The 130,524-nt window shown below is 39.5% G+C and overlaps 12 protein-coding genes and 1 long non-coding RNA gene across 16 annotated transcripts; 6 read left to right on the top strand and 7 right to left on the bottom strand.

Annotated features, from left to right (window-relative positions):
• Positions 1-2,164: 2,164 nt before the first annotated feature.
• LOC104440619 (ankyrin repeat-containing protein BDA1) lies at positions 2,165-3,983 on the top strand. The gene is made up of 3 exons (XM_039311458.1): positions 2,165-2,375; positions 2,469-2,749; positions 2,978-3,983. Exons 1-3 carry the CDS (start codon positions 2,165-2,167, stop codon positions 3,725-3,727), a joined length of 1,242 nt encoding a protein of 413 aa, XP_039167392.1. The 3' UTR covers positions 3,728-3,983.
• Positions 3,984-24,154: 20,171 nt separating this feature from the next.
• On the bottom strand, positions 24,155-27,325 carry LOC104440618 (thioredoxin O2, mitochondrial). Its single transcript, XM_010053540.3, has 6 exons — positions 27,066-27,325; positions 26,413-26,478; positions 26,214-26,264; positions 26,011-26,090; positions 25,810-25,854; positions 24,155-24,523 (listed from the first exon to the last, which is right to left on the bottom strand). The coding sequence occupies exons 1-6, from the start codon at positions 27,277-27,279 to the stop codon at positions 24,425-24,427; spliced, it is 555 nt and encodes a 184-aa protein (XP_010051842.2). The 5' UTR covers positions 27,280-27,325; the 3' UTR covers positions 24,155-24,424.
• A 7,900-nt stretch (positions 27,326-35,225) lies between these two features.
• LOC120292675 lies at positions 35,226-38,072 on the bottom strand. Of its 2 annotated transcripts, none has more exons than XR_005550280.1 (3): positions 37,988-38,072; positions 36,917-37,128; positions 35,226-35,440 (listed from the first exon to the last, which is right to left on the bottom strand). It is a non-coding gene; the product is annotated as an uncharacterized LOC120292675 (long non-coding RNA). The 2 variants fall into 2 exon arrangements; XR_005550279.1 differs by lacking the exon at positions 35,226-35,440 and adding an exon at positions 36,631-36,811.
• An 8,078-nt stretch (positions 38,073-46,150) lies between these two features.
• LOC120292737 (thioredoxin O1, mitochondrial-like) lies at positions 46,151-47,111 on the bottom strand. Its single transcript, XM_039311113.1, has 5 exons — positions 46,986-47,111; positions 46,791-46,841; positions 46,588-46,667; positions 46,378-46,422; positions 46,151-46,289 (listed from the first exon to the last, which is right to left on the bottom strand). The coding sequence occupies exons 1-5, from the start codon at positions 47,038-47,040 to the stop codon at positions 46,176-46,178; spliced, it is 345 nt and encodes a 114-aa protein (XP_039167047.1). The 5' UTR covers positions 47,041-47,111; the 3' UTR covers positions 46,151-46,175.
• A 6,902-nt stretch (positions 47,112-54,013) lies between these two features.
• LOC104440617 (copper-transporting ATPase RAN1) lies at positions 54,014-62,411 on the top strand. Its single transcript, XM_010053538.3, has 9 exons — positions 54,014-54,578; positions 55,473-56,087; positions 56,423-56,852; positions 56,997-57,322; positions 59,125-59,183; positions 59,653-59,995; positions 60,654-60,851; positions 60,998-61,255; positions 61,598-62,411. The coding sequence occupies exons 1-9, from the start codon at positions 54,423-54,425 to the stop codon at positions 62,072-62,074; spliced, it is 2,862 nt and encodes a 953-aa protein (XP_010051840.2). The 5' UTR covers positions 54,014-54,422; the 3' UTR covers positions 62,075-62,411.
• Positions 62,412-64,683: 2,272 nt separating this feature from the next.
• LOC104440616 (VQ motif-containing protein 22) lies at positions 64,684-65,975 on the top strand. The gene has a single exon (XM_010053537.3). The coding sequence runs from the start codon at positions 64,970-64,972 to the stop codon at positions 65,585-65,587; it is 618 nt and encodes a 205-aa protein (XP_010051839.2). The 5' UTR covers positions 64,684-64,969; the 3' UTR covers positions 65,588-65,975.
• Positions 65,976-76,497: 10,522 nt separating this feature from the next.
• On the bottom strand, positions 76,498-77,905 carry LOC108953811 (probable glutathione S-transferase). Its single transcript, XM_010053534.3, has 2 exons — positions 77,496-77,905; positions 76,498-77,090 (listed from the first exon to the last, which is right to left on the bottom strand). Exons 1-2 carry the CDS (start codon positions 77,802-77,804, stop codon positions 76,722-76,724), a joined length of 678 nt encoding a protein of 225 aa, XP_010051836.1. The 5' UTR covers positions 77,805-77,905; the 3' UTR covers positions 76,498-76,721.
• Positions 77,906-89,079: 11,174 nt separating this feature from the next.
• On the bottom strand, positions 89,080-90,472 carry LOC104440614 (glutathione transferase GST 23). Its single transcript, XM_010053535.3, has 2 exons — positions 90,086-90,472; positions 89,080-89,680 (listed from the first exon to the last, which is right to left on the bottom strand). The coding sequence occupies exons 1-2, from the start codon at positions 90,392-90,394 to the stop codon at positions 89,312-89,314; spliced, it is 678 nt and encodes a 225-aa protein (XP_010051837.1). The 5' UTR covers positions 90,395-90,472; the 3' UTR covers positions 89,080-89,311.
• Positions 90,473-102,980: 12,508 nt separating this feature from the next.
• LOC104440613 (glutathione transferase GST 23-like) lies at positions 102,981-104,176 on the bottom strand. Its single transcript, XM_039311121.1, has 2 exons — positions 103,816-104,176; positions 102,981-103,507 (listed from the first exon to the last, which is right to left on the bottom strand). Exons 1-2 carry the CDS (start codon positions 104,122-104,124, stop codon positions 103,139-103,141), a joined length of 678 nt encoding a protein of 225 aa, XP_039167055.1. The 5' UTR covers positions 104,125-104,176; the 3' UTR covers positions 102,981-103,138.
• A 525-nt stretch (positions 104,177-104,701) lies between these two features.
• LOC104440612 lies at positions 104,702-108,350 on the top strand. Of its 2 annotated transcripts, none has more exons than XM_010053533.3 (8): positions 104,702-104,952; positions 105,397-105,504; positions 105,644-105,778; positions 105,849-105,971; positions 106,365-106,476; positions 106,559-106,616; positions 106,727-106,975; positions 107,086-108,350. In XM_010053533.3, the coding sequence occupies exons 1-8, from the start codon at positions 104,820-104,822 to the stop codon at positions 108,187-108,189; spliced, it is 2,022 nt and encodes a 673-aa protein (XP_010051835.2). In that variant the 5' UTR covers positions 104,702-104,819; the 3' UTR covers positions 108,190-108,350. The 2 variants fall into 2 exon arrangements, with proteins under 2 accessions (XP_010051835.2, XP_010051834.2); XM_010053532.3 differs by having other exon boundaries at positions 106,559-106,643.
• Positions 108,351-109,419: 1,069 nt separating this feature from the next.
• Positions 109,420-110,576, top strand: LOC104440611 (glycine-rich RNA-binding protein 4, mitochondrial). The gene is made up of 4 exons (XM_010053530.3): positions 109,420-109,654; positions 109,785-109,853; positions 109,933-110,039; positions 110,126-110,576. Exons 1-4 carry the CDS (start codon positions 109,498-109,500, stop codon positions 110,252-110,254), a joined length of 462 nt encoding a protein of 153 aa, XP_010051832.2. The 5' UTR covers positions 109,420-109,497; the 3' UTR covers positions 110,255-110,576.
• Positions 110,577-111,261: 685 nt separating this feature from the next.
• On the top strand, positions 111,262-115,967 carry LOC104440610 (choline-phosphate cytidylyltransferase 1). 2 transcript variants are annotated; one of them, XM_039310631.1, is made up of 8 exons: positions 111,262-111,516; positions 111,894-111,947; positions 112,354-112,449; positions 113,787-113,829; positions 114,288-114,443; positions 114,548-114,628; positions 115,298-115,408; positions 115,531-115,967. In XM_039310631.1, exons 1-8 carry the CDS (start codon positions 111,377-111,379, stop codon positions 115,696-115,698), a joined length of 849 nt encoding a protein of 282 aa, XP_039166565.1. In that variant the 5' UTR covers positions 111,262-111,376; the 3' UTR covers positions 115,699-115,967. The 2 variants fall into 2 exon arrangements, with proteins under 2 accessions (XP_039166565.1, XP_010051831.2); XM_010053529.3 differs by having other exon boundaries at positions 111,263-111,516; positions 111,894-112,007.
• A 1,052-nt stretch (positions 115,968-117,019) lies between these two features.
• Positions 117,020-119,425, bottom strand: LOC104440609 (polygalacturonase QRT3). The gene is made up of 3 exons (XM_010053527.3): positions 119,059-119,425; positions 118,694-118,921; positions 117,020-118,275 (listed from the first exon to the last, which is right to left on the bottom strand). The coding sequence occupies exons 1-3, from the start codon at positions 119,281-119,283 to the stop codon at positions 117,211-117,213; spliced, it is 1,518 nt and encodes a 505-aa protein (XP_010051829.2). The 5' UTR covers positions 119,284-119,425; the 3' UTR covers positions 117,020-117,210.
• Positions 119,426-130,524: the final 11,099 nt, after the last annotated feature.

Genomic DNA, 130,524 nt, shown 5'->3' with positions numbered 1-130,524 from the left:
TCCGGCGTGAGTATACGTGGAGGACCCGACCAATTCCATAGCCATTCTCGCCCTTGCCTACTTTGAATCACTTGCAAACGGAATCCTGGAAACCTTCACTAAGTTAGTAGAATTCCTCGTAATAGCATTTGGGTTGAACTTGTTTACGGCCGCGTTGCATCTCCCTTTGCAGGTGGGGAAAACATGTCCGAGTTTTTAGCCAAATCGATGCCACAAGGAGACCCGCCGATAATTTCCTGCGACGGAAGGATCGGAAATAGTTTGCATGTATTATTTACCTTAAAATATCGTCACGTGTGCACGCAATCCGTGTTTCTGGTCTTGAGGTTCACAAGAAATAGACTCTTTTTATCAGTTGCATGTGATGGACTCATCTTTTAATTTCTTTATCCCTAAAGACCTTTAATCTAGCTTGAAGTCGGGACTTCAAATAGCTTTTTTCCTAATTCAGTTTCTGAAATTGACACGGTGAAAACAAAAGGCACTGAGTCATAACTCGAAAATACTAACGCATGATATCTTGCTATTGAAATTGACACCTGAATTCGCCAGCAAGTCAAACATGCATTTCTAAAGAAAATTACTTCGAGTTTCTAGTTCCTTGATCGCGGCGGAGCTTGATCTTCGGCTGAAAATAGCTAATTTAGATAATTCTGCGTTCATTACATTCCCATCCACACATAGAAATATGGTTCATTGCATTTCCTGAGGATTTAAATCGCATTTCGTTGAGCACTCATGCATTCTTTTTTCTGAACCTCCCTCTCTCACTCTCATTTTTATCTTCCCCTTTTTTTTTCTTTCCCCTTTTGCTTTCACTTTTCCGATGCTCCACCTCTCAAAATTAGTCTTCCCAAGATTCCATTCTTGGTCGATTCGCCATGCGTTCCACGAGCGTCCTTTCCATTTATTCCCTCCCTCCCCCAGGTTAGCAATTCACAGCTATTATCCGAGAAATCCATTGGTTCCTTTCTCCTTTTGGCTAAACAACCGATGGATTCGTCTAACTCATGACCCACGACCCTACTTTTCCTGAGAAATTTGGGGGGCATGATTAGGGTTACTTTTTTAGAGTACTTTATTAGTGCATAGACTAAAGAAAGTCACTCTTTCTTTGGTACTTTCAGTCCTAAATCGACTGTGTTTCATCAAGGCTGACTTCCCTTTCTCGATCTTAGTTTCGAGCTTCGAGGGTGAGTGATACCGTTGTTGTCGCAAACAAGTACATAAGAGATCGTTCATTCAATGCATTTCACAAATTCTGATGTATTTGGTTTATTTGGGAGGCGTGTCCGAACAAGAAATACTCAACGTATTTAGAAGTAGACAATTATCAGAAAGTTTTTTCGAAAAGTATACTAAGTTAAATATCATCGCAGCTACTAGTTCCCTGATATACAGGATAACTCTTACCTTACCCCTTTCTTTGTGCTAATTCTTTTCTCCTTTCTCACACAAGCATTAATTATCTTATTCTAAATGAGGAAATGGGCACGTTAGAATGATCTTTTCGATAGTTCATTGTCATGAGCACATTGGTGAAAACAGATTTGGCCTATTGTTGTATTTTTCGGTTTAATTCAGCATCACTAATCATCTCCCAAGTTTCCTTGTATTGAACTTATTCATTGGCATTCAAGGAGATGTTCGCGAATCTACCATAATGCAAATTCTCGTGTCATTAGCAGATGAGTGATAATTTAGATGAAAACACGACCACCCAATTCTATTAAAAAATATATCTCTAGCGCTGTCATGCAAGTCTAGATAAATACGATTCTCTATTCCCAGCTTTTTGTTGTTGCAGGCATCTCTTTTTCTCCTTTTTATTTCCATTTTGATTTGTATGTATGTCAAAACTTACATTCACAGACTCAAACACACTATATATATATATATAGGAAACACCTTCTTCTGTACCCCATTTCATTTAGCGGTTGAGACGTGCCGGAAAAAGCAACCCCACCCAACATAAAGAAAAGTTCAAAGATCAGTTCCAGAATAGAATGAGGAAAGTGAAGCTCGAACGGTCCACGAATGTCAGAATCAGCTTCCGCTTGCCCAACGCATACATTCCCCTAGTTAAAATGTCAGTCGACTGCGAAGCTATTGTGATCAATCAAAGAGCAAAGCCCCTCAGATCCTACACTTCCCTGCTCAAATAATGGACCCTCGGCTTCAACTAGCAATAGAAAATGATGATGTTGCTGAGCTACATGGATTAATTGTGGCGGAGCGAAATCTCTTAGATCGCCTATCTAAGGAACCCTTCCCAAACACCCTGCTACACATCGCCGCGGCCACGGGGAAAACCCATGTGGCCATGGAGATGGCCATCTTGAAGCCGTGGTTCGCTCGGAGGCTCAATCCAGATGGTTACAGCCCCATGCACTTGGCTTTGAAATACAAGCGTTATCACACCGCGAGAGCATTGATGACCCTTGATCCCAAGTTGATCCGAGTCTGAGGACGAGACGGATTCACCCCTTTGCATTATGTTGCCAGTGAAGAAGGAGATAGTGAGAGGGAGCTCTTGGCCGAGTTCTTGTCCGCTTGCGGATCATCCATCGAAGACTTGACGAGCCGCTGTGAGACTGCGGTTCACATTGCCGTCCAAAACTACAACCCCAGAGCATTCAAGGTTTTGTTTGGATGGCTTAGGCGACATCGTCTAACAAAGATATTGAATTGGAAAGACGAAGATGGTAACAACGTCTTACATATTGCTGCTTCTAAAAATCAGCTCGAGGTATATTTCATAAATTTCATGATTGCTCGTGCTTTTATTGTTCTATCCTTGAATTCGAGATAATCTAATCCAAGAATAAACCTGTCGAACATGTGGGCCTAGTCAGATTTAGGTGGGTTGAAAATGGTTCTGGCCCAAATTCAGCCATTTAGACCGTATTGATCCATCTTTATATAATACAAATTCAACAAGCCATATTTCATATTGTTCCCTTTGCATTTATTCCAGATCATCAGGCTGTTAATTGGGCATACAAATGTAAATGCGAGGAACTTCGACAAGAAGACGGCTTTGGAAATCTTCGAAGCGAATTCTCCTTACGATCCTAATGTTGCGAAGAGGTTACGTCGTCGAGGATGTTTCGCAAGACCTTTCACTCCTACCCTCTCTCTATCGGAGTTTTTTAGCAAAGGTCTAACTGCCGGCGAGAAGTGCGCGTACTTTTTCGGTGTCCAAGATGAATCCGCTCGCGACATAATCCTCTTAGTATCTACCTTAATCGCGACCGCCACTTACCAAGCCGCTCTCAGTCCTCCAGGAGGATACTGGCAGGATTCCACCAATTCGACTGTCGTTGCCACCGATTCCAACAGCACTGCCATGGAAAAACCACATAGAGCCGGGAACATGATCCTGAACGGCACGAGCCTGTACGTGTTCACGGTCTTCAACGGCACGGCTTTTTTCTTCTCCATTGGCACAATCTGGGCCATCGCTATTGCTGAATTTCCCAAGACTTTCATGGTGTACTTATCCATGTCCATTCTCGGCCTTGCCTACTTCATTTCCCATCTGATCGAATTCCCGAATTCCGACGAGGTCGCAAAGCGAATGCTTGAGGGATTTTACGGCTCCTTGCTGACCGCTGCACTGTTTCTCCCCGTGGTCGTGTGGGGAATGCACGTCCGAGTTCTAAAACGAATCGATGCCACAGGGAGAGGCGTCCGCATCTTCCTAGGAACAAAGGATCGGAAATAATTCGCAAGTATTATTTACTTTAATTATGCCTCGTCGTGAGTGCATATGTTCTCTGTTTCTAGTCTTGAGGTTTGCAAGAATTGGACTCTTTTCATTAATCGCGTGTAACTACTTGAGTTCAATTCTCTTTAACCTTTCCGTTGAGAGCATTTGGCCAATAGGGGCATATTTGTCTATTTCTTACTATTTTATGTGTGGCTGTAATAAGGATGATATTGTAATTCTAGCCTTTTGGCTTTATTATAAAAAGATAATTTGGGGTCACATGGATCCAACTAAACATTCAGTTTAGTTTTTTTATTTTTTTTTAATGATTCAGGACCCCGTACAGTCAGCCAGCGTGTAAATTGGGGAGGACACGTAAGCGGAATGATCCACCACCCCCGACGTCCCACTTAAAACCCCAAGCGACCGTGAGGGGATTCGAACTCCTTTTCTTCGTGAGAGGGAGAGAGCCCAAACTATCGCGGCCACCAAGGCGGTGGTTCAATTTAGATTTTGATCTCTCAACATGGTATTAAAGACAGTGTCACAAATGTGCATAGCTAAAATTTCACGTGTTACTCGTAACCCATCTTATATGTGAGAGGGGTATCGAAATATTATCATATATCATTTGACAACAAGTCATAAATGCTCTTTATATTCATACTATCTCTCTTTACCTGTTAGTTTAAATTTTTGGATTAGACTTTATGACATATTATCAAAACAAGGGTTGAATTGAAACCCTAATCCCAATCTCCTCTATGCGCAACCATCCTTTTCTCTCCCTCTCTTCTCACCTTCACCCTATCCCACTACAGTTCCTTCTCGTCTTCCCCTTTACTCTCTTTCACAGTGTAGGGCAGCACTAACGAGGTGATTCTTTGATTCTTCGAAGACTGCTAGCCCCGCTTTTTTGTTTTTCTACCATCCTGCAGTCCACTGCTTCTGGGTTGAAGCAAATCTTCTTGGGCGAATAAGCGTCCACTTAACAAGATGCTTCCACAGCAGAAAAGTGCAATATTTGACGTTTGAGAATCCTCCAAAATCTGCTGCTTCACTTGCAGTTATGCGGCAGCCATCTGATACCATTTCTGCATCTTTAACATCTTGTCAGAGGAAGTCTTCAGTTTCCTTGGGAGAATTAGCTCCACAACTTGCTCTCTTATCATCATTTGACGTTCCTATGCCTGTTCATGAGACACTGGTTGCGCTATCTCAAACAGACGGAGGCCTCACTATTCCTTCCTTTCGAAATCATCGAAAATGCAGAATCCAAGAAGATATCAACCCATCAGTGTCTCTATTGCTCGTGCAACGTTGGAACTTGTTAAGGATAGAAGAACAAAAGAAAAGATTTCCTATTCGAGGATGAATGCAACCAACATTTTGCTTCACAAGATTGTGATTAACTACCTCGTACCGAAATCAACTTCAAAAACTGACGTTTCAAACTCGAAGGCAAATCTTATGCCATCAATGCTAGTAAAAAATTCTCTCTTCCACACACCATTATGTTCTACATGTACAGGGCAGTGGTGAAGGACAAGGGTCAACTCCCGTACGCAGCTCTTGTAACCAAGTTATTCAGACACTTGAATATTCAGCCTCCCCGAATTCTTTGTGGTAGAGCATGCGATCAAATGGTGGTGGGACTGAAAATGGTTTCTAAAATGCGTCTAAAGGAACTCAACAAGGAGTTGGAGAAGTTCAAGGAGAAAACCCCGTCAAGACTCATCAAATCTCGGGCTGCAAAGGAAAGAGAAGGAGCCCATGGTTGCTCCATCCAAGAAAAGAAGAGCTCTCATCATTGATGATGAAGATGATGAGGATGATATCACTATTTCTGCAATGACATTGAAGAACTCAAGTCATTCTGCACTAGAATCAACAGAGAGACAAGAAAAAGACGCGGCTGAAACTAAACAGAGGACTGGAGAAAGTGAAGATTTTGAGAAAGAAGCAGAGGAGAGAGATGCATAGGAGGAAACAATTGAAGAAGAAGAAGAAGAAGAAGAAGAAGAAGAGAGAGAGTAAAAAAAGAACATGAGGAACACTCTTCTCCACCTGAAGGCATGGAAACAGGGGGAGATCCTAAGAAAAGAGGAACATCCTAAGAAAAGAGGAACATCCTCAATCCCTGCCACCAGTGAAGGAGTAAGTTGCTCTCCAGCAGATCCAGAGGACATCTATGCCTCACAATTTCGAGGAGGGACACGATGTTCCATCGCCCCAACCCTGTGTAACAATGCCGAACAAGTAACCATAATATCAACAAAGACCGAACCTTTAAAAGATCAACATCATTGGTTCAGATGGTCAAAACTACCCTTATCCGTTGAAAGGAAGTGAAAATTTACGCCATGCTGCCAGAATAATGCAGCTTTTGCATGCTATTGATAGCTTATAACATTCATCTCGTACAACTCGTAGTCATTCGGTTGGTATTAGCCATTATTCAGCGAGTCCAATCAGTGGTCGGGCCAGTCTTATCTAGTGGGTTGACAATGTGATAAGTGTGTACAGTGTTGACAAGCCCGAGATCAAACAACTGTACTGTCATCCACTGGCACCGGAAACACAAGACAATTCCTCCACCTATTTCATGTCCAAGTGATATGTTTTACGGTAAGATCATACCAACACTAAAAAAAAAAAAAAAAAAAGAACATACGGGGAGTAATATCTCAAAAAGATTGGCCTCATGATGTCAAGCATGAAGTTCTTATGGATCTTATGCAAGAAGTGCCTCGGCAACTTTTGTATCAGGAGCTGTGGTGTGCTAGTGAAGGATACAAGGCATTCAATTAAAAATTGAAATCATGTGATTCTATTTGCTGGTAGTATTTTGCTCTCAGGGATAAAGTGTGTATCTTATAGTTGAAGTGATCTTCTGACGATGCTAATAATGTAGTTGCAGACACCGACATTTCTCAATATTACTTGAAAGTATTATTGTTATTTAATTTGAAGTTGTAACTTCAGCGATGCTGCATATCCTCCCCTCTTGCGTACTCTGGAAGTGTTGCAGCCAGGAGCATGGTCGGCCACATTCTACGCCTCAGAGATAGACATCTAGATAATATTCTGGTGAATTTCCATAGTGGATATATACTTCATATTGATTACAATATATGCTTTGATAAAGGGCTTAAACTTAAGATCCTGGAAATTGTTCCTTTCCGACTAACACAGATGTTTGAAGCAGCTTTAGGGTAGACTGGAGCAGAAGGGATTTTTAAAGCGAGCTGTGAAGCAGTTCTTGGTTCCGTCAAGAAAAATAAAGACATATGCCTGATGCTACTAGAGGATTTTGTCTGAAATCCACTTGTAGAATGGACTAGAGGAGACTTTCACGATGATGCAGCAATTGGAAGTGAAGAGAGAAAGGCATGGAGTTGGCTTTGAGCTTAAGCTTATTCATATCTTGAGTGCGAGAAATTCATGTTCCCCAGCAGGTACTTATCAATTTGGACTCAGTATTTGTATCTGTTCCAGAATTGAAGTTTAGAAAATTGAAATTTGAGAAACTTGCCTTCACACTTGCTTGATGCACTTGATTCTGAAAGTACGTTAGATTGTACGTTAGATTGCTTCAATATATCTTCCAAACAGAGTGTTATGCCCGAGAGGTGTATGGTAAATTTGTAGAAGAAATCTGAAGTACATTATAAGAACAAAAATCAACACACAATAAACTATAACTGTTAGTTTTGTTTAATTTGGATATGTTATGATGAAAATATTTATGAAGACTACTATTAGCAACGTGTCTAGTCTTAAACGGATTAAAGAGTGTCATTCATGTTCTAGTATTGATAAGAAATTGTTTATCGTTATAACAAAAATTAAATGACTGCGACTTATTGTGACATTTCTACCCACCTTTCTATTTTCTCTTTTAATATTAGATAAAATAATTTTAATGCTAGACTGCTACTTATTTACTACTTCATGAGTCATTATTTTCTTAGTGTCATTACTGAATCTATCTTTCAGGTGGCATGACCGAATTGAGTGGTGTTCGCACCGTGTGCACCGCAATGCGTGGTGCTCCTCATAGTATTATGGGCAGTTAGCAATCACTGGTTATCAATATTATCTGTAAACAATTTATTGCACCACTATGAGCTCGTTATTATGTACCAGATGTTTTCTTATGTGCTCAACAAATATGAACTCATTTTCGCTTTATTCTGTCGAGCTGATCAAGAGCTGTCTGACCTTAGTCTACATGGTATCAATCATTGCTGAAGCCACTTGTAGTAAGGAAAATGTACGTGCTTCTTTTGAAATTCAGGCTTGTGACTTTTGAAAAAGCTCAAGGGGCAACCAACTGGATTGAGCAACATGGAAGGATCATTGATGCTCTTCAGGGCTATCTCATACCAGAAATAAGTGCCTGGAGTAATCTAAGTATCCTGGGAGAAGCTTTGTCCCTTTCATCAGCAGTCCTGGTGGCTGAGGTTCCACTTACGTTGTTCCAGACCTGACATAAATGCAATGCACCGTTTTGGATAGGGAACTCTCTAAGCTCGTAGCTGATTAGGTCATGGTGTGTCATCATCTCTCACTGCAATTCAAGTTTACTCTCTAGCTTTGCAGAGAATTTTTCCTCTAAATTACCTCATGGCCAGCATGCTGCATGACTTGGCTCAAAGTTTGCGGTTATGTTTAGGTGTTCTTACGTCCAATGTCATTTCCAATGCCCAAAGTCAGGCGGCTTAATTGATAACTAAGATGTTAAATGATTCTCATGATTCGTTCAAACACGCTCATGATGACCTGTGTCTAAAAGTCCGTAATCATGCCTCTGAGATAGGGAAAGTTGAAGATGAGTGTGCTGAGCTAGTGAACTGTGTTGGCTCTGAGGCTGAATCTAAAGCTAGGGACCGTCTTCTCTCTAGTTTCATGAAAGACATGCAATCTTTCATTACAGAAAAGAAAGATGATTTAAAATCACTGGTTTATCCTGGTCAATCTAAATATGAAGACACAAACAAGGCGAGACGTCATTGTCAATTAACATGGAAAAAAGAGTAGGCCTTTTTTTCTGTAAAACTTAACTGTTGTATCTATTTATAATGATGTGAAAAAGAGGATTCTTGACATGGCTGATGTCAATGGGAAAGGGAATGGCAATAGGTCTTGGATGATTCCTCATCTTTGTTTGGTGAACTTGAAGAGCTAGTAGAGAACTGCTTGATCGTTGGTGAATTTGTGAATGATATATGGCAATTTGCTGACTGGGATGTTCCTTGCAGTGATACGATAATGGAAAGTCGGGAACTTTTTTCTGAAGAAAACTGGGCATCCATTTTCAAAAGTGTTGTTTCCTCTAAGAGCTTGGTTGATCAATTGTCTGACGTCATTTTAGCCAATGTGATCAGGAACATTCAATTCAGAGTTGGCAGATTTACTTGGATCGGTCTGAAAAGTTCGTGGCACTATTGACACTGCACTCAAGCAGCTATTGGAAGTTGAAATGGAGCGGGGAACTATCATTGAACTCGAATGGAATTACTTTGTTAAGGTAGCCATCATCACTGAGTGGCAGTTGACTGTTGAAGAAGCATCTCTTAACTGTAGGGATCATCTCTCCTTGGAAGAGGCTGAAGAATTATCATCTCCGGAAAATCTTGTAGGGCACAACTTGACCAACTCCACCAATCGTGGAACCAGGGGAACAAACGTACTTCTTCTCTCATTAAGAGAGACGGATGTTGAAAGTGTCTTGAGTTCGTGCCAACATCATTTTCAGTCTTTAATGAATACTGAAGAGTAAATACTGGCATGCTTTAAGAGGCAAAGCACTCTTGTCCACATTAGTCAATCCCTTCCATTGAATTAGAATCACCGGACAAACTTCTGTCTTCAGTTTGTGCTTCTGCTTTACATGCAGGCATCATGGCTCCTAATTTAGCAGATTGTACAAGTTCTGGGCAAGAAGGTCTGAAAGTTTGGTGGTTATTAGAAGAAAAATGCCTTCTGTTTTTTTTGGAAAATATGTGTTCTCGATTCATTTCATGATGTATGCATAGTTTTGACCAGCTTGTCAGTGCTGTGAGGAAAAGGCTTGTGCTCCAGCTCGAGAAACATATTGGTCATTACCTGAAAGATCATATGCTGCCTATATTTATGGCATAGTTAGAGAAAAAGAATGACCATTCAAAGCAATTGAATGGTTCAAGGAAAGAATTAGTCTTTGAGCAGTTGCACAAAGACTTTGAGGCCGTTTAAATTTTCCAGCTTATGCTTGAAGAAACTGCTCGTTGCTGCAAGGTTGGCAGCATCCCTAATGAAAACGCAGGCACATGAACTCAAGGAGAATGTAAAGAAGGAGTGCTTAGAGATTGTTCAGACGGAATGGATGCATGATGTTTTATCGACACCCTGACATAATAGGCGGATCCCATTGCATAAATTGCTATTCGGTGGTGACAACCTGCAACAAATTATTCTAAATCTCAACAGGCAAAAAGTGCGGAAGTAAAGCAATCTGCTGCATCCAGAATAGCTCGGCCAATTGAGGGCAAGCAAGCTGTTGAAAGAACTTCGTCTGGTCTTGCTGGAAATAGTTCCAGGAAAATTTCAAGAATTCCTTCGAGTTCCATGAGCATTTAAGTAGGAGAAGGCAATTCTGGTGGGATGCAAGGGAGAGAGCATCGGAAATAATCAAAATTTGCATGTCTATACTGGAATTGAAAGCGTCGAGAGATGGCATCTTCTGGGTCCCAAGAGGTGAACATCCATTGACAACAAGCAATGATTGCAGAGCATGGCAACAAGCAAACTTAAGCGACTTGACAAGATTGGATGTCACTTACCATTCTTTCACATTTAAATGACTGTCAATTTTCTGTAAATGCCCTGCATTTTGAACTATAATTGCATTGTGAAGGATGATGTTTTCCGTCTTTCTTGCTCAGGTATCAAACAAGAATGGAAGCTTGCACAAAGCTGCATGGAAGCTTCTTCCAACGGTTTATTTTCTGCCACTAACGAGCTTTGCATTGCCTCTCTCAAAGCAAAGTCAGCTTCAGGTTTTGTGTGTTTCCTTGTGTCGAAATTAGTCACGTCCTTTTGTTTGGGTATTACATCATATGTTTTCTCCCTTGGCGGACGAGTTGCAGAGCACCATACTTGCCACGAGGGACTGTGCATATGAAGCCAGCATTGGGCTAATCAGCTTTTAATTCGGTACTTAGGGGCCGTACAGCTTTGGCATCAGAGTGTGGTTCCATGCTTGAGGAGGCTTGATGCTTCGTTCATCTGACACTTTCAATTGTCCCTATTACAGTGCTCTTCATAGCTGATTTATATGGCATCGTTTGGTGTATAATTTGTGACATTCTTCCGTGACTATAAAACCAAGCTCCGTATAGTCATGACAATTATGGAACGTCAGATACTATTGCGCATCAAGGAGGCCCTAAAGGCCAGACGTGGGTGCCACTCAACTCAGTCCTTGACATGCTTAGCCTGTTTCTTGCGCAGGAATATCTTTGAAGTCTCTCTGGTCTTGAAAATTGCTTGTTCTGACGTCAAGATATTCAATGATAAAAGTCCCCCTTCTGTAACCCTTAAGCTAGCCAAAAAAGAAATTGTCTTATAGTGTAATAAAATCAGTAAACTAACAAAAGATTTCTTAAATTTCAAGTCACGTGAAAGAAGCGTCGCTTAAACTAAACGTGAAATCTTCCATTAGATGAGGAACGATATTGAATCAGGTAGAGATACAAAGGACTCGGCAAAGTAAATCTACATGCATTTTAATGCTCATCAACATAGCTTCAGCAGCAGTTCATTTTCAACTTCATCACATAGAATCGTCTGCTAAAACAAACTAAACGAACATTACTTCTGCACAAAAATCAAAACAGAGCCAATGGCAAATTGATTTTTACAATATAACATAATCCATTTTGTTAGCCAGTCTTTCCACGAATTGTCTTAAAACTCAAAATGATGAGCTCTTACCAAGAAAAGAGTGCCCCAATAATCATACGTGTTTCAGCTCCACTAACTCCAACAAAAAGAATAGCATGAGCCATCAACATTATCAGCCTTTGAAATTTATAAGGGTTTAGGGGACGCACATTGCTACGCATGGGTTGGGTATCTAAGATTTTATAAAGGCAATAAATGGAGGCTCTCTCAGAGATGCAAGCATAGAAGGATAAAATATCAACTGCTAGTATTCTACTGCATCATATCATGTTGAGAGAGCCTACCCCGTTCAAGTAAAGAAGGAAGAACATATATGTGTTCCAACAGTTTCGTGTTATTGTACACCCTTTCGAGTAAATTAGAAGATTCTAATCGCAATTGAACAAATAGAAGATGAGTCTCAAGGCATGAAATGTAGTGCATGACAAGCCCATCAAAATATTTGCTATATTGCAATTGCATTTGCCATAATCCAGACCTAAATTTTAGGACTCAGGATGAACGTGAGGAGAACAGGCAATTTCAGCAGGCTATACTGTAAGCAAATGAAGAAAAGGATTCCAGGATCTGGACTGGCTGCAGAACCTTTAGATTTGGCCAGGCACAAATCATTGCTTGCTAAGATTTGTAAGCGAAGCATAAAGGAGAAAGCCGAAGCAGGTTGCAGGTCTGTTAAACGGCTATGTTCGTACCTCATTATGTGATTCGCCAGAAGGACAAGAGCCTTCTTCTCAGCTTTCCCGAATCATATGGCAAATCTTTTTAAAGGGTAGTGCAGACAAGCCTCTTCCCAGCGCCTTGAAGCAGAACTTCATATATATGGAAGAGTACAGAGAAAAGGCTACTTAAGCCTTGTGACACTAATGTTCCTTCATAAATGCATTTTGCTTATGTCTTCAGCAGCAAGATGATCTGATCAGCAGAACTTGCAATGATTTCATTTTTCTGCCCCTTCTTTTGAAACACACATTCGCAGCCGTTTTCATGCAGTTTCTCCAAAATTCCGCACCATACTTCAGATTAACAAGAAACATCACAGAGTATACGTTCACAAAAAATTGCCCATCCAGCAATCACTAAATTTCCATCCAAATTCGATAATACATGGCGCAGAAAATTGCCCATCGCCTTCAGGACGGAAGAAAAAGAAAATGCATCATGGATACAACTATTTTCTCCGTTTGAAAGGCCACATGGCACAAAACTAATGTTGAAGGTGATAAAAAGAGAAAAACCAAAGCAGGTGATAATTCCAAAATATCATAAGAATAGTAAGATCTCCAAATAATAGAGACAATCCGTGCACCTTGAGAGTCCACAATTTACAAAATGCTGATGCTGAGCTCCGGGGTCCGAAATTGAACTCAAAATTTGCGCTACATGTGGAGTGAAGTGTCTCCTAGCAAAGGCTAAGATATTATTCTTCAATTTCCTTTGCTTCTTTTCAAGATCAACACGTATCTACAAATAAGGAGAGCAAACCAAAGGGAATCAATATCATTAGTGGACTATCAAAGACAATTAAGTCGGCGCATGAAGAAATAATTACTTTGCGAGTATACAGGAGTACAAACCAATAAATCAACAGAGAAGAAGTGTATGACATATTAAATTGGAGCTATGATGCACACTGGCATTGATCATTGTCCCTCTCTAACTACCACAAGGTATAAACATTAAATAAATTACTGAAATAGAGGTCAAAATCTCCAGCCATTGTAAGTATGGACATACTTGGGTTTTCCATGGATGTTCTCCTTAAACTTCAAGGATCTCGGATGAACTTGGCCATTAATCTGATCCAGTATAAAGAATACCGCATAAATGCATTGCAATAAATCAGCCTATTATTAAAGAAAATCAGAATCTACCAATGTGAATATTACATTAGAAAAAACTCTAGCTAGAGTAGCACATGAATAAGCAATTCTGGCAAACATTGAACAAGTAAGAAGAAGGTTTTTCTCAAATTGAACAAAAAAGAATGAGAATCCTAGGAACTTCCTCATTTAACATTGGCTCTTTTTTTTTTTTTTTTTTTTTTTTCCACCCGTAAAGGGGAAGAGGGGGTTGTGAAACTTGCCAAAAATATGCTTGTATACAAAATACAAACATATCAGCAGCCAATCCTAGACTATGGCTATGGAGATCACAGTACATAAACTTATACATCTACCAGATTGCTACCGCAAAATGTTGATAAGATAAATCCTTCAAAGGCAGGGTTCGAAAAAAGGACATCTCCCTTCTCTTCGAATTCCGCAATCACTTGTAAATTCCGAGTTCTCCACTGCAAGTAACCTTCCTCATTCACTTGATCGGGAAAGTGTCCTTGAAAGGTTTATTATTCTAAATTAACCCTAATCATTTTAGAAAGGAAAAGAATGACTAAGACAGAGAGATGAGACTTTTCTACTTGTGCATGCACCTACAAAATAACAACATCCTCCATATAGACTTGGCACGTGCGACAACTGTGCGGCATCTGTGTAGCACCCGTGCTACTCATGTGGTATTAATACATCATTATTTATTGTCTTGAATAATCCTACAAACTTGTCTTGATATATAAAAATTTATTGAAACGACTTGTCTATGCTTGATGTTAAAATTCACATTGCTGAGTGTGAAAATATTTTGAGTCTGCTAAAATTACAAAAGAAAGATATCAAAAATAAGAAGAAGAAGAAGAGGAGGAGGAGGAGGAGGAGGAGAAAAAGAAGTAAAAATCAGTTAAGCACTTAAAATCTATCAAGTAAGGGTATAGCACTGGTAGACTCGGGTAGGAGCTTGGATCTTGCCAACGTTTTCTTGTACAATTTCCTCACTAACTCAATCTGCTCATCTAAGCTTGGTAAAGAGAGTCTATCGACTGTATCAATGCCCATGTATTTTAGAATTATCTTGAAGAGCTCCATCGCTAGACTCTAAAGATCACTATTGATTTTAAGTGATGAAGTTAGTATAGTATCCTACATACTTTAATCTAGCTTTTAATGGATTAATATCATCTAAAAGTACACACACATACTATTATCGAAACACATAGTTTTCACCTTTTGGAAGTACAACATGTCTTCAAAAGTAAATTTTTTATTAGATTAGATCCGTTCTTGCATCACATTCAATCCCCCCCCCCCCACCTATAGAAAATGGCAATTATTTGACTTGACTATCAAAAGGCATGACTAATGAGGAAAATAAATAAGAATCGGTTAAGCACCTGAAATCTATCAAGCAAAGTTATAACGCCAACAAGCTGGGGTCAAAGAGCCCTCAATAGAGTAGGTGGTGTGCTACAATTGCACGAGAATATATAATTACTAAGGAGAATGAGTGCGATTCATTTTATAAGGTCATATGTTTAGCATGAGAGATATTAACATAAATGCGCATAGCTCACAAGGGTGCAAAATCGAAGCCATTACTGTCATAGCCATCTCCCGTAGAGAAAGCAGAGTGGTATGAAGAAGGTCCTTCATTTCTTGAACTCTCTATCATACTTGGCTGCGTCTTACCTATCATTTCACAAAAGAACCTCCACAACAAGGCCTCTTATTCTCTTCTTCACATAATCAAATAGTTCATTCTCCCTTTTTGACACATTCAAGTTACTAATTGATCGCGCAAGTGTCTTTGAAAGGTTTTGATTCTAAATTAGCCTTAACCATTTTAGAAATGAAAAGAATGACCAAGACAGAGAGATGGGACTTTTCTACTCGTGCATGCACTTACAAAATAGTAGCATCCTACATATAGACTTGGCATGTGCAGCAATTGTGCAGCATCCGTGCGACACCCATGTGGCTTGTGTGGTATTAATACATCATTATTTATTATCTTGAATAATCCTACAAACTCATCTTGATTTATAGAAAATTATTGAAGCGACTTGTCTATGCTTGATGTTAATATCTACATTGGTGAGTGTGAAATATTTTGAGTCCACTAAAATTACAAATGAAAGATATCAAAAATTGGAAGAATAAGAGGAGGAGGTCGACGAGGAAGAGGATGAAAAGGGGAGCCAAAGAAGAAGAAATAAGAATCAATTAAGCACCTGAAATCTATCAAGGAAGGGTATAACACCAGCAAGTTCGGGTGGAAGAGCCCTCAATAAAGTAATCGGTATGCTACAGGAGCTTGGATCTCACCAAAGTTTTCTTATACAATTTCCTCACCGGCTCAATCCGCTCATCTAAGCTTAGTAGAGAGTCTATCGGCTCAATGAATACTCATGTATTTTAGGATTATCCTGCAGAGCTTGACCACCGGGCTCACTAGATCACTATTGATTTTAAGTAATGAAGTTGGTGTAGTATCCTGCAAACTTTAATACTTAGCTTTCTATCACCTGAAAGGATATATGTACTATTATCAAAACACATAATCCTCACCTTTTGGAAGTACAACATGTCTTCAAAGGTAAATTTTCCAGCAGATTGGTTATTGCACCAAATTTAAACCTCCCTCCCCCATCCCCCGAACACCTATAGAAAATGACAATTATTTGACTTGACTATTAAAAGACACTGCTAATAAGGAAAAGAAATAAGAATCCATTAAACACGTGAAATTTATCAAGCAAGGGTATAGTGCCAGCAAGCTTGGGTGGAAGAGCCTCGATAGAATAGGTGATGTGCCACAAGCACACAAGAACATAGGAGAATGAGCGCGATTCATTTTGTCTCCTAGAAGGTCACTTGTCCAACATGAGATATGTTAACATAAATGCGAGCAGCTTACAAGGATGCAAAATTGGAGCCATCACTGTCATATCCATCTCCCTTTGAAAAAGCAGAGTGGTATGAAGAAAATTATTCATTTCTTGAACTCTCTACCATACTCGGCTGCGTCTTACCTGTCATTTCATAGAAGAACCCACAAAACAAGGCCTCTCATTCTCTTCTTCATATAATCAAACAATTCATTCGCCATTTTTGACACATTCAAGTTACTAACTAATGGTGTAAGTGTCCTTGAAAGGTTTATTATTCTAAATTAACCCTAACCATTTTAGAAAGGAAAAGAACAACCAAGAGAGAGAGATTGGACTTTTCTACTTGTTCAAGCACCTACAAAATAGTAGCATCCTACATACAGACTTGGCATGTGCGGCAACCTTGCGACATCCATGTGGCTCGTGTGTTATTAATACATCTTTGTAGGATAAAAGTAGATATAAAACCTAATTCCAAATCAAATACAGGTTCGTCCTAATGTACCACCAGCTTTCCAGTAATGCGGAGTCCCATGATCAATCCAACATCTAAGGGAGTCACTAAAATCTCGCCAAAAGCAAATAAAAATGCACGCCTCTCGAAGCTCCATATGCTTATCAAATCAACTATTAAAGTCTTGGCAATGGTATGTTATGGTAGGCATAACCAAATCCCAAATCCTACTCTTTCTATTTCGCCATACAAAATTTTGGCACTCTTACCGTTCTCACCAATAGAAAACTTAAATAGAAAATTACCCGCAATAGTAGAAGACAACCTCCAACATATTGTTTACTTTCACACTTTCCCACAATTATCCACCTTTGTAGATCCTCCAGCAAAGCCAAACCCCAAGCATTTTCATTAATACCATCCTCATTTCTAAGGAGGGGCACATATCAACTATTGATGGTTCGACTTGGATTTGGAAAGACAAGAGTAACAAACGTGAGGAGCAAAAAAGACATTATAAAATCTGATACATTGCTTGTCTTACCCAACCGATCAAGAGTCCTCTCAAGCAATTTTAAATTGAATTTTTTGATTTCTAGGAGTAGATATAAAACCTAATTCCAAATCTCATACAATTCTTCTTGAAGCATCACCGTTTTTCCAGTAATGCAAAGTCCCATAATCAATTCAACATCTAAGGGAGTCACCGAAATCTCACCACGAGCAAATAGAAATGCATGCCTCTCAGAGCTCCATCTACTTATCAAATAAGCTATTAAAGTCTACACAATGGTATGTTGTGGTAGGCGTAACAAAATTCTAAATCATATTCTTTCTAATGCAGCTCTTAAGTATCATAATTTTCAAATTGATCACTTGAGTGACTCATCAGTTAATAATCTTTCACTTAAGTGCTTGCGAAGACATATTTTGGGGGGTAAGAACAGTATGAGTACCAAAACTTTTGTAAGCTCTCACCTATGAAACACCGACACTCTCTAAGAGTCTTCGTGTTGTGTCGGATACTTTGACACATGTCCAACACTCTCTCACACTCTCCGATACTCGATCAACAGGTGTCGAAAAATCCGACACCTAGTCAACTTTCTCAACACTTTTTGACACTCAAGTCGAAATTCTGACATACAAGTTTTCAATATGTGATTCCAATATTGAGGTCAATTTTAAAAATTCAATAAATGAGAGGTGAAAATATATATATGTGAAAATATAAAACACAATAATAAAAATAATAAATGAAAAAACAAGAAAAACCTAGTTTTCTCTTCTCTTCTGACTCTCACTTCCTGTGATACATAATTCACCCCTTAAGTTTTTTTCTCCTCTTCCAACATATCTAATATGCGAGTCCAAAATATGGGTCGCTTATTTTTTTCTCATTGAAATAGAGTTGAATTTGTCAAATTGAAACAATGAATGATATTAATAAATAGTGGATTAATGTTTTTAGTGTATATTCACTCTAGGCTTTTTTTTAATTATTTATTTATGAATTTGATTGAAATAATCATAAAAATAATAATTTATTATGTATATATAAAAATATATATTTAATATATAAAGTGTTTCAACGTGTCGGAATTCTCTGTATTTCGAGTAATGACGTGTCGGCGTGTCGCATGTCGCGTGTCGTGTCGGTGCTACTTAGGCGCTTATTTGAGGGCCAAAATTTTTTTCACTTATTTGAATGCCACAAATTTAAAAAAATCAATCACTTTAATGTCAATTTTGATTTGCCTCACTGGAAAATCTAATGTGGATGCAAGTCATCCGAGGTGGCTTCGCCTTCACTAACGTGGATAGCTTTTTAATATTATTAAATAATTTTCATATTTTTGATTATTATTATTTTTAATTTTTAAAGGAAAATATATATTTAAAAAAATATGTTGAGTTTTTAAATATTTTTTGTTATTATTATTTTGAATTTTTTTAAAAAATCAAAATATTAAAAAAAATTCCACGTAGGATGATTTGCCGGAATTGGCACTCAAATGATTGAGTTTAGTCAGATTTGACACTCGAGTGAGTGAAAAAAAAAAAAAAAGTCCTCAAAATTTTTGACACTCCAACTGCTCTTACCTCTAACTTAGATAATATGACACTAGGGAGTAATCTTTAATATTTTACATTTTGTTTCAACCAATAGTAACTAGGAAACAAGATGTTTGCTTCACACTCTCGATGCTATATATTGATTCTTAATTCATCCTTCTGTTTTTTTAAACTAATTTACTAATTATTTCATTACTGCACATGATGCAATTTTTTGCAAGTCTATTTGCAGCCAAGATGAACTTGGAAAGGCCAAATTACAGCACCATTCAGCCACAAGGGGCGGTTTCAGTTTTTGTATCTTCTTTGGTATTCAATAGTGTGACCTACACCGGCGATATTCGTAAAAGCAAAGAGGAGGCTGAACAATTGGTAGCCTGTGTTGCCATTCAACTCCTATGTGTATCCCATTTTTTATACTTTATTTTGAAAGTATGCACGTATCTATCCATTCAACTAATAAAGGATGTAATGCATATGATAGCAAGTGAAAAATAGTTCTTCTGAAGACGATTAAGTCTAATTGTAAACTTTATGATACATATCGTGAGACTAAGTATTCATGTCCTGTTGGAGCGAATGTGGGAGGCAATTATGAAATCTCAAATACCTAGCATAGAGAAGGTTTAGCTTCTTGGTCGGCTAATTATATTCTTGGTTCAACTATTTTTGAGGAATGCTCCAAGGGTACCCACACCGCATCATTTGTTCCAGATACCAAGAGCAGTGGCTGCAGCATCCTCTGCAGTGGGGAATCCGTTGATCTCCTTTGTTCCTTCGAGTACAGAACAGCAGCCCATCCCTGCTACGAGTTCTGGTAAAAAGCTATACAAGAACAAGAAAAAGGCCAACAAGAAACTGCATGTTGATCCTCAGTAAGTTCTATTCTTTACTCCTTAAATTCTTTTTTAAACTATTTTAACTGAGTGCTTGTCATCGTATAAGGTGGTTACTTTTTGAATTTTGTTTCCTTTATTTCTTTGATGTGTGCTGTATAAGTGTTAATTAGGATGCAAACTGATGATATTTATCAAAAGGATATGTTTGAAGACACCTTTACTCCCGTTGCCATTTCCTCATTAATGGGTCTCTGAACATTCATCTTTGACTGCTTTCTTATAGAACTTTTCTCAATAATAGTTAACCACCTTGTTGGGCTCTTGTGCAATGACTAGGAGCAATGAATTTGTTGTTGAACAAAGTGTTAATTTTTGGTTTTGCAGTTTTTGAGTTGGCTTCTCTACTTATGTCAGTCAAAATGCATGTGATGCAAGCTTGTCTGCCTGCATTTCTTCTTGTTTTAGAATTGGGATCATTCGCTCTGTTGCCTAATTCATAATCTTTGCAGGTTACCCAATGCCGTGATGCCTTTTAACCAAGCCCCGCCTTGTTCTGTTGTACAGTAGATAGAACGAATTTATGAGCTTTCTAGTTAGACATTAGCTTATGAGACTTGGTACCAGGGTTCTCTCTCTCTCTCTCTCTTAGATCGTCCAATGTCTTTTTAGTGAGAGGGGCTTGTGCCTTTTGAATTTGTTAGTTCCATGGCTGTTTATCTAATTCTTTTGTATTTTTGTGGGATTATGATATTGCAAAAGTGTATCCCAAAGTTGGCACTTTGTTGTGGCTAGATTTTGAATTAGGAACAAGAAATGACCTGTTCGTATCCCCAAGGCTGAATGGCATCGGCAGATCAAAGTCAACCACAAAATTTGCATATCCAACTTGCCGCGAGCTTATATCCAATTTTTCTACTTGTGCATGCACCTACAGAATAGCAGCGTCCTCTGTATAGACTTGGCCCATGCCGTCCGTTCAGCCATGCGACAAATGCGGCCCATGCGACTCGTGTATTATCCTGATTAATCCAACGTTGTTTATTATCCTGATTAATCCTATGGACTTGTATTGATTTATAAAAAATTATTGAAGCAATTTATCTATGCTTGATATTAAAATCTACATTGGTGAGTGTGAAAAAATTTTAAGTTCACTAAAATCATAAATGAAAGATATCGAAAATTAGGAAAATCCCAATTCCATCAAATTTGATTCATGAATACCATAAAATATGAATTTTAGAACATATTGGCTCTATTCTATAAATAATATGGCCGGCAGTTAAGTATCATCGTCCTACACTATTAATGTACATGTTAGAATCTATCAACTTAACCTTAACACCTCCGACTTTGGGTGATCTGATCATAGAAATTAATCCTAAACATTATTATCAAAGCATGTGAAATTCTTTGTCACACTTTCCTTCTAGAGATAAGAATAGAGAGAGTGCCAAAACTTTCATACATCGCTCATTTAAATGCCAATTTTCTTTTTCACTCACTAGAGTGTCACAAATTTGAAAAATCGATTACTTCAGTGTCAATTCTGATTTGCCTCGCCAAAAAATCCGACGTAAACGACGGTCATCCGACATGGCTTCACCAACACTTATGTGGACAATTTAAAAATATATATTTTTATTTTTATGTTGAATTTTATTATTATTTCTTTAGGTAAAAATTCAAAAATAAATAAATAATAATAATTTCTACGTAAGATGATTTACCGGAATTAACACTCAAGTGATCGATTTTACTCTTATATTGCACTCAAGTAAGCCAAAAAAAAAAAAAAAAAGTTTTGATACTCAAGTGAGCGACGTATAAAAATTTTGACGCTCCTACTATTCTTATCCCGATTTCTTTTTATCTTCATGCTTCAAAGGCTCTTCTTCCTTAAATTCTTGCATATTTTTATTATACTTCTTCAGGCACCTACCATGAACACTAACAACCCCAAATGCTTAAATTCAGCAATCAATTTTATATTATTCAAACAAGAATTACAAAGTTCATTGATTAGATTTGTGATCAGTCATCGAAAATGAAAGTGCTCGCAAACACAGAGACGTCGAGAGGAAAGTAAAAGCTTTCCTTCCACCTGTTGAACATTTAACAATGCCCAGGATCTGTTTCATCGTTGACCCGAAAACAAGGCTCAGAAATATGGGAATTAATGGTGTCTGAGATTTGCTTGAGTAACTTCTCAGTAAATTGGCGCTGTAAGCTTTGATCACTCTAGGAACATTTGGAGGAGATTGTCACTAAGACCCCGTCAATAGAAAAGCCAACACAAAATGTGTCTCGCCAACTTTGAAGGGACTTAGGAAACTTCCTCGCAACCTCTTAATGTCTCATTTTCCTTGGGTCTTCAGGGACGTGATTGAACTTCAATTCAACACCTTAACTCCTACTTTTGGCAAAAAAAAAAAAGAAAAGACTCTTCCATCTCGTCACAGGCATGTTTGTGGGTTAAACACAGCAAACAAGACCCATCACCTGACTCGTAATCAAGAATTCATTGAGGATGCTTCTTCAGGATTATGTTTCTCATACCTTCGTACTAAATGGAAGCTAATCTTTGTCATCAGACTAAGGAAGGTAAGGTGGTTAGCAGTTCAACTTCCACGGAGACGCTTCCTTGGCAGTCAGCAAATAACATCCTTACATTTGTTGATAATATTTCGATAGATGAATTGCAGAATATTTATCTCTTAGGGTAGTCTTTAAGTAAGAGATCTTGCACTCCAATTTGCAGCTACCCCACTTCACTTTGCCTTCCCGATGTGAATCTTTCTGTCTTATTCTTAAGAAATATCATCTGTGGGGTCCATGGAGTTCTCATTGTTTCATAAGCTTCGAACTTCTTGGTTCTTCTTCCTCGTAGTTTTGTCGTCCACCATCTCTTCATCTCTGATCTTCCATGTATTTCTCTCATTTTTGAGACAAACCTTTTTGCCAAGGCCGTATTTTGCAATGGTTATCGTACGTCTTGTTGGGTGAATGAGTTCAACGACCTTTCTGTCAGGTAGACTCGCCTACTCAAAAAATCTCCATCCCCAACCAGTCACATCCATGTCCCCGGCATTGTCATTACCATGAATCCGAAGGTGGTCGAGCGCGTGCTCATCACAAGATTCGACAATTACCCAAAAGGATCATACGGTGAATTGCAAAAGCGGTCTGGAATTCCCGGGCTTTGCCTGAAGAAATGAAGAAAGGCCAAAGCTTGAAGAAAGGTGATGCCCAATAAGGCCACCCTTGCATGGGCAAGGATTGGCCTTGCCAAATCTAGCTAGCGGAACCCTCACTGACGCTCGCCCTAGCCCAAGTGAGGCCTGGCAATGGTCGGCCTTGCCCAGGCCAGGGCAGCTCTCTTGCTACTACTACTCCTCACTTTCCCCCAGTCTACCCTGCAAGAAAACTAAGGAAAGTTTTGGCCGACTCAAGAAATGGAAGTCGACGGACTCGAAGGCGTTATTGTCAAGCAACGTCGGGAGCTCATCGTGTCCCAGAACCTAAAATTTGACATCAACTACGCCTTCCAACTCCTAATGCAAGAAGCCATGAGTGCTTCTCTCTCTTCTTCGCAACCCTCAACGTCCTCCCCCAGCACTGGCAGACAACACAGTGTCAGCCAAAAACAACGGCAGCGGTGACAGTCAATCATTGGTGGCTGCTCTGATGTTCGGGGAGACGGAGAGGTATACACAAATAGGGATGTTAAAACCGAACTGAAACCAAAACTAATCGGAAAGGAGCCGAATTTTAGTGCATTTTCAATTTAGATAATGACAAAATAACCATTGTTTTTATTCCTGTTCAGAATGGTTTATGATTCAATTGACAAAATTTAAAAGTTTCAGGCTAAATTAGCAAGAATATAATAGGTTTAAAACTTTCTAGATAATTTTTCCAGGACCAAGAGTTACATGACCATAGATAATTGTTGCATAGGATCTCCCGCTAAGCGTATTTCGATGTAATCTCCGTCTTATATCAATTTGCACCCTAAGTTGGGATTACCATACTTATCAAAGAGGACAAAGGAAATCCAAGGACTTACAAGCCCCGTCATTTGGAATCCAACTTTTGACCTAAAGAAGCCTGGGCAAAATCGAGAATAGCACAAGAGATGACATTAGGCTGCGGCACTCTCTCAAAGTCCAGTAATGCAATGAGGCCTGAATCGTCCACACGGAACATGCAAGATAAGTGGGGTTTCGATATGGGTAAAAACTATTCCAAACCAACGAGTTTTGGTTAGGGTCCAATCCGTACTATGGACCCCTACAAACTAGCATTTCCATGTCCATATATGAGGCGTCTCTAGCATGATGGTCAGCTGAGGCAAAGTTATCAGTTATCACTAGTTATGCATGTAAGAGGCAGCCAAGAGATAGTTCCAAATATTTGATTGGAGGCTTTCAAAGAGAAAACATGTGTTAAATCACACTTCCTACCCCTGACCAACAGAAAACATGACAACAAGAAGTCCGAAAAGTCTCAGGACCAACACAGACAGAAATATATGGCCATCACCTGACAAACTCTGCACAAGGTAATGCCCTCCTATGCAGGGTCGGCAGCCACTAAGGCTCATAGGTAGGAGCAGTTATATCGGCTCATATGCACAAACAAATCCGTATGGCACAAAGGCCATAAGAGAATCACTTATATAGCCTATCCATTGTATGCTCCAAACTTTCGATGTCTGCCCCCACGATTTCATCTACCTTTTGTCCCTTGCTGAAGAAATGAAGTCTCGGCTGCAGCAAAATACAAAATCAGTTTCTCATACAAAAAGGTACCATGCAGATGAGCGTTTAATGAAGCCAAAGACAGAAAATTAACTCCCACACGGTTCTTGCTGATATTCTCAAGGAATGCATAGTTTAGGACATAAAATGTCAGAAAACGATGAAGATGACTCCAACTTTTTCATCATGGCAAGCTCATAGCACATCTCACTTCATTTAATGGGTGTCAATGAGGCTGGATCAATTTCTGTGCAAACCCAAACTGACCTTTTTTTTTTTCTTTTTTTTTTTTTTTTTTTAAGTTGAAATTCTCTTTTGTGACCCTAACTGCACCACATCAGCCCAAAGACAACACATCGCAGAGTTGAAACAAAGTTGAAGAATCTACGTACAACTGAGAACTGCAGCAACAATTCAGTTCAACTCCAAGTCCGACTATTTCTGCTTCTTATGACATAAACCAAACCTATAGCAAGAACAAAAAAATAAAAAATAAAAATAACGGCCGCCTGAACTAGACTAAACCTGAACATTTCCTGATCGACTCCAATTGATTAAACTCAGTCTTCAATTCCCTTCAGGTTTTTTTGTACAACTTCAGGGTGTCATGCACTTCCAGGAACACTGCTCATGTCTGTTTTTTTCCATACCAAGGATTTTGTACCAAGCCCCATTTCTTACCCCCAGCACCAAAAAAATAAAATAAAATGAAATGAAATGAAAAACTCAAAAGATGGCAGCTGTAGTGAAGCTGTAATAGCTCCAATTAAAGAAATAACTAAAACATATTTTCCTAATGGCTAAGGAAAGAATGACCAACTCCATATTGCTCCAGTAAAGATCCATTTCAAGAAATTATAAAAGGTCAATTGGGTCAGATAAGTGTGTTCAAATGCTGTGCACTTGAAAAGCACTAGATGTGGACAGTATAGAATGAAGCAACAACTGCTGTGGGCTCATGAAATCATACTGGAGCAAAAGATTTGGTGTTTTGGTAGCAGATTGATAACAGAAAATACTGTTATCTCTGTACCAAGATATAAACTCTATCAGAAGGAACCACCATCAGTTTGCAAGACATTTTAGATCACAACCAAGAATTTTCTTCCATAGATAAGAGGGAGGCATCAAGACACAAATTTCTTCCCAAGAAGAGCCTGAGTTTTGAGAGCATTCCTCCATTGGCAGCATCAATTAGAAAAGCAATCTTCAGATCATCTTTGTTAGTGAAATTAAACATCCCGTATGCATTGCTTGAAAATAGCATTCCATAACATGCATAAACATTGGCTTACCACAGAGTCTATCCTCAGCTCCATCAATTTGTCTTGAATGCCCTCCTGCAGACAAAACAACAATTTTAGCTTCCTAGAGTAGAAAGCATTCCTATCATAGAAGAGACAGCCATGAGCATCACCATGGAAAACTTCCACTAAGATTAATGAAATGGTCTAGAGGGACTACGGGGAAACCTGAGAAGAAGCAAAAGATATTACCTGATCAATGTCAATTTTATACGTAGTCACGTGAGGGTACTTCTCATTCAATGCTTCAATGGCAGGGGACATGAGTCTGCCTGCAAGACACAGATTAATGTGAAGGCTAAAATAACCTTTTCCATTCAAGTAACAGAGGATAACCAAGAGGAAGAAGTGCCTGGAGGACATTGACAAATGCCTAGATGGTTGAGATTACTTACAAGGACCACACCATGCCGCAGTGAAGTACAAAATTGCTGGCGAAGACTCATCTATCAAAATCAATCAGACAAAAGCATAAGTTAATTTCATATTTTGGGGGCTGTCGAAGTGGTAAGCATTGTGATCCCATCTCTTCCGTGTCACACATGTCCAATAGCCATAAAGCAATAAGGAGTCGACAGCAGAAGAAGAACAAACCTCGGATCTTGGCAAGTACGCCATCAAACTGCTCTTCTGACTTGATAAGGTGCATCTTCGACGAACCTGAGATTGCAAGATTGGCCCGAATGAATTTATCAAATTTAAGCCATTCGGAATACACAATTCATCCAAGAGGCAGGAACTATCCACTATACGACCATTAACTTTTACATTCTTAAATAGGGAAAATAAGCAACCAACAGAAATGCCACAAATTATCAGCCTTTCAAGAAAGCATGAGCAACCCTGTCCATAACTGGGGACCATGAATTTTGCGCATTGAATCCAATTCCAACTATCACACCCTTCCTCATTTCATAACCCCCTTCGCCAAAATTGGGAGAAATATAGACAAGAGTCCACAGTTAGTCAAATGCCCGTTGTGTAGTGGATAGGAAGCTTGGTTTGTGGAAAGCAGGAAAAGATCTGAATTCCAACTGGGCGACTCGCAATCAAAATGCAATCTTTCAAGTCGCAAGTCGCGTTATTTCTTCAAACGGTACCGACACGCGAACGGGGCATAGCCGATGCAAGAATCGGACACACGTCGACAAGCAGACTGAGGAAGCAATCTAAAAACGACGGAAAAGACGGGAATGCAGCGAAGCAGGTATTGATGAATCGGGGCGGAGGAGAGAGAGAAAGCGCACCCGGAGAAGGAGACGAAGCGGAGGAGAAGGTCCGGGGAAGAGAGAGCGCGGCGAAGGCGGCGGCGGCGGCGGCCTTGGGAGCGACGGCTCTGCATGCGGCGTCGGCATGACCCGGGAGAGGGAGGGGGAACTGGGGCCGTGGAGAGAGGCCACCGGCTCCCGTGCGGCCACTCGAGGTCCACGATCGCCGGAGCAGAGCCGCGCACCTCCTCATTGTGGCGATGAGAGAGAAACAGAGAGAGAAAGAGAATGAAGGTGTGCAGAAAAACCAGAAGGAAACCAAAGCTAGGAAGGAGATGCCTTGGGCCGGAAGTTGGGGTGCGATATGTCTTGTTGGGCCTGGACCGTTTGGACATTGGTTGGTCTGGCCCAATTTTGTGTGGTTGCATTTAGTTGCACATCCAGCCACATGATTTGGATTGGGATTGTATACATTGTATGAGTTTTGGGCCTGGAATTACCAATATTTCATGCTCTGGAGTATGGATTGATTCGAGACTTGGAACGCTGGTCTTATATCTCTCCTTCTCCACCAAGTAGACCTCATCGAGGGACTGGCTGCTAATGGGCCCGCCCACCAAATTCGTGGGCTTGGCAGCAGAAATAGGCCCGTTTGGGTGAGCCTGGCCGAGCTGGGCCTTCCTCCGCCGTTCCGAGCTGTCGAAACTGTGGCTTCTGTCCTAGTCATGATCAACACTCCTCGCCATTTCATGCCTCTCTAGTCTCTATTTACCCAATCGACAACTCAACTTTGCTCGGTAACCCAAGACCGTTACTCTTTTTTCCCCATCTCAACACTCCCCGTCATTTCATGGATAAACAATGTGTTCCAAATCATGTTGAGAGAATTTTAGCCCATATGATTGGCCGGGCCTAGCTCCAAAAAGGGTCTCGCGCACCCTAGACCTGGGTAGGCCTGGACAAAGTTGATGCGTGTCTCCCCTTAGCCCATGTTAGGCCCATCCAACGATTAGGTCTATCCTATGGTAATTGTTTCGTTGACGGATTGCATCATTCCATCAGATACGATAAGCCATAGAAGGAGAAGTCACCGTACGTCCCCAGATGATAGCAGTTAGGAACATTGGGAAGGCAAGAGACGAGAGTGATGGAATTGGATGCAGCCATGAGAATGGGGAACAAACTAATCCAATTTGGGAGGAAGGAGCTGAGAGAGAGAGGTTGGAAGTTCACGTCCCCTTCCGAAAGTAATCCAATATGTCCGATTCATTCATCAATGGGTAATTTATGATTGCGATAATGTTTGCATTGGCTTGGTATGTTAATGATTAAATGGACATGGATGTACATATTGTCGGGATGTTTTAGTTCATCATCTCTACCGAGTTGGAAATTATTGTTCTGCTGCCTTCACTCTCTTTCTGATTCTCACCGCCGTTCTTCTGTGCTTGCGAGCATAAGGAATCAATGTGCCGACTTCGCAGTCTGCTCTAAACTATGTGTTGCTTGCAATTGTCTATGGAAGTCTGATGATTCATCGCAGGCAACCTCTCAAGGTTATTTTTCTTGATTTGTCATCTTGTTCTACCTAGTCGTTGCTTTCTGCTGATCGGTTGTCGATCACCCATGGATCATGATGTGAATATGCGTGTGTCCATACGTGTATGAAATAATTTCTTCATTTATAACTAAAATTAGGCTGGGAAGCTGTTTCTGGACATTTGCTCTTCTGATGACAGGAAAATATCAGAGCCATTGATGACATCAGGTCTGTTAGAATGTCCATGTGCCAGGATTTTTTCTAAAACACCTGATACAAACAAGTCATGCTATTGTCCGAAAATGCCTCCTATATGTAAAATCCAGGGACTCTTGGTTTTGAATATCTTCAAATAAAGTCGGACTTGCTTGTTTAGTTTTCATTAATTCCTTGCTGATTGATTATTTGTATATACTGGCCTCCTTCTTCGACATCTAATTGGAAGTAAAGAAGCAAATTGCTAATTAAGGTTTTATCTCTGTATGTTCACCATACAAGTGAAAGATGCGATAATTGGATTGGCTCTTGCAACCTATAGAATTGCCTAATTAACCTCTTGAAGACTTTTCACCAGAACGTTAGGTGACTAGTGATTTTTTGTCATAAAATAGAAAGAATATAATTAAGACTTCTATAGGAGGAGCAGTGAAATGTCATTTATGGTCTGATAGTCTTGTTCACAGAGATGCTTATTGCTATTTTTCCTGAATTTCATTTTTTAACATTGCCAAGAGAACCTAAAAGTGGCGGCTAGATGAGTCAAATGCTGATTTTAGAGTAAAAGAAGCCTTTAAAAAGAAAGACATCTTTATAAGGCGATCAAGACAGACTCAAACAAAATCTTTCATGACGTCGAAGATGTTGATGTTCGAATATTTATATGTTAAACACCACCTCTATTAAAAACTTAAATTTTTCGAATGGTTGGCGGTGGTTCTACAAAACTTTTTATAGTATTAGAGCAGGAGGTCCTAAGTTAAAATTAGTCTACATTCCGTTTGTCTTCTTAATTATATATTTTCATAATTTAGTCTTAGGTCAAAGGCCAACCTACGAGTGGGAGTGTTGGGAGGGATGGTGCAAGGTCTTCGTCCATGAGCTTTAGAATAGAGAAGGCGGATTTCACGTGGGGTCCATGGTATCGTTTGATGAGGTTGATCGCAAATCAGAAAAATTCCTCCGCTCCAAACCCACATGCGCGTGGGGCGCAACGTCTAAAGCTCAGCCGTTGGGGGACCGGCCTGGTTTGGCCCAGAAGAGAGCATGTTGAGTAATTCGCGTGAGAAGGAATCCATTCCACTCGACTCAAACCAGCTAAAGTGACCAACGAAGACGCCGCATTCCACTCGACCGTTCTAGGGAGCTTTCATAGAAGAGCGAAAGCTTGAAGGAAATACAGGGAGCGTTCGCGTTCGCGTTCACTGAAGAAAAGGGAAAATGGGCTCACTGGTTTCCGGGGAATCGCGGAAGGCTGGATCAAAAAGTTTTTTTGGGGGTTCTTTGGAAACTCTCCTCACACAGAGACGGAAGGCTGCATCTTTTCTTTCTCGGCTGAAAGAAAACCCTATCGCAAGAGGAACGCTTAGAGAGAAAGAGAGAGATTTCAGAGGGAGAAGGGGAGAGGCGAATGGAAAGCAAGAGAGCGGGGGCTTTTCTTTTTCCGAAAGCGCCGGTCCTTCTCCTTAGACAGACTCGACCTAGCCACCTCGACCATCTCCATTGGACATCTTATGGTATATTTACTAATGTGTTGGGGATAACTTCTGGTATATTTGCTATTTTGTGGGTCATGAGATCAGAGCTTCTTAACGTTTTTCTTGCTTGTGAAAGCACATCGAGTGTGATGCAGGCTCTATCCTCTGAGCTTCTTAACGTTTTTCTTTCTTGTGAAAGCGCATCGAGTGTGATGCGGGCTCTATCCTCTGTGTCTGCATCATATGTGTTTTAGGCCAATCAGATATTGTTCTTTTGATTCACTTTGCACTATAGATTAATTGGGGCCAAGAAGTGAAACCTATTTGGCAGAGCTTATTTTTACCTAGTTAAAGCTAAGCAACTCAAGCTCATTGCATGGGCATTGCCAGAGTCTAGAATACTGACTTTCTTTATCCTTTGGAGAGAGTGAGAAGAATCATTCATATCTTGGAGCTTTTAAGGCTTGTGTTCCAATTTAAGAAAATTAAACTAGAGAACCACTCTCAATATGAGTCCACTTCTCTGAGTCTTCTTTAACCGACAGACCCTCTTTGCATTGGCTACCGTTTTGGCTAATGCAACATTTTCTATGACGTCACACTCTGGTCGCCACTATGTGCCTATGTATCAGTATAATTTTTATTTGAACTATTTCAGAATATAGTTATGTGATATATGGTACTCAGAAGGATGGTGTAAGCCTTTTGTATTTTGGAAAATGAATTGGCCCTTTGATTATTTTTTATGCTTCTTTACCGTTATGTCTGTTTCGGCTGATATTTCTATTATTTCATTCTAAAAGCACACTCAAGCCACATATTATATAAATCTGCAGCCTAAAATGGATGCCGCCTCCTCTTCTTCCCGTCATAAGCCTCGACAAGCTGCTGAGAACTGGACACCAAAGGCACCGTCTGCCTCCTCCCCTTCCCATCATAAGCCGAGGTGAGCTGCCGAGAACCGGATGCCAAAGGCACCGTCTGCCTCTCCAGCTCCTTCTGGTGATTCCCACCTCGTATCGATGCAAGAAACTAGGGCAAACAAATCATCAGCAGGAAAAGGAGAGGGGATATAACCTCATAAAGCCACACAAAAGTAAAGTCGGCCAAATTCTTGTAATTGCTTTGATCCGTTCATTTTTTAAATAAAATCTTAGAAAGTTATGGGTTCAAGGATGTGTTCCGAGCATAGTTTTATGGTAATACGCAGGCTCAGAGTACTACGATTGACTCTAAGTTTTCATTGTCACTCTTGCTCAAGCGAGTGAAGAGGTTGAATTCTAGGGAACGAGCTGCAATCAAAAGAGTGGGATTTGAAGGTTTGTTACACCTACCAGAGCAGATCATGGCAAGGATTTTAATTGCCTATTTGATAAACAAATGAAATCCTAAGTATGAAAAATTTGAACTTCCTCGTACAATTTCGCTTTCGTTGACTCCCTTAAATGCGACATTAATTTTTTGCCTTCGTGTTACTGGAAAGGGTGAAACTTGACAGAATTTTTTGGAATTAGCTCTTATATTTACTCCCGTGAGAAAAATTCCATTGCATAAGATTGAAAAGAAGCTTGATGAGCCAAACAATGATTTAGATTATATAATGTATTTTTATGCTCTTCACATTTGCCATTGTTCTCTTTCCAAATCCGACTCAAACAGTTGATAGTCGATTTGCATCCCTCCTTAAAAATTGTGTATAGTATTAATAAATATGTTTGGAGTCTGCCTGTGCTAGATGATCTAAAAACATCGAGCACAAGCAAATCTCAAGCATATTCATTAATACCATCCACATTTTCAATGAGGGGCACAAATCAACTATCAACTGTTCGAGTCGAATTTGGAAAGAGGAGTGGCAAATGTGAAGAGCAAAATATACATTATAAAATCCGAATCATTATTTAACCCATCAAGTTTCTTCTCAATCTTATGCAATGGAATTTTTCTCGTGTGAGTAAATATAAGAGCTAATTCCGAAGATTCTTGTACTTCGTCAAGTTTCACCCGCTTTCTAGTAACACGGAGGCTAAAAATTAATGTCACATCTAAGAGAGTCGGCGAAAGTGAAAATCGTATGAGGAAGTTCAAAATTTTCATCCTTAGGATTCCATTTGTTTATCAAATAGGCAATTAAAGTTCTTGCCATGATCTGCTCCAGTAGGCATAACAAACCTCCAAATCCCATTCTTTCGATTGCAGCTCGTTCCCTAGAATTCAACCTCTCCACTCACTTGAGGAAGAGCAAAACTTAGCGTCGATCGTAGTACTCCAAGCCTATGTATTACCATAAAACTATGCTCGGAATACATGCTCAACATTTTACCAAAAATCCTTATTTTATGTAAAGTTTTGATATAATTAGATTCCATCTTTTGAAGTTTCGTGAATGGGAACATAATTGTCATTTTGTCTTCTAAAAGCTTTAAAGAGTTTTTTTTTTTAGTGATTTCATCTAAGCATCCCATAATATGTATATGTATATAGATAAAAGATTAAAAAAAAAAAATTTGATGGTGATATGCACAATAAAAATTTACAAACTCCCCTCCTCTATGTTAAATTTGTTTTTATAGATTTTATTGGACAATTAATCCATAAATTTACTTTCAGTGCAATGGGCCTCTTAGTTTAGTCGACCCGGCTCGACCTCCCTCCTCCCTCCCTCTCCGCCCCAAACTCTCCCATTCATTCCAAGGTTTTTTATTGCAGCACTCATTCAACACCTTGTCGTACGCTACCTACCCGAGCCTCCGACTCGCTCGGATTCCACTCCCATCAACTCCCTACCAACCAAACCTCCCGATCCTCACCCATAGATTCCACTCCCAACTAGACCTCCCGATCCTCCCACTCGAGATTTTACTATAGCTTCCACTCGGATCGAGGTTAGCGTTTGAAGGTAGTGAAAGTGAAGGATGCTGGTATGGTTCTTGGTTTTGTGAAGTCTTGCTCTACTTATTTAGGCGAAATAAGTTTTTCTTCATTTTCTTTGTAATTTGTACCGTCTTTTTTTCTCTCGTTTAGATGGCCATTACACAGTGCATAATTTTAGATTTACGGATGGGTGTTTTTTTTTTTTTGGTAAAAGGTTATGATGGGTGTTCATATGTCACACTCGGGCACAAGGCTTCAATTACTCTCCATGGACATACGAACACCCATCCGAACTTTTTACCCAAAAAAAAAAACACCCATATGCAAACCCTAAAATTATCCACCTGTAATGACCATCTAAACGAGAGAAAAATGGATTACAAAGGAAATTGAGAAAAACTTATTTCGCCTAAATAAGTAGAACAAACTTCACAAAACCAAAAATCATATTAACATCCTTCACTTTCACTACCTTCGAACACTAACCTCGATCTAAGTGGAAGCTATAGTAAAACCTCGGGTGGAGGGATCGGGAGGTTTGGTCGCGAGTGGAAGCTATAGTAAAACCTCGGGTGGGAGGATCGGGAGGTCTAGTCGGTATGGAGTTGATGGGAGTGGAATCCGAACGAGTTGGGGGGTCGGGTAGGCAGCCCACGATAGGGGAGTGTCAAATGAGTGCTACAATAAAAAAAAACCTAAAGCGAATGTGAGGGTCTAGGCCGGCAAAGAGGAAGGGAGGGAAGAGGGGAGGTCGAGCCGGGCCGACTAAACTAAGAGGCCCATTGCACTAAAAGCAAATTTATGGATTAATTGTCCAATAAAATCTTTTAAAAAAAAAATTAACATAGATAACATTTTAAAACAGTCACAAGTTTGTAAATTTTTGTACATTTTTATTGTGCATATTACCATCAAATCTTTTTTTTTTTAATCTTTTATCTATATACATATACAAATACATATACATATTATAGGATGATTAGATGAAATCACAAAAAAAAAAAAAAACTCTTTAAAGCTTTTCGAAGACAAAATGACAGTTCTGTTCCCATTCACGAAACTTCAAAAGATGGAATCTAATTATATCAAAACTTTGCATAAAATAAGGATTTTTGGTAAAATGCCATTGAAATTTCATTATTTTGGATTAACAAAAATTAATATCATTTGTAGAGTGTTTGCAAACAATACCAAAATGCATCATTGTGCATAACTTTTTCATGTCAATATTTTCAATGTTTTTCTAGACACTCAGGAAAAGTACCAAAAAAGTCTTAAACCTATTGCATTGGTACCAATTCAATTCTAAACTTTTCTATTAAACCAATTCAATTCTAAACATTTTTACACATTAGTTCAAATTCAGTGCATCCGACCAATTTTGGCATGCCGACACTAACGTGGATATCGGCCAGTGACCGAACGCTAATGTGGCAATTTTAAATATTTTTTTGAATTTTTAAGGAGAGGCACAAATCGACTATCAACTGCTCGAGTCAGATTTGGAAAGGAGTGGCAAATGTGGAGCAAAAAATACATTATAAAATTCAAATCATTGTTTGGCTCATCAAGCTTCTTCTCAATCTTATGTAATGGATTTTTTCTCGTGTGAATAAATATAAGAGCTAATTACGAAGATTCTTGTATTTCATTAAGTTTCACCCGCTTTCCAGGAACACGGAGGCTAAAAATTAATTAATGCCACATCTAAAGGAGTTAGCAAAAGCGAAATCGCACGAGGAAGTTCAAATTTTTCATCATTCCATTTGTCTATAAAATAGGCAATTAAAGTCCTTGCCATAATCTATTCTGGTAGGCGTAACAAACCTCCAAATCTCACTTTTTCGATTGTAGCTCGTTCCCTAGAATTCAACCTCTCCACTCGCTTGAGGAAGAGCAATAATGAAAACTTAGTTTCAATAGTGTCGATTGTAGTGCTCCGAGCCTACGTATTACCATAAAACTATGCTCAGAACACATCCTTGAACCCACAACTTTCTAAAATTTTATTTAAGAAATGAACGGATCAAGCAAAGACAAGAATTTGCTGACCTTACTCTTGTGTGGCTTTCTGAGGTTATATCCCCTAATGATGATTTGTCCGCCCCAGCATCCTGTATCGATGCGAGGTGAGAATCATCAAAAGGAGCTGGAGAGGCAAACAACGCCTTTGGCGTCCGATTTTCGGCAGCTCGCCGTGGCTTACAATGGGAAGAGGAGGAGGCAGATGGTGCCTTTGGTGTCCACTTCTCAACAGCTTGCCGAGGCTTACAACGGGAAGAGGAGGAGGCAGCATCCATTTTAGGCTGCAGATTTACACATCATGCGGCTGAGTGTGCTTTTAGAATGAAATAACAGAAATATCAGCCGAAACAGACATAGCGGGAAAGAAGCATCGGAAAGAAGCATCGAAAATAGTCAAAGGGCCAATTCATTTTCCAAAATACAAAAGGCTTACAGAATGAAATAACACCTAAATATGAAACAGTTCAAATAACAATTATACTAATACCATAGGCACATAATGGCGACTAGAGTGTGACGTCATAGAAAATGTTGTATTAGCCAAAAAGGTAGCCAATGCAAAGAGGGTCTGTCGTTTAAAGAAGAATCAGAGAAGTGGACTCATATTGAGAGTGGTTCTCCGTTTAATTTCATTAAAAAGAAAAACAAGCCTTAAAAGTTCCAAGATATTAATGATCTTGCTCACTCTCTCCAAAGGATAAAGAAAGTTAGTATTCTAGACTCTGGCAATGCCTATGCAATGAGTTTGAGTTGCTTAGCTTTAACCTGGTTAAAAATAAGCTCCGCCAAATAGGTTTCACTTTTGGCCCCAACTAATCTATAGCGCGAAGTGAATTGGAAGAACAGCCTCTGACTGGCCCAGAACACACATGATGCAGACACAGAGGATAGAGCCTGCATCACACTCAATGTGCCTTCACAAGCAAGAAAAACGTTAAGAAGCTCTGACCTCATGACCCACAAAATAGCAAATAAACCGGAAGTTATCCCCAACACATGTGATAAGTCGTTCTCTAAGGCTCTGATTGGGAAACCAATGAAAGAGGAGGCGATGGAAGTAGGTGTTTAGTTTGGAATACTCTGAAATTTCTGTGAGAGAGATATAAAGCAAAAATTTTACATTTAAGAGTTTTCCCCGACTCATTTGATAAGTCATTCTCCTCCGAGGCCCTGTTTGGAAAACTAATGAAAGAGGGGAGAATGGAATTGGTATGAAGTTTGCGTAATTTTAGATTTCTGTGAGAGAGATATAGAGGGAAAATTCTAAATCTATTCACATTTCAATTTTGAATCCCCACCCCCCAAGTTCCTCCATCTCCTAAGTACCCAAGCAAAGCAGAATGCAACATTATTTAGAATCTGCTGTTGTTTACAGGAACGCAACAAAACTATCGGTGAACATTAACATATAATTGTTTAGACATCGTATTGTGTCAGCATGCACTCATAAGTAGAAAGTAAAGATAGCCCAAGACAGAAAGAACTCATGCATTGAGGTTGTCCTGCTATGCGATTACAAATTTCTCGCCAGAAAATAGTAGCGCTAGAAATCATATTATCCCTTGAGAAACCTAAAGTAGCAGCAGCATAGCTTAGCTTATGATCAGATGCAGCGACATGAAGAGAAGACTCCTCTATTGAGCAGGGAAACCCTAGAAATTCGGAAAGGAGAAAGAGAAAAGAGAGGAATTAGGCGACTCAGGTGTGAGCGCAAGCACAAGTAGTCCTGAGCGGTATGGGGGGAGCGAGATGCTTACCTCATCAGAAGCAGCGTCAGCAAAGCTTGAGAAAATGGCCGCCCGGTGCGAGGAGAGTCCAATGGAGATGGTCGAGGTGGCTAGGTCGAGTCTGTCTGAGGAGAAGGATCGGCGCTTCTGGAAGAAGAAAAGCCCCCGCTCTCAAAGTAGATAACAAGAGGGAAATGCGTCAACAAGTTCCACACCTTTTGCTCAAAAGCATCTCAATCAACCTGAAAACTAATCCAAACACGGATTAGCAAGATAAGAAGGATGAATTACTTCCAGCTTCAACAATAAACCACAATAGACTGAACTGGCAATTGTGTTACAAGAAATCGGAGGATAACTCATGATTGAGACAGGCAAGAGTTGCCACTAAATCAGAATGAAAAAAGTAGAAGAAGAGGAAAAGTGTAATCAAACATCGATAGGATGGCAAATCAGCATATCATCATCATCAAAGTTTGCAAAATATAAACTAATTTTCCACGATAAAAATCTAACCAACAGAACCTCTTAGAGGAATCTATAATGTGAAATGGCTTGCAAAGAAGTGTAGACTTTAATTTAAACATATTTCTTTCTTATAATTAGCAAATAAGTAATTCGCTAGTCCCAAGGTACAAGAGGTGCGGACACATCTGTCCAGAGAAACAGATCTAGAAAGCCAGGACTCCAAGCAATGCAGCATATTTCACCTGGCAAGCATCTCTTCCAAAGTATTCAAACGGAAGAGAACATTCTCAGTGTTGACCGATGATATGACGAGACAGTATGGCTGACAGTATGATCGGCAATTTTCCATGCATGGTACTCATATCAAATACGAAACCAACTATAACGGCACCACACTCCTCTTTCTCTTGATCCAAACAACATGTCGATCAAGCACAGGAGGGCTAATCAGCATGCTCAACACAAACCGCAGTCCCTTGGAAATTTTTTCATTCAAAAACACATTTGAATTCGCCGGACCCCCAAAAAAAACAAAAAAAACGCCTCGCGGAAGATGAATCGGTAGACACAAAGAGAAAAATAAATAAATAAATAAAAGAGGCGAAACGGCGAGAAAAAATGAACGCAACGCACCTGCAGCGGCGGCGGAGGCGCGAAAAGGAGAATCGACCAGCGAGCTCGAGCGAGCGGAGGAAATGGTTGTGAGATGGTCGAGAGAGAGAGAGCGCGTCTTAATTTTCCTTCTTTTTTTCTTGTTGTGAAATGGTTGTGAGATTAAAATGTTTTATTTGTTCAAAATAATAAAAAATGGTTTTTTTTATATGTGCCGCGGAGGCGCGGTGGCGAGTCGCTGGTCGGAGGCGCTGCAGGCGTGGGGTCTAGCCGCAGGAGCGGGAGAGACCGGCGGAGACAGGGCGGAGCTTCGGCGGGGCGACGGTGCGGCTGGCGTCGCGGGCTGCTCGCGGAGGAGGCGCGGCGGGGCGAGGCAGTGGCGCTGCGACAGGGCTGGTATCACGAGGGGGCGACCTGCGGTGGTGCTCAGAGATGGCGAGCGGGCGGCGAAGGGGATCGAAGACCAGCGGGATGCAGGCGAGGCGGAGACGCGGTGTTGGGCCGCGGGTGACCCGGGTGCTGGCGCTCGCAGGTGGTGCTCGCGGAGGCGCGGTGGCGGAGCGGCTAGGCAGAACAGGGACTGAGGCACGACGGAGCAGGGGGCTGCTGCTTCTGGCGTTGGGCTGCAGCAGGCGTCGGTACTGGCGGAGCGACGGTGACAGGAGCGTCGCGGGCTTCGGCTGCCGGCGGTGTTGACGCGGCGAGCAGGTACCAGGCTCCGGCTGCAGGGCGGCGACCGGCACGGGGGACGAGCGGGGGTGCTCGTGTGGCGGCCGGCGCGGTGGGTTCGGCTTCTCGGTAATGCTGCTCGAAGATCACAGCCAAACGCGGCAAGGCAGCAGGACTCGATGCAACGACTCGCGATGAGGAGCGGCACCGGTGTTATATGGGGAAGATGAACACCCTCCTCTCTTCTCTGCTATGCATTTGTCCTCTTTCTTTTGCTTTTTACCCTTTTCCTCCTGCTGCACGACTTCCCTCTCTCTGCTCCCTTTTACTTTTCTGCAGAACCTTTTCAGAAAAAACTTCTGCTCACTCCCCCCCGGTACTCAAAGTATTTAAAAGTAAACATAAATAGCAAAAAGTTCTTCGAAAAGTATACTACACTAAGCATCATTGCAGCTATTGGCTCATTGCTGCTACAAGCTCCCTGATACAGAATTACTCTTACCATACCTTTTTCTTTGTGCTAATTCTTTTTTCCTTTCTCACACAAGCATTAACTATCTTATTCTAAATGAGGAAATGGGCACGTTGTCATGATATCTAGCATCCATGGACGAAAAAATTGCATTTACAAAGTCCATTGTCATGAGCACATTGGTGAAAACAGATTTTGCCTATTGGTGTATTTTGCGCTTTAATTCATCATCACTAATCATCTCTCAAGTTTCCTTGTATTGACCTTATTCATTCGCATTTGAGAAGTCATTCGCGAATCTGCCATAATGCGAAGCAGATACGTGATAATTTAGATAAAAACACAACTAACGATTTTGTTAAAAAAAAATATCTCCAGCTGTCATGCATGTGCACATAATTATGATTCTCTATTCTCAGCTTTTGGTTATCTACAGTCAGCTTTTTTTCTCCTTTTGGCATTTCCATTTTAATTTGCATGTATGTCCAAACTAGCTTTCAAAGACTCAGACACACCATATATAAGCACCTTCTGCACGCCATTTCCTTTAGCGGTAGTGATGTGCCGGAAAAAGCAACCCCACCCAACAGAAAGAGAAGTTCAAATTTTAGTTCCAAAATGGGACGAGGAGGAAAGTGAAAGCTCGAACGGTCCGCGAATATCGAATCAGCTTCCGCTTACCCAACGCATTCACTCGCCTGGTTAAAATGTCAGTCGACCTCGAAGTTATTGTGATCAATCAACGAGCTAAGCCCCTCCGCTTCAACTAGCAATAGCAATAGAAAATGATGATGTTGCTGGGCTATATAGCTTAACTACGGAGGAGGAGTGAAAACTCTTTGATCGCCTATCTAAGGAACCCTTCCCTTTTTGGTTAATTTTGTTACATGTATAAATATAGCATGATGAAAATAGATAGAAACATATATATATATGGAACTATTTGACCAATATATGTCTTTCACATTTAAGTTGAGAAATGAATAACTTTTTTTCAAATTTTTATGGCAATTCCAAAAAAAAAAAAGTTACTTCTATATTAAAAAGAAAAGTATTCATAAAAACATATAGAAAAAGAATGTATATTGGACAGCGTTGAAAGCTTTTTCCTTAATGAAGTCTCTTTCTATCGGGAATTCAATAAGTTTTTTTGTATGACAATTAAATAGTCAAACTCTAGATTAACTCACCTTAATATGAAAATCACCAACTCTCGCGGACCATTGCTGGAGAATAAGGGCAAATGAAAAGGAAAAGGAAAAATTAACTAAAATATTTGGAAAAAAAATTAATATATATATTGAAAAATTGCCATGTCAGTGTTTGTTGGCTATCCAATGTCCACATCAGCGCCGGCTAACCAATTTGGCCGAATGGAGTGAATTGATATCAATATGGAAAAGTTCATGATTAAATTGATTCAATTGAAAGGTTTAGGTTTATGACTGAATCAGTCCAATTAAAATATTTAAAACGGAATTTGTATCAATGCCATAAGTTTAGAATTTTTTTGGTACTTTTCCTGCACATTAGAGATAAACAAGACGAGATGGGGTAGAGTATAAAAATGTCAAAGTTCAAGGGCTATAAAGATTGGCCCAATTCCTTTAAAAAAAAAACTCAACTTTATATTTAATCCCAATTCTTCTTTAATTTTTTATTTAATTCAAAACTTTAGGTCCAATCCAAATCAGCTTTGAATTTTTATTTATGAAAAATAATTCCAACTCTAGATCCGATTCCAATTCTATTCTTAATTTCTTTGGGGCCTTTGAGAAAAATCACCAATTGTTACTCTGGCCCCAAATCCACGCCCATTAGTCTTTTGTTTAAAAATCATCATAAATTGTCCAAAATTTTCACATCCTAGAATGGTTTCATATCGGAAATGATTTTTCATCTCACCTTATTAATGTGGATTTGTTATTATATGGAAATGCCACATCAAGTTGGAAGATGATGGATTGAAAATTGGTGATTTTTTTAAGACAAAACAAAATCCAAAGCGAATTTGAGATTGGACTTAAAATTCGAGATTTTTTTAGGCAAAAGAAAAGTTGGAAAAGATTTGGAATTGGACCTAACTTGAAGTTTTTTTTTTTTGTTCTTTTAAGCGAATTAGGCCCGCATTGCACGTCGGATGGTCTAATTACTGCTCGCTCCGGCTGATCATGGCTTGACACTGGGGAGGCAAAGTCGAGTTTTTTTTTTGTTTTCTTCGCATGCTTCCTTGCTCTGGTAATCGCGACTTCCTCTTGCCTTTTGGCGTTGGGGAGGCGAAGTCGAGTGTACGTTTCGAGCCGCATTGCGGGTGGGTGTAATGCGCAAGCCTGCTCGTCTCCTTTTAACGTGCACGGCAGCGCCAGGAGGAGGGCGTGATAACGGTGGTCTTTTGTAGGACTAGGGCTTGAGTGGTTGGTAGGATTTAACCCTAAGGAAGACGGGTCGGTTTGCGAGTTCTTGGAGATGATCTTCGCACTTTTGGCGCTTTTTTTGTTTCGGTTTAAGGCCTTGGACTTACGGAAATGAACCGTCTTTTTTGAACTTGGTGGACTGTGTGGACCGGGTGTTCGCTGAATGCGGAGTTCGTGTTATTCAAGAGCGTTTGAACTTAGTTTATGGCCTTGTAGATGATCTTCGCGCTATGAAGTTGTCTCCTTTCGCGCTTTTTTGTTTCAGTCTTGGTTTTTGCTTAGTTTAAGGCCTTGGACTCATGGAAAGGAACCATCTTTTTTTTAACTTGATGGACTGTGTGGACCGTGTGTTCGCTGAATACGGGGTTATGTTATTCAAGAGCATTTGATATAGGAAATTCTCGCTAAAATCGAAAGGCAACGGAGCATATCAGAAAAGTCTGGCTCTGTTTATTGAAGACTGTCACAATGACTATCTCTACAGATTTTAGTTTATTCATTTATTTTACCCTTTGAGGAGGCCGAACACATATTGGTAAATAGCTTTGCATCTGTTTATTAGTCATTACTATATTTTGGAACCTTTGACCGTTAGAAGGATGAAAATGGAAACATAGAGAATAGACACGTCGACACTTTTCTTTTTTTTGGTCTAAACACGTCTACACTTCAAAATGTGTAATTTGTCTCTAAATTTGTTCTTGAAGCAGCGTTTTGTAAAGATTTTTTGGGAGTGGACGTTCTCATTCATTTATTTTAGAGCATGATCAGCTGCGATTAGATACAATGCAAGAAATCGAGGTCCATGCTTATGACATACAATGGGTAATTTCAATCTTATTAAATGGGGAATTGCATGTGTGTTATCTCACTCATTCGTTGAGCCTTTTAAAAGTTAGCTTTTTCCTAATCCTCCTATTGGGAAGTTGTTTTTCAAACTTGAAACTGTCGATTATGCAGTCGCAAGAAAAAAACGTCATAAGAAAATCGGGAACTTCTGCTCTTTGAGAATTTTTTTTGTGCTTCTCCCTGCAAATGCTTTATCATGTTACAGGAAATACTTTTTGGTGCATAGGTGTAGAATGCTCAAGGAATTGTGTAATTCTTCATGGAAAGAACAAAAACGCATCACCTAATGTTAGCTTCTTTTTCAAAGTCATGATTGGCAGTCATTTTTCTGAGCTTTTGGTATGTTTCCACCCTCTTCTATTTACGACATTGTAATACTTTTTCCCAACTTATACCTTCTTTACCACTAGTCAATACAAGCTATTTCTTCTCACTTTCATCCTACTGTATATTGACTTGTACCTGTTGAAAAGATATTGGTTATCCTTGAAAATCAAATCTTTTAAGGTCGTGTGCCTTGTGCTGTTTGTAAACTTTGAAAGCTTATACTACTTGATATTGCATGCAATAGTTGCATATGTCCTCTTGTTTAACTTATTTGAGACTTTATGCAATTGCATAACATAATTATTTTTTGTTGGGTCATGAGTGAGGACATACGCGGGTAATCAAAATACAACATCAATATTGGCTTCTCATTGAGGAGTTAGCAACATAATTAGTCGGCCTACTGTATTTTACCTCTGGCATGCCCTAATCCAGAGCTTCACCCTATGAATGAGTCTGGGCACAGATCTTTAATGAGTGACTTGGTTAAGAAGAAAAGATTGAAGAAGGCAAGTGAACATATCAACTGAAAATCCCTGCTTAACGGACTCTTTTCTGGACTTCAAAAACTTTATGTTTAACAAGTTTTGTGTATAGAAACTTTATTTGAATATGAAAGCAAATTTGAGCACAGCCCTAAAGATCTAACACAAACTTATTATTTATCAGTATCCTACCTAGTGGTGTAAACCAGTTACTAATAGAACTTCTGTTGTAAGCAACTGAGAGAAATAAAAAAGTTCTATTCGACCTATGCTAAATTGTGAAATGGTAAATTGTCTCTTGAAATTCTTTGCTTTTGCATCAAATAATTGCTAGTTAGAAAGTAGTGCATTTGTTTGGTTAGATTGTGAAGGAAATCTCGTGTCATTTGTTGAGTTTGTCCTTGGTTTTTTATTATTATTTTGATTGAGAAGAAATAGGAAATTGATTTGAAAATATGCAAAAAGAAACAATAAGAAGTGGCATGAGATATCATGTCATGCTATAGAAAGTAAAAGTTTCTCAAGGAATATATCTATTGATTAATTTAACAAAACTTAACCATCCAGTATATAACTCGACATGTGTGGTATTCAAGACAATCCTGAGCCTTGATGAAGAAACAGGCATATAGTTCAGGTAGTTGACCTTTATATTTCCGCATCTACATGACCTGAATAAGTCACGGTGTTAGCAATTACACGAATCATTTACGATGTTGTGATTTTGTTTCAGATTATTGCCTATCAAGTGCTCAGATGATTTTAGTTGGGCTAACTTGTTATGCAATATTTCAGTAATGTGATGCTTGTGCAGCCAACTTTCTCCTGAAATTTGATCTGGATAGGCATGATCATAGTTTGTCGCTTTGATTCTATCGTAAGAAAAAGCTCTGTTTTGCAATAGATGTTTTCCAATTGCAGTACATTCCTCCAAATTTTGCTCCGACAATCTCAGGACTACTTAATCAAAATATCCGTTCGGAGGATTCAAGTGGGAGGCAATGGGAAGTGACTTTGTCCGAGGTTGATGGATCATTTGCATTCTAGAGAGGTTGGAATGCTTTTGCATGCCACCATGGTTTAGAATTTGGATATTTTCTGTTGTTCTATTACCTGGGTTCCCACTTCAGGGTCGACATATACAATTGGATTGGATGCAGAAAAGTAGATTTTCTAGAAAACAAAACCAGTAAGAAAAGAAGTAGGAGTACTAGAAATTCTTTGGATGACCCCACCAGTGAGAAGATTTCACGTGAGAGTGCTTCAGTTGTTTCTGGGGCATTGGCTGAGCTAGATCAATGCCATTGCAGACCAAACGTGGAAAAGTCAATGAAACATATGGCATCGGTATGTTTAAAGAGTTGTGGAAAAAATCAACATCTTTCCAAAACGGTCTTTGCTGAAGAATTGAGCTTTATGATGGATAGTAAACCAAAATCGCACAATTATTTGTGCACCAAGATATGGATATGGTAGGGTCTAGCCCCACTCAATCATTCCTTTAGGTACACAAAGGAAATTCCACACTTATTAATTAACCAATTTCCTCCCACTTTTCCTATGTGGGACAAGGAAAATGCAGTTAGTTTGTTTTTTTTTTTACAAACAAACCTTCAACATTATCTCACTCATTCGCTAAGCCTTTTAAAAGTCAACTTTTTCCTAATCCTCCTATTGGGAAGTTGATTTTCAAACTTGAAACTGTTGATTATGCAATCGCAAGAAAAAAACATCATAAAAGAATCGGGAACTTCTGCTCTTTGAGAATTTTATTTGTGCTTCTCCCTGCAAATGTTTTATCATGTTAAAGGAAATACTTTTTGGTTACATAGGTGTCAAACTAATCAGATTATCAATAGGCTGCAAGATGGAAGCTTGTGCATAATGCTCAAGGAATTATGTAATTCTTCATGGAAAGAACAAAAAGGCATCACCTAATGTTAGCTCATTTTTCAAGGTCATGATTGGCAGTCATTTTTCTGAGCTTTTGGTATGTTTCCACCTTCTTCTATGTACGACATTGTAATACTTTTTCCCAACTTATACCTTTTTTACCACTGGTTAGTACATGCTAATTTCTTCTCTCTTTCATCCTACTGTATATTGACTGGTACCTGTTGAAAAGATATTGGTCATCATCGAAAATCAAATCTTTTAAGGTCGTGTGCCTTGTGCTGTTTGTAAACTTTGAGAGCTTATACTGCTTGATATTGCATGCAATAATTGCATCTGTCCTCTTGTTTAACTTATTTGAGACTTTATGCAATTGCATAACATAATTATTTTTTGTTGGGTCATGAGCGAGGACATACGTGGGTAATCAAAAGACAGCATCGATATTGGCTTCTCATTGAGGAGTTAGCAACATAATTAGTCGGCCTACCGTATTTTACCTCTGGCAGGCCCTAATCCAGAGCTTCACCCTGTAAATGAGTCTAGGCACAGATCTCTAATGAGTGACTTGGTTAAGAAGAAAATATTGAAGAAGCAAAGTGAACATATCAATAGAAAATTCCTGCTTAAATGTGATGATAACTGTTATTAAAATGGACCTTCTCTTTCCCTTGAGAAGCAAGTTATGCTAAGAGGGCTGCTATGGACATGGTTACCGACAATGATGCTTTATGACTTTATCTGATCTACTTCTAAGCTGTTAATGTTAAAAACTCTCTAAGATTAGCATGTAATTGTTTCTGTAACTGAAATTTATAAAAACAATATTGGAAGATGATTATTTGACACTTCATAAGTTAGGCTGGGTCTTAGGTTATAATAGGCAGTTGGCAACCACCACCCAATCTGATGGCATATTACTTGGGGACTTTACTAAAGGCATATTACCCAATCTGTGCGCATGCAATCATACTGGAGCAAAAGAATTGGTGTTTTGGTGTACGAGCAGTTTGATAACAGAAAAGAGTTGTTATCTCTGTACCAAGATATACACTATCAGAAGGAACCACCATTAGCATGCAAGACATTTTAGATCAAAATCAAGAATTTTCTTCCATAGATAAGAATGAGGCTTCCGGACACATATTTCTTTCCAAGGCAAGCTTGAGTTCTGAGAATGTTCCTCCATTTGCAGCATCAACTAGTAAAGCAATCTTCAGATTATCTTAGTTAGTGAAATTAAAAGTACCGTATACATTGCTTGAAGATAGCATCCAATTACATGCATAAACATTGTCTTACCACAGAGTCTATCCTCAGCTCCATCAATTTGTCTTGAATGCCCTCCTGCAGACAAATCAACAACTTTAGCTTCCAAGAGTAGAAAGCATTTCTATCATAGAAGAGAAAGCCGAGAAAGCCGTTAGCATCACCATGGAGAACTTCCACTAAGATTAATTAAACGGTCTAGAGGGACTATGTGGAAACCAGAGAAGAAGCAAAAGTTATTACCTGTTCAATGTCTATTTTATACGCAGTCACGTGAGGGTACTTCTCATTCAATGCTTCAATGGCAGGGGACATGAATCTGCCTGCAAGACACGGATTAATGTCAAGGCTAAAATAACCTTTTTAATTCGAGTAACAGAGGATAATCAAGAGGAAGAAGTGCCTGGAGGGCATTGAGAAATGCCTAGATGGTTGAGATTACTTACAAGGACCACACCATGCTGCGGTGAAGTATAAAATTGCTGGTGAAGACTCATCTATCAATTTCAATCAGACAAAAGCATTAGATATTTCTTATTTCGGGGACCCTCCAAGTGGTAAGAACTGCGGTCCCATCACTTCCGTGTCATATGTGTCTAGCTATAAAGCAATAAGAAGCTGATCGCAGAAGAAGTAGAGACCTCGGATCTTGGCAAGCACACCATCGAACTGTTCTTCTGACTTGATAAGGTGCATCTTCGACGAACCTAAGATTGCAAAGATTGGCCCAAGTGAATTTATTGAATTTAAGCCATTCAGAATACACAATTCATCCAAGAGGCAGGAACTATCCACTATACAATACAACCAAGGATTGGTAACGTTTTTTTTAAAAATTTTTGTGTTTATTTCTAACGATTTTGAACAAAAAAATGCGTTTAGTAAACTTGTTAGGAATAAAAAAAACTAAAACACGTTTGGTAAATTTGTATAATTTTTTTATTTCTTTTATTTTTTTAATATTTTTATTTTATTTTTCTATTTTCTTTCTTATTTTTCTTATTTATTTTTCATTTTTTTCTTTTTCATTTTCCTTTTTTTTTTTTCTTCTTTTGGTGGTTCGGCCATGACCGAGGCTAGTGACCAGCGAAAAGAAAAAGAAAGAAAAAAAAGAAGAAGAAAAAGAGAGAAGAAAGAAGAAGAAAATAAAAAGTGTTTTAAACCAACAAGAAATGTTTTAGAACGAAAAAAATTTTGTCCAAACGTTTATGCTTTTTTTTCAGGAAAAAAAAAAAAAGTTGTTTAAAAACATAAAAAAAAAAAAGAAGCAATAAGCAACCAACAGAAATGCTACAAATTGTCGGCCTTTCAAGAAAGTATGAGCAGGCCTGTCCATAAGTGGGAACCATGAATTTTGCGCATTGAATGCGGTTCCAACTATCACACCCTTCCTCATGTTGTAACCCCCTTCCCCAAAAGAGGGAGAAATATAGACGAGTCCACAGTTGGTCATATGCACATTGTGCAGTGGATAGGAAACTTTGGTTTGCGGAAAGCAGGAAGAGTCCTGAACTCCAACCGGGCCGACTTGCAGTCAAAAGGGCCTAGCGACTAATGGGCCCGCCCACCAAATTAGTGGGCTTGGCCGAGGAAATAGTCCCGTTTGAGTGAGCCTGGCCGAGCCCTGCCTTCCTCCGCCAATGCGAGCCGTCAAAGCCATGGCTTCTATCCCAGTCGTGATCAACACTCCTCGCCATCTAGTGCCTCTCTCTGTCATACCAATTTACACAATCAACGACTCGACTTTACTCAGTAACCCACGACCCTTACTCTTTCTTCCCATCTCAACACTCCCTATCATTTCATGGATAAATAATGTGTTCCAAATCATGTTAAGAGAATTTAGCCCATATGATTGGGCAGGGCTGGCTCCAGAAACGGTCTCGTGCACCCCGGACGTGGGTAGGCCTGGACAAGGTTAATGCATGTTACCCCTTGGGTTGGGCCCAACTCAAGCTCATGTTAGGCTTGTCCAATTATTAGGTCTATCCCATGATAATTGTTTCATTGAGGAGGAGTATCATTCATCAGATTCAATAAGCCGTAGAAAGAGAAATCACCGTACCTTTTCAAACGGTGGCAGTTATTAATATCAAGTTCGATAGGAACACTGGGAAGACAAGAGACAAGAGAGTGTTGGGATTGGATGCAGCCATGAGAATGGGAAACAAACTAAATCCAATTTGGGAGGAAGGAGCTTAGAGAGAGAGAGAGAGGTTGGATGTTCACGCACCTTTACAAAACTAATCCAATTTCTGGTGATGTTGGAGTCGGTTGTTGACCATACGATAACAAAGAGTGGTTGGCCAGAGATTTTGGGGAGGTGTGAATTACAAAGAAGGCAAGGGGGAAGTCGCCCAACCGTCCTTCCGGCAACCCCAATTTTCCAAATTGGAAACGGCTTTGATTTAGACGTCCATATGCCCCCACCCCCACTGACTCTTCCTACTTTAATCCTTGGCCTTGTTTCTGTCGATTTGACCTAATAAGAATTTTGCATATGCGCGTTGGCATAGTTTTGTTATGCACAGAATCTTACCTTTTGTTTTAAAGTTTCGAAAAGGTCTACGAGCTGACTAGATTGCCCTTGCGCTTTTAGGTTTTCTGTTTGAAAATAGTGGACAACATTAGCAAAAGGAGAGGACCGAGTCATCGCCGGACTTCCAGATCGACCTAGTTAGAAATTCCACACGTCACCTTTCCCTGTCACGCAAAAAGGAATTATGAATTCTTGTTTTTTATGTAATTCAAGGGCACAGATGTAGGGCGAGCGACTAACTGGAAACTCATGCCCGATGCCTTACAAGTCTTGACGAACGGATTAGATGCCGACTCAATTTGATTGAAATTTGATGGGAGGGACGCGAAGAACGTGGAGCAGGGACGGACAGAAGATGCAGTCCACCTGGAAAACCATGGGCTGAGCAAAAAGAGAATCGGTGGGTGGTGGGGGCCATTGGAGGTGGTCTCCTCCTCCTCTTGCGTATGCTTATCTAGAAAAAGCCAAGGAACACGCCACAAGACAGAACAAGACGAAAGAAGCTGAATTTGGTGGGAGGATTTGGAGTTCCATTTTGTTGTCGAGACCGTGCTGAGTGACATGGAAATTTAGGTCCTTCTCTCTCTCTCTCTTGTACCTTTTCCTCTTGCCTGCTTTTTGGGTAAGTGGAAACGATGTCATTTCTCAAACACTTCTCCCTCATTGGCCCATGAAATCCTTTAGAGCTTTGCATGCCTTAAAAACTCCCCACTAAAAGTAGGATTCTTAACATGATCCACAAAACATCAGATTTGATCTCTCCTAAATTTCAGTGTGTGATCTTGCTTTTGACCCACTTTCTTTGCCATTGGATCTCAAAGCCTTTGCTCCAGAAGGATGGAGGGAGCTGCACGATCCTTGTGCTACCTGAAGCGTATTTTCTTATGATCATCATGACAATAATAATGAATCTTGTCGCCGATACATGCACTTCAGCCTCAATGCCATCCTATTTATAGATAATGAGCACTCATGAAAAAAGGAAAGTCCACTAACTAGCTTTGTAATCCAAAAGCAAAAAGTGCTTTGCTACCACATAGGTACGTAGAAAAGAAAATAAAAAAGGTGTTCATGATTTTATAGGCAATGCGTATGTTGAAACACTAACTACTTGTTTGACAATTAGGCATTGCCTTTAACTATTATAAACCGCTCCTTTGACACCTTGTTACCTTGTTGGATTCAAGATAGGCCTTGGAGATCAACATTGGTCCCGACTATCCGAAAAATGTAAGTTGAAGTGTAGGATCACAAGATAAGTGTAATAACCCCCTTGATGCAATAAAACTTTCTAAAGAGCACAATGTCATAACGTATGTGCCCTTAGGCATTTTGTAGTTAGTAATAGTTGATATCGCATAATCATTATAAGCCATGTCAACTATCTTAGTCTAACCATGAATATGCAAGTCCCTTGTCAAAATTTTGTTTATTAGATGCCGGAATGTGTTAAATCGACCGATTTCATATATTTTTAAAGGTATCACAAAAAACCTCAAATTGATAAATGTGTGACCAATTTAACCAAAATTAATTTGTTGATCACGAAAAACCCAAAACTGTTATATTTGTGACAAATTTAGTTTCCATTAATTTATAACATTAAATTGCTAAATTTGATAATATATGGTAGTTAACGAATATACCAATTTTAGGTTTTACCATTTATTTATCACAAATGCATATGTTTATGTTTTTTATATTAATTTAATTTAATGAGAGTTAACAGATTGTTAATATATCACAAAGATGTTTTAATAATTAGAATATTGATTTGGAATAAATTTTATGGATATACAAATTTGTGATTTTTGATAGTCAAAAATTTGTTTAGATTAAATTTGTCAAAGTTTAAGATTTTTCCTGATATCAATCTTAATTTTTTTTAATAATTGTGATTGTAAAAGGGGAGCCCACAACTATACATACACCAATACACGCGTAGAGAAACGTGGAAAACAAGCAATTTTGAACATATCTTTGGCGTGTGAGCTTGTCAAAAGATCGGCACGAAAAACGTTATGTTTTTGCTCGGGGGTAGAACGGTCAAACGCCCTTCGACAATGACGGCTGCCGATCCAGACGAAACTCGTAGGATAAAGAGAGAGAGAGACGCCGCTCCCAGCATATTCCGTAATACCAGAAATGCCCTTCATCCGTCGGTTCGATCCCTTCCATTTCGAGCATTTCCCCTGGGAAGATTCAAGAAGATAAAATGAAATTGATTATTATAGATACTAATTATTTAATAAATGATTATAAATGAGTTTAGAGTAAAACTAATTATTTAATAAATAGATTACAAATGAGTTGAGAATTAATAAAACCCAAAATAATATAAATTGACAGGAATTATTAATGTTATGTAATTTTCGCGATATTAAAACATGTGGATGACGAATTCAATTTAATGAGAACAAGTTACGTTACTTTATTAAAAAATCAATATCATTAATTAAATGCAGCATTTCTTTTTCTTTTTTCTTTGGCGGCATTATTCAAATGAATGGAAGGACATGCTAGTCACGTGGCCAGCCCTGGACCCCCTGGTGGCATCCGTCGTTCCGACTCAGGCCCACTCAAATGGCTGGCACGTGCCCATAAAAATAAACGTGTGTGAATCGATTATTATTATAATTATTACTGTAATTGTTAAGGTTATTATTATAATGAATGCACCAATAATTGTGCCCAGACACACGTTATGCGCTAATAAATATACCTTCCTTTCTTTCATATGAGATTTTATAATTTCACAAAAGAGCGTACAATCCCCCAGCTTCTAATTTTTAGAAATTTAAGATGAGTAAATGCAACATTTGTCAATAAAATCATACCTTCGTGACTATAGATGCTCTTGTTATATTTTCTTTAAAGGCCTCTAATTTCCTATTTCTAACATTGAAGCCTTCCAAAAGTTTATTCAGCAATTCTAGAACCGTACCCTTTTCGTTCAACTAAACCATTTTTTATCAATATTCTCTTGACCTCATGACTAAAGACTATTTCATTATATCGCAATATAATAATTTGCTTTCTTATTGCTAATATCTTAAAGGGTTAATGGTACAAAAGACCCAAAACTAGGCTCATTATGACTTAAATACTCCAAACTTTTTTTTTTTGTGTTTCATTAAAAATTTTAAATTTGCTCGTTGTGATACAAATGTTCCAATTTTTTTTTTTTTTTGTGTCACAAAAATCTTAAACCTATATTAGCGTGACAAATATATTTTAAACGGAACTGAAATAGATAGTATATATGTCGCACATGTATAAGTTTAAGTTTTTTTAGTGGTACAAAAAAAGTTATGGGTATTTATGTCATAGTGGATAAGTTTAAGGTTTTGGCGACACTAAAAAAAGTGTGGGATATTTATATTACAAGGGACATAGTTTTGGATTTCTTTTAATGTTCACCTTATCTTAAAAATTAAATTACCATGCATAGTTTGACTTAGCAAATGAACGGTCATCATTCATATAGTTCATTTCAAACCATTACTTCATCAATGACGCATTTTCACTTCTTCTATCCTTTTTTTTTTTAATATAATAAATGGATTGAAAGTCTGGTCTGAACTGTGCTCGGGGACCTTAACAAGTTAAACAGCTCCTCTTTTTCTGTGGAGAAAAACATGGGGAATGGAGGAGAAAAAACGTCCCCAATTCCTTGAAGGCAAAGCCATGTTTTCTCCCCAAACAAAGGCTTTCGAGCATCTTCCTCAAAACGATCAAATTACCCCAATTTTCGTTTGTCTTTTCCTTAATTTTATCAAATAAATTGTTGTTGTTGTTTTTTTTGGTCGGTATATAAATTGTTGTTGTTGACTCAGCTTCAAAGCAACAACCCCAACACCACCACCGCAAAGTCTCCATCAGTTAGGTCCGAGGACAGGGACCCATTTCTGCAAAAAAAAAAAAAAAAAAATACAATACTTATCAGGTGGGATTTGCTCATCTAACCCTCATCCAATTTTCCAACAAATCCCTCCCTTTATTTCTTAATTCCAATTCCATCCCCCGACCAAAATAGCAACCAACCTTTTTCTCTTTCATCCCCACCAATGATTCCTTTTTCGGCTTCTATAGTGGACTGCATTAATTGCTCACTTCTCATTCGATGTCACAGGCCTGCCATTTATAAAAATTCCTTGAGAAATTTTATTTTTTAGTGTAGATTATTAGCTCCTCCTGGGTACCCCTACCCATAGCTCTCTAGAAGCTTAGACCATTAAATTATTAAGCAAAATGCATTCTTTTTTTCTAGACATTTTTTTCCCATACGTTTTGGAAGACGCTAAAAGCTCGGGATGTACAAATTCAATGCCTGCTAATACAGTAACAAAACAATTGTACTTGGGAACACGCAAAAAAAGAGGATTTTGCAAACGAAAAGGAGAGAATCCAAATAGAGATATCAAAATCTAACTCAAAATGTGGGGATTCTTCCGTCAACTTCATCATTTTCTTTTCCTTTTGTGGCTATTGTGTAAGTTTGATCGCTCAAAATGGGACATGGATAATATTCCATTCGAGTCATTCAACTTGAAATAAGATCCGTTTATTTAAAGGAAAGCTATTTTCTGAAATATTATTTCTTGACTTCTCGATTTTTATACAATAGAAAACCAACCTATCTATAGAAAACCCTTTTCAAGGACTGGAAAGAACAAGTTTAGATCGAAAGAAAACGAATTCCTCTTCTGACAAAAAGGAATTCGCTTTTCTCAAACTATCAAACAAATAAAAACATTTTCCATCAGCTAATTATTTCAATTGATATAAACAATTATGTTTCAGAAGATATTTTTTAAATTATTTATTTTTCATGAGAGCGCTCTGATTCACGAGATTAATGACTTCGACAGTAGAGAATGGCCTTTTTTTTTTTTTCTTACTTGAGTTGGCTTCTTTGCTAGGACCAAAAAAAAAAAAAAAAAGTTGCCTTCTTTGCAAGAGAAAAGAAAAAAAAATGGTAAGTTTTCACCAACTATTCAAAATCTCAACCGAAACCAATTCCACATCATATCACGATCACCCGCAAAACCTTTTCATGCAGTACAACTCCCTCCCACCAGGACCGCCACCGGTCGTACTACACAAATACACAACAAAGCGGGGAAAACCTTCCCCCCCGCCGAGGGCACAACCGTAAATCCCCCATCTACCGGTCCTTCCCTCTCCGTTAAAAACGACCGCTGTCTTCTCCTTCCTCCGAAGCTCCGGCGGTGGTCCTTCTTCTGCATCTTCCTCGGAATCCTCGGCAGCTTCCTCTCGATTTCCGCGCACGAGGATTCGATCCCCACCCTGCCTTTTCCGGCGGCATTCCCGTCGGAGATCCCCAAGCTCCGGCACCGTTTCCGATGGCCCCGAATTTCGTGGACCTCCAGCTCCCGCCTCTCCGGCGCCGCCGGCCGGAAAACCGGGGACGACCTGGAAGAAGGCGGCGGCGGCGGCGGGGGCCGACCTCGAGGACGTCAGGCTGCTCGATTCGTACGAGGACAACGCGCCGGCGAGCGCCGGGGAGGCGGCGGGGATGCGGAGGGTGCAGGTGAGGGTGACCGGGATGACCTGCGCCGCCTGCTCGAATTCCGTGGAGGAGGCGCTCCGGGGCGTCGACGGCGTCCTGCGGGCCTCCGTGGCCTTGCTGCAGAACAAGGCCGACGTCGTCTACGATCCTAGTTTGGTCAAGGTCGGTCGATGCTCCTCGGTTTTTCTGCTCCTTCTATTTTGCTTGGTGTTGTCTTTTGGGAAGTTGGGGAGATGGCTCGTGGATTCGGGAGCTTGAGAAGTTGGTTTATTTCTAGTGGCTCGCGAGCTCAGTCATTCGATCAAAAGCCGATTTTGATCGCTCTTTGCATCCTTCACAATTAGATCAAGCAATCGCAGGAGGATCGCCTCCTTCGAGCTTTGTTTAGTTAAATTTCTGACTTCAACTGTCGGTTAGTGTCCTAGTCTTCGTAGTTCTCTTGTGGTTTAGTTAGCATTACCCCTTTTTCGGAAACTAGATTTCCATTGTCATTGCAGCTTGCCTGGGTTACAGAGATTAGTGTTGAAACCTTCGTGAATCTTTCTTTGCTTTGGTTTTGTGATTATCCATCTGTTCTACTGATGGGCTTCATTAACATTGGCTAGGTAGGATTTTGTGGATTGTCCTGCTAAACTAAACTATTCTGGTTACATCTGTTTTATATTGCGAGACGTAATTTATATCTCTTCCAGTATTGTTGGAGCAACAATTTCACTCCCTTCTCTTTACGGACATAATGCGGAAGTTTAAACATTTTGCATTGGCCTTGATTCTGTTGGCAAGACTTCAATGTGGACCTTCCTATAATGGCGCGGATTTCCTTACAATTGCAATAATGGGTCTGATTTCAAATTCAATCGGGATTAACTTCGAGCCATAGTCAACCCTTCTTTTTGAATCAACGTGGGCTGCAGATGCTTCATTGTGACTTACGTCCGCAGAAGACATTACCTAGCCTATTCATTGTCTAATTTTGCTTTTGTAGCTTATTTGTGAAGTGCTGAGTTGTTTATTCCTTATTTTTGACAGTTTTTTGTGACTACATCGTGATTTCAGGAAGTAGACATCAAGAATGCAATTGAAGATGCGGGCTTTGACGCAGAGATTCTGCCTGAACCAAATTCTTCAAAAACAAAGCAGCAAACAACACTCTTAGGGCAGTTCACTATCGGAGGAATGACTTGTGCAGCCTGCGTTAATTCTGTTGAAGGCATCTTGAGAAGTCTTCCTGGTGTCAAGGGAGCAGTAGTTGCATTGGCGACATCATTAGGTGAAGTGGAGTACGATCCTGCTGTAATCAGTAAAGATGACATAGTCAATGCGATTGAAGATGCTGGTTTCGAAGCTTCACTGGTGCAAAGTAGTCAACAGGATAAGATCATACTTGGCGTGGCGGGGGTATTCAGTGTGATGGATGTGCATTTTCTTGAAGGCATACTAAGCAGCTTAAAGGGTGTTAGACAGTTTCGCTTTGACAGGACGTCCGGAGAACTCGATATTCTCTTTGATCCTGAAGTTGTGACCTCCCGCTCCTTAGTTGACTCAATTGAGGGAGCGAGCAGTGGCCAGTTTAAGTTACATGTCATGAACCCATATTCAAGGATGACCTCTAAAGATGTTGAAGAAACAACTAAGATGTTTCGGCTTTTCACATCTAGCTTATTTTTAAGTGTGAGTATTTCTTCCATTTCCTCTTTGCCTTCTCTCTCCACAACACTAGTAATAGAAAGATGTGCTTTCACCTTCCTGTTTCTGTTGTGCGGTCGCCTTGAAGAGGAGGCTCCTCCTTTTGGATGCATTGTTTCTACTTCGATGGAATTTTTACTTCCTTGATCAATGATCATTAGCATATATGTCAGGATCACTCATTCTAAGGATGTTTAGAGTAATATGTGGGTGAAGAATTAATTCAGGGTCCAGATGTTAGACATAGCCTTCTTGCCAACTTAATCCTTTTTGTTGTTTGTTTAAGTCTTAACAGTTTGTGTTTGATGTATTGGCTGTAGATTCCGGTCTTTATCATTCGGGTAGTTTGTCCTCAAATACCAATGGTCTACTCTCTGCTGCTATGGCGCTGTGGACCTTTTTTAATGGGTGATTGGTTGAAGTGGGCATTGGTGAGCGTCGTGCAATTTGTGATCGGCAGGCGTTTCTATGTCGCAGCTTGGAGAGCTCTTCGAAATGGTTCAACTAATATGGATGTTCTGGTTGTATTGGGAACTTCTGCGTCTTATTTCTATTCTGTTGGTGCACTTCTGTATGGTGCACTTACCGGTTTTTGGTCTCCTACATACTTTGAGACAAGCTCCATGCTGATAACTTTTGTGCTGTTGGGGAAATACTTGGAGTCTCTTGCAAAAGGGAAAACATCTGATGCCATCAAGAAGCTTGTGGAACTTGCACCTGCAACAGCATTGCTGCTTGTCAAGGACAAAGGTTATTGTACTTCCCTTCGACTGATTTGAGAGTAGCTTTAGAAATATGATCCTCAACCTAATTATTGTGGCACCCTTTTTCTCTGACTAGGAGATTGAATTTTTTTATTTTATAGTAAATTGGAGTAAATTATTGATGTTGCAGGCGGAAGGTATATCAGTGAGCGAGAAATAGATGCTTTGCTAATTCAGCCAGGTGACATATTGAAAGTTCTGCCTGGTACAAAGGTTCCTGCTGATGGCACGGTAGAATGGGGATCCAGTTATGTCAATGAGAGTATGGTAACTGGTGAATCTCTCCCTGTTCTAAAGGAGGTCAATTTGTTGGTCATTGGAGGTACAATCAATTTACACGGTGTCCTTCACATGCGAGCTACCAAAGTAGGAAGTGATGCGGTCTTGAGTCAGATCATTAGCTTGGTTGAGACGGCACAGATGTCCAAAGCTCCTATACAGAAGTTTGCCGATTTTGTAAGTACTTTAACGAGGCAAAGTTCTAACATATTTGTTAACTCTCCTTGTTTTAATAAATCTGGATACTGGAAAGCTTTAATACTTATAGCGATTGACTTTTTTGCCCTTTTTGAGACTCTGCAAATCCTTTTGTTGTGTGAAGTCAGTGTTGGAGTACTTTAATCATCATGTGAAACCAATGCTGGAAGGATTTGAGCGTTCTAAATGTGTTGTATTGTTTATTCGGAGCATCATGAAAATTATGTCTTTGTCCTGACATTAATACTTGGTTTTGGAGGAGATAGTAGTGCTGATGGACCAAGTTCTTTTACAGTGAGAAACTTTCTTCTATATGCAGTTTATTGAAATTCTGTCGGTTTTTGCTTGCTGGCTTTCCTGTCTTTAAATGTCATATGCTGAGCATTTGAATTCCTGGAATGCTAGGTAATGAGGTCCAGAGTCATTTATGAGTTCTGAATTGTACCTAGGATCATCCCTTGGTGTTGGTTCTGCGTGTCAACAATTTGTGCGAATAGCAGATATGGTCGTGTTGTGTTAATGGCATGTGGTTCGAAACAGTTAACCTCGCCACGACATAAATGATGAAGAGAATTATACACAAAGCAATGCTGTTGCACTCACTTTCTGTCATTTTCCTCTCTCTCCCTCTCACATCAAATGGAAACTAGAAGATAATGGCAAGGTGCCAATGCATGTGAAGACACATATCATCTCAAAGTGAAACCGACCATTCATTCAACTCCGGGTTTATTTTCGACTGCATCTCTTTGGTCTCAGACTTTGGGAAGGTCTGAAATTGAGACATCTAAACACATGATCCTTCAGCAATATGTTTGCTTGATATAATGTTGGAATTATGAATAATGATTGGGACTGCTCTCTTTGGAGTGCTCCTTGGAAGTTGATAGGCGTTTTGAAGGCATTTGAGTTTTGACTTGGAGATGTTAGCTCCTCCTGATGCTAGTGGGACTCACGGGATCTCTACTGATCAAAAAGATAATCAATGCCCAAATTTAGGTGTTTTTATCTGACATGCAGATGGTAGTTTGGTGCTAGGAATGAGAGATGATGGGATGGCAGTGGGATGTTGGAGTGGACAGGAAAACCGGTTTGGTTATTTAATGAAGTATTATTACTTGAGATTTTATTTCTAGTGTTCTTGGGGTTATCTTCGCTTGCGTGGTCTTCTATGTTGAGAAGAATGAGGGAAGGGGGGTTAAAGAAGGGTAGTGGATGGTAGTTTAAGTAGAAAAGAGAACTACAAAATCTACTATCTGTGATGCCACTCAAAGGATTTTGGGTCACTCTTTTAGATTGGTGATTCCAGCACTTCGAATTGTTGATTCATCGCCAGAGATGGCTTAGAACCAATAGTTCATTATCTAATGGATTTTTCCGTTCTAATACTCCATCCGAGAGTTATCAGTATTTATCAAATCTGTTCCTATCGAACGGAAGGCTATTGGATCAAATGACAAAGACATTGTTGAGAAAAAGATGGCTTTTCCCGGATGAAATGAAAATCGGATTCATGTAACGGTAGAAAGGTTTCCCATTACTTAGCTGGAAAAATATGTGGCCATGAAATAGGGATTAAGTGGAGTGCATTGCGCCATTTTCTTTTTAGAGCCAACTTCAGACTATCGAGGGGGCATCGGTTGATAATAAAGCTATCTGGTGCTCTATGAATTATAGACTTTTATGGTGGCAGATTGCAGCTTCATATAATGTTGAGTGTTTTAAGTAGTTGACTTGCAGATTCTCTGGTTTGTGGATTAATTGGTACTTTCTTCTCGCAGATTGCAAGCATCTTTGTCCCCACTGTTGTTGCTTTGTCATTTTTGACATTTGTGGCTTGGTGAGTACAACACCTGACTTGTTCTACCTTTGGTGCAATTTCTATATGGTTAGATAAGAGAAAACCACCTTTATAGTCCCTAGTTGACCAATTCTATAATTGGATATCTAGTCTTTAAACATCAGTTTTGTGCAATAATGATCTGTCACCACTATTATTATTTAATTTTGCTCATAATTCTTCTACATGGCTTAGCTGAATCACAACATGGTTGTAATAACTATAGACAGTCAAATATCACTCGTTTATACTCCATAACACAGGATAATCATAACCGAAGTTCAATGCAAATAAGGTCAGAGATCTGAATCACACAAAAATGAACTGTAGAGAGTAATATCTCAGTATTAAATATCAGGGATCAAACTGCAAAGTTTACCAAACTTAAGGAACTGTTGATGTAGTTTTCCCACTGGATAATGCGCGATAGGTGTGCACAATCATTGAGGCCCTTTTTGTTTGTGTACAGGTATCTTGCTGGTGCTTTTGGAGCTTATCCAGAAGAGTGGCTGCCAGATAAGAGCAATTACTTTGTTCTTGCCCTGATGTTCTCAATATCGGTAGTAGTTATTTCTTGCCCCTGTGCCCTTGGGTTGGCAACACCTACTGCTGTGATGGTGGCAACAGGGGTTGGTGCCAACAATGGGGTGTTGATAAAAGGCGGAGAGGCTTTGGAGAGAGCCCAGAAGGTTAAGTATGTAATATTTGATAAAACAGGCACCCTTACACAGGGGAAAGCCACCGTCACAACGGCAAAAGTTTTCAATGAGATGGACCGCGGACAGTTCCTCAATTTGGTGGCTTCTGCAGAGGTAACTATGTATTCTTTGTCTATTTATTCATGTCCCCGCTCCCCATTTCTCCTGGAGAGAGAGAACAGAAAAGAGAAAGAGAGTAATGCACACATACGGGCAGTATGTTTGTTCAAATGGAGATTGCAGATGCAGACATTTAGAAAACTGAAATGGCCAAGATAGAGGAGGACCATATACATCAGTTCTTATGATGTCATCACTATATGGAGAATCTGAACTGATTGTCTGAGGATCAAATCTTGAACATGTACATTTGGAGTTTATTTTAGGACAGATTCTACTAATTAGCAGCCTTTCTAAAACATTTGAAAAATTACTATCACCTATAGAATATTACCAATCATGGATGCATAAATTATGGTTTGGGTGACAGATTATTAGTCTTACGCATGCATTTTATATCAGCATATCACTGCCTTCAAACATGATACCTAACTGCTTCACTAAGATAAAGCTTATTTAGATTCTTGTTTAGCCGTGTGGTAAAGCTGACTTCAAACAGACTTTCGAGTGCCCAAGCTCAAATTGCAGAACTCCGCTTGCATTGCCTTCTCTGAAGATGTGGGCTGCAGTTTAAATGATTCGTTTTATGCTGATATTCTTGACTTCTTTTTCAACATTGCATTGTAATTGTTTTTGTTACTATCTCAACTAGGCTAGCAGTGAACATCCTCTGGGGAAAGCAATTGTGGAGTATGCACGCCATTTCCACTTCTTCGATGATCCTTCTGAAACTGATGATGCTTTAAACTCCAAGGAGTCAATGAATTCTGGATGGCTCCAGGATGTCACTGAGTTTTCTGCTCTTCCAGGAAGGGGAATTCAGTGCTTTATTGAAGGGAAGCGAGTGCTGGTGTGTTTCCTGAAATGAAGATCTAAAAGTTTTGCTGCTTTACTCAATAATATGCCTTTGACCCAAAAAAAAAAAAAAAAAAAAAACTCAATAGTATGCCTTTCGATAGCATGTTAACATGCTTGTTGGACATGCAACTTTGACAGGTTGGTAATCGGAAGCTGTTGGTTGAAAGTGGAATTGCCATTCCAACTCACGTGGACAATTTTGTTGTAGAGCTTGAAGAAAGTGCCAGAACAGGCATTCTTGTTGCATATGGTGATGCCTTGATTGGTGTTTTAGGGGTTGCAGATCCGCTGAAAAGGGAAGCTGCTGTAGTTGTAGAAGGCCTCAAGAAGATGGGTGTTAGTCCTGTAATGGTGACAGGGGATAACTGGAGGACAGCTCGGGCTGTTGCCAAGGAGGTGCGTACAGCCTACTATATCCAGCGTTTTAAAATGCGTTTGCATGAGTTTGCAGAGTTAGTGGATTCCATACATATACATATAACTTCTTCTCACTTTCTCTCGCAGCTCAATATGTGCATGTATTTTGGCTCAAACTCTCAACGCATTCAAGAGATTTGACATGGATAATTTGGCCTTGTGCTATTTATTTTATTTTATTTTGGGGAAATTTGATCTTTAACATCACATGAAGTCTGAAACAAATCAGAGATTTTGTGTTTGATGGCTAATTATCTTGTTAATGGGAAAGATCCTCCTGTGCATGATGCTAAATGTCTGATGTTTCTCATCCATGTACAGGTCGGCATAGAAGATGTGAGGGCAGAGGTAATGCCAGCAGGAAAAGCGGAAGTCATTTGCTCATTCCAAAAGGATGGGAGCATTGTTGCTATGGTTGGTGATGGTATCAATGACTCTCCTGCTCTAGCTGCTGCGGATGTGGGCATGGCTATTGGGGCAGGGACTGACATTGCAATAGAAGCTGCTGACTATGTTCTGATGAGGAACAACCTAGAAGATGTGATTACAGCCGTTGATCTATCTAGGAAGACCTTTGCACGGATCCGCTGCAACTATGTCTTTGCAATGGCCTACAACGTGATTGCAATACCGGTTGCCGCAGGGGTCTTCTTCCCTTGGTTGAGGATAGTGTTGCCACCATGGGTGGCTGGCGCTTGCATGGCTTTCTCGTCTGTTAGTGTTGTGTGCTCTTCTTTACTCCTTAGAAGATACAAAAAGCCAAGACTTACGACTATTCTGGAAATAACTGTAGAGTAGACTAGAAAGGAGAATAACAGAGAGGATTTTTAAAGGAGGGAAAAAAAGGAAATTGCAGGGAGAAGAATGTTGTAGTAATTTTCAGCTTATAGTGAGTGAGGACACAAAATGGGATACAAGGTGTGTGAATGAAGATGAGTATCCCAATTTTGTCTACTTTTTGAATATTCTTTTCACTTGTATGATGATGGGGATGTAATTTTCCACCCCACTGAATGTAAATGTCACATGCATAATATATACTGTAAATTTTTTTTCTTCTTTTTGGTTTCTGTTCTGCTTGCCCTTGGGCTGATTTGCAGAAAATGAGAAGAATAAAGAAAAGATCTGGCTTTAACCCCTTTCTGTGCTCCTCTGCGCTCAACTTTCCATGCCTGCACCCGGAGGAGTCAGTTGCTGCAATTGCAACTGCTCAAGTTCCCTCAGAAACAAACCTCAAATCTATAATCATGCATCTGCTTTCGGTTCAACTCATCCATCAACTGAGATATCAAACGAGAATGATGAGCCGTGAACATCGGTCAAGATCCGTATTCGTGAGTTAAAATTGCCTAGGACAGTTGCAGCTGGTAAAATTTCTTACAATTAAATCTCACGGTAAACTCAACTTGACCTTCGTCTGTTTGCCTATGAATTGTAGACTGACTGACGATAAGAAGTTTGCACGATCGCTTCCTAGTTGTAATAGTTAGCATCAGGTTGTTTAAACCAGGGAGATTCCATTGCACACAAAACTTGATGAGATTGGTGGATATGAACACTGCCCGAGACCCAGGTCTCCTTTTTGTCTTTGAAGCGACAGGCATGCTAGATCCATCCGCAGAATTAACACAAGAAGCAATGGAATGGATTGTATCTGGACATTCAAACAGATGAAGCATATTCAGAGAAAAGCCGTGAAGAAAGCATGCACCGCAGCAGGGTGGGAACCACTAAGTGGTCAAATCAAAACTTCAAAGTCTTCAACCTCCGGCATCCTTTTCTTGAAGTTGACCGTTCCGCCCGAGGATACCAACATCGATTTTACCTGCGATAATGTGCAAATGGTCGCCCTTGGACCATTCCTTTTCATGTATATAGCAATCAAGCATTAAATGAAAGATTGTATATATATATTAATTATAATAAGGGCCTTGTCAACCGAACACTTGTTAAGCACAATAAATAGGGTATAATTCAATTTTTAAAATGTCAATTATACATAACACGAAAAAAAATAATGCATTAAAACCCGTCAAACCCCAAACTCTCTGTAGCCGACTTTCTAACAACCAACGCATTGAGGTAATAATAGGAAAGAGACCTAGTCGACGGACTCGAGGAACGGTCATAAAGGCCTATGATTCCAGATGGCATATTTTAGTGCACTAATCGCGTCATCCCTCGCGTCAGCTTGGGCTCTCCGGTCATCACGTTTACATTCTTGTCAAAACTAAAGTTCGAAGACCAGAATGGTGCAAAGAAATCAAAACCCTAAAAGCGAACAAGGGAAAATTTATTAGTAAAATGTGGAGCGTAGTATTCAACAGAGAATTGAGCTTGGGTCAATGGTTTTGTATATCTTATTAAAAAATACGCCTTTGTATGTCACGGCCGTCACTTGAAAGTCTTTGCCTCCTTGTCTTGGTAATGCAAGTACAAAGAGCCCATTTGATTGTAATTTGTACTATCATTGCACGATTCTTGATATAATATTGAACTATTATTAAGAAGGATTTATTTATTTAATTAATTAGGATCCCAAAACATGTGAAAACAGATTCCAAGATTTGTTTGAACTCTAGATTGCGATGGGGGCAATTTACTTGACTTGAAAGGTCTATAATTAAAAGGATTTGGTGCGATTTGGAACGGGATTAGGCGGGCAGCCCTATGGTCAAATCACATATCTAACATGCTTGCTTTACAAGCTAGAATCTCTCCTATTTGTTTACACAGCGTCATTTTGGACCACCTCCATCTTTCTAGATAATCCTTTGACCTTGGTTGATTGAACTAGTGTATTAAGGGACAACATAACCCTATGTGCCTTAATTAGATGACAAGTTAAGCTGTGTATATGTGTGACGTGAAGGAGTAACTAGTAGCAAGTTGCACATAACTATGTACATCAACATATGAACTTAACCCTGATAATTGCAATCCGATGAATCGTTGATCATCTACAAATCACTGCCATTACAAGTTTATGAAAAATGGTATTTTGGCTTTTTAAAGGCGTTCGAATAAAACTTAACAAGTTATCAACAAAGTGTGACGTCATTAGTGTTCTTAAGAAATTGTACGCCTAGCTTTAATTATTCTATTTGCAGACAATATACTGCTGATATGAATGCACTGCAATACATCGCAAGCAACAACACTGTCAAATGAACACTAAGATTGAGTTTATTAAATTTAAAACTTAAAGGATTAGGAAGAAGATAGAGAGGGTCCATGAACTCTAAAAGCTAGCTGTGTGATTCCTAGCTTCCACCAACTCTTAATAACTAAAGGAACGAGGTTTCAATTCAGTATGGAAAAAGTTCCTAAAACCCTTCATCAGTCACCGGTTTCTGATCAAGAATAATCTGACTAAAGCCCTAAAAATTCAAAAAGTACCAACACAAATAGCATAAGATAGTGCAAGGAGAGACAAGGGATGACCTCATAGATGTTGCTTCCTGGAAGCCTCACATAGTTATCCAGATCCCTTTCGCCATTAAATTCAATCTCTCTCAGTCTCAGAGGAATAGTCAAAGAGTTTACATGTCTTAACTTTGACCACAACTTTGTCCCTTTCTAATTCACCATATAATGCCTTAGAGTGCAGGGCTTGTTCTTTCTTAATTAATCCCTTTCTACACAAGTGCATGAGACGTTGAATAAAGAAGAGATCCTCAAGATCATCGAGTCATGACCAATAATACTAGTGGTGAGTGGGTTCAGTATTACCAGCAGAGCGTTGATCCAGAGGCTGAATTTGTTGACTCCACCATTGTCACTTCCATGAGCTCTGGCGACAACGTCGATCAAAATCCCACCAATGGCACCAGTAATAACAACAGCAGCAGCAGCAAGAGTCGACCAAAGCCAATCAGAAGAAGATCAAGAGCATCAAAGAAGAATCCCACAACCGTACTCAATGCCAACACCACCAACTTCAGAGCCCTGGTCCAGCAATTCACTGGCTGCCCTAGCACCTCCATCTCTTTTGGGTCGACCAACCACAGCGGCCCGCTCAACTTGAGTTTCGTTGGTTCTGGGCACGAGCATCACAAAGTCTCTTCTGCAGGTGTATCTCTTTGGAACAATGATTCCTATAGTGTCCAAGTCCAACAACAGGCTAAGCCACCACAGCAATTGCACCAGTATCAATCAGAGTATGCAAGGATGACTCATTCCTCATTCAATGAGGTAACCAACACTAATGATGCTTTTGTTTCGACCATGCCGCTGTCTAGTAACTTCGTGTATGCGACAGAGGATATCCTCAGTGGGTATCCCATGGACGATCTCCCTTTCCAAGCTTAGCTAGCTAGCTAGCTTCATTCTTGACCCAAAATGATGTCGACCAACTAAAACATACTTAGTTAGCGTGTATTAGACCTACATCGGTTCTTCTGAATCTTAAGTCTTTGCACAGTCTTTCTTTACAGCACTTAAGATGTAATTTATTTATATGCCTCTTCCGGCTTCCGTAGGATTTGCATATGGTATGAATCCTTTGTCTTTTGGTCTTTTTCTTTGATAAGTGTGATGGCAAAATTATTATCTCACGAGAGAGTGGTTTGAGATTCTTGCTGCTCCCACATCAGTAAACATAAACACCAGCGTGTCTCCCTTTGAGAGGATTAGTCATTGTTCAGAACATATCTCAACTTTGAGCGCATAAAAAAATTCAATTTGAGCAGGTTCCTTATTTTGAGTGTTCCTAATTTGAATATGTTTACTGGAATGAGATTTCTTATTTTGGATTCAACTGTTATCTATTTATATATGACAAAATTTTACTGGGTGAACAAACACAAGAACAAACAAGAAGAGCATAAGTTCTTGATTGAATTTTCTATGAGAAATTGTGGAATAATATCTGTGCTTTGCTTTGGGTGTGATTGAGTATTGGGAAAAACTTGAGCAACAGTGGATTACTTGGCGATTGGTAATCTCGAAGAGTAGGTTTCGGCATTCAGACTAAATCACATAAATTTCCGGTGGCTTTATCATTCATCTTTGATTTCTCTTGTAATTTTTTTTTTATCACGCTTTTGAATTAAATTGTAAAATCAGCTAGTTTTTGCATCATTTCAAATAGTCAACAAAAGTCACCTTCAACAACATCTCTCGGTCCCACGCCGTGTTGACAGGTGAGAACCGAAAGCTTTGTGAAGGGATGAATAGTACTAATCAATTTCAAAATTCATCACTTGAAGTATTCTGTTCATTTTCTAGATGCCTAGTGCGTTGCTGATCACAATAGTTTGTGATAGATATCGGTTCATAATCTATCATTAAACTAGATGTTATTACAAGAAGTTTGAGGATCGATGCGTCATCGTATAGTGAAGCTTAATAGTATGCGAAGACGGCAAACCCAGGGAAGAAAGAAGAAGAGTATGTTAAATGGTGGAGGGCCGCACATACAAAGATAAAGCTCCATCGCAGCATGCGTGCTCTTCTTCCCGTTCTATATATAACTTAAAGGCTGGAGATCTAGCCACAAAACCTTTTGCCAGCCTCAACTTCTTTTCTATCTCAAATCATAGATGTAATCTCCACAGCAAATGTTCAATTCCCTTGATGTAAAATGGGATGGTGTTCCATCCAGAACTTTCATATTTGTCATGTTGGAAATCGTTCCGTCTGTCCTCGTATGTTTTGGTGGAAAGGAAGACTTTTTCCTTTGTCATTTGGGCCTTAGCTAAACCCTTGAGCCCTGTAATGCTTTGAGCTGAGCTCCCCCACATAGACCCCACCCATCTCTCTGTCGTTTTCTCTGCAACTGCGCAGCTCCAAAGTTCGGTGGCCTCCATTTTCGCTCATGAGCCATGTGGGCAACACCGACACAAATCCCCACTCCTCTGTCGCTCTCCCGTGCCACCTACGGCTCCACCAGCTCCGACAAATTCAGGAGAAAGTGAAGCAAGATTGGAGCAAGGACCTCCTTCTTCGAATACCCTCTCGCCAGCCGAATCATGGTCCGAAGTAAGTGAATGTTCCACCCCCACCGCATCTTTCTCGTTAGGTAGATTGCAAAAGATAGAATTGATCAGAGACCGAGCGTGCTTATTGAAGAAGACCATGTGGGGCTTGCCCTGGAGAACATGGACCGTAAGGTACCTCACCACCCCGCCCCGCCCCTCCTTCCATTCTCTTCCCTCCCCTCCCCAGTCCGTCGCCCATCACCCTCCATCTCTTTCGTTGCAGAAACTCGATGGCTGGGTGATATATGTAGAGATTGCCAAGCCCGGGATCGGACCAGCGGTCCCCCTCCGCTGCAGTTGCACGATGATCAGGCGGCTGAATGACAGTCAAATGCATCGGCTCTGCCTTCACGAGAGACGGTGTATATCGAACTTGAAGTCGATCTCTGTTCTTTTGCGGTTCTATTCAAAGTGGCTGAGATGTCACCATCGTTGTCCTATACCGCAAGTAGAATGATTCGCATTCGTCTCGTGTGTTGAAAAAACCATTGTCACCAATATTGACCGACATAAAAAGTACGCAACGCATTTTATTTCTTTCACATTATGTTTGTGAATATAAAGAGGAGAGAATCACAACAAAATTAGGTCAAGAGGTAGTAATTGATGGCTCATCTTCTTTTATAATTATGCCTTCAGTGATACTAATTTGTTTGAAGTCTGTCGTAATCTCAACTAAATGTATAGCTAATACCTCCTAGCAAGGATATGATTGATTTTCGGTTAGAGCATGTCCATAATGTGGCACATGGTATTGGCATTGATGCCATAATCCAAATTTTTACATTGAGTACTTTGAATGCTCTTAAACATATAATTAGGGCTGGCCAAGGCATACAATTCCTAGACGTGAGGAGATTGAAGCTTTTCTAATAGGTCGAGAGCTGACAATCATAATATTCTTTTCGGATGAAACTTTAAAGAGATTACATCTGATATGGCAATGCATTGAAAGTACCTTCGAACCTTATGAATTTTTAAGCAAATTGAATGTCGCACCGAAATATAAAGAGATAGTTTGATGATAGGAGGAAACATCATTGAACTGAACTTGTTTATAGTGCTTTTACGCATGAAATTCAATCTATCGACTCAATTTTTATATCTACTATCTTCGCACCTACTGTTGCACCTAGAAAAAGCTTGTATGTGTAAAAATTAAGTCAATGAGAAAAAGAATTTTTCTTGAATATATCAAGATGCGATTTTAAGTATTAGGTCACTAGCTTTCTGTAGGGATAAAAATAAAGTCAATAAGAAAAAGGAATTTTCCTTGAAAATATGTTAATGTGATTTTAAGTAATAGAGTCAATGGAAAAAGGACGTAAAAGATATCAATTTTCCTAGCGATGAAGCTCATCAAGATAATCCTGAAAAATACCACGTTATCCCTATGAATCATAGGAAAAAAGAAAAAGATCTTCTTCTTTTTTTTCCTTCCTATTCTTCTTTCTGAAAAAGAATTTCTTGTTCAATTCAAGTTCATTTCAAAATACTTCAAACGGTACACGCAAGAAATAGGCCAATTCGGTGGCTTTTTCCTCAATTTCATGCGAAGTCAAATTCTAAAACTGAGACATGATGTTTTGAATTCATCAAATTGGGAAAATTTTAAAAAACTCATTTCATGTGTTTTTTAGACAAATTTGACCAAGCTTTGATTTGACATAAGTTTTTCATCTGATATTTTATTGACTCGATTTTCACATATAATATCTTCACATCTATTATTGTACCTACACCTATAGGTGCAAAAATTGAGTCAATGAAAAAGGAATTTTTATTGAATATATCGAGATGTGATTTTAAGCATTAGGTCACTAGCGTTTTGTAAGTATAAAAATAGAGTCAATAAGAAAAAAGAATTTTTCTTGAAAATATCTTCATGTAATTTTAAGTATCGAGTCATGGACTTTATGTAGGTACAAAAATAGAGTAATAAGAAGGAAATATATAAATTTCCCTAAAGGCAAAGTTCTTCAAGATAATCCGAAAGTATATGGGCGTTGATTTAGCCGATAGACTCTCCCCACCAAGCTTATATGAGCGGATTGAGCAAGTGAGAAAATTGTATAAAAAGATGTTGAAAAGATCTAAACTCCATGATGAGCACGATGCTCAATGTAAAACAAACACGGAATAATCCTAAAAGGTGTAAACTCTATTCTCCCCGACAAGTTAAAATATTGTTTTACTTGATTGATTTCATCCTCAACTAAATTGCCAAGTTTTAACTATTTTAGGCAAAACATAATTAATGCTTAGGAGTTCATGTACTTATGTGCATGTTCAATATCGGTAAGGATTTCAGTTAGAGTATGTCTATAATGTGGGATATGGTGTCGACACTAATTCTAGAATTCAAATTCTTGCATTGAATACTTTGAATGCTCTTAAAACATACTATTAAGGCTGGCTCAAGGCATACAATCCTGGAGGTGAAGAGATTGAAGCTCTTCTAATGGGCCAGAAGTTGACAACCATGATAATCTTCTTGAATGAAACTTTTAAAGAGATTACATATAATGGGCCAGAAGTTGACAACCATGATATTCTTCTTGAATGAAACTTTTAAAGAGATTACATATGATGTGGCAATAATAGTGATTGATGCATGAGAGGTACTTTCAAACCTTATGAATTTTTAAGATTCAAGCAAATTGAATGATACACAAAAATATAAAGAGATACTTTGATTAAGGAGGAAACATTGAACTGAACTTGTTTATAGTGTTTTAATGCATAAAATTCAAACATAGTTGTTATTAGCATTGCCTTAGCGCCTATAATTAACTCTTCTATAATTAACTCTTCTCTTTATTACTAAAAAAAATAATTGTATAAAATCAAGACATGATGTTTCGAATTCATCAAATTCGGAATTTTTTTAAAAAAAAAAAACCGTTTTCATGTGTTCTTTAGATAAATTTGGCCAAACTTCAATTGGATGTAAGTTTTTCATCTCATGTTCTATCGACTCGATTATCGCACCTATTGTCTTCGCACCTATTGCTGCACCTATGGAAAGCCCGTGGGTGCAAAAATTGAGTTATTGAGAAAATGAATTTTTCTTGATAAATCGAGATGTTATTTCAAGTATTATGTCACTACCTTTCTGTAGGTATAAAAATAGAGTCAATAGGAAAAAAAAAAGAATTTTTCTTGAAAATTCATGCAATTTAAATATCGGATCATGGATGTAGGTACAAACATAGATAGGAAGTAGGACGTAAGAGATATCAATTTCCCCAACAATGAAGCTTTTCAAGATAATCTTAAAGTATACAGGCATTGATTTAGCTGATACTCTCTCCACCAAGCTTATATGGCGGATAGAGTTAGTGAGGAAATTGTATAAAAAATGGTGAAGAGATTTGAGCTCCATGATGAGTTTTTTTGCTCAAGTTAAAACAAACATTGAATAATCCTGAGAGGTGTGAACTCTATTCACCTTGACAAGTTTCAATGTTGTTTTGCTTGATTGATTTTACATTTAGCTAAATTGCCAAGTTTTAACTATTTTAGGCAATACTTGATTAGTGCTTGGGAGCTCATGTACTTATATGCATGTTCAATACCTCCTAGCAAGAACATGGTTAATTTTCATTTAGAGTATGTCCATAATATGGGACATGGTGTCGGCACTGATTCCAAAATCCAAATTTTTACATTGAGTTCTTTGGATGCTCTTAAACATACTATTAGGGCTAGCCCAAGTCATACAATTCCTAGACATGGGGAGATTAAAGCTTTTCTAATAGGCCGGAAGCTGACAACCATAATATTCTTCTTGGATGAAATTGCATATGATATGTCAACAATAGTGGTTAATGCATTGGAGGTACTTTTGAACCTTATGAATTTTTTAGCAAATTGAATGCCACACGGAAATATAAAGAGTATAAAGAGATAGTCTAATGATAGGAGGAAACATCATTGAATTGAACTTGTTCAAGTTGTTCTTATGCATAAAAGTCAAACATGATCGTTATTGGTATTGCCTAAACATCTATAGTTAATTATTCTCTTTATTACTAAAAAAAAATGGTTGTATAAGATCGAGACATGATGCTTTGAATTCATCAAATTGGGAATTTTTTAAAAAAAAATCATTTAAATGTGTTCTTTAGACAAATTTGGCTAAACTTTGATTGGACATTTTCCATACGATAATTTATTGACTCGATTTTCCCACCTACTATCTTTGCACCTACCGTCGCATCTACAGAAACCCTGTAGGTAAAAAAATTGAGTAAACGAGAAAAAGAATTTTTCTTGAATACAATGAGATGTGATTTTAAGCATTAGTTTACGAGCTTTTCGTAGGTATAAAAATAGAGTCAATAAAAAAAAAAAGAAATTTTTCTTGAAAATATCTTCATGCGTGTTTAAGTATCGGATTATGGACTTTTTATAGGTACAAAAATAGAGTAAGTGGAAAGAATGACGTAAAATATATCAATTTCTATAGCGACAAAGCTCTTCAAAATAATCCTGAAGTACATGGGCATTAATTTAGTCAATAGACTCTCTTTGCCAAGTTTATATGAATGGATTGAGCTAGTAAAGAAATTGTATAGAAAAACGGTGAAGAGATCTGACCTCATTGATGAGTTTTTTGCTCAAGTTAAATCAAACATAGAGTAATCTTGAAAGATGTAAACTTTATCTTTCCTGACGAGTTTAAATATTATTTTGCTTGATTGATTTCACCTTCAGCTAAATTGCCTAGTTTTAATTATTTTAGGCAATACTTAATTAGTACTTGGGAGCTCATGTATGCATGTTCGATGCCTCTTAGCAAGGACATGGCTGGATTTTAGTTAGAGTATGTCCATAATGTTGGACATGATGTTAGCACTAATCTAGGATCCAAATTGTTGCATTGAGCACTTTGAATGCTCTTAAACATACTATTAAGGCTGGTCTAAGGCATACAATTCCAAGACAGGAAGAGATTGAAGCTCTTCTAATAGGTCGGAAGCTGACAATCTAATAATCTTCTTGGATGAAACTTTTAAAGTCACTTTAAAAGTTTAATGACAACTATAATAGTCTATAATGCATACCAAAATATAACCTGAACTATACTTTATAAATCAAGCATAAATAAGTTACTTTAATTAGTTTTTATAAATCAAGACGAGCCTATGGGTATTTTGGACAAAAACAATGTTGGATTAAGACCACATGCGTCAAAAGGGCTGCGTGCGGGCCACACTGGCCCGGCCTCCTTTCGTTTATTCTTTCTTCACCATGCTCCTTGCCTGGCCCTCTTCTTTTCTAGGCCCAGCCCGCACGCCTCCTCTTCTTCCTCCTTTCATGTTGCTCGCGCCTTCTGCAAAAAGAAGAGCAACGGAGGTACAAAGATTGGGGAGTAGCAGTCGGCCCGCAACAGGCTGGCGATGGCAGAAGCCATGCACACCTGTCGCTGGCCAAGCTTAAAAGGAAGAAAGCAATAGGTTTTCGGGGGTCTTCGGTGAGAGAGGTGGAGGGTCCGGCCGCTCAGGAGAGCTTTGAGCGAGTGAGAGGGAGCGACCCAGAGAGAGAGAGAGAGAGAGAGTGAGGCCGAGTGTTCTGCCGTAGCCTGAGATCCGCTCGTTGCTCACCGTTCGGAACTAGGTAGGCCTCCCCTTCTCCCGTTGGCGCTCCCTTTTTGGGGCGCGTTGGGCCGGAGCTCGTGTCTGACTAGTTCGCATGAGCTCCAACCCCTCCGACCCCAGTAAATCTTTAGCCGAGTCTCTGCTACTCCCATTTCAAGTCTCGATTGAGTCGGAAATCTTAAGATCTGGTCATGCATGCGAACTGTTTATATAAATGCCTCAATGAAACCCCGAAATATATTTTATCCGATCGACATTTGAAGCTTAGTTTAATGTTCGACTATTCATATATTGTTGAACTTCATTTGCTCCCTTCATGTTTCGATGTGCTTTCATGTGACTTTGCACCGTTTGAGCCGGTCTTGCATATGCCCCTTCGTCGGAGCTAGCCTCCCCATGCCGGCGAGCCCTACAGTTCAAGGCCGTTCGAGACAGCGTCTCTACCCATTCTTTAGTGCCTTTGTGTTTGTTTGATCTCTAGAATTTCTGGTGTTCAAACTATAGTTTAGATGAGGGTTTTTTTAAGAAATTTCGTGGTTGCCGATCGTCCTGACCGGCGGGTGCGGTGGTGTAAGTGCCGGTGTTATGGTTTGGTGTCTTGGTCGTATGGGTTTGAAAAATGAAAGAGAAGAAGATTAAGGGCGAGTTTGGTAACATTTCTGTTTAAAAATTATTTCGGAAAACAGAAATAGAAAAAAATATTTATATTTCGGAGAACAATTTTTGAACAAAAAAACGCGTTTGGTAAACTTGTTTCAGGAATAAAAAATGAACAGAAATACGTTTGGTAAATTTGTATAATTTTTATTTCTTTTAATTTTTTAATATTTTTATTTTATTTTTTCTATTTTCTTTCTTATTTTTCTTATTTTCTTATTTATTTTTCCTTTTTTCTATTTTCTTTTTTTGGCCGGTCGCTCTTCCTCCCTGGCGTCTGCTCACATGACCATGCCAGCGCGCCCACGCCGGCAGCCGAGCTGACGATGACCCAGAGCCACACCGTCGTCTCCCTCCACCGCATTGGCGACCGCGATTGACGCCTCCTCGCCGCCACCGTACTGGCCGTTCATCGGAGTAGCCACTGCGCCCCCTGCACGCCACGACGTCGGACCCGCGCCTGACGGTGTCGTCGACCTCTGCGTCCCCAAATCCGTCGCCTGCCGCTCCATGTTCTCCCCTTGCGACACTAGACCTGCACCCGAAGCCTCCGCCGATGACCCAGCGACGCCGGAGCCCCAAAGACCGCCCCTTCGCCTCACGCCCGATCGACGCATTTGTAGGTCTCGAGCCTCCGTTCACCACTGCCACATCAGATCTCACCGCGCTGTGACCCATGACTTTGAGATCCGCTCGATCGTTGACCCCGTGCCGACCCACGACTCGACCGGCCGTCCTTGCTGCCCCGCTCCTCGACGTCTGCCGCTCGAGACCCCACGGCTGAGCCCCGCACCACAGCCGCCGCCGCTGCCCAGCGACCCGCGACCCAGCCCCGACTCCGCCGTTGCTGTGAGTTGGAGCCCGCCGCCGTTCACTTGCAGCCGCTCCCCCCGGCCGTTGGGCGAGCTCGACCTCTCCGGATCTGGGCGAGATCGAGCTCGCCCAGCCCAGCGCGAGGTCGGCCTCACTAGGTACCGGCAACGCTCGGCCCTTGACGGCCGGTTGCCGGCCCTGGCCGAGGTCGGCAACCGACCAAAGAAAAATGAAAGAAAAATGAAGAAGAAAAAAGAAAAGAAAATGAAAAGTGTTTTTGAATTTTGTTAAACAATAAACAACTTCTTTTTTATTTATTTATTTCTGTTCCAGATGTGTTTAAGGAACAAAAAATAATTTTAACAAAAACGCAAATAAACGCGTTTGTTCATTTTTTTGTCCAAGAACAAAAAAACAAAAAAAAATGTTTAGAAACACAAGAAAAGAACAAAAACAAACGCAGCCGAAGTTGCAGAGAAGGAAAGCTTCGGGCGCTGAGGGTGGCTGAAGGAAGAAGAAGGTGGAGGGGACCAGGACAAAATAGGGAAAAGACAAAAAGAGAAAAAGAAAGAACAAATAGAAAATTTAAAAAAATAATAAAAATGAATTAGAGAGATTTCGTTTTGTAATCCGACTGGGTTAGATCCGGGTTTGGTCGGGTCATCGAGTTGGATCGGGTAAATCCACTCTGAATCCATTCCCTGGGTATAATAGTAATAGACCAATTAAAAAAATTAAAAAATTCGGAAAAATATTTTTAAAAATGATTAAAAATTCAGAAAAAAAAAAAAAATCTTAGGAAATAATTAAAATATAGGAAATTCGAAAATAAATGAAAAATCATAAATTTGAGAAAATCATAAAAAATTATTATTATTAAAAATAGAAAAAAATCATTTTTTAAAATAAATTAGAATTTTCCAATAAATAAAAAATAATGACTATTAGTTAGTGCCAAAACTCGTCCATATGTGTAGTCATATTTTTTTGACGTGGGACAAGGCATCTCTTTGTTTGTTTTATAAACAAACAACCAACAATTCACCTAAAAAAAGAAAAAAAAAAGTGAAAAAGGATAAAATAAGCCAAAAAATGGTGAGAGTGGCTAAATTTCTTAAGTCCGCGTTGCGGGCAAAAATTCCAAACACGGCCAACCCATTTTTGTGATTTTTTTTTCTAATAAGCTTTGTTTTATTAGCAACCTTAATTTAAAATTAAAGTTTATGACGCTAATAGAATAAAATAAGCCAAACTCATGGTAAAGTACACCACTTCTCTGCTCTCTCGGACTATTCGGTATTTGGCTCTTTCTCCGCTTCTCTACTCTTTCTCGGTCTACTCAATATACCGTACGTATGTCCCTACCGTATGCGTGTCCCTACTCTTGAACACCTCTTTTTCTCGATGGGGAAATTTGAGGTATGCTATACGGTATGCATGTCCCTACTGTAAGCTTTTTTAAAGTATGCCTCAAGAAGTTTAAAATCCCATGTTAATTTCGAGTTGAATGTAACATCTTGGCAGGTTGGTGTTGAATATTTCCTCTCTCAGATTTAGAATATCTTTGTACATAATAGAACTAGTTTTCTTTTCTTATGCTTTTACACGCTTGATGTTGCTTCTATGTCTGTTCCCGAAGTTGCTATAGTTTAAAGGTTTCATAGCAGGTGAATAGGTTGGGGAAGAAAACATCTAATGATGGGAACATGACCATGGTTTGCTTTTTATTAGAATGAGACAATAATAAAATTGCGTATATAATTAATTTGATATAGTTGTTCTTCAAATATGCAGACCCGAAAATGTATGTAGAACCTACCGATGCAAAACATGTAGGTTATTGGAGATGATTTATTAAAAAACAGAATGAGATGCGAACTTTTTGCATTTAACATTTTTTAATACGAATTCCACATGGAAGTTCTGAAATGTCAGTGTGCGTTTAGTGGGTTCAGTATTACCGGCAGAGCGTTGATCCACAGGCTGAAATTGTTGACTCCAACATTGTCGCCTACATGGGCTCTGGCGACAACGTCGATCAAAATCCCACCAGCCCCGCCAGTAATAACGACAGCAGCAGCAGCAAGAGTCAATCAAAGCCAATCAGAAGAAGATCAAGAGCATCAAAGCAGAATCCCACAGCCATCCTTAATGCCAACACCACCAAGAGCGACAAATATGCAATTTCCTTCTCTGTTAATTTCATATCTTCCAGTCAAATCAAGTTTTCGACATACCAACCTCATACTTTCCTATATTTAAATAGCATGCATAAGCACATTTTAGGACCATCACTACCCATTACATAAATCCACACGGAGACTCTGGAAATTTATTAGCAGAACTTGCTCACGAAAAGTAAAAGTCATCATCAAGACTCGGTCCACACGACTACACTGCTGGTGGAGAAGACGCAATGGAAGTCTCCCTGAGGCGCTTGAAGTAGGCAAGCAGGACCTCACGCTCCGGAAGGTTGCTTCCGATCACATCATGATCTCTGAAATTCTGCGCCCATCTGTGCAGGCGAGGATATTCGCTAGCTTCCAATAATTTCACGCCGGCCACTTCTTCCAGGACTTGAAGCCACCAAGCTAGCCATCCAAAGACCAAATCTTGCAAGCCAATTTTGTCCCCAGCAAAGAAGTTGTCCTCCTCTCTAAGAGCATGTTCTTCAATGGTTTTCAGGACTGTCTTGGCCTCTTTTGTTGTCTCCTCCAGTTGCTCCCCTGTGCTTTGAAAGAATTTGACGAAAATTGGGATCTTCGTCACCCAGAATGTTCATTGTTAGAGAGTGGAAGGAGGATTTAACCATGCTTATAGCTTTCTTTAATTATATTCTGTAGCTATTTAGGGTCATCTTGTTCTGAATAAAATTCTGTTTTCACTTCAAGCTAAAGTCGAGATCAAGGCTATTGTGACATGAACCGAACCTAGTTCTCAGAATAGAAATCTTGACTGAAACATATCGAAACCGATATTTCTAGGTGAAATTTCTGTGACCTAAATGTTTGAAGATAATTCCTATCGAAACCAGAAAACCAACAAATCTCCACGTGATACTTTTGTGCAATAGCTAAACGAAACTGTTACAGGCAACCAATGCGCCTCAAAATTTTCAATAAATCTATCACGGAAAACAATTCCATTTTGATGTTCGCAACACACCTTGTCATCATTGAATTTGATCCAGAACCGGGCCACGGCCTTCTCATAAGGATCACGAGGAAGCAGAGGGTTTTGTGGCCAACTCTCTTCGATGTACTCCAGTATTACAGCGGACTCTGCAACGGGTCTCCCTCCATGGATGAGCACAGGGGTCTTCTTGTGAACTGGGTTGCACCGCAACAATTCATCGCTCTTGTTGCCGAGATCTTCCTCCACATACTCGTATTCCACTCCCTTGAGCTTGAGAGCCCATATAACTCTGTGACTGAAGGGACTAGGCCAAAATCCAAGCAACTTGACTCCCTCCATGAACCCCAACTTATTAGAACAATGTCCTTCTTCTTCCGAGTCCTGATTTGTGATGGGTTGGATTGTGATGGGTTGGATTCTTATTGATCTCTTTGAGAGTTTTTGGGTGACAAAGTCAAACTTGGTTTTTTATTCTTGAAGCCTGACACCTTGGTAATCACGCATCTTGGTGATCACGCATTCATTAATCTAGACCCTTCTTGTTCAATCTTTGACTTCAGAGACAATTTGCAGAGAGTTGGTACATGGAAAGTTAAGTTCATTTGTTGAATTAGACCACCAATGGCAATGGAATTGAATTATCTGATATTAATTTCACCAGGGTCACCTAATATATATATATATAAAGACTTTTATAAGAAAATCACAAGTGAAATGCAAGAAAAAAGGACCATCTCTCTACTCTATTGCTCAAGAATAAGGCCAACACTTAATTCCATATAATTCAATGAGACATATTCGGAATAATTAATCAAGACGCTGAGTTTGACTTCATTGTAAATTGACTTTTGTCTTGTTGAGACTTTTGACCTATTAATGCATTTCTTTAGTGAAAAAGAGGCAAAGATTGGCGTTGTTCTCCCGATGATGGAAATTAAGCTTCTCTCTCTTACTCTAATAAGAAATCACACTATGAATGATGCCCAAAATTAGAAGGCAATTCTATGTATACCAAATTGAAATTTCAAAGTTTAGTAGCATCCTTCTTCGATAATGATCATTACCGTAATATGGCAATTGCTCTTATAACAAAAAAAAAAGTGTATATATAAATTAATATTTGGTAATGGATATTCGATAAGGTCCCTGCCATCACATAAAAAAATACTAATATTTTAACCATAAAATTAAAACTAATTATGCTTCTTCTCTTTTTGCGACCACTTTTCTATTTTCACATTTTATGAACAGAAACCTCCGTCTTGGCATGCCAAATGTTCCGTCTCTCTCGCTTGCTCCTTCCCGCTCCGTCATCGCATCCCGACGCTTCGCTTAGAGTTTCGATTTCGCCGATCATTTGATCCTTCTTCAATCGGATCACTATGTTGTCGAGGTCGACAATAAAGATCGTCCCTCCGAAAACAAACGCCAGAAGTCGACTGCGTGTGCAGGCTCCCGCCGGAGCTGGCTTTCACTCATCTTGGAGCTCCGGCGCCCGTTCGGCCCAGGTAATGAACCCTTGATCGGGTCAAGGTATAGCTCTTCCCGGCCGAAGTTCGATTCGTGGATGCGAATGGCTTCGCCTGTTCAAAGTTTGTGAATTGGTTTGATTCTCCAACTTAGGGCTCTTTGCAGCGTTTTCTTCAGTAATGTCGGTTTCGGATTAGTTATCAGTAGAGAGTTGGTGCGTTTCTCGCATTACTGTCGGGATGTTTCCTTGCAGAGCAGCGTAATGAGGAGCGATCGCGGAATTTGTTTGTGTTAGTGCTTTTTGATTTGTGGGAGATATTGGTTCTTTGCTTGTCTTTTTCCTGTGGGGCTTCCATGTTGGACGCAAAATTGCGTAACCACAAGATCTCCATAACTAGAACAAGAACATGCATAATTGAGTAGAAAGATTAACGCACATGTTTTGGGATCCGTTGTTCTTGAAGCGGAAGCGGAAACATTCCACGCGCAAGTCCTTCTCCTCTATTGCCCTCCGTATCACTGGCTCAATGAGACGCCCCTCACGTTTAGCGTTAGATAAACGCCCCTTAGGTGAGGATACATGTGAGAATTAGGGTTAGAGGAGAGACTTGAGCAATATTTATAGAGTTTTCAGCTAGTCCCTCTCATTATGGGCCAAGCTCAACTCGGCTCACACTAGCTAGCCCATATTAGACTAATTAAGAAACCTTCTATCTCATTTTAGACCAACCCTGTTTTACGGTAACCGTAAAAACAGTAAATTACAATATCAATTAATTTAGTCAACATTAAGAAAACTCTTACATTCTCCCACTTGGACTATATTAATTGAAATCGTACTGTATGTGCACACATTTGGTCCAGAGATAATTCTTAATAGTCAATCCTATCCCATAAAGTCTTAAACACCGAACCATGGCAGTAACTGCATGTATACACACAGAGCCTTCCATGGTCACGAGTGCTCTCAACTTTATTGATATGGATTCAATATGGTAGTGTGTCAAATGAATAACATCTCTCATAAAGAGATCCCATTTGTCAGTCACCATTCTCTTACTTTAGGTGTCACAAAAAATTGTGCCACTAGAGAATGCTTTATGGTTCCAATGTACCCACATATGTCTTGTCCTTATGGTTAACCTTTCTTTATGTATCACAAGACATATGCACAAGGTTAATAACCGGATGCCTGGATGCCCCTAGCCTTCACTCAAGGTTTATACAATCCCTTGAGACTTTATCAATATGTATTTAGCATGATAACAACACATTCAAAATTATTTTATTGAATGCAAAAGTTGATACATATCAAACCGTTACTAAATGTAACGAACCACAGATGTGAACTTTATCAGAGTAAAGCCAAAATAGCTCCCACTAAACAACAGCATCTAATGATGCTCCTAGGCCCATGCTAACGATATATCACTCAAATACACACGGGCATAGGCCTTTAGTTAGTGGATCTGCAATCACATCATCTGTGAAATATATATTATATTAAAACGTCACCTTTCTGTACCGTTTGCCTTTGGTAAAAAATTTTGACCACCAATTTAGACCCCTTGAAACCTCTGTAGTAAATAAATAATATTACAAATTTATTATCTCAATACAACTGTATGGGTCTATCCATAAAGTTAAAACGATTAACTTCTTCATGAGGTTTTGGAGCCTAAAAGAATGTTACTAACACTGTTTACATTATATTTTTAAGTGCACTGACACAAGGTACACCATTTAATTAGATTTTCTCAATATCTAAATAAGGACAATGTGATAGATTCAGTCCATCACCCTTAACAACAGGAGCAATTCCTGACTTGCAATGATGTATATTGAATATTTTCCAATATACAATCAACAAATGTCCTCCGAGAAAATCTAATATAATATGGCAAAAACAATCCTTACAGACCTCAGTACAAAGGATATAAGATGTATTAAGGTCACAACTTGTAAGCAAAATATCATGTACAAAGAGTATGAGAAAAAACAAATTTCCTCCCACTGACCTTGCAGTATATTGAATTACTTTGTTCCCAATTGAACAAAATAACAACACTATGAAATTTTAATAATATTTTCTGGAAACTTGCTTAAGACTATAAATAAGACTTTTCAGTCTATACACAAGTTTACTTGAAACATTTGTTGCAAAATTCTCCAATTGCACAATATAGATTTTGTATCTATTTGGCGTAACTTTATATTAAAATAAATTATTAATGCCACGTTCACTCTAAAAGAATATTTAAAGAAATAATTATTTCTTCACTATAAACAATCCACCCCTCTTTTGTACGCCAATTTGCAACTAATAAACTTGTGATCTTTAGACAAGTCAGTAAGTTTCCAAACATGTTTCATAGATTGTATATCGCCTTTTATGGCATCTAATCACATACTTCATTGAGGATAAGAAACAACATTTATTTATGTCGATAAATCAACCATGTAGTGGATATTGTGGTCATGCTCTCAGGAATAGACTATATAGTCTAATGGAATAACTGATCGTCTTTCCCTAACAAATCTCCTGAGTAAAGCTATAATCACTTCATTCTATACTTGAGAGGTTTGAAAAAATTTCATCATAAATTATATCAAGAATAATACATTGAACCTCATCAAGTTTAGTCTATGGTACAGGAGATTCCACAATTGTCTGTATCACAATTATCTATTTAGGCAAAGACAAAGACACAGTGATTTTCCATCGTACTATTATCCTTAATAGTTTGAGAGTAGCTATCCTCGTCAAACTGTAGAAACTTTACAGTATGTGATACCATAATTCTTGTATTTTCTTTAAGGTCTTAAAATCAATACCCCTTTAACAATCTAGATAAGATACAAAAATAATTCCGAGTGGATCTGAATTCCAACACACTTAATATTGAATTAGATAACCTTACTTTTGTATGACACTTCTAAATTTCATATGATTCAAGTAATTTATGTCCAATCTATAACTCAAAAGAAGTTTATGAAACAACTTGAGACACATTTTGTATGTGAAAAAGTTGCTTTCATAATATCAGCCTACAAAAAACCAGATAAATTAGTCTTACTAATCATACTCATCACCATGTTCAATATGGTGCTTCATGCCTTTTAGCCAAATTTTCTTGTCAGGATTTTCAAGCATTAAATTACCATCCCAGAATTTATCAAGTATTTGACAAATGACCCTTTAAGCAATTCGGTATGGTCATACTTGCCAAAATACTTACTGCTATTATTAGGCTTGACAACTTCAAGACTAATTTTTAATCAGTTTATTCTTTATCATGGCCATTTTCCTTAAATATAAAAATTTTGGAAATATTTTTTTAATCATATACGAGATGTATATGTCATTAGTACTTAAACACAATCTTTGCAGATATATCCTAATTTCAATATCAGACAAGACATAATTTCAAGCAACTAAGGCTTCCATCATCTTATAGCAGTGCAATCCGTAGACAAACCTCTTTTCAAGTGTTCCAGAATGGAACGCTTCATGGACAATAAGCAAATTCAATTGCTCTTTTCTCAAGCAATAAATCATATGTCCACAACTTAAAATTTGAAGCAGTAAAAATCTCAATAATAATGAAGTTATTAATTACAGAAAATGTGACTGAAAACCAAGCAATGTATATAATTAGCATCATGTGAGTACTGTGTAACTTGACATACAAGTACACATCCAGAGAATTACACGCATAATCATATAATCACTTTTGGGCAGAATACATGACATGCAGTTGTACACTCCCCACATGATAGCGGTTATGAGAATATATTCCAATTTTTTTTGTGAATTCATCACCTTTGGGCATATGAATCACTAGAATCAGTCACTCCTCCACCACACTATCATGTATCCCTCAATGAACTAATACACAATCACCTCCTTTGGGAGTATGACTACACATTAGATCAGGAGACATCTCAATCATCATACGAGACCGAAATTTCTCAAACCCAATCAAGCGTGCCACTTTGGCGGTCACTACTCAATTGAATTATTGAAATTCTCTCATACCAGGGATATAAACTTTACTCCTCACATACACCATATACATGTGATTTTAACTTTAGTGATAGGGGTAGCATATCACTAAAATCACATATCATGCTAATTACATTGCTTTATTCATTAATAAAAATTAATCATACATATATATAAATATATATATATATACTGAAAGACAGATTCTAATGAGATCATTGATCACGGTAACATAAGAAACTTCTAATAATAGAGAATAAAACATCTCTTATGCACCCCGATTACATATTACCAAAACAACATAAAAAGAATGCTGATCTAAAATATCTCTTACAAATTAACATCAATAGTAATACAGGGTACACCAAGTCAACAAGCTTGATAAATAATCAACTATTGCTCATGAGTTTCATACGGAAAAACATGACTCTAAGACCAACAACTAATTTATTAGCCAATTTTAAGTAACAAATTATCATTGTAATCAATCGGTGGCCTATTAATTGAGTCAAACCAAAGAACCAAGTATCTAAAATTTAATAGTAGATACTATTGCTCTGCGTAAATGTTGTCATACTCCTTAACCATAAAAACATTCAACTTGATAGACATTAACAAGTGACCAGATGAGTTCATGTACAATATGTAGTAACTTAATTAACATGCATTACCCACATACGGCAGATATGTTAATTAGTGCAACTAGTTTGGTCACGAGTTCTTAAGACGTCTATCATTCAAAGATTACCAGCGTGTCAAGGAGTATGCTTGAGCAACAAAAGTTTCATAACCTTTATTGTTTCTCATAAGCTCAATACATAGCTCAATTACTATTCAATAATGATTGTATCTCATTAAGCCAGCTTCAAGTTCACAACAAAGTTTGATTTTTATTGATGAATCACACCTTTATAATGATTATGTGATAATATACCTATAACACAACACTTGTATTTCCAAAATCATAGAAAAATACAAGGAAAAATACGCAAAAAATCATTTAAAATACACGTATTTAGGGTTTCATATGCAATTTCATATCAATAAAAACATCAAACATATAAAATAAATATACCATGAGATAGGAAATCACCATACAAGTCCAACATCGCCAGCCACGCGCTGAATGGAGGCCCCACGCGCTCACACGCGCCGCCTGAGTGCGTGGCGTGTGGAGCTCACATGCGGCGCGCGTTCGACGCCCAGGCGGCGCAGGGCCATGCGTGGGGGCGCGTGCGTCATCCCCCGGCTACGCGCCGCCGACCCTCTTGCTCATCTCGTCTCCCCCAATCCAAATTTGTGATTTATTTTAATTTTTATTGAACAAAGAGTCTCAAAAATCACAAATTAGGGCAAGATCTGTACTAATTAGGGTTAATCCATACAAATTAGGGCAAAATCAATTGCATTCAAATTCTAAGGTTATGGAGGCTCTAATACCATATGTTGGACGCAAAATTGCGTAACCCCAAGATCTCCATAACTAGAACAAGACCATGCATAATTGAGTAGAAAGATTAATGCACATGTTTTGGGATCCATTGTTCTTGAAGCGAAAGCGGAAACACAATGTTCCACGCGCAAGTCCTTCTCCTCTATTGCCCTCCGTATCACTGGCTCAATGAGGCGGCCCCCTCACGTTTAGCGTTAGGTAAACGCCCCTTAGGTGAGGATACATGTGAGAATTAGGGTTAGAGGAGAGACTTGAGCAATATTTATAGAGTTTCCAGCTAGTCTCTCTCATTACGGGCCAGGCTCAACTCGACCCATACTAGCCAGCCCATATTAGACTAATTAAGAAACCTTCTATCTCACTTTAGACCAACCATGATTTACGGTAACCGTAAAAAAAATAAATTACAATATTAATTAATTTAGTCCACATTAGGAAAACTCTTACATTCCATTGATCTGTTATGGAGTTCCATGCGCGAGATTAGGAATAGAATTTTGTTCTGTTATTGTATTTGCATAGGTTTGCAATTAGCGGCGGGTGTCGGTTCTCATCCATGAATCTAGCATCCTTCTTCTAAATGTACATCTATGGCGCATGCATACTTGAGCCACAACGACAGAAGAACGAGACTTCTTGTTATGAGAATGAGCTAAGAAGGGTATTTTGATTTCTTAATTTTGTTAAGAAATTGGGAGCAGAAAGAGAGTTAAGCTTGCTGATCATTGAAGAGTGTCGGTGCTTTATAGGGGTCACTGGTCCTCGCCTAGCTAGGCCAAGGGCCATCGTTGGTTTGGGGGTCACGCCAAGGAATAAATTTAAAATAAAAATAAAAAGTAAAAAAAATTACCCTTTTATTCTAAGAAAAATTTCTAAAATAAGGTCATGTTTTTTTTCATTTTCTTGTTTTTTCCTTCCTTGTTCTTCCTCCTCTAGCCGGTCGTTGGGGTCTCGGCAATTGATTAGAGACGGGGGCCAATTAGAGGTGGACCTTGCTAGCCTCAAGCAAATCTCGCTATGTTTGGGCAAGGTTCAACCTTACCCGATCTTGGCGAGGTCCACCTCACCGGCCCTTGTCTGTGATAGTCAGCAATCGGCTAGAGGAGAAAGAAGAAGGGAGGAAAAAAAGAAAAGAAAAATCAAATAAAATTATTAGAAAAATTTAAAAAAAACGCCACGTTCACAAAAAAATTGAGGTTATATTAAATGCTTTTTCTTTTTCTATTTCAAGGATAGAAATTTTATGTTTGTACCAAATATGCTCTTTTGCTAAAAAAATTGTCTACCGAGTAGAAATGAACAATATATTTATTAACATAAATATTACCAAACACACATTTAAAAAACAAAAGGCTTTTCTTGATAGTACGTTAGTGCATGAAACTGAAATTCTTGCGAGGACATGAAACTTCCAAGTCGGAGACTAGGAACAAAATGGTTTTCAAGACTTTCTTGGCTTCTTTGTTGCCTCCTCCCGTTGCTTCCCTGTGGCGTGAAAAACTTTGAAGAAAATCAGGGACTTTGTCACCCCAGCCAGGACATCTTAGGTAGCGCATGCAAACGCTTCTGTTCGGGGAAGAGTTTTTTTTTTCAGAAATGGTTCTTTTCTATTTCTGCCTGGGAACAATTTATGAGTAAAAGAACCCGTTTGATAACGACACAAAATTTCTACTCTTGGAATAGAAAAAGAATAGAAATGCGTTTGATAACGCAACAATTTCTTTTTGTATTTATTCATTTTTAATCTTGCCGACGGATTGCCACCGCCTCCCGCCGCCGGTCGTTGTCGCTGGCCCGCCAGCCGCCGCCGCGCCGCACGACCGTCGGCCGCCAACCGTCACCGTCGAGCGCCGCCCGGAAGCCCATCGGCCGCCCGACGACCGCCGGCTGCCGGCGGCCGGCGGTCGTGCGGCAGCCAGCGACGGCGACCGGCGACGGAGGCGGCGGCAGCGGGCGGCAGCGGCCGGAGGCCGGAGACGGCGGCTGCGGCGGCGGCGACGGCGGCGGCGGCGGCTGGCGACCGGCGGCGGCGGCGGTGGGTGGTGGCTCCGGGCGGTTGACGGTGGTCGTGGCAAGAAAAGGAAATAAAAGAAAATTAAAAAAGAAAATCAGCTTATTTCTAGAAATTGTTCCAGGAACAAGAAGCAACTTTTTTTGCTTCTTGTTTGTTCCCAAACCATTCCCGGGCTAAGTTTTCCGGGAACAAAAAAACAATGTGGCGTTAGCAAACAGGTTTCTGTTCTTTTTTTGTTCCGGGGAACAAAAGAACAGAAACCATGAGAAACAGAAACGTTTGCATGCACACCCTTATTAACTTTGATGATCTCAGACATGTGATAATACTGGTTTAATTGTTAAACTAGTGAAGCTAACATTCCTAAAGAGGTACAATTGAAGTCCTAAAACTTATTAAGAAAATGTAATTAAGTCCTAAAACTTATAAAAAGTGTACTCAAATCCTAAAATTTGTCAATTTGATTTAATTGAGTCATAAAGTTAACACCGTCGAACTTACTCGCAGAAAATACTAACTTGGCACCGACATAGCATTTTAAATGATTTTTTTTTAAATTTTCCATATGGCTTTTTAAAATCATATTTTATTCAATTTTTAAAATTAGATTTAAAAACTAAAGAAGAAAAACTAAAAATTAATTTTTTAAAAACTGTTAAAAAAAATAGAAAATGGCAACTTTGCCGCCATCGCCGCCCATCGCCGAGGGGCCGGTAATGGAGGTGGCCAGTGCCTACCCCTCCAGCGATGGGCGGCAGCGGCGGTGGTGGAGGAGCTTCCATTTTCTGTGCTTTGTTTTTTTCTAACATTTTAAAAAATAAAATTTAGCTTTTCTTTTTTAGTTTTTAAATCTAATTTTGAATAAAAAATAATTAAAAAAGCCATGTGGAAAATGAAAAATTATTTAAAATGCTATGTTCGCGCCACGTTAGCATTTTCCATTAGTAAGTTTGATGATGTTAACTTTAGGACTCAATTGAACTAATTTGACAAGTTTTATAACGTAATTACACTTTTTACAAGTTTTAGATTTCAATCGCATTTTCTTAATAAGTTTTAGGACTTCTATTGCACTTATCCCCTAACTAAATTAGCGGCAAGTGATCACATAAATGCAGCATTCCTGCTCGTCCACCACGTGATAAGACATCGTAAGCATAACTTACCAATCCACAAAGGGGGAAAATGTACAAATAGCTCTATCACACTCGGTACAATTAACTTTGCATTCTTATGCCGTTTCTCTGTTCGAGCTAACCAGGATCCTAGTTACTATCAAACGGAAGTTTTCCACTTCAAGAAAGTTCAGATCCCCGATTCCATGAAGGTGAAACTGTGAGAGCTTGTACAGACGGGATCCTATAAAACTCCAGAGCAGTACATCAGACATTGCATGAACCATGAAGTACATGTACATTATCAACGATCACTTCACGGCATCACCTCTGAAATCCCTTTGTAGGTGACAAACAGTTCGACCCGAATGCATGTTCTCGAAGCCCTGCGGTACCCTGGAGGTGTCATTTCATAGTATGACATTTGATTTTACACAGAGATACTCAGTTTCAGACCGTTGTGGTCATGCTGTTGCGTGATTTATGTGCAGAGATGAGTCGAGTCCTAACCTCATTCTAGAACGCACTAGCTATAACCGAAACGAGTCAAATGAATAGTCTTGGTGTCCCGGCCTTCTGCTAGTACCAACATATTTGCTACATTGGGATTACCTGTCAAAGTCGAAGCAGAAAAATCTGCTCTTCCGTGCAAAGGTTTTTGAAGGAAGACAGCACTTGCTCCAAAATAAATGATTGACGCATAAAGTTTATGCGTTGACGCAAATTATCTAGCAACTAATCCAAACTGCAAGATAGTATTTCGACAGGATTAGAGAATAGTGATAAGTAGTCAAATTAAAACTACTTCGAGAAATTTCAGGTATGGCCTTAGGTAAACTAGTGACAGGGAGGACACTTCATCAACTTAGAATGATAACTGGGCAACCCCTCCGCGTACGTCATAAAATTCATTATTTTCACATGATTTTTTCCCTTTATCAGGTAGCACCCATCCTGCTTCATCGAGCCCATCCATCCATTATGAGGCCCTGATGCAATTTGTATTATCAAACCTGAACACAAATGTACTTCTTTCGCTGATTTTGTTTAAGTACATGAGTTTCTGAATAGTTGTGCTGTGGAGCGTCCGTATATGTATTATCGGTTGCTTACTCTGCTATCTCTTGAACACATGGCCTTTTGTCTTCTTAAATAGCAGAAAGATTTTCATGACAGCTTAGACATGCGCAAAACTGAGATTCTCGAATCTCACAAGGACATGGAGACTTCCGTATTCGAGACTAAGAGCATACTGGCACATCTTTTCTAATTTGCGACGACTGCAGTCCAAGATGGACAGTGCATAGAGAAGAAGATATTGACTTTACTTCTTGATCGTTCTACAGTACGGAAACGATGAAGCTGTACCGGGATAAAACTCGAGCCTGTACTGCAAGCAGAGCCTTGAGTTTGAGGTCATTAAGGAGTTTTCTTGCTCACGTGGACCTGAGAGTTCTAGTTGCATAGCTTTTTATAGGGAGAGCGTCAAGGATTAGTGAACAAGAAGGATTAGACGCAGATCGTAATGGAAAAACGCATCATACCTGAATAATGAATCTCATCAATAGCGACAAATATGCAATTTCCTTCTCTGTTAATTTCATATCTTCCAGTCAATCAAGTTTTCGACATACCAACCTCATACTTTCCTACATTTAAATAGCATGCATAAGCACATTTTAGGACCATCACTACTCATTACATAAATTCACACGGAGACTCTGGAAATTTATTAGCAGAACTTGCTCACGAAAAGTAAAAGTCATCATCAAGACTCGGTCCACACGACTACACTGCTGATGGAGAAGACGCAATGAAGGTCTCCCTGAGGCGCTTGAAGTGGGCAAGCATGGCCTCACGCTCCGGAAGGTTGCTTCCGATCACATCATGCGCTCTGAAATTCTGCGCCCATCTGTGCAGGCGAGGATATTCGCTAGCTTCCAATAATTTCACGCCGGCCACTTCTTCCAGGACTTGAAGCCACCAAGCTAGCCATCCAAAGACCAAATCTTGCAAGCCAATTTTGTCCCCAGCAAAGAAGTTGTCCTCCTCTCTTAGAGCATGTTCTTCAATGGTGTTCAGGATTTTCTTGGCTTCTTTTTTTGCCTCCTCCTGTTGCTCTCCTGTGCTTTGAAAGAATTTGAAGAAAATTGGGGACTTCGTCACCCAGAATGTTCATCGTTAGATAGTGGAAGGAGGATTTAACCATGCTTATAGCTTTCTTTAATTATCTTATGTAGCTCTTTAGGTTCATCTTGTTCTGAATAAAATTCTGTTTTCACTTCAAGCTAAAGTCGAGATCAAGGCTATTGAGACACGAACCAAACCTAGTTCTCAGAATAGAAATCTTGACTGAAACATATCGAAACTGATATTTCTAGGTGAAATTTCTGTGACCTAAATGTTTGAAGATAATTCCTATCTAAACCAGAAAACCAACAAATCTCCACGTGATACTTTTGTGCAATAGCTAAACAAAACTGTTACAGGCAACCAATGCGCCTCAAATTTTTCAATAAATCTATCACGGAAACCAATTCCATTTCGAAGTTCGCAACACACCTTGTCCTCATTGAATTTGATCCAGAACCGGGCCACGGCCTTCTGATAAGGATCCTGAGGAAGCAGAGGGTTTTGTGGCCAACTCTCTTCGATGTACTCCAGTATTACAGCGGACTCTGCAACGGGTCTCCCTCTATGGATAAGCACAGGGATCTTCTTGTGAACTGGGTTGAACCGCAACAATTCATCGCTCTTGTTGCCGAGATCTTCCTCCACATACTCGTATTCCACTCCCTTGAGCTTGAGAGCCCATATAACTCTGTGACTGAAGGGACTAGGACAAGCTCCGAGCAACTTGACTCCCTCCATTCCACACTTATTAGAACAATGTCCTTCTTCTTCCGAGTCCTGATCTGTGATGGGTTGGATTGTGATGGGTTGGATTCATATAGAGCTCTTTGAGAGTTTTTGGGGTGACAAAGTCAAACTTGGTTTTTGTTATTGAGTCAAACTTTGTTTCTTGTTCTTGAAGTCTAAGACCTTGGTGATCACGCATTCATCAATCTTGACCCTTCTTGTTCAATCTTTGTCGTCAGAGACAATTTGCAGAGAGTTGGTGCATGGAAAGTTCGGTTCATTTGTTGAATTAGACCACCAACGACAATGGAATTGAATTATCCAATATTAATTTCACCATTATCACCTAAAATATATAAAGGAAGAAAAGAGACTTTTATAAGAAAATCACAAGTTAAATGCGAGAGAAAAGGACCACCTCTCTACTCCATTGCTCAAGAATAAGGCTAGTACCTAATTCCACATAATTCAATGAACCGTAAGGGATTATGATATATTCAGAATATTTAATCAAGACGCTAAGTTTGACTTCATTAGAAATTGACTTTTGTCTTGTCGAGACTTTTGACCTATTAATACATTTCTTTAGTGAAAAAGAAGGAAAGATTGGCATTGTTCTCCCATTGATGGAAACTAAGCTTCTCCCTCTCTTACTCTAATAAGCAATCACACTATGAATGATGCCCAAAACTAGAAGCCAATTCTCTGTATCCCAAATTGAAATTTCAAAGTTTAGTAGCATCCTTCTTCGATAATGATTGTTACCGCAATATGATAATTGCTCTTATAACAAAAAAAAAAAAAAAAAAAAAAAAATAGTGTATATACAAATTAATGTTTGGTAATGGATATTTGATAAGGGCCCTGCCATAACATAAAAAATATTAATATTTTAACCATAAAATTAAAACTAATTATGCTTCTTCTCTTTTTGCGAAGACATTTCTATTTTCACATTTTATGAACCGAAACCTCCGTCTTGGCACGCAAAATGTTCTGTCTCTCTCGCTTGCTCCTTCTTGCTCCGTCATAGCATCCCAACCCTTTGCTTGGAGTTTCGATTTCACTGATCATCTGATCCTTCTTCGATTGGGTCACTGTGTTGTCGAGGTGGACAATGAAGATCGTCGCTCTGAAAACGAACGCCGGAAGTCAACCGCGCGTGCGGGCTCCTGCCGGAGCTGGCTTTCGCTCATCTCGGAGCTCCAGCGCCCATTCGGCCCCAGTAATGAACCCTCGATCAGGTCAAGGTATAGCTCTCCCCGCCCGAGTTCGATTCGTGGATGCGAATGGCTTCGCCTGTTTTGATGGTTTTAATTGGTGATGGGCTTAAGGCCCGTCCGCCCATGCTGGGCCCAAAAGGCCCGGCCCACGGGAATAGGGCCCGTGGATGGGGGAAGGTATAAAATGGAGGAGAGAGAGAGAGAAGACAACTGTTGGAAATTAACGTACGTCTTCTCCTCTCCCGCGCGCTCTCTCCCTCCAAAAAGTACAGTAAGCACAAGGCCACTGTTTTCTCTCCTTCAAGGCGTCGTCGGATCGAATCGGATCGAACAAGGGAAAAATTTTCTTCCTCTATCGGCATTGGTGTCTAATCTGTGGCTAACAAGGTACGCTCGAATCCGTGGTGTGCTTTACGATCGGTGATACGTGTCATTCCCGGGCTTCGTCTTCCGCATTGATTTAGGGGTTCGATTTAGTGTCGAATCCGCGTTTTCGGGGATCCGTTATTCCCAACATTGGTATCAGAGCCCTAGTTCACGTTTTCCCGACCTGTTTGATGTTTTTTTGATTGATTTTTCGCGAAAATTTTCGGCCGTACGGATCAGGGCGAGAAATCCCGACATCCGAGCGCTGTTCGACCATTTTTCTGAGTTTTCATAAGTCAAAATCGAATTATGAAGGCAGTGGGTGAAAGAGGTCGTCGAGGCGAGTCCGGCGACATGTCGTGCGCCGCCGGGCGACGCCGCACGCGCCCACGCGCGTGGCCAGAAGGCGCTGCGTGTGGGTGCGACATGCCCGGAAGCGCTGGCTCGCCCAGCGCGTGTGCCACACGCGCCGGTGGCGAACCGGCACGTGGGCGCCGGTGGCTGGCGAACCGGCACGCACCGGTCGGCGGACCGACGCGTGCTAACATCAGCATGACGTCACCCAACGGTCAGTAACCGCTGGGGTGACGTCATCGATGACGTCAGCAATGACGCCGGTTGGCCGGGCGGTCACCTGTCGGCGACCCGACCCGAACCGCAGACGCCGGCACGCACGCGGCACGTGCCTGCTGACGTCAGCCCGCGCACGTGCGCGGCACGTGCTGTCCGTTCGCCCGTACCGGCCGATCGGTCCAACCGGTCCGACGACTTGACCGTTGACCCTTTGACCGACCATTGACCGTTGACCGTTGACTTTAACCGTTGACCCGAAAAAAAAAAAAAAAAAAAAGAAAAAAAAAGAATTTGTTTCTTTTCCAGTTATGTCTGTGTGGGTTAGAGGTAATCCATTTATTATTCTGCATTTGTTGCATGAATCATGGAAAATTATGTATTTTCCATTTTGTTTATTTTGGATTAAAAGTGATCCATTTTAGTTCTGCATTTGTTGCAGGAACTATGATGCGTTATGCACGGATACCTGCAATCCCGAGAACGGACGGAGGAATAGATAGACCGAAAAGGCTGATGAAAGAGTTAGCTGATTATCGGTGGCTTAATGGTGATTTAGTATCACACATGGTCAAGGTCAATCAGATGATACAGGAAATCATCTGGAATGGTTATCTTATGCCGAACTTTGAGAAGGTGCCGGCTTTGATGAACACTCTTCCACCTGAATGGCAAGCAGTGTTAGATCGGCTATGGGAGGTCAACTTGGTCCCGGGTTACAAGAGACTAGTGGAAGCTTTTGTAAGAGAGTACTATAGGATTGAGTTGGCCAAAACTTCAACCCTTAGATTGAGCACCACATGGCGCAGAGTGAATGCGCCTTGGTGGCGACATGAGAGCTCTCCAAAAGTTTTTCCATGGTTGGCAAATGTGCCTTAAAAAATCTCAGATATTTTGACTGATAGATTAGAAGGAACATTCCCTAATTATTTCTTAGACTAGTTTGAGATGTTATTGAGTGTGAATATCTTTTTTTATGTTGATATTTTTCTTCTGTGTATATTACTTAGTGTAATGGATTGTTGTATTATGTTGAAAGCATTATTGTTTTATTGGATATTAATTATCATTTGCTTTTTTATTATTGTTCTGGTTGTGTGGGTAATTAGTTGTGGGTAGTTTTAGAAGTTTTTGTAACTTCATAGAATTGATTTTGCAAAAGACAATCATATTAATGATAGTTTTAAGTTAGGATTTTTTGGAGGATGATTGGAAACATAGTGACCTTTTGATTCTGAAACCTTGAAATTATTCATTAATATGATGGGTCTGTGCAAATAGGGATGCATAAATGATAGACATTAATTATTCGTGCATATATGTCTGATGTGTTCAGATTGATGGTTTCAGCAACTAAGAATGTAATTGCTGATTTGAACGGCAACAATTGTGGAATATTGAATATGAAGATTCAATATGTGCTGGAAAAGCAAGAAGCACTAGAAGCTCTTGACCATGTTATGGAAGATCTTTAGGATGCTGTGCGCCACCTTGAGCTGGTAGACGACCGCTTAACGGCATGTGAGCTGAAAATAGATATTTGCAATGGTGGTTCTAGCTCAGAAAAGGGCTTTGAGCTCTAAGCGCAAACGTATTGATTCGTTCAATATGTGGGAAAGCAAAGGATCAAGTCCTTATTGCAAGAGATCAAGAGTTAACCAACACAAGAGAGGAAAACGTCCTCTAGTGAAGAAAATGTCAAGGGTGAGGTGTTACAATTGTGACAAGAAGGGTCACTATGCTCGCGATTGTTGTGAGCCAAAGAAGGTATACACATCTTGTACATTTGAGAACTTTGCTTTTGTGTCAAGTTCTACTTTATAGACTGAATCCAATCCTTTGTGAACTGTAGATTCAGGAGCAACAGACGATGTAGCGAAGGATAGAGGATCCTTCGTGGAATTCCGACGAGTACCAACTGGAACTAAGTGGATCTATGTGGGATATAACTCCAGAGATGAAGTTAAAGGGATTGGCACCTGCCAATTGAACATGCGTGATGAACGCACTTTGTTCCTACATGATGTTCTATATGCTTCGGAGATTCGTCGAAATTTAAGTGTCTGTTTTTTGTGTTGGTTAAGCTTGGTTTATGTGTGAACTTCCATAATAGCAATGTAGATTTGTATTTGGATACAAACTACTATAGATGTGGTCACTTTCTGGTTGGTTTTATTGTACTGAATGTTGACTGTGGTGATGTCAATATGTTATTCCCTTGTTTCACGTTTTTTATTTCATGTGATGATGATGTGAATGTGTGGCATGCTAGACTTGGTCATATTGGCCAACAATGTATAAATAGACTAGCCAAAAAGGGCCTGTTGGGCAACATTGAAAAAGTCGATTTGCCTAGATGTTAGCATTGCTTAGTAGGGAAAATGACAAGGAAACCATTTGGAAAAGATAAAGAGCTGAATTTCTTTTGCATTTAATCCATTATGATGTATGTGGTTCAATGAATGTGAGAAGAAGACATGGGGTTGTTTATTTCATCACTTTTATAAATAATTATACTCGATTCGGATATGTCTATTTGATTTCTCATAAATCTGAAGCAATAAGTTGTTTCAAAAGGTTTATGAACCTGGTAGAAAATCAATTAGACAAGAAAATAAAAGTATTAAGATCCGATCGAGGTCGAGAATATTTATCTGATGAGTTCAGAAAATAATGTGATGAAAAGGAATAGAAATACAGTTGTCTATTCCATATACTCCTCAACAAAATGGTGTTGCAGAGAGAAGAAACATAACCCTACTGGAAATGGTTAGGTCCATGATGGCGCTGCTAACTTACATATAACTTTTTGGAGTGATGCGTTGTTAACTGCTGCCTATATACTTAACCAGGTGCCTTCCTAATCAGTTAGTTCCACTCCATATGAGTTATGGACAGGTAGAAAATCGGACTTAAGTTTCCTTAAGCCATGGGGTTGTACTGTCTATACTCATGAGTCCTCTCACAAGTTTGGGAAATTGGGTCCTAAAGGAAATAAGAGTATTTTAATGAGATACTCCGAACACTCGAAAGGGTATGTGTTCGTAGGTGAGCAGGAAAGTGGGAGTATAACTGAATTTGAATCGCGGGATGTCACATTCTTAGTGGATGAATTTCCTAAGAATGGCGAAATAGGGGAAGATTACCCCTATTTGAAACCTTGGATCAATATAATGATATTAGTGGAGTTCGTCCAAATGGGAGTAATATGAGAAGTGATGAATTGAATTCAACTCATTCTCAATTACAACCACATGATGAGATGATATCGTCATTATCTAATCCGAGTGGGAGCATAATGGGGAATGATGTGCTAAGTGTACAATCTCCCATACGGCGAACAAGTTGCCAAAGTATTCCCTGTCGACGTTTTGACATTGAAGGGGAAACTTTTATGGTTGCTCCACAAGATGAGGATGAGCCAAGAAATATTAATGAGGCTCTGAATTGCCCTAGTAAGGAAAAATGGATTTATGCAATGAAAGAGGAGATGGAGTCAATGAAGTCAAACCAAGTCTGGGAACTGGTTGATCTTCCAAAAGGACACAAAGCTATTGGGAACAAGTGGGTTCTCAAAATAAAGCAAAAAGCTGATGGCTCGATAGAAAGGCATAAGGCTCGCCTTGTGGCGAAGGAGTATAATCAATAGGAAGGAATAGATTATGAAGATACGTTTTCTCCTGTAGTAAGATTTATCTCGATTCGTATTATTCTGGCAATAGTGGCTAGTATGGATCTTGAGTTACATCAAATGGATGTAAAGACTGCTTTCCTCAATAGAGAATTAGAGGAATAAACATATATGGAACAACATGTTGGTTTCATAGTGCAAGGCCAAGAAGAAAAGGTATGTCGACTTTTGAGGTCGATATATGGCCTTAAGCAGTCGTTAAGATAATGGTATATACGATTTCATAATGCCATAATGGCATATGATTTTACAATGATAGATGAGGATCATTGTATATATATCAAAAAATCCATAGATCTATTTGTGATCATATCATTATATGTTGATGATATACCAATTGTCGGAAGCAATATGGAACTTGTCAATATTGTCAAGAGTTGGTTGTCTTCCAATTTTGAGATGAATGATATGGGATTGTAAACCCATAGACACTCCTATTGCAAAAGGTGAAGGATTGAGCCATAGGCTGTGTCCAAGGACTCCACAAGAGAAGGAACAAATGAAATATGTTCCTTATACTAGTGCTGTTGGGAGTTTGATGTACACTATGATGTGTACATGACCTGACATATGTTATGCAGTTGGAATGGTGAGCATATACCAATCCAATCCAGGTCAAGCACGTTGAAAAGCCGTTAAATGAATACTAAGGTATCTAAAGGGGACTGCTGATTATACGTTGAGTTATTAAGGAAAGGATCTGCGACTCTAAGGCTATTCTGATGTTGATTGGGGAGGAGATTTAAATGAAAGGAAATCTACCTCTGGGTTTGTTCTCTTACCGAATAATGGCACCATATGTTGGAGCAGTAAGAAACAAAAGTGTATAGCCTTGTCCATGATGGAAATGAGTTCGTGGCATTATCAGCAGCAATAAAAGAAGATGTTTGGCTTAAGAGATTATTGGATCATTTAGGTGTTATTTGAAGTGCTGCAGATTCATTGTTGGTTAATCGTGATAGCCAAGCAGCAAAAGCGTACACCAAAGATCCAAAATATCATGGCAAAACCAAACATATAGATACAAAGTATACTTTTGTCAAGAATATGATTGCACGAAAAGATGTGAACTTAGAGTACATACTACGCATAGAATGGTAGCAGATCCTATGACAAAGCCAATACCTAGAGATGTGTTTTGTGGCCATATGAAATCTCTAGGATTGCGTAGAGGCTGATGTACTGAATATTGTAATTTCCCTAAGTGTTCACATTTGATGAATTTGTGTTTTCATCATTAATGTCTATGAATCTTTGTATGATCTTTATGCATCTTAATGCTCAGTGCATTACTTTAAGTTAAGAGAAGTATGTCGGACAGATATAAGATTAGCCCACTCACATGGGTAATCGCCTCTATTTACTGTGTGATAAATAGAGATGAGACTATTTTTAAGCTTATTATCTAGGTGATAATCGAGAGCTCAAGCTTAAAATACGTATGTCGCCTTAACTAAGTGTTAAGATGATGACATAATACTTACTATGTCTGAAAATAAATACCCCACATATTTTACTTTAACTGTCTATGATGCCAGATGTGAGTTCTGATGAATTTTGTGAATGAGTAGATACGTGAACTCAAGTTAGACATTGGGTATGTCTGAACTATCATCTGTACGGTATTGAAAGTGTAGACATACGTTCCATGGGAAAGGAGTTAATACCGTAATACGTATTTCATACTACGTATGCATGAGACGACCAATAAGAGTGGCAAAAGTTTGATCTCAACTTTTATATCGTGTGAGACTCTTGAGAAAAAGAGTTCCTTAATTTTAAGTCCCCTCATGACTCTTACTTATTCTCAAGATTTCTATTTAGTGTTTGCTATCTTAGGATGTTGCCAATGGTCATGAGTTTGATTCGATCTAATGGGGCATTTCTAGAAAAGCAAGTTGAACTGAAATTGAGAGTTTCAAGGGAAGAGGAAGATCGATTTTGGAGAATCACATTGTAGTTTTATATTTACCGGTTAACCAATTATGACTGTCTTTGTGATAATCATAATTGTGAATACAATATATATATCATTGTTTGAAAGAGATCAAGAGAGATATAAATGTGATCAATCGATTTAGGGTACTGCATATTAAATCTACTCGGAGTGTGATGCCCATTATGAGCTGCTATATATTCCTAACAGATGTATGGCAACGAACTCTCAAAGTATGCTGGTCGCACGGATTATTCACCGGCATGAATGTTGAAGAGAGGTAAAGAGAATCCTGTTCAGCCCACCATGTGCGAGTGGGAGATGATGGTTTTAATTGGTGATGGGCTTAAGGCCCGTCCGCCCATGCTGGGCCCAAAAGGCCCGGCTCACGGGAATAGGGCCCGTGGATGGGGGAAGGTATAAAAGGGAGGAGAGAGAGAGAGAAGACAACTGTTGGAAATTAACGTACGTCTTCTCCTCTCCCGCGAGCTCTCTCCCTCCAAAAAGTACAGTAAGCACAAGGCCACTGTTTTCTCCCCTTCAAGGCGTCGTCAGATCGAATCGGATCGAACAAGGGACAAATTTTCTTCCTCTATTGGCGTCGGTGTCTAATCTGTGGCTAACAAGGTACGCTCGAATCCGTGGTGTGCTTTACGATCGGTGATACGTGTCATTCCCGTGCTTCGTCTTCCGCATTGATTTAGGGGTTCGATTTAGTGTCGAATCCACGTTTTCGGGGATCCGTTATTCCCAACATGTTCAAAGTTCATGAATTGGTTTGATTCTCCAACTTTAGTAATGTCGGTTTCGGATTAGTTATCGGTAGAGAGTCGGTGCGTTTCTCGCATTACTGTCGGGATGTTTCCTTGCAGAGCAGCGTAATGTGGAGCGATCGCGGAATTTGTTTGTGTTAGTGCTTTTTGATTTGTGGGAGATATTGGTTCTTTGCTTGTCTTTTTCCTATGGGGCTTCCGTTGATCTGTTATGGAGTTCCATGCGCGAGATTAGGAATACAATTTTGTTCTGTTATTGTATTTGGATAGGTTTGCAATTAGCGGCGGGTGTCGGCTCTCATCCATGAATCTAGCATCCTTCTTCTCAATGTATATCTACGGCGCATGCATACTAGAGCCCCAACGACAGAAGAACAAGACTTCTTATTATGAGAATGAGCTTATAAGGGTATTTGATTTCTTAATTTTGTTAAGAAATTGGGAGCAGAAGAAAGAGAGTTAAGCTTGCTGATCATTGACCCTCGCCTAGCTAGGCCAAGGGCCATCGTTGGTTTGGGGGGTCACGCCAAGGAATAAATTTAAAATAGAAATAAAAAGTAAAAAAAAAAAAAATACCCTTTTATTCTAAGAAAAATTTCTGAAATAAGGTCATTTTTTTTTTTTTTCTTTTCTTTTTTTTCCTTCCTTGTTCTTCCTCCTCTAGCCGGTCGTTGGGTCTTGGTGATCGATTAGAGATGAGGGCCAATTAGAGGTGGACCTTGCCAGCCTCAAGCAAATTGCTTGATTTGGCGAGATTTGCTTGAGGCTGGCAAGGTCCACCTCTAATTGGCCCTCATCTCGCAAGGTTCAACCTTACCAGATCTTGGCGAGGTTGGCGAGGTCCACCTCACCGACTCATGTTTGTGAGCGATCAGCTAGAGGAGAAAGAAGAAGGGAGAAAAAAAAGAAGAAGAAAAATCAAAGAAAATTATGGAAATTTTTTTTAAACAAAAACTCCACGTTCACAAAAAAATTGAGGTTATATCAAATGCTTTTTTCTTTTTCTATTTCGAGAATAGAAATTTTAGATTTGTACCAAATGTGCTCTTTTGCTCAAAATTTTTTCTATTGAATAGAAATGAACAAAATATTTATTAACAGAAATATTATCAAATGCACCTTTAAAAATACATAAAGTTTTTCTTGACAATTCATTAGTGCATGAAACTGAAATTCTTGCGAGGACATGAAACTTCCAAGTCGGAGACTAGGAACAAAATGGTTTTCAAGACTTTCTTGGCTTCTTTTGTTGCCTCCTCCCGTTGCTTCCCTGTGGCGTGAAACACTTTGAAGAAAATCAGGGACTTTGTCACCCTAGCCAAGACATCTTATTAACTTTGATGATCTCAGACACGTGATAGCTGGATGATAATACTGGTTTAATTGTTAAACTAGTGAAGCTAGCATTCCTTGGTTAACTAAAGAGATAAGTACAATCGAAGTTCTAAAACTTATTACGAAAATATAATTGAGTTATAAAACTTACAAAAAGTGTAATTAAGTCTTAAAACTTGTCAAATTAACATCGTCGAACTTACTAGCGAGGAAACCACCGGGATTCGCCCCGGTGGCCACCATTTCAACATGGAAGGGGAGGTGAGGGGTTCAAATCCCCACATTCTTAGGGGGATGGGGTGGGGACGAGTAAGTTTTAAGAGTGAGTTTCGACTCCCATGCTAAGAGGTAGGGCAAAAGTCTGTGAGTGAGTGTAAAGTAGGTGTAGAGTAGATCGACAAAAAAAAAAAAAAAAGAACTTACTAGCAGAAAATGCTGATTTGGCATAGACATGGCATTTTAAAATTATTTCTTATTCAATTTTTAAATAGATTTAAAAACTAAAGAAGAACAACTAAAAATTAATTTTTAAAAAGCTGTTAAAATAGAAAAGAAAATGGCAACTTCACCGCCGCCGCCACCCATCGCCGGAGGGCCGACAACCAGCCCCCCGCATCGCTGGCCCCTCCCGGCGATGGGTGGCGGTAGCGAAGGAGTTTCCATTTTCTATTTTTTTTTTTTTTTTACAGTTTTTAGGGTGCACATGACAACCATTCTGTTCCAGAAATAGTTTAAGGCAGAAATAGATTTTTCTATTTCTATTTCTAGAAGAGTTTCTAAGGAAAAATAACCGTTTGATAACATCACCAAATTTCTACTCTAAAAATAGAAATTCGTTTGATAACGACACAAAATTTCTTCATTTCCGGGTCGGTAGCGGCAATCAGCGACCGCATCAGCATTTTCTGTTAGCAAGTTTGATGATGTTAACTTTATGACTCAATTGAACAAATTTGACAAATTTTAGAACTTAATTACACTTTTTGCAAATTTTAAGACTCAATCGTATTTTCGTAATAAGTTCTAGGACTTCTATTGCACTTATCATTTAATAAAATTAATGCCAAGTGATCACATATATGCAGCATTCCTGCTTGTCCACCGCTCGAAAAGACATCGCAAGCATAACTTACCAATCCACAAAGGGGGAAAATGTACAAATAGCTCCATCACACTCGGTACAATTAACGTTGCATTCTTATGTTGTTTCTTTGTTCGAGCTAACCGGGATCCTAGTTATTGTTAAATGGAAGTTTTCCATTCCAAGAAAGTTCAGATCCCCGATTCCATGAAAGTGAAACTGTGAGAGCTTGTGCAGATGAGATCCTATAAAACTCCATAGCAGTACATCAGACATTGCATGAACCATGAAGTACATGTACATTATCAACGATCACTTCACGGCATCGCCTCTGAAATCCTTTTACAGGTGACAAACAGTTCGACCCGAATGCATGTTCTCGAAGCCCTGCGGTGCCCTGGAGCTGTCGTTTCCTAATATGACATAAGATTTTACACAAAAATACTCAGTTTTAGGCTATTGTGGTCATGCTGTTGCGTGATTTATGTGCAGAGATGAGTCTTATCTTAACCTCATTCTAGAGCGCACTAGCTATAACCAAAATGAGTCAAATGAATAGTCTTGGTGTCCCGCTAGTACCAACATATTTGCTACATTGGGATTACTTGTAAAAGTCGAAGCATAAAAATCTGCTCTTCCGTGCAAAGGTTTTTGAAGGAAGACAGCACTTGCTCCAAAATAAATGATTGACACAGAAAATTTATGCGTCGATGCAAATTATCTAGCAACTGATCCAAACTGCGAGACATAGTATTTCGACAGGATTAGAGAATAGTGATAAGTAGTCAAATTAAAACTACTTCGAGAAATTTCAGGTATGGCCTTAGGTAAACTAGTGACAGGGAGGACACTTCATCAACTTAGAATGATAACTGGGCAACCCCTCCGCGTACGTCATAAAATTCATTATTTTCACATGATTTTTTCCCTTTATCAGGTAGCACCCATCCTGCTTCATCGAGCCCATCCATCCATTATGAGGCCCTGATGCAATTTGTATTATCAAACCTGAACACAAATGTACTTCTTTCGCTGATTTTGTTTAAGTACATGAGTTTCTGAATAGTTGTGCTGTGGAGCGTCCGTATATGTATTATCGGTTGCTTACTCTGCTATCTCTTGAACACATGGCCTTTTGTCTTCTTAAATAGCAGAAAGATTTTCATGACAGCTTAGACATGCGCAAAACTGAGATTCTCGAATCTCACAAGGACATGGAGACTTCCGTATTCGAGACTAAGAGCATACTGGCACATCTTTTCTAATTTGCGACGACTGCAGTCCAAGATGGACAGTGCATAGAGAAGAAGATATTGACTTTACTTCTTGATCGTTCTACAGTACGGAAACGATGAAGCTGTGCCGGGATAAAACTCGAGCCTGTACTGCAAGCAGAGCCTCAAGTTTGAGGTCATTAAGGAGTTTTCTTGCTCATGTGGACCTGAGAGTTCTAGTTGCATAGCATTTTATAGGGAAAGCGTCAAGGATTACTGAACAAGAAGGATTAGACGCAAATCGTAATGGAAAAACGCATCATACCTGAATAATGAATCTCATCAATAGCAACAAATATGCATTTTCCTTCTCTGTTAATTTCATATCTTCCAGTCAATCAAGTTTTCGACATACCAACCTCATACTTTCCTATATTTAAATAGCATGCATAAGCACATTTTAGGACCATCACTACCCATTACATAAATCCACACGGAGACTGGAAATTTATTAGCAGAACTTGCTCACGGAAAGTAAAAGTCATCATCAAGACTCGGTCCACACGACTACACTGCTGATGGAGAAGACGCAATGGAAGTCTCCCTGAGGGGCTTGAAGTAGGCAAGCAGGGCCTCACGCTTCGGGAGGTTGCTTCCGATCACATCATGCGCTATGAAATTCTGCGCCCATCTGTGCAGGCGAGGATATTCGCTAGCTTCCAATAATTTCACGCCGGCCATTTCTTCCATGACTTGAAGCCACCAAGCTAGCCATCCAAAGACCAAATCTTGCAAGCCAATTTTGTCCCCAGCAAAGAAGTTGTCTTCCTCTCTAAGAGCATGTTCTTCAATGGTTTTCAGGACTTTCTTGGCTTCTTCTTTTGCCTCCTCCTGTTGCTCCCCTGTGCTGTGGCAAAATTTGACGAAAATTGGGATCTTCATCACCCAGAATGTTCATCGTTAGATAGTGGAGATAGTGGAAGGAGGATTTAACCATGCTTATTGCTTTCTTTAATTATCTTGTGTAGCTCTTTAGGGTCATCTTGTTCTGAATAACATCACAAGATTTACTCTGATCTAATTAGATAGAATTTCTTACATTTTTCATGGAAATTCTGTTTTCACTTCAAGATCAAGGCTTTTGAGACATGCACCAAACCAAGTTCTCAGAAAAGAAATCTTGACTGAAATATTTTAATAAATCTATCACGGAAAACAATTCCATTTCGATGTTCGTAACACACCTTGTCATCATTGAATTTGATCCAGAACCGGGCCACGGCCTTCTCATAAGGATCCCGAGGAAGCAGAGGGTTTTGTGGCCAACTCTCTTCGATGTACTCCAGTATTACTGCAGACTCTGCAACGGGTCTCCCTCCATGGATGAACACAGGGATCTTCTTGTGAACTGGGTTGCACCGCAACAATTCATCGCTCTTGTTGCCGAGATCTTCCTCCACATACTCGTATTCCACTCCCTTGAGCTTGAGAGCCCATATAACCCTGTAACTGAAAAGACTAGGCCAAGCTCCGAGCAACTTGACTCCCTCCATGAACCCCAACTTATTAGAACAATGTCCTTCCGCGTCCTGATCTGTGATGGGTTGGATTCTTATTGAGCTCTTTGAGAGTTCTTGGGGGACAAAGTCAAACTTGGTTTTTTATTCTTGAAGTCTGACACCTCGGTGATCACGCATTCATTAATCTAGACCCTTCTTGTTCAATCTTTGACTTCAGAGACAATTTGCAGAGGGTTGGTACATGGAAAGTTAAGTTCATTTGTTGAATTATACCACCGATGGCAATGGAATTGAATTATCTGATATTAATTTCACTAGAAGCCAATTCTACGCATCCCAAATTGAAATTTCAAAATTTAGTAGCATCCTTCTTCGACAATGATCATTACCGTAATATGACAATTACTCTTATAACAAAACCAAAAAAAAAAGTATATATATAAATTAATATTTGGCAATGGATAGTCGATAAGGTCCCTGCCATCACATAAAAAATACTAATATTTTAACCATAAAATTAAAACTAATTATACTTCTTCTCTTTTTGCGACGACATTTCTATTCACATTTTATGAACAGAAACCTCCGTCTTGGCGCGCAAAATGTTCCGTCTCTCTCGCTTGCTTCTTCCCGCTCCGTAATCGCATCCCGACGCTTCGCTTGGAGTTTCGATTTCGCCGATCATCTGATCCTTCTTCGACCGGATCACTGTGTTGTCGAGGTCGACAATGGAGATCGTCGCTCCGAAAGCGAACGCCGGAAGTCGACCGCGCGTGCGGGCTCCCGCCGGAGCTGGCTCTCGCTCATCTCGGAGCTCCGGCGCCCGTTCGGCCCCGGTAATGAACCCTCGATCGGGTCAAGGTATAGCTCTCCCCGCCCGAAGTTCGATTCGTGGATGCGAATGGCTTCGCCTGTTCAAAGTTCGCGAATTGGTTTGATTCTCCAACTTAGGGCTCTTCGCAGCTTTTTCTTTAGTGATGTCGGTTTCGGATTAGTTATCGGTAGAGAGTCGGTGCGTTTCTCGCATTACTGTCGGGATGTTTCCTTGCGGAGCGGCGTAACGTGAAGCAATCGCGGAAGTATTTTTGTTTTGTGAATTAATTAGGAATAGAATTTTGTTCTGTTATTGTATTTGGATAGGTTTGCAATTAGCGGCGGGTGTCGGCTCTCATCCATGAATCTAGCATCCTTCTTCTCAATGTATATCTACGGCGCATGCATACTAGAGCCACGACGACAGAAGAGCAAGACTTCTTGTGATGAGAATGAGCTAAGAAGGGTATTTGTTTTCTTAATTTTGTTAAGAAATTTGGAGCAGAAAGAGAGTTAGGCTTGCTGATCATTGTGAGGATAACTGCTTAGGCGTCAGGGAAGATGAAGCTATAACTCAAGAAGGAGCTGACGTTCGACTATGTAAGTTCATGTGCATATGATTGCTCTCTGAGCAGACACAACAATTGTTTTTTGCTTCATTATCTTAAAACACTCTAGCGTTTAGTATGTAATCTTGATGAATTCAATTTTATAACCAAAGCATGAACATGACATGCAGCTGATGTCCCGAAGACCTCTGAGTACGCATTTTTCAAGAAATTGAAGGAGAACAAAGGTCACAGATTTAGCTCCCGTTCCATGCAAAATAAGGCCACTCCAGCTACGAAGTTCATAGCTGATCACAATCCCAGCAGTAGGTTGAGAAACTTTATCTCGCTCACTTTGTAATGTAGAATGTACTGACTATTTCTATCTTCTTTCAGCAAGTACCCATGTGGTCGATAGTGTCCATAAGGAATCTGGGTCGTCACTGCTTCACCAGGATGTTATGCCTAACAATTTTGCCTCACTTCAATCTCCAATTGGAAGTGTTTCCAGAAAATCAGGTCTGCATTATAAAATTCTTGCCAGCGTCCTCAATAAGTTATTTCTTGTGGAATACACTGTATTACTCATGACTGAGTCCCATACTGCTTTGACGGGTTTACAGCCTTGGGCAAGCTCTTGTTTGTTTTATATCTTAATTTCGGGCATGACATTCATTACTGTTTGACTGTCTCCTTACCTCAGCACAGTGGTTCCCATTTAGGAAATCACCCTTGCCCTAAGATTTCTATACTGATATTATTGTCGACGGTTTCCTTGTTCCATCTCCTTCACCTTGGCCATCTAAATTATTAAATACATATATCACTCTGCAGCTGTTCTTCTGTTTAGGTTGGTCATGTTCTTTTAAAATACTTCAAGTTGCTTATCTGAAAAATTGAAACTATCTTCAGGAACCTCGTATATGTATAAGTGTGGTGAAGTCTTTACTAAGAAGAGGGAGAATCTACTTTTATGGGTCAAAACTACCTCCTTTCCTGAAATTGACGAACTCTGCTCAAAGGGGTAAGAAGCATCGCTGCTCATAAGTTTATGTTTCTTCTTTTTGGCTGAATGACTTACTGGGGACTTTTGGAATTTCCGATAGGTATGGTTTTGTTTCCGTACTCTTAAGTCGCCTAAACCCAATGAGCAGTGAGGACAATGTAAACCCAATGAGCAATGAGGACAATGTATGCTTGTATTTTTAGTCTTGTGGAATAGTTATTTGGTTATCTCCTAATTGCTGTTACCAAGTAACCAATACTTTTGACAGGATGCTACAAATCTTGATAGGAAGCAATTTGACTCTAGCATGAGCTCTAAACTGCGTGCTTACCCTCAGTCTGGTATTCAGTTAAAAGAATTTAATCATAATTGCACATGGGACTTTCTGGAAGCTGAAGGTGGACAGTATTTGGACTGTTCTCTATCTTCTGGGTGGCTAAAAAATTCTATGGAAAGAATCCCAGATTATATTCCAGCTGTTGCTGCCTTCAAGACCGTTACTTGGCAGGAATCTGAGGTAACTAATGGACAATTAAAGATTTTAAGGGCTCCATCTCCATACTATGCAAAAAATTCTGCTTCTTTCCGATATTGGATATATACCTCCATTTCATTTGGTTTGTCCAGGATGAGTTCCAAGCTCCAAATAAATCCTTGATTGAAGAGGAGACACGTGATTCAGATGGGCAATGGGTTCTCAACAATAAGAATAATGAAAGAGACTTATGCTTTGTTTGTCAAAGTAGAGAGCTCACTACAGCACCGGCATTGCTGACGTACCAGTGCAATGATTGCCAGCAGACTCTAGAATCTAGGTTTGGTGGGAGGGAATTATCTGCATTCTCTGTCTCATCTCATTATCCTTCAAAATTTTGTCCATTGCTATGCCATCCAACAAGCTTTCACAACGATGATCTTGAAACACATTATGACCCGCAGACTCTGCAATCTGGGATTGTCAGGAGTGAGTTATCTGCATCATTTGCCCCATCTCATTATCCTTCACAGTATTGGCCATCACAATGCCAATCGATGAGCTTTCACAATAATGATCTTGAAACATGTTATGGCCAACAGACTCTGGAATCCGGGTTTGGTGGCAGAGAATCACCTGCATTCTCTGTCTCTTCTCACTATCCTTTACAGTCTTGTCCATCAAAAATTCCTTCAACCAGCTTTCACAACCATGATTATGGAACACAATATAACAGGAAGGAAGATATTGCGATTTTTAATGATCTTCCTTGTTCTTTATCACACAATTTATATAATTCTCGCCAGGCTGAAGATCATGATTTTGATGACTTGTATGCAGTGCTCTCACCTTCAGAACTGGATCAGTTCATCAACAAGGGCTTCAGTGAGAGACATGATCACCCTCTAACCGATGGTTTGATGCTCTCCCTTGAATGTGATTCTGATTTGAGATTGATTTGCTTTTCATCTCCCATATCTTCACTGGGAAATCATATATTCACTGATTACACTCATCAATCTCCTCAAGATGGAGAAGTATTGTTGTCCTTCCTATGTGGGGAGGATTGGTATAAAAGACTCAAAAGTTCCATTCAGATGGACGTCTTCAGTGGTTTTAGCAGAAGTTCATTTACTCAAATCTTAGACAGAGAAAAGACTTACCCTCTGCTTCCAGATAATTCAAGCTCAGATGAAGGAGAAGTGATCGTTCATGGAAGCAAAATCTGTAATTTTGATGCATCCTGGCAATTTTAGTTCAACTCCTGTACTTCACTTTTGTGTCATTGTGGCTTGTCATAACCTTGCATTTGAGTTTTGATTTGACAATTTACATACTAGATAATCCTCTGATCGATTGAACTTCAGATGTACAGAACTATTGAGGAAACTAACAACCTAGATGCATATTCTCAAAAGCGGTGTAGTCTTATTGAACACTGTGATGCTGATCTTACTGTACTACATGTTGAACTGTAAGCGATACATGTCCTGCACATATGCATTTGCTGACATTCATATTTTAGGTTGTTACATCGCTGCTATAAGTGAGAGTGCATTGTTGATGCAAGAATGTTCTACTTAGTCACTTTGAAATGAGTTTTTTCGACAGAAACTAATCTAAGAAAAGCTCTGCACGCAACGACAATCTTGAGTCCTTCCTAAGAAGACTGAATTTCGTATCCCCCTCATTGATCGATGGCTTGATACTTCAAGTGATGGGACATTTTAAGTGACAAGTCCACTTGATATGCTCTGATAATATTAGGTTAAATTTTTACATGTTTGCATATCTTGTGACCTGGGAAATTGCTGTGGAGTCCCCCCTAAGAAGACTGAATTTCGTATCCCCCTCATCAAGTTCATGTCACTTGAGTCTTGGTATTCGATCGACGGCTTGATACTTAAGCAACGAGACTATTTTAAGTGACAAGTCTACTTGATATGCTCTAAAAATATTAGGTTAAGTTTTTACGTGTTTGAATATCTTATGACTTGGGAAATTGTTGTCTGCTGTAGGCGTGGCTCAATTTATGAACAGGTCGACAAGTGCTCCAATGAGCTCTTGATAACTTGATGACACTTATTTGAACTTAAGTAGCTCAAATGTGAGTTATGAACCCAAAGGATTGCGACTCTTATCAAACCGGGCATGTTTCCTCCTATCGAGATCCAAGGAAATCCCCTCCAATTATTACCTTTTGATTAGTGCATTGTAATTATGGACACGATTCGTATTAATTTATATACGAGTTTTATACATTACTTATAATTCACCGATTGGGAAGACCCCTTCTACCAGATCGGAGGAAAACGGTTGAGCAGCGAGTGGACCGACGGGAGCGTATTGCATTCAATCGAGCGATCGAAACCGTGAATGTTTTGGTGGAAAAGAAGACTTTTTTCTTGTTGTAATTTGGGCCTCAGCTTAACCCTTAAGCCCAGCTATACTTGGAGCTGAGCTCTCACCCACAAAGACAAAGACCTCCATCTCTCTCTCTCTCTCGTTCCCTCTGCAACCGCGCAGCTCCAAAGTTGGGTGGCCTCCATTTCCTCTGACGAGCCATGTGGGCAACGCCAACCCAAATCCCCATTCCTCCGTCGCTCTCCCGTGCCACCTATGGCTCCACCAGCTCCGACAAATTCAGGACAAAGTGGAGCAATCTGAGAGTGAGGGCCTCCTTCTTCGACTACCCTCTCGCCAGCCGAATCATGGTCCGGAGTAAGTGAATGTTCCACCCCCCACAGCATCTTTCTCTTTAGGTAGATTACAAATTTACAATGCATAGAATCGATCAGAGACCGAGCGTGCTTATCGAATTTATCTGTGCGGGTTCTGTTTCTTGCGCCAGACATACCCTATTCTCTGAATGAGAGCAGGTTGCTCAAGGAGTTCTCTACTTTCGGACACGTTGCTGAAGGTAAAACCTTATTGTTCCGAATTCATCACGCGGGGTGTTCTGTTGTCGGTAGTGGGTTCTGATCGATTCTTGGTCGCAGTCAAATTGGCCAAGGATGAAGCCACGAAACAGTCGAGAGGGTACGCTTTCATTCAGTACACCTGCCAGGACGATGCGGTGCTCGCCCTGGAGAACATGGACCGTAAGGTACCTCAACCCCCTCTGCCTCCGTTCTCTGCCCTGACCACTCTCTCCGATCCATCACCCACCACCCTCCATCTCTTTCGCTGCAGAAACTCGAGGGCAGGGTGATTTACGTGGAGATTGCCAAGCCCGGGAAGGAAGCCTACGATAAGCCTTGGACTTGCGGTCCCCCTCCGCCGCCGCTGCTGCCGCCGCACGATGATCGGGCGGCTGAATGACGGTTGGGTCGTCTCGAGTCCAACATCATGTGATTGAGCATGGGATGTAAATCATTGGCTTTGCCCTTTATGTGAGAGACGGTGTCTGTCGAAGTCGATCTGCAATTCCATTCTTGACTTCACATGCCTTCTTTTGCTTTTTCTATTCACTGTGTCTGAGAGTGAAATTATCCAATCCATCGTTGTCCAATACTGCGACTGCGAGTATCGATTCACATTGCATCATGTTTTGGAAAACCATTGTCGCCAATGTTGGCCAATAAAAAGTGTATGATGCAACACATTTGTATCTTTGACATTATACTGTGGTGGATATAAAGTGGAGAAAATCAAACACGTTGTCTGTGCAACTGTGCCTAAATCAGAGGAAAATAAGGTCAAGTGGTGATAATTCAGAGTCATTTTCTTTATAAATTATGCCTTCAATGACAGCTAGCACTTTCTCTGTTCAAGTAGTAACAATAGCTACATAGTTGGAAAGGTAAGTAGTTTACCAATACTACAGTACCTAACCTCAAATTAACTTATCCCACAGAACCTATCATTAGTATTTGACCTCGTAAATTACCCCTAAGTTCATATAAATGACAACTAGTAAAGTACTTTTGTCGGCCATGAATTACCTGAAATTTTCATAATTTTCAAAGTCTTGAATGATCACAACATCACTCGGGTTTTACTTAAATAATTGTAAGCTTCTTCATCGGTTAATAAATTAGTGAAACCTATTTTAAGATGATTTTTCCTTGATTGCCTAAATTTTCTTTAGTCGAATCTAGAATTCACTATTCGACCATCATGGGGTAGTCATGTTAGAGGTTGGTTGGTCAGTTATCAGTTAATGGGGGCGTGCTTTTAAAGTTGTCTGGACGGACGGGATCTTTCGGTTCCAAATCGGACGGCCAAGGAGGCAAGCAGGAGCCGAGTCAAAGCGGTCAATCGACGCAGTACCGTACGAGCAGATGAATATTCCATTTTCCGCGTCCATCTAGAGAGAGAGAGAGAGAGAGAGAGTGAGAAACGAGCGTGGCAGCGACGTTGCTTTGACGAAGAAGTAAGAAGAAGAAGAAGAAGAAGAAGAAGAAGAAGAAGGTAGAAGCAGCAGGAGGAGGAGGGAAGGCCATGGCCGTGGGAGAAGAAGAGCAGCAGCAGCAGCAGCAGGGCAACGCCACGGAGGACCGTCCCGTCCGGGTCTACGCCGACGGCATCTACGATCTCTTCCACTATGGCCACGCCCGTTCCCTCGAGCAGGCCAAGAAGCTGTACTTCCCTTCCCTCTCTTTGCATGTTTCTGTTCTGTCTGCAGACGTTGCTTACTGTGCTTCGGGTGTACATCTCAACCAGCTCGTTCCCATGTGCTATAATGTCCCATGAGTTTGTTCATCATCTCTGCACATGATCCGCTTCTTGGCTTGTTCTTTCGTAGTCTTGTAGGGTGTTTTGAAATGGGTTGTCAGATCACAGTTCATAATCCGAGTGTGGAGTATAATTGGGTGTTCTTGGCATGGGAGAAGTTCGGTTGCTATTAGCAACGGAACCCATCTTGTGGTCTTTGTGGTCTTTGTGGTCTTGTGCTTCTGGGTCCTTTGCAAATGTCTTCCCGCTTCATGAGTTCTTCCCTCGATTTGTATTTTTGTAGGTTTCCTAATACTTACCTGCTCGTGGGATGCTGTAATGATGAGCTCACCCACAGGTATAAGGGAAAGACCGTCATGAATGAACAGGAGCGCTACGAATCTCTCCGCCATTGCAAGTAGGCTTAATGTTTCTGTTTTTCGCCTCTGGAGATTGTGGCAAGTTGATATGTTAGTTACTTCCTACTGCTCTGTTTGTCTGTGCTTTTTTAAATGCTTGCCCCGTGGTGGTGGAGAAGGGATTAAGTATGAATGTTTTATTCTTCTAACTGGTTTGAACTTGTAGCATTCTGACTGTCATAAACACATTGAATTCTAGGGAGGAATAAGTTCCCATTCTTTGCCCTTGTTCTTCAAAGTATTGTTTCTGTTAACATGGAGGGCTTCCTCCTAGGCAAGACGATAAATTGGTTGATCATTCTTTATTTCCTCAGGTGGCACTTTTTTGTTTCTTTATTCCTGCAGGTGGGTAGATGAAGTCATTCCTGATGCTCCATGGGTGATCACACCAGAGTTCCTTGACAAGCACAAAATCGACTATGTTGCACATGACTCTCTTCCGTAAGGTTAATCAGCCCAAGTAAATGTTGTTGATTGCTTGAAACTTGTCTAGACGAATCTCGCAAACGTGAAATGTTCATCCTTGTTTTTCTCTAGTTGTTCAATTCTTTCCCCCTCTGATGGGACTCCCCCATCAATGTAGACACATAGTATCCTTGTTACTAATAGTTGTGCATTTCCTGCTAAGACTTATTTTGCTAAGTTTTCTGTCAAATAATTGAATATGCCATCTGAATCTAGTTTTTGCAGAAGTTTTGTGTATCTGGTTTTTTTAATGATTAACTTCAAATTCCCAAATGCCTGATTATCTTAAACGCTTAGGAATATCAATTGTAACTTTCTTAACAATCTTTTTTTTTTCCAAAGATGAATAGGCTTTTTTCTAACTTGAATCGGTGAAATTTGTTTTCTTAGTTTCTCCATGTGAAGCCATGCACTACTTAATGGATGGCTCAATCCCGGAAATATGCCATAAGATCAGAGGGGGTGAAGCAGACAATGTCTTTTTGACATCCTATGATTATCTAAGGATCCTTTATGGAGTTAATCTCACATATCCAGAAGAAACTTTTGGCATCAATTTAAAAAATATAGACAAATTTAGATGAGTGTCTCTTTTGCTTAGTCATTCATTCAGTTCTCTTGCTATCTGTTACACATAATTCATTAGGTATAACGTCATTCTGACTTAGCTTGACATGAGATTTGGGCAAGCGTTCATATAGATTTAGATGTTTCTAATATTAGGTAAAGGTAGCAGACAATTCCAATAGCATGACCTGCCACACTCTGTCTTTGAACCAAGATAGCATTCTTGTGGCAGGTACAGCAGCGTACACCTTCATGGCTGATTGCAACTCCTTTATGAGCCATTTCTTATTCAGAATGAAGAAGCACCATTAGTCTTTCATGAGTTTCAAGGACATACATTCCTTAATTCATTTAATTCACAGATTCATCTTGCTTTGATATTTGAAAGTTAAAAAGGTAAACATGCAATTATTCAAACTTGGATGAAGTGAAGAGTAAGAGTTAACTCCTCTCTTAATCATCCAAGCTCATATAAGTATCAGATTTAGTATGGTTTAGAATGGGAACCTACCATTGCTTGTCCACTGTGCATTATGTTAAACTTCTATTTTGAAGTGTGTGGCCTTGATCACTTCTATTTTGAGGTGTGTGGTTTTGCTCCTTCTGTGAAAGCTTAAATGGCTTGGATATGAATTTTATCTTGCTGTATTTGTGATGGTACAATGAGAATTAGCCATATTGATGCCATAGTTATGTGGGTCAAGACTAGGGAATTTTAATTGTTGCCTCTTCATCTTAAATTGTAGTTATGCTGATGCAAGTGGCGCTGGGAAAGATGTCTATGAATTTGTAAGTTTAATTCAATATTGATGTATGTTTCTCAGTTTTGCTTCAGCAGACGTATTGGTGGAAACTCAGTATATTCACTCACTTTTTTGTTCTGCTGATTGGCTCATTTTTTCTGGAGAGGGTCAAATATCTAGATCATCCAGATTCTAGTTCTGTCATCCTGACTTACTAGGAATAGGATAAGTGCCGTCAAAGTGAGACTAATAAGGCCTCGCAGTCCAAACCCCATTTTCCATTAGGTGGGGCTTCTTAGTCATGATTCCTGTGTCTTCATTGGTGCATGGTCTGCTTGATTGAGCATAAGCTCCTTTCTCCAGCACCCTGTGCTAGCTTGAATTTCCTTTTATTCTTGTGCATCTTTCTTGGAAAAATTCTGCACCGCTAAATATGTTGATATGTTTGTTTTGGTTTATCTTGAATGCCAATCTCATTTAATTTTGTACAATCTCTGTTTTCAGGTTAAGTCCATGGGAAAATTCAAGGAAACAAAGAGGACGGCTGGGATTTCCACATCAGATATTATCATGAGGATTATTAAAGATTACAACAAGTATGTGATGCGAAATCTTGCACGGGGATACAGCAGAAAGGATCTAGGTGTTAGCTATGTGAAGGCATGTCTTTGTCATCTTGATGCTCACATGCAGATTTTAACCATGCTATTTACAATCTGGGGTTGATGTTCCATTAATGGTGCGTGCTTAATGCCATGTACCAGGAAAAGCGGCTCAGAGTGAACATGGGCATAGAAAAGCTGCGTGAGAAAGTGAAGAAACAGCGGGAAAGAGTGGGAGAGAAGGTATATGCGTAACTATTTGATGAGTTTGTAAACTTTTGGCTCATAAATAGTCAATTTCAAAATATTTTTTAATCACTACAGTACAATCAACATAATTGAAATATGTAATTTGAGCATCAAATGCTTTGTTAAGACGGCTGGGTTGCTATTTGATTATCAACTCGGCAAGCCGGAGTTTCCACCGATTGATACTTTCAGGGACCATGCATTCCCATTTTGCTGCTCATTCACTATCAAATGGGCCCTACGAGTAGCTCTTAGGGAAACAGTGTCTTTGCCTTTTTTGCCTCAAGATATCATTCAGGTATTAGATGCTGATGTTATATAACAATTTCACCAATAAAAAGCAAAGGTAGGTTTCCTATATATTGATATGAAGACGTATGGCTTGAATGGCACATACCATCGGAACTATCCTGGACTTTTACAAATATGTGGTTGTGAATGACTTATGTTCATGGGTGAGCACTTGGTGACTTCTCCGTTTGACAAATTGCAAAAGATAGGTGAGGGATGATTTGGTAATGTTCAGTCTATATCTGAAATGCTCAAAAAAGCTCCATCTTTGTGCTGATATGCCATTTCAGCACATTACTGCTATTATTCATATGAATTTTATGACTTATTACAGTCGACTATATTTTATGTCTTCCTGTTCCTGATATCCAGATCCAAACAGTGGCAAAAACTGCCGGTATGCATCGTAACTTATGGGTAGAGAATGCTGATCGGCTTATAGCTGGTTTTCTAGAGATGTTTGAAGAACGTTGCCACACAATGGTTGGTGAACTTTTCTTTTGCATTCTTTTGACTGAACTAGCTTTCTCCTATAGAGGCCTTTTTTCAGATATTGGTAGACTATGATCTATCTATCCTGACAGGTTTTTCTTTGTGATTATCAGGGGACAAAAATTAGGGACCGAATCCAGGAGCAAATAATTGGACAGCAGATGAGAGGATTCATTAATGACAAAGAAGGCGATGACGTTGATGAATACGATTACAGTGAAGAGAGCAGCGAAGATGAAGAATCATATGGTGAGGGAGATGAAGAGGATAGAGACAAGTGATAAAGGTTGGTTTATTTATGTTTTGACTGCTCCTAAGGTGATGCTAGTATGGGGGGATTAGATGGACCTCTCGCCTCATGGCTCTGATGAGCTTTGTGCTCAATGGGTGCTTTCTGTCATTTCTATTGCAATGGGAGAAGTTCTCTTCGACACATCTGAGTGTATACCGGTTTGTGGTTGTATTTAGAAATGGTGTGTATTTTCTTGTCATTCATCTTCTGTACTCGTTACTTTAGCAATATCTTTTCCACTGAGGTGCTTGCTATTCATGAAGAGAACTCTCAAAGCAAAAAACCTCAAGGAACACCAATTGTTGGAGTTGGGAATGAGGACATGGTAAGAATGTTTAGTATCATGTCATAGAAGAGCTAAACGAGAGGAGCAAAAGTTATATTGGAATAGCTGTAGGAAAAATGAAAAATATATTTTGGGGTTTATAGGCCGTTTATTAACTGCTTAGCAGAAATGTGTTAATCTCATCATCGACTATCAGGCACATCTTATAACTTTTCTTCCTTTAGGTCAGCATTTTTAATGCTGGAAAGGCGAACGATGTCAACTAAGTCAAAATGGCTGCATGAGGATACCGGCATACTTCTATTGTTGGCGCCTTTCTTTTTTCTTCGCAATAAGAAAAATTTCATCTTTTCTAGCTCTTTGTTGCCTTTCTTCCTGTTGGTGTCACGTTGTTTCCTGAAGGATGTATACATATGGAAGTTTGTTTGTGCATTTAGGGTTTCGGACAAGGGTTTCTCTTTGGTTTATCTTCTAGCTTTCGAATACAGAGGCGAGGAGGAGGATATCCAAGAGGTTAGGCCATATAAAATAGGCACACGCAGAGATATAATATTGAGGCGTCAAACAAGGTCCAAAGCTGGCACCAACTCCGAAGCTTCTGGTCCTCACTTTAAAGTTCTATTCTGCCTTGGTCGATGGAAAAGATATAAATTTACTGGAATGTTTTAGCATTCCAAGATTAAACGAAACGAAAAAAATGATTATTCTAGAATGGTTGTCGACATCTTGTTGACATCATATGGAAAAAATGATATTAATTGAGTTCAAGAGATCTTCAGAAAGTGGGTTTTATCATCTTCGACCAAGGTGTCTTTTGCTGTTATTACGGGAGAGTGGAGCTCAATAGACTAGGTGGATAAGCCGGGCCTGTGAAAGAATCCCAAAGCATGACCTGCGTTGTTAATGACTTGTCTGGATGTTGTTGATGAGTACCTTATGGGCACTAGTTAAGCAACTAAATAGAAAGGTTTTGAATTTTATCCAATGCAGTTTTACTCGTACTTTGTATAATCCATATGTTCCGGAAACTCAAAACATTCCTTGCAAACTATATTGCCAAGGGTTGAAAAAATTTAATGCTAGGAGGGTATTACATTACATTCTCAAATCACAATAGAACTCCCCTCGTATCTCAGAGGCACTTCATAGATGAACCCCAGCACTATAAATGAGAGGAGAAGAAATCAGAGTGGAACTACGTCACTCTCCCCTATTCTAGAACTGGATAACTTCTCCGGTCATGCTGTACTGGTCGACGACAACGGAAACTACGGCATTTACTGCTTTCTCACTCTCGACGACCACCACGTTATTTGATACATTAGTTACTGCGTGCTTGAGGAACCCAACCTCTCCTTGAGCATAAAAGGAGTACTGAAAGTGATTTATCTGGTTCGGGAAGAGCAATATAGATGAAAAATCAGCAATCCATTTGGTCCCATTACCCTTCACCGTCAGTTTGCCTACTGTCGATCTTAAGCTCATTCCGATCGCATTGTTGCTGTCGACCACCACTTGGTTGACATTAGGGAATTGGCCATCCAAGGCTACTATTGGAGTCATGTGTCGCGGATCGCCATTGAACATATTGTTCACTACATTCAACCCCGAGACTTGACCCTTTATCGACTTCAATACTATATTAGCGTCTCCTAGGAAGAATCCGTTGGTAATGTGTACCTGAACGGGGTCTTCCATGACTATGCCTGTGAAATCCATGTAGCAATTGTCTAATCTGGTTTGCGATAGTTCAGCTAGTTTTAGCAGTATTCCAATCCCACCAAAGTACGTGGCCTTGTTGTAACAATGTACTCCAGTGACCATGTTGGCCTGACCTCTCAGAACAATTCCCACAGCAGCGGAGAAGATGACGACATCAGTAATTGCGTTGTCGTTGCTCTGAAGATCAATGGCTGTGCCTGTGAAGTTTCTTTCTCCTGGATCCCCACCGACTGTCGAATGCTGTCCTAGGAAGCATCCCGATATCAAAGTCTCGTGACCTCTCTTCACTAGGATTCCCTCTGTGGTGAAATGAAGAAAGAAACAGTCCGCTACGCGAATTCTCGCCGATTCAACCACATAAATTCCTCCTCCTTGGAAACTAGAATCGAAGAGGATGTCTCTGAAAGTTATGTCCTCGTAGTAGATTCTGTCATTCTGGACCTTCTTGGGGTAAGATGTCGATTGATCATCGGCACCCGGAGAATTTGGGGACCAGAGCTCAACGAGATGCCGGTCGTTCGGAAATGTTTCTGATGCACGCAGCGTGCCCCCTTGTATCTAATTCAGCATCAGCGACATTGTTTTATAAGCAGCAGTGAATGTGAACACAATATTTAATGCAATCAAATGAATTGATGAACTTGATTATATCCTCAGCAAGAAAAATTTTATATTGCCAACTACTGGAGGTTCATCTGGGGAAGGGAGATGGTGATGGGCAAATTGCAGTTGGGAGAGTAAATAGCCTTAAATGCTTGATTCTCAAAGACGACACTTTTGGGAGTGGTGGATTTTGAATGAGAAAGACCACACACTCCACCTAAATCTCGATGAAAGTTCCAAGGGCGTGAATGGGGCGACATACAATGCCACGTTGCCACGTGATACCAACTCACGAGAAAGGTAAAACAGTGGAAGAAAGAGGCACTGAAGATAGAGTCTAGAGAGAGAGAGAGAGAGAGAGAGAGAGACTGACCACGACATTGCCTCCACCAGAAGCAGGAAACCTAATGGGCTTGGAGACCAGGAATGTTCCACCTTGCAGATCAAGGATCACACCACCCAAGTCAGACACTCCAGGCAGCATTTGCTGCTTAGTTTGAACTCGGAATGCATCAGACAGAGCACTTAGGATGGCCTCACTGCTCTCTTGTGTCCCTGTCGGATCACCCCCATATCCCACTGGATAGAACACCCTCCCCATCTGAAAAAAATAAGGTACCAAGCAACCACACGCGTTCCTCAAAAACACCCACATTGGCCTTCAATTCATGACAAACTCTGGCACTGGCCAAAAATAGAAAAAATTCAAGAAACTGAAAGGGTGAGTTCTCACTTTACCTTCTTGGCACCATCCGGACCGGGTGGGGCAACCGGTGCAGCGAGGTCTCCCTTGGGACCGTAGACCACTCTCTGATGGAGCTTCGCATGGAACTCTGACAGCTTGAGGAGTCTCATGGAACAAGATGCTTCTTCAACCATGAGAATGAGAAACAAGCACAACAATGCTGCTGACAAAAGTTTCATCTGCTTGCTTTCGCAACTCCAACCGAGGAGGGTGTCCATCAGATGGGTACCAAATGTGGACTGGCTTTTGTCCTGCAACTCAGAGAGACAGAGAGAGAGAGAGAGAGAGAGAGAGAGATTCTCCTTCAACTGTTTATAGTCGTTTCGATCTCTATAGTGGACTTGGTCTCTGTGCTCCTCTTGTCTCGGTTTCGGGTTTAGAAGATCATAAGTTCACATTAATATAAATAGCTTTAGAAAGGCCATCTAACTTTGCTTTCATCGAAAACCAAACTTTCGTCAAACATAAATCTTTGGAATTACCATCAATCGAGGAGCGCCAAAAGCCCAAAAAAACAAAATTGATCTACATCACCATGCCAAGAAGTCAATCTTTCCACAAAAAAATGTGGCATTTATATGGATCGACATTTGCGAATTGGAGAATGCTTCGATTGGATCAAGTTGTTCATTTTATATGAGACGGCTTGGATAGTAGATGGATTGATAGCAAAAAAGAGCTATGAAAAGAATTATTCTCAGTTGAGTTGAGGTAGGTTTAGTTGATATGATCCAATCTGAGAGTTTAATCATACTTTAAAAGTTGGAATCATGTTTACCAAGCCCAGATTCTCAAGCACCTCTAAGTCCCTTCAGATTTTTGAGGAGAAATCGACTCGATTCGAGTGTTTCTTTCTTTACGCCTTTAGTTGCTAAGATGTGTAGGTAAAACTTTTCAAGGAGATGTATCAAATACACATAAGCATGTTATCAAAATGAACGACTAAATAGAGAACACAGGACACTCCAATGTTTTCATAGAGCTAGTAGAATTGGTGCGATCCTTAGTATTATGCTTATTGATCGGTGTAAATTTGTGTATTTCTCGTTTCATTACCTAGAAAAATCAAAAGTGACGTGATAAAAATAAGAAGAGAAAGCTAACGATTCTAGCAATTCAAATGGATGCGAAGTTTAACGTAGGATCATTCTTGTACAAAGCTTATTTGCTGGTAAATTGTTCTTCTGATAAGGAATTGCTCGAATAATTGGAGCAAAGACATCCTTAAAGCTACCGCCACACTACATAATAGTTTATAAATTAAGATAACGATTTTAAAGAATTTGCACAACCAGATAACTTAAACGACAAAACACCGACATGAAAATAAATTAAATGAAATTAGAAAAATGCATAAATTATCACCATACGAAAAAACAATAGTTATGAGATTTTTATGACATTGGAATCAAATTGGCAAAAATTCCCGGTGATTATAGTAACTGCCTCCCTCTTGAACCCTGGGTGCTCTTAAAACCCCTGTTCTTGAATCCTGCCTCTTCCTCAAGAACACCATCTTCCTGCTGCTGCGCAGCCACGGGATCGATTCTCCCGAAACGCATAAGCAGATCCTCTCTCTAAAGCCATACCCTTTTCGCAGACCTGGACCCTCCGAGCAATGCCGAGCACCCATCAAATGCGTCCGCAATCACTTGCTTTAGTACTTTTCACACCTAGATTATACCCAAAATTCAACGTATTTGCAAATACATAATTTATTTGGATGTGAAAAGAACTTACAGTGCAAATTACTGGATACTTAAGCTTTGTCCTGGACCAAGCAAAAAGAAACTCAACCCACGGCTTTTGAGGAGTTCAGTGTGGGGCCGCTCTTGAATCCCTTCACCGTGCGCATGGCACCTGGCTGAAGGAATGCCACTTTCTCGTGGGGATACAACGTTGTTGAAGAAACCCCAGTCCATCACGGCTACTTTCATCGTGTAGTCGTCCCTTCTCAATCCTCTCCCATGTGCTGCTAGCCTGCTACCGAGACCTTTTTGCCCCACATGTAAAATGAAAAGACATTCTTGTCTTTTAAGGTCCTCTTTTCTTTTTAATTTTTTTCTCAAAAACATATTTGAGAAAAAAATTCGTTTAATAACATAATTTCATTTTTTTTATTTATAAAATAAATGTTTAATTTAAAAATAGATTTGAGACAAAAATGAGAATTAAAAATTTCCATTTTTTTTTAAATTTATTTCTGGAACAAAATTGAGAAATAAAAACTTTTTTTCATTACTCACTCTCTCAACTAGCTAGTCATCCACCCCCGCCGCCCATCACCCATTGTCCACCCAAGAGGAGGAATTTTGTGTCGTTATCAAATGAATTTTTATTTCGGGAATATGAATTTTATATCATTATTAAACACATATTTTTTTCAGAAATTTGTTAAAGGAATAGAAATAATAAAATAAAAATCTATGTTTGGCCATAAAATGATTTCTAAAATAGAATGATTTTCATTCACACTCTATCGAGCAAAATAATATGACTTGACATTGTAAGTCATGTGTTGGACCCAACCCTATTATTTTTGTGCTGTCAATGACCCCCTATCGAGGTTGAGATCATTCAACCAACCACCACAAGCAAATCTAGTGGCAATAGAGTACATTCTTAGTCCTTCTCCATTTATTGATGCTAATAATGTTGTTTATAGTGGTCAACCCCTATATGAATTATGCAAAGGCTTTCTTCTAATCAAGGCCAGAACAATGGAAATAAAAAAAAAAAGTGGACCCGAGATGGAGTAGGACACCCCTTGATCTAATGTCTAGTTAACTATTGCATGTTCTGGGCGTGAGCAACGTGCATTGCTTAAAAATCTATGTAGTGAATTTTCTACCGAAATGGTAGTTCTCTCTCTACGCTCTGTAGAGTGCTTCTACCGACATGGTAGTTCCTTCTTCTTCACCACCTTCTACTTGGTTTTCTTTTCCTGAGTGCTTCGGAGGTGTTAATCCCAGTTGTTAATATCCCAATTTCCTTCTAACCCACTCCATCCTTTCATTTCTCGGTTCTATCGGCCCTTAGCATGTCATCATCGGCCTCACAATTTTGCTGAATTCACTCATTTTTCAATTGTGTCGCTTTCTTTGGCTGATACTTTCTTCTTGTTTCGAGTGTTTGGTATCCTCTGTTACTAGGTCTTCTGCTGAGCCTTCCTCTCATTGTTAGTTTTTTTGTCCTCTTGAAATGGACCACCTCACTACCGCAGATGATGCTCGTCTAGCAGCTTTATGCAATCACATGGGTCGCTTATGGTCCGAACAGCCAATTGAGATATGTGATGAGGAGGTACCTAGTGACAAAATTGAGGAATGTCAGCTAACTCTGGTGGGTAAGCTTCTCAACAATCCCACGGTTAATTTTCAGGCTTTTCAAACTACTATGAAAAAGGTTTGGCGCACTGAGATAGTGGAATTCTCACAAGGTGATTTTGGACCGTTTATTATCAAATTTAAATCTTATGATGTCAAACAGAGAGTTATAGATAACGGACCATGGTTGTTTGGTAATCATCTTCTTATCTTGAAACCTTGGATAGCCAACACGTCGCTGTCTTGTTATGACTTTAGTACATGTGCCTTCTGAGTCCATATAGTTGGCTTGCCTTTGGAGCACTGCACAAAGAATATCATTCGTCGGGCAGCTGGTCATATTGGAAAGGTCACTGAAGTAAACATAACAAATAAAGATGGCCTACCGCTTAAAGCAATGAGGGCAAGGGTGGAATTGGACCTTCAAAGACCGCTGAAAACAAGGCTTCTCCTTAAGGTTGAAGGCAAAAATTTCTGGTTGGACTTTAGATATGAACGTTTATCTTATTATTGTTACTCCTATGGTATACTCGGACACTATGCCACGGCCTGTCAAACCTTTCCCTGTGATGAAAATAAATTAGATGAAATCAGTTTCTTATATGGATCTTGGTTGAAAGCAGAGGCACAAGAATACAGCCCTTTCTGGCGTACCTTTTATGATACAGAGATTATCCCTGAGACCCCTCAAGTTTCCTCTGCAATTATCTCTGTGCCGGACTCGGTTCGTGCCGTACCTACTACTTCAATGCAACAATCTGTTCATGCTGTACCTGACATTTCAGTACACAAAAATAAGGGTAAACAAACTATGGAAACATCAGTTAGAGATCCTATTATCACAACAACAAACCAAGCTACTCAGGATCTTAATACTCTGGATCAGCAACTCATATTGGCACACCCACCTGTTGCTAGTTCTTCTCAGGTGAAAAAGAAGCTTAAACACTCACATCTTAATGCACGATCCGGACCTCTCAAGAAGGTAAAACGAGCTCCGCATCAAGAAGTTCGACATCAATTACAGGAGTAGTTTGATGAATCCGCTTTATAGGACACTCCTATCTCTGAGGCAGACACGTCTGCATGTTGGGCCCTGGTGGCTGGCCCTAAAAAGCCATCAGGTGAACAATGAGACTTATAAGTTGGAACTGTCAGGGGTTGGGCAATCCCCTGACAGTTCAAGCGCTTAGGGTCTTAGTGACCCAAGAGAAGCCCGATATTGTTTTTTTTTTTTTTTTTTATGGAAACAAAAAACCAGACTCAGCAGCTTTTGTCTATTCAATGAAAACTTAATTTCTCAGTAGGTTATATACAAGATCCAGCAGGTTTGGTAGGAGGTTTAGCCCTTTTTTGGACTGATAATGTTTCTTTGAAAATTACTTACCAGTCATTTGATATGCTAGATTACATCTGTACTGATCTAGATTCTGGCATTACTATGCTTCTGACTTGCTTACATGCTCCAGCTCGCTATCCTCTTCGACAACACCTGTGGACAGTTTTAAGACGCATCAATAATTTTAACTCGCTTCCTTGGTTATGTACATGGGATTATAATGAAGTTTTATATCCTTGGGAGAAAATAGGGAAGTGTCCTGCCGAGTCTTACATGCTGATTTCTTTTCGTGATCTTATAAATGACTGTTATCTTATGGACCTCGGCAGCAAAGGATGTGCCTTTACATGGTCTAATAACAGACAGGGTGATGATATGGTAAAGGCAAGGTTAGACAGAATGCTTTGCACAAAGGATTGAGATTGGCTTACCCTCTTGCCGAAGTACTCGCCCTTCCGGCCCTCGGCTCGATCACATGACCCTCTTCTCTTGTCTACTGAAGCACTTCCTAGCTGTAAACAGCGAAAATCCTTCTATTTTGAAGCTTTTTGGCTCCAGGATACTGAGTGCCGTTCCATTATTCCCGCATCCTGGACCTCATCTCAGCTTGGAGAGGTGACACTTCCTCAAAAACTACTCTATGTTTCTATTGCATTATCCAAATGGAGTCGCTCCAAATTTAGGAATGCACAAAATCAACTTTCTCACCTCAAGAATCAGCTTCAGTCTCTCACCAATCAGCCACATCTTCACTCAAAATGTATGATCCTGGAAGTTGCTTGATTCACGCAGAGGAATGATTGATTTCATTAAAATCATGTTAGGATTTGCATTTATTCAAAAGAAATGCAGACAGATGAACATAGACCCAAGTCTTCGCATAAGATAACAACATGGACCTGGAGACTTGACTTGGTGTTTGCGGGTCTCGCACTGCAAAATTTGGCCATACATAAGTTTTCCACATTATCGTTGTTTTGCCCAGCCCCACCAAGTCCTAAATATATTACACATTTGTCAATTCAGTCCTAAACATTTTTTATGTTTTATCAATTGATCAATCCAATCAATTTAGATCGAAAATTGTTAACATAAACACCAGTCGTCCTACATAATACAACCAACACTAAATATGAACAATTTTTAATAATATTATAATATTTTCCTCAATTATTTATTTTATTTTATTCTCTCTCTCTCTCTCTCTCTCTCTCTCTCTCTCTCTCTCTCTCTCTCAATTTTCCTCTAGCTGATTGTTGGCTTGGTGACTTGCTAGAGGCGCGGGTTGGTGAGGTTGACCTCGCTAGCCTCTAGCGAAGCTTGCCCTGTCAACCACTAGTGAGGTCGACCTTACCATCACTTGCCCAACCATGATGAGGCTGAGCTAGCCTAGCAATAGACTATAGTGAGGTCAATCTTTGCTAGGGGCAAGTGAGACTCACTCGAGGTTGGCAAGGGTGAGACTCACTCGAGGTTGGTAAGGTTGACCTCATTGGTCCTTGCCTTTGGCTAGTCATTGACCATTACCAAGGCTCAGTGACCGGCTGGAAGAAAAAGGGAAGGAAAAAAAAGAAGAAAGAAAAGAATAAATAAATAAATAAAATTCAAAAAACTATTAAATTTTATTTAAATTTGTCCACATCAAGATCTTGTCAACGTCATGTAGGATGACCGGTATTCATGTCAGTAATTTCTCGTTAATATTGGTCGGATAAACTCAATTAGTAAAATATGAAAATATTTAGGATTCAATTGATAAAAATTAAAATGTTTAGGATTAAATTTCCAAAAGTGCAACTATTTTAGAACTTTTTGGATATTTTTCCTTACCAAATTCCATACATGTTGGCGCTATGACTTCGTGTTGCTCAGCTCATAGAAGTTCATTTCAACTTCAAGCTATATGGTAGTGGGACGGGGAAAATTATCAATTCGGTTATACACTTTTCAATTTTTCTTATGTACTCTTAGAATTTTGCCTAAAATTCCAATATAATAATTATCGCTGGAAATTTACCACGTGGCAATTCACATAGGATGTTGTTTTGAGTAAAGTTGTCCATGTTAGCATGTGATGTGGGATGGTCAACAATGATTGAACCCCACATCAGCAATGATCGGACATTCCCATTTTTTTTCAATTGAAATGCACGGCGATGATTACAGTTACCCGGATTAATTAGATATGCTAGATGCATTTCTTGTGGGTAATCTAACTAGATGGGTCACTGAATTGTTTAGTGCACTTGAGGAGCTTAAAATTAATTCATGGCTTTCTAGCAATTGAAGTAATGGGGAAATTGCAAAATTTGGTACTTTCTTAGGTCTGTTAAATAATCAATTGAATTGGTCCATTTCACAAATCCTTCGGCCGAGAGAAAAGAAGTTCAGCGGCAATCTCTCTTCACATTGTGAATGTTGGACCCTGGCTGTGAATAATCTGACAGGAAAGAATACGAATTGTCTTGGCCACATGACAGGCACGAAACTCTCAGCTACCTCCCTTCGTCCACTGCAACCCTCCAGACTGGAATCAAGAGCATGTGGAGCAGGTTGTCTAAAGGGGATTGACCTTGACTACACGACACTTGATCTACAGCATCAATATGAAATACGAAATAAGGACACATGTCTTTTCTTGACAAAAACAAAAATGAGGACATAAGGTTAAGAAATACGAGTTTGAAGAGAAACTTTAGCCTCAGTCTATTTTTCTTCTCTGCGAATTTAATACTAATAGCGGTAATCACACGAAATCTCTTGGCCATGGCTTCATAAAACTCGATTAGGCATGATGATGCTAATAGATTTGTCATAGCTAAGTGGATCGCTCAAATTAATGTTAATCAGCTACCTATTTCCTCTGAGGAGTTAGTGATGTCAAAACAATTCCTCAATGTTCAAAATCGAACAATGAGCTTGTAACATACGATCAAAGTTGTTCAGTCTCAAGCGCGATTGCCCTTAGCTCCTTCAACCCTAATTCAACCATAGTGTAACACAAGCAGCAGCCTGCATAACATTTCCTCTTTCCATAGTTTCTCTGGTGATTTCTACACACCAGTTGACAGAGTCAGCACTTACTAACCCCTCGCTTTCTTACACCGAATCAACTGTTTGACATTGTGCAAGCTGTGTCTCCAAACTGAGAAGTTGCTCACATGGCTGTTGATCTCAACGATGCGAACATGGGCATTGCTGTGAGATAAAAAAAAAAAGGAGCTGAACAAGTCCCGTTACTTTGTTTTGGTGATTGAATTGACATGTGAAATAAAAGGAATTGATTTGCTGAAGGTCGAAGAAATCGACATGCAACTCGATAGTATTCCTACTCCTGCCGGTATTTACGGATGATCGAAATCATCATTTTGGCATCTTTACTATATTTGTACTGTATATGGTCCATTCCAACTCGTGGGTCCATCCTGTCCATGGCTCATGACCTTGTGTAACAATCTATGAAGTGTCCAAAACCCACAGCAGACAAGCACTTCCAATCAAGGGCCAGGCCCATATAAAAAATTTATTATGGAGCAAAACTAAACCAAATTAGACATATTCAGCAGTTTCAAAGGGTGATTTTCAGTGTTTGTTTCGTGTTAACCTCCTCAGAGAAGGCTTTGACTCTGTTGTAATATATTAACACGGAAGCTAACTAGGACCTTGCTATTAAGTTAATGCGAAATCACCGAAAAAATAAAAGAGGAACGATAAAAAACATTAAAATTCGATCTAAATGTCGGTACTTACATTTACGATATGAGTCAATAGCAAATAATCTAATCAAAGTTATAATTGTTCACATGTTCGAGTATTTTCTATATTTAAATTATACCCAAATTCGAAGTACTTATAAATATATAACTCAATTGGACGAGGAGAATAAAACTCAGCGCATATTACTGGGTACTTGAGTCTGCCCTCGACCAAAACAAAGAAACTCAACTCACGGCCGCTCTTGAGTCCCTTTACTGTGCGTGCGGCATTTTGCGTAAGGAATCCACGTTGCTGAAGAAGCCCCACTCCATTATGGCTAGTTCATCGTGTGGGCATGTCAAGAGCTGAGAGAGAGAACCCATCCATCCCTTCTCAGTTTTCTCCAACGTGCGGCTACTGTAGTAACCGTAGACTAATGAATGAAGAAAACAACAACCTAGCCTTTTGTCCGTTTCTCTACTAAGACCTTTCCGCCGCACAAGTGAGAAGAAAACGCATTATACAATAAAAAGTGTGCCCCTTCTTTTGTCTTTTAGTGGCCGGGGACTTCTCCTTTTTCTTTGTGCGATTAAAACGTGGGTATCCATTCACCTAGGTCGGGTTCCATAAACAGCTCAAAATCAATTCATAATTTGACAAACTCAAATTGTTATTCGAGAGGCATGAAAGATTTAGATTGTACATGGGTGTTGGCACACAAAATGGTCCGAGTGTTGTAGTTGACATTTTGGTTGATAGAAACTTGATAGGCCGGCTAATAAAGTCAATATAATCATCAAGTTAGTAGAGTTGATGTAATCAATGAGTAGTGAAATTGATATTACTATTGATGTAACCGTTTAGACAATTTAGTCAATGTAGCTATCGAGTTGTGGAGTCTTAATAACCGTTTGCAACAGCTAATTGTGGGTTATAAATACCCTCATTGTACTTTTTGTAAAAGGCACACCCCCAATCAATAATGGAAGCAAGGTTCTTCTGAAAATTTATCTTTATTTACTTTTCTGCAATTTACATTACTCAAAACAATTGTTTCCGGTGCTCGTACCTTTAATTTTTTGTTAATTACTTTTAAGTCAAAATTCAATAAAGGATCGTACATACCCTTCGTAGGGTCCTTTATTAATTTTGGACATTTTTGTTGATTTGAGGAAACTACAATGACAAGAACCAAAAAAATCATAATCCGACAATGCAATTGACATTAACAATCCAATACCACAAATCGGTGACAAGATTGTTCCACACTTTGAATCTTCAGCGACCTAAAGAGTAGCAGAAGGAAATTGACGCACAAAAGTTCGATCTTTCAAGGCATCTTACTGGGAGTAGCTAAAGGATGTTACTTCAAATTCTGACATGGTGCCGACCATGGGAAGAATATTCGAAATGTAGCAAAATGATATGATCAATGATGTTGTGAGTCATATATTGGACTCAAGCCGATCGTTATCAATACTATCAATGATACCCTATAGAGGCTAGGATCATTCAACCAACCACTACAAGCAAATTTAGTGGTAATAGAGTACACTCTTAGTCCCTCTCCATTTATTGATGCTGATAATGTCAATTATAGTAGTCCACCCCTATAAGAATTATGCTTAAATCTTCTAATTAAGGCCGAAATAATACCGACCAAAAAAAAAAGGCCTTAATAATGGAAATAATCAAATTAATGCTAGTCAAAATAAACAAATTAATTTCGACCAAAAAAAAAAACCAAATTAATAGCAGTGATTTGGCGAACCAAACTGGTCGACATGCTAGTCAACTGCCAAATATTCGGAATGACAGGCTGGTGGCTCCATTGGTATGACCAAATGTGAATATTCCTTGTAGGCCAAATTTGTCGATTAATATTTAGAAATAATTTGGCAAAACCATCACCACCACCTAGGGGGTAAGATAGCTAATATAATCCACAATTAACACCTACACAGTTTGACGAAGAAGTTCGACAATAATTAGGGTTAGATAAATGTGTTATAAGACCTATATATAGGAAACCTTATCGTGAGTGGGTTGAAAACCAAACTTTTTCTAGAGGATTCAAAACACTTGACTTTGTCATCTTTACTAAAGAAGATGAACAATGGACAAGCATGTTGGTGTTCCTAGCCCAATCTGGTAGAGCAAGGACAAATGAATTTATAAGACTTAGGTTATTTCCTTAGTCTTTGTCAAAAATTGATTTCACTTGGTAAACTAATATACCATCCAATTTTGTCGATTACTAAGCTGAGATGGAAAGACAATTTCACCATCAATTTTGTTCTTACCTAAGGTATCAATTACTGATTTGGAAGACTATCAATACAAGAACAAGTCGGTCGATCAATTAATTACTCGATTAAAGAAGGCTGGAAATAGATGCCTCACTCTGCTTTAAGAGAAAGATTTCACAAGTTTGACTTTCAGTGGGCTGAAATTCAACATTAAAGAAAGTTTCAAATGCCAAGACTTTGCCAATTTATTCCAATTGATGACAACAATGTCTAAGTACGAGCAACTACTTAAAAAAGAAATAAATGGCCACATGAAAACTTTACACAAAACGTGATTTTAATGTAAAGATATGAGTTAGCGGATGAACTTGACCAAGATGATATAACTGAAGTTGCTGTGATAAAAGTGATTGCCGACAATCCTTACATTTGTCCAGCCTTAAAATCTGCTAAAACAAAATTGAAGCAATAATGGCTAGAGCTAAAGATACTCAAATATACTAGTCCAACATTATTTAAATGGACAAAACCTTCGACGTCCTTGGAAAGATGGCTTGATTAAATTAATCAAAGACTAAGTAATTCGAAGCAAAGAAGATTTAGCAAACAAAAAATATTGCACGTGGCACCACTCATTGAGTCATAATACAATTTATTATATTGTCTTTAGGAAAAGAATTCAAGAAGCAATTTAGCAGGGAAAGTCAAATTTGAAGGGTATATAACGACTCTTCATTATTTAATTTAAAAGAATTGAATGATTGATGAATCAATTGATTCTTTTATAATGGGGCATATGTTGATACCAAAAATGTCCAAGTGTTGTAGTCGATAATTTGGTCATCGCTT

This window comes from Eucalyptus grandis, chromosome 4 (assembly GCF_016545825.1).
Source record: "Eucalyptus grandis isolate ANBG69807.140 chromosome 4, ASM1654582v1, whole genome shotgun sequence".
Taxonomy (NCBI): Eukaryota; Viridiplantae; Streptophyta; class Magnoliopsida; order Myrtales; family Myrtaceae; genus Eucalyptus; species Eucalyptus grandis.
Note: the sequence above shows the minus strand (reverse complement) of the source record. Positions and strands in the feature narration are given on the sequence as shown.

Excerpts from the sequence above, each read along its gene's own strand:
- LOC104440619 (XM_039311458.1), top strand. The coding sequence starts at position 2,165 with ATGGACCCTCGGCTTCAACTAGCAATAGAAAATGATGATGTTGCTGAG. Across the intron at positions 2,376-2,468 it reads TCGGAGGCTCAATCCAGATG|GACGAGACGGATTCACCCCT; the intron begins GTTACAGCCCCA and ends TCCGAGTCTGAG. Across the intron at positions 2,750-2,977 it reads CTTCTAAAAATCAGCTCGAG|ATCATCAGGCTGTTAATTGG; the intron begins GTATATTTCATA and ends CATTTATTCCAG.
- LOC104440618 (XM_010053540.3), bottom strand. The coding sequence starts at position 27,279 with ATGAGGAGGTGCGCGGCTCTGCTCCGGCGATCGTGGACCTCGAGTGGC. Across the intron at positions 26,479-27,065 it reads CGCTTCGTCTCCTTCTCCGG|GTTCGTCGAAGATGCACCTT; the intron begins GTGCGCTTTCTC and ends TTGCAATCTCAG. Across the intron at positions 26,091-26,213 it reads TGCGGCATGGTGTGGTCCTT|GCAGACTCATGTCCCCTGCC; the intron begins GTAAGTAATCTC and ends TGTGTCTTGCAG.
- LOC120292737 (XM_039311113.1), bottom strand. The coding sequence starts at position 47,040 with ATGCACCTTATCAAGTCAGAAGAACAGTTCGATGGTGTGCTTGCCAAG. Across the intron at positions 46,668-46,790 it reads CGCAGCATGGTGTGGTCCTT|GCAGATTCATGTCCCCTGCC; the intron begins GTAAGTAATCTC and ends CGTGTCTTGCAG. Across the intron at positions 46,423-46,587 it reads ATAAAATAGACATTGAACAG|GAGGGCATTCAAGACAAATT; the intron begins GTAATAACTTTT and ends ATTTGTCTGCAG.
- LOC104440617 (XM_010053538.3), top strand. The coding sequence starts at position 54,423 with ATGCGGAGGGTGCAGGTGAGGGTGACCGGGATGACCTGCGCCGCCTGC. Across the intron at positions 56,853-56,996 it reads GCTGCTTGTCAAGGACAAAG|GCGGAAGGTATATCAGTGAG; the intron begins GTTATTGTACTT and ends TTGATGTTGCAG. Across the intron at positions 61,256-61,597 it reads CTCGGGCTGTTGCCAAGGAG|GTCGGCATAGAAGATGTGAG; the intron begins GTGCGTACAGCC and ends ATCCATGTACAG.
- LOC104440616 (XM_010053537.3), top strand. The coding sequence starts at position 64,970 with ATGACCAATAATACTAGTGGTGAGTGGGTTCAGTATTACCAGCAGAGC.
- LOC108953811 (XM_010053534.3), bottom strand. The coding sequence starts at position 77,804 with ATGGAGGGAGTCAAGTTGCTTGGATTTTGGCCTAGTCCCTTCAGTCAC. Across the intron at positions 77,091-77,495 it reads TCAAATTCAATGATGACAAG|ATCCCAATTTTCGTCAAATT; the intron begins GTGTGTTGCGAA and ends TGGGTGACGAAG.
- LOC104440614 (XM_010053535.3), bottom strand. The coding sequence starts at position 90,394 with ATGGAGGGAGTCAAGTTGCTCGGAGCTTGTCCTAGTCCCTTCAGTCAC. Across the intron at positions 89,681-90,085 it reads TCAAATTCAATGAGGACAAG|TCCCCAATTTTCTTCAAATT; the intron begins GTGTGTTGCGAA and ends TGGGTGACGAAG.
- LOC104440613 (XM_039311121.1), bottom strand. The coding sequence starts at position 104,124 with ATGGAGGGAGTCAAGTTGCTCGGAGCTTGGCCTAGTCTTTTCAGTTAC. Across the intron at positions 103,508-103,815 it reads TCAAATTCAATGATGACAAG|ATCCCAATTTTCGTCAAATT; the intron begins GTGTGTTACGAA and ends TGGGTGATGAAG.
- LOC104440612 (XM_010053532.3), top strand. The coding sequence starts at position 104,820 with ATGGAGATCGTCGCTCCGAAAGCGAACGCCGGAAGTCGACCGCGCGTG. Across the intron at positions 105,779-105,848 it reads AGCTGATCACAATCCCAGCA|CAAGTACCCATGTGGTCGAT; the intron begins GTAGGTTGAGAA and ends ATCTTCTTTCAG. Across the intron at positions 106,644-106,726 it reads CAATGAGCAATGAGGACAAT|GATGCTACAAATCTTGATAG; the intron begins GTATGCTTGTAT and ends TACTTTTGACAG.
- LOC104440611 (XM_010053530.3), top strand. The coding sequence starts at position 109,498 with ATGTGGGCAACGCCAACCCAAATCCCCATTCCTCCGTCGCTCTCCCGT. Across the intron at positions 109,655-109,784 it reads CAGCCGAATCATGGTCCGGA|ACATACCCTATTCTCTGAAT; the intron begins GTAAGTGAATGT and ends TTCTTGCGCCAG. Across the intron at positions 110,040-110,125 it reads TGGAGAACATGGACCGTAAG|AAACTCGAGGGCAGGGTGAT; the intron begins GTACCTCAACCC and ends CTTTCGCTGCAG.
- LOC104440610 (XM_010053529.3), top strand. The coding sequence starts at position 111,377 with ATGGCCGTGGGAGAAGAAGAGCAGCAGCAGCAGCAGCAGGGCAACGCC. Across the intron at positions 114,629-115,297 it reads GGGAAAGAGTGGGAGAGAAG|ATCCAAACAGTGGCAAAAAC; the intron begins GTATATGCGTAA and ends CCTGATATCCAG. Across the intron at positions 115,409-115,530 it reads AAGAACGTTGCCACACAATG|GGGACAAAAATTAGGGACCG; the intron begins GTTGGTGAACTT and ends TGTGATTATCAG.
- LOC104440609 (XM_010053527.3), bottom strand. The coding sequence starts at position 119,283 with ATGGACACCCTCCTCGGTTGGAGTTGCGAAAGCAAGCAGATGAAACTT. Across the intron at positions 118,922-119,058 it reads GTCCGGATGGTGCCAAGAAG|ATGGGGAGGGTGTTCTATCC; the intron begins GTAAAGTGAGAA and ends TATTTTTTTCAG. Across the intron at positions 118,276-118,693 it reads CTGGTGGAGGCAATGTCGTG|ATACAAGGGGGCACGCTGCG; the intron begins GTCAGTCTCTCT and ends ATGCTGAATTAG.